We start from the raw sequence: 144179 nt of genomic DNA on the forward strand, positions 1-144179 counted from the left end.
GTAAATACAGTACATACAGTATGTATCCTTTCTATGATGTTTTAAATGATATGCATTTCCAGCAATGCCACAAAAACTTTTTCAAGGCTATCTCTACATACAGTGAGGTACCAGCTCATTAAGTAGGCTATGGCTTTACATTCTAAAGCGATCTGCTGTGGCAGCCCAGAAATGTTCACTTAGTGTTGACATTGAAAGAGTGACATTGTGTACAACAAACAGTTGTGTAGAAGATGGGGAGCATGAGCCTATACAATTATTCAGAAGCCAATGAGTGTCACACATTGTAATGGTATTGTGTGTTCTCTCTCCTATTTCTCTCTCTCTCCCACATCTCTCCATTTTGAAGCTCCTATAATAAAAATATTCACTGATATCAAAGCCCAAATTGAGATGAGTGAGTCATCAACACTCCACTTAGCCATTAGTCAGATCCATTAGTCATGTGCTGCTGTTGTGACAGTGTGGAGAAAGCGAGAATTACAACTCTCATTTGGGTCAGTATCAATAAACAGGAAAGGAAGCAGATTAGAACAAAGAAACTTTTTTTAAATATAATTTCCACACATTTCTAACGGGATATTACTATTTCCTCTGTATTTTTGTTTTTGATTATATCTTTGGGTACAGTTGAGTGTAATATCAACAGTATAGTGTAAGAGCAGAATCTGAAACCGAGCGCTGTGGGTCGGGCAGTGACCTAGGGGTTGTCTGGGCTGGATAAAAGGAAGTCCTGGTTAATGAGTAACACGACGATGTGGCCTGGCGCTACAGGTGGGGTGGGTGGGGGTTGGCCAGTATTCACACTGATAAGAGGGAAAGGCAAAGTGAGTTTTGGTGGGTGGGGGCAGAGAAAGACAGCGAGAAACTGGAGCTTTGTTGTCTGCACTTGAATATCTTAGTAATATTGTTTATTTTCAACAGTCGTGTCTGGGAACTGAAGGAAGGAAATGAGCATGAAGAAGGAAAAGGAAAATCAAACAGAAGAAGTTAAAACAAGCCACCTGTTGGAGGCTGGAGGAAGATGTATCAAAACTATTTAACTCACCAATATTCAGTACACAAGGTTTATTACTTGATCAGCAGGTTACAAGAACTGACTGGAATTGATGTCAGTGTAGTTCAAGCTAAACACACAATACACATGATTACACAGTGTTAAACTACTCAAGAGTCATAATACTTGCTTTAATGATAAACAGAATCTGAGTAGACGTGCAGTAGACGTACTAGAGGTACAAGCCTTGTAGTAGCTGTAGAGGAATGACTGCGATAGCAGTGGTAGCGGTATTAGCAGTAGTTCTTGTATTAGTAACAGTAGCAGTGGTAGTAGAGGTAATGAAGAAACATAAGTATGGGCGTTGGCAGTAGTAGTAATAGTTTTTGTATACAGCGGAGGTGGTAATCAAAGTGATATAAGTAGCAAGAGCGGTAGCGGTACAGGTAATAGTAGCAGTAGTAGTTGCAATAGTAAGCCTATAAACTTAATAGCAGTTCAGTTGTGGTGGTAACAGTAGCATTATTAATACTAGCAATAGCAGAAGAAGTAGCAGCATAGTAATAGCAGGGTCAATAATACTAGTAGCATGAATAACAGCAATAGTAACAGTAGTAGTAGTACCATTAGCAGCAGTTGAAGCAGTAGCAATAGTAGCATCAACAGCAGAGGTGGAAAGTAAGAACATTTACTCCTGTGTTGAACTTAAGCACAATTCTGAGGTACTGGTACTTTAATTGAGTGGCTTTCAATTTTTGTGCGACTTTGTACTTATATACTGTATATATATTCTTTGAGAATAACGTTGTTTACAGGGAAAACTTATAAGTAATAAAGTCAGTTTGTTTATGCATACAACTGCAATAAAGCAGTTTCACAAGTTACATTACAATGTTGCTCACAGGCTAATGCATAAATAATTAATGAAAGATACTAAAATACATTTTTTGTATTGAGTTCTTTCATTTCTGATACTTATTTTGCTGCTGATGCTTCAGTACATTTACTGAAAATTTGAATGTAGAACTTTTACTTGTAATTCAGTAAAAGATCAGCTACTTCTACTGGTGAGTAGTGATAGCATTAGTACCAGTAGTGGAACCATTAGATGTAGTAGTGACAGCTGTAGCAGTAGTTGTGATGGTAGCGGTTGTATTAAAAGTAGTAGTAGTAGTAGTAGTAGTAGTAGTAGTGGTAATAACAGTAGTAAGTAGTAGCATTAGTAGCAATAATCAGTGTAGTGCAGTGGTAGTAGTCCTATCTGTATCAGAAGTAGGAATATCATAACTATGAGTAACAGCAATAGTAGCACTGTAGCAGTATTTGTAATTGCAGAATAATACTAACATTAGAAGTAGCAGCAACAGCAGTAGTAGCAGCAGTAGTACAGCTGCGGTTTATTGATCTAAAAGTGGGAAATTCCTTCCCCTGCTGAAATACCGTAAGTGATGTAACACACAGACCAATCAGAGCGCTGATCCTTGCAGCTGAAATCACTGTTCATATATCAAGGTTCACTGCTGAAATTCACCAGCACTTCAATCAATAATCAATCTTCAGTTTTACACAAAAACATTTATTGCAATATGATAATTTGTATGACCACTCAAATCGAGTGAGCTGAAATGTGAAGGTGATTCATACTGATCTCAGTGCTGTCAGGCAGAGAAGTTTAGAGAGCACTGATAAGACCCCCTGATACTGACCTAAAAGCGGTTGCCGTGACAACCAATTTCACCTTTAACCTCAGCACTTTAGCTTCACTTCCTCATTCTAGACAGGAGAGACTGATGTGAGATTTACATCAGGAATTTTTTCAAGCAGTTAAAGAGTCAAGAAATCAGTTTGTCTGTAGCTGATATTATGATATATATGAAACTATTTATTAACACTGATGCAATACAGCCAAGCACTGTTCACACCGCAATACTTCAACTGGATGCATTGGTGCACCCATAAAATAAAACAGCATCTTGGGTTTAAGTGTTTCACCCTCCTCTTGCTCTTTTTTTACATTTCAGAGACTGCTTCTCTTAGGTGTCTAAAAATTGACTCCATTTAATTTTCCTGTCTTGCATGTTAATGCTGTATGAATCACTGGATCTTTACAAGTCTTGTTTTCATCTCTGACATGGGATAACTTACTTAGGTAACTTGAATAGATTTTAGAGAAAGAAATTTCTCGTGTCATTTAAAACCAAACTGCAGGTTGTTATTTGAAACCCTCAGTGACCAAATTGTGTTTGTCCAAACCCCAGAATCTTCACCTTCTTAAAGAGCTTTGGTCCGACAGTCTGTTTTTCTTGTGTCTTAACTTAACAAAAGCACGCTTTAAACACAACAATGCAGAGGAAATCCTCAGGGTGTAAAGTTTAGGGTCGAAAGCTTTAAGGGTTAAACTAATGAGGATATAAAGATATACCTCAGGATGCACCACCTCCCTCTTCTTCTCCCCTCCTCTTCCCACACACAGACCTGGTTCGACCGGACTGGGTAATCAGTTACCTGCTCTATCTGACCTGTACACACACAAACAGCCCCCAAAGTCCACTTGAAAACTCAGGCCATGTCCACACTAATGTGGCTAAAAGCTTTTTAGGTCTCAAACCTATTGCATCCACACTAATGAATTATAAAAACTGTCCATGCTGAAATTTCAAAACAAGAGGAATACACGCACACTCCTGTTTTAAGTTTGGTTTGAGAAACCATAAAACCATATGGTTTTATGGTTTCAGCCATTTTCCCGTTTCTTTCCCGAAAATGACTGAAACCATAAAACCATATGGTTTTATGGTTTCAGCCATTTTCCCGTTTCTTGTTTACAGACCAACTGTGGAGAGTGGAGGGTGCAAGACTGGATCTTGACTTGCTGGCACAATGGATCTTGACAATCAGACACATAACACTAGTTGCAGACATTTGTGGTCAAACCGAACAAAATGCAAGTTAAAGTCTTCAACCATCACTGAATTTCACTTGTTTTGTGTCATGATTGGTTAGTCAGATCACTGCAATCCAACACAGAAAAAAAATAGGCAAAGCTGCCAAGTGTGTTTTTAATTAAACTTCACAAGGGTTGACATATTAACTTCTACAGTCTAACTGTCTAACGTCTACAATGCATTTAAGCTGTAAATGTCTGCACATAGGGTGAGATCACATTAAAATCATACATCCGAGATTTTAAAACCACTCAAGAGTCATATACTTATATAGTTTTCCTGTCCACATTACATCACAAGATCAACATTTTCAACTTAATACACTTTAGAGTGTTTTCAAAAAGATGTTCATGTCTAATTTAACCACGTTGGTGTGGACATGGCCTCAGACACACTCTCTCCCAGCGAAACAAAAACAGTGACTTTCTATATCTTTTCTCTCCTACAGAATCACCCCCCAACATTTCCTAAGTACCTGTACCATCACTGCTTTGAACTGCTCCATCCACAGATAAATCGCCCTGGGCTTCTTATACCTTATCCAACCACCCCCTAACTGCTCCACCACCTTCTGTATAGCTCACTACTACATATTGGAAGAGTCCCAACAAAGACAGCTTTAAACAGTTTCCATCAATGCCTGACTGCCTCTAATGCGTCCTAACTGCCTCGCCTGGAGCTACTCCCTGAAGGCCCAATCGAACAAGATGTGCTTTTAAGACAATAAGAGACACCTTTAAGTTGTTTCCAGTTCGTTTAAAGGGTTTTTGAGCACTGCCTGCTGCACCTCACATTTTTGGAAAAACGCTCTGTGCACCTAAAGTTGAAAAGAATTTGATACTGATGATAATGTGTACTGCCAGCACTTAAGGTATGGTCAGAGTACAAAGTCAATGGAAAGATGAGGGGGAGACAAAAAGACACAGATTCACTCACTCGTCTTCATGAATGTAAAGTGACAGCGGGGGGGGTCAAATAAAAAAGAGGTTTTAACAAGTTTTTTTAAATTGGTCTGAGTTTGAGCTGTCACACACACACACAACCACATACACAGAGCTAGTACCTGTTGTTAGCTAGTTATAGTAGAGTCTGCACTGTCACTGGCCGTTTGTGGCCCCCACAACCTGCTGACAGTTAACAGTCCGTGTTGTTCTGGAGATATTTTGCAATGAAAAGTAGTACAAAATGTCCAAAACTAGACACTGGAAGTGTTTAAAACAACACATCCTCATCATTTTAAGAGTGTAACTATCCTCCACAACAGGCTTTGACCCTCAAATCAGTATCTGGGCTATCTATCAGCCTTCACCTGTGGCTGAACAGCCTGTTCTCTTGTCCTGCTCATTTCCCCTCTGCCGTCTCACAATTGTCACCCACATACCTCCCCCGCCCGAGTCCACTGAGTCCAGCTCAGTCAGACATGGGTGGAGGGTGAACAGAATGAACTGTCGAAATCAATTGCTTGTTATTTTATTTACTCTCTAATTTATCCACTGAAGTGACGCGTCAGCGTCAGAGTCAGAGTCTTAGCCAGGAACATAGTGAACATACAAATCAACCAGATCATACACAAACAACACAAAGGAGAGGAACAATTAATGAAAGTTTGTTTAATGTTGCATTTATTTCAAGGTTGAACATGTATCGGTCTGAGATGGATGTTGGTGGATGAGGTGGAAGTTATATCTATAGAGGGAGTAATATTTGTTGACATGCCAACATATATTCATAACAACTGAGCAGCAGTATATCTAGTTTTCAGCCTGTGCAGAAGTTCATATGAAGTTATCACACGTCAGGAGTTGAGCAACTCTGATATAAAGGAATGTTTTGTTGTGGTACACTGCACTGGGAGAGCTGGGTGTGGTCCAGGTAGTGTGCATGTGTGCGTGTGTGTGTGTGTTCTTGTACCTATGTTTGTTTGTGAGGACCAATCTTAATTTTAAGACCTTGAGTGAAGACAGTTAGGACCAGGACAAATGTCCTCACTGTCCAAACTTTTACTAAGAGCAGGTTGAGGTTTAGGACTGTTTTAGGCTTTATGGTTAGAATTAGATTTAAGTTAAGGTTTGGGTTAGGCATGTACAGTAATTGTGATCAGCAAGGTTAGAGTTAGAGGCTAGGAGGACACAACCTGCCTCTCCACTGAGCCTGGTAACAAGTCAATAGCCACAATAGCCAGTCATTCAGTTATGTAGCTTCTCAGTCAGCCTGTCACTCAGTCAGTTAGTTGGGTGGTGACTGGGTTGGGTTAGTTGTAGCAGCCTGAGCAGTCGTTCCACTTCCTTCTCTACATCCTTTAACTGCACAGATGACTGGCTTTCATAGGATCCTGGAAGCTGTGTGTGTGTGTGTGTGTGTGTGTGTGTGTGTGTGTGTGTGTGTGTGTGTGTGTGTGTGTGTGTGTGTATGTGTGTGTTTGTGTGTGTACAGAAAGAGAGATATATAGTTTTCACTTATTTGTATTTTTAACTGCAAGTCTACAATTGTTATTATTATTATTATTATTACTATATTACTTATCTGTATTTTAATAGCAAATTTCTTCTGTTTATATGTTTTTATTTCACACTTGCTTTGGCAATGTTAAAATCTGTTTCCCATGCCAAAAAAGCCCCACTGAAATGAATGGGGGGGACATGTGAGAGAACAACAGATCAATAGTGAATGACCAATGAAGCACAGTGCTGAGCAGGAAGACGTGAGTCAGTAGTACATCAGGTACTGACCTGTGGGTGTGAACCTATGACTGCCTTTTAGCTCCGTTTGGAAATTGTTTAATAAACAGCATGGTTTCTAAACCTGTGAGACTGTTTCTACAGTGGATCTTTGCATTATGGGACAAAAATACTATTTATATACTGTACTACTATAATGACCCTGTATCAGAAAATGGGATGTACATGTTCCTTCAAACTGGGTTAAAGCAAAACTAGAAAAAAAAATAGTCGCAGAAGCTCCTAAAGAAACACAGGAAAATTAAGAGGGACTCATTATTAATTTTGCAGGCAAATAAGAGAAATCAGGGCGATTAATCAATTATCATTTGGCCTATAAAATGTCAGAAAATGTCCATCACAATTTCCGAAAGCAAAGGTGACATCTTCAAATGTCCTGTTTTGTCTGACCAACAGACCAAAACCCAAAGATAATCAATGAACTACTGAGAGAAAGAAAAGCAGAATTTCACCTTTTGGAAGCTGGAACCAGCTGAAGTTTGGCATTTTTCCTTCATAAATCACTTAAATGATGGATTGATTCTCAACATTCTTGTCGATTAATTTTCTGTTGATCAATTAACTGTTTAATGACTAATTGTTTCAGCACTACTAATATGAAAACTTTGCAGAAACTAATAAAACAGTTTTGGTTTAAGCTTGGTCATGATTTGTTTTTGAGTTTTACCAGAGGGTTCGCTCGGACAGATACCTCATCCAATAGAAGAACTTGTAGTCGGCTTAACTTTAATTCTGAAAATCACCAGAATTACAGTTTGGAGATATTTAAAATATGTGAAAATTAATTGAACTTTTCCATTTTTAGGTAGAGTTTTAGTATACAGTACAATAAAATAAAGAAATATTACAGAAGGAAGAGCGAATACACTGCTGAAATTCCATGGGGTTTTGTTTTTTCTGATGTTAGAATTAAAAGTGGCGACTAGAAAAAAAAAATCTATTCAGGTCTTGCAGTCTGAATGACAAAACTACTATTCAATTCAATTCAATTTTATTTATATAGCGCCAAATCATAACAGAAGTTATCTCAGGGCACTTGTCATATAGAGCTAGTCTAGATTATACTCTTTATCATATTATTAACTAACAGAGATCAACAATTTCCAGGGGGGGGGGGTAATGGTAGTGGTAATAATATTAATAATAATGCCATGTCAGTGTCATATCACCATAGGGTCACCGGCTGTTACCAGCCTGGTTTGGTGATGTCAGTGTTTTTTATGGCCCACACAGCCATAAATATCTGACTCAAACCTTAGAGTGACCCTTCACTGAATAAAGTAAAAAAAAACAGGTGTGTTGTTACTTGCATAATCTCACACATTTCCGGACAGGCGTAAACCTGTCATTTTCTCATTTGTTTTGATTTAGCTTTATTTGCTTAATCCGCTGAGTGAACTATCTGGAAGGCGCTGTACCCATGTATTGTATTGGGATTTATTTTATTGTATTTTTTGTTTAGTCTTTTTTGTAGCAGACCCAATAAAATATGATTGATACTATTTTTATGCATTCATTAAGTGGCAGAATATGTTGTGGATTAAATGACCCACTGAATCCCTCTCAAGGATCCCTTGTGCATCACACTTAGAGAATCACATCATTGCGCAGTAGTGAAGAGGGGAATGGAAATACAATTCAAGCACTTGAAGATAACTGTGAGAATGTCGTTAGAGAATCAGTTACCCAGAAAGCAAAGGGGAAAGTAATTTGGGTAAAAAGCGTCTTTAAGCAGAACTACAGTGAGGAAAAAAAACAGACAGTGTTGTTAACTATGAAGAGCAGAGGCACAGCTTAGTTCAGGTAGCTGCTCGATGACTCACTGGGTTCGGCCCTGATGCAGTATCACAGGGACACAAACACACCTACTCTGGGAAAATGGACTTCCAAGAGGAGCTTTTATAGTACCCTGTCTGCTACAAGCCCACTCTTTGGAGATTCAGGAAGTTAATAAAAAAATGAATTGAAAAAGTGGTTATGGCATCGTTAGCTGTCACAGGCTGAGGAGTATATCATTAAAGCACTGATGGTGCAAGTTGCAAGCTGACTCATTTTACATCCTTACTCACCTTACAAAGTAACTAGTCACATTACAGACTTTGACAAAATAGTGCAGCGAACAAAAGGAACAACATTCAAATTGGACAACAAATAGCTGATCACAAGAATTGAGAAATTAATTTGTTATGTTTGTAGGTAACTGAAAAAAGCATCACTAACTAGGAGAGGACAGAAGGGATCTGTCCTAGGGAAGTGAAGCACGTCAGCTTTTTATAACCTCGTCATAACTTGTTGTAAAAAAATAAAACTGCCTAGGATATTCTGGGCCAGTCTCCACGGTTACACACACATGCACAGCTACACACCACATGCACCTCAGTGTGGGAATAAACAATATCTTAACCAATAGCAAAACTCTTTTGCAGTGCAAATGTTAATATTTCTTCAAAATAACAATAAATAATAATAAGAAGAAAAATGTACTACAGTGGGGAGGGAAAAGGTGTGTGTGTATGTGTGTGTGTGTGTGTGTGTGTGTGTGTGTGTGTGTGTGTGTGTGTGTGTGTGTGTGTGTGTTTCATGTTCTTACATCTCGCTGGGGACTGCTTTTTGACGGTTAAGACTTGGTTTTAGGGTACAGGTTAAGGGTTAAGGTTAGGGTAAGGGGCCAGGGAAAGCATTATGTTGATGACTTGACAAACATGTGTGTGCGCGCGTGCGTGCGTGTGTGTGTGTGTGTGTGTGTGTGTGTGTGTGTGTGTGTGTGTGTGTGTGTGTGTGTGTGTGTGTGTGTGTGTGTGTGTGTGTGTGTGTGTGAGACAATCTTGGAATTCTTTCAGTCTGGCTCTTTCTTTCTTATCAAACAGCAGGTTTCACAACTAACAAAAGGAAATATGAGCATTCACCACACCTTTTATAAAGGCACACTCCGCTGTTTTTAATGGATATTCTTAGTCACTCTGTACTGTGAGCTGTTAGAGGAAATAAACTGCACTCTGTTTGTCTTCTTTCTTTATCCTCTCTGTTGTCTCTATTTCCAACCATCACTCATGGCTGAAGAGCTCAGAGATCCTAAAGTCTGGTTCTGATCGAGGTTTCTGCCTCTTAAAAGGAAGTTTTTCCTTGCCACTGTCGCCAAATGCTGTTGTTGGGTCTCTGAAATAATATGATAAAGGTCTAGACCTGCTCTATAGGAAAAATGCAATGAGATAACTTCTGTTATGAATTGGTGCTATATAAATAAAATTGAATTGAATTGAATTGAATTAAAGTCTGTCCTGGCACTATGTGGCCCCCCTGTTGAGATATAATCATCACACCTCTGGCTTCAGTTATAGTTTGCGTGACTGAACTGACGCCAAGTTGACACAAATTCATGATAAATGGATCCAGTAGAATTGGTATATTTGTATGTGGGTATGAACAGCATATAGCAGTCCTGATCATTTATTCTTTTGTCCCTGTTCTTTCTTTATATGTTACAGTAAATGTGGACAAATGGCAAATTCTAAAGAGGCACATATCACCAGTCTGCTGATAAAAAATAAAGCCTGAGATGCTCCATCCTAACAACATCCAGCATGGCAGGCAGCAAAACTCATCTAAATAACATGACAAGCACAACCTTCTCTAATATACTATGTTTATTCACCCAGTTGTTTCCACCAGCGGGACATTACATGAATTATTAAGTGACTGTATTTGAAGAAATCAGAACAAAACTTGTTTACTACCCTGATAAAGTATGAGCACTGCTGCTACTAACGGTATTATTTGGTGAAATATGGAAATGTTGGTTATAAAATACATGTACAAATTCCGATATTTACTATAATACTGGATATAGATATACACAGAGCTTGGTAGGTACAGTCTAACAGCCATCCTTTCCAGAGTCAAGATCAATAATAGTATCATCTGGAAAAACAAATACTGAAATTCAGGTGCTCTTTTTTAGGAATTATATTTCTCACCTGTTCACTTGTAGGTGTCCGAACACCTTCAGGCCTTTGTCTGTCTTGCTTGTCATCTCAGCTGGTTTAAACTGAATGAGGCTTAACAGAAGCTAAGAAGAGAGAAAGACAATTATGTACATTAGACACTGTATATACAATATGTTGAGATGAACTAGCAAACAAACAGACTATACAGACTATAAAGACTATCAAAACTAGCCTATGATTGGGACAATGCAGGACTTATGAGGAGGTGGGTAGTTAGAAGCACAGGAAGCACAATGCATGATGTAGCAAAGGTGGAAGAAACACTACTTAAACCTGGAGTAAAACAAGTTTGAATAAAAATACGTCCTTTCTCCCTGACACACGGACAGTGTGTTATTGTGACTAATGGGAAAATACTCTCAAGTTCAGTTTCATAGCTTGCCTTTAAAAGATGATCATGCATACAAGCACCCTTATGTAAATATTAATCTGATTTTGTCAGTCCATGTCATTTGTATGGTCTTTATACTGTATTTATTTACATTCAAAGTACTTTAGCCCCAAAATTATGAAACTGAAATTATGAAAACAACACCCTCCTCAAAAGAACGGCATTTCCACAAAATACACATAAGGCAAAAACATCATTAAGAAATGTAGCCTGAGTTTGTGCCTTGTGTAAAGATAATACATTAGAGGCACAAACTGTGGCTGGAAAAACATATGGAGGGCATCACAAGGAGAGATTCCACTTCCAGGCATGAGTCTGTGTCCAGGAAAGTCCTGGTTACCTGCAAAAATACAGTTATGCATAAAACTGATGACTCACAAGTGCATTAACCCATTAAATCACATGTTGTATACCTCTAGCTGCAGTAAGCTATCACATCAATACAACATGTGATTTAATGGGTGAAGTTTAGATTACCACACTGCCGCTATAGGATGGATAGAAGCAGATTAGCTGTAAATGCTTCTAAACGTTAGATAGGGAAGACTACATTAGGCCCCTGCAGCCAGAGAGGTCTCAGAATGTAAAATAAAACCTATTTCTTTTTTATAAAGAAGTTACAATATGGAAAAAAAATACAACTTTTCATCAAAAGAAGCTGCCACTGCCTCCAAGTGTTAGCAGGACCATCTTGTGAATGTTAATCTTTCCTCGGAGTTTATCTTCAGTTTATCCATCTATACCAGTATTTCATAATGCTGCTACTTCAGGGGTTTGACTGAAAAGTTCAGCTTTGTGGTTTTGCTCTTCTTACCTGTCCTTCTTGGAGGAACTGCAGGTGAACTACATCCTGGAAGTCAGGTCAGAGGTCAGGTTAGACGTTGCGCACTGGACGCCCCCTGGCACAAACCGCTAACATGCATAATGGCAATTTTGTATTAAACATCTGCTCTGTACTGAAGCCAATTCAACTTTTAACACGTTAGTAACACATTACGTGGCCATATGGGACTAATATACAGTGTGTGTGTGTGTGTGTGAGGAGCCAGACAGCGCCTGCTTTGTGTGGCTGCCATGGATGTACAGCGCCCTCTTGTGGTTAAAATGGAGAGCTGCACTACTGTAACTTGCCTGTGCTACGTCATGTGGACAGCTCCCTTCCAATTGGCTGTCCGCCCTGGATCACATGACCTCTCCTCTCTCTGTCCTGGTTACTTTAACAGCGCCGTGAATGAGCTGTTTTTTTATGTTTTTTGTGTATTTAACAATGAAACAACAATCTTAAATGTTGTTGTGTGTAAAGAACAGACGTCGCGCTGTTATATGTGGGATTATAATTAACCTGGACGCGTGATAACAGGTGGGTGGACAGTTTTACGCAGCTGAAAGTGAGCTGTTTTTGTTTGTTTTGCACTGTCAGCGACTCTCCGTCTCCTCAGTAACGTTAAACCAAAAGCTGGCTCCAGTGTAAGTTTACGGTTTATTAATGGGAATTATGGTAAAGTTAAACACAAGATAACGTTATAGTCAGTTTGCATATTGTCCTTAATTTCAGTGCGGATCAGTTACTTCTTAACCTAATGTGTTTTTTAAGAACTTTAAATCTTTACTTCACTCCAGCGTAGCCCACATTAACTACATTCATGTTTTTAGCCTTCTGCTAGCTAGCTATCCCTGTGTTATCTACTCTGAAGTTTAAAAAAAAAAATCTGTATCTCTTTTTTTTTATCCGTTTGTGCAATTTAAGAATTGAGTAATCGTCTCTGACTCATCCTCCCTTCTACAACTTGAGCCAAAACTCTTGAGTCACTTGTTCCTCTCTAAGTTGTTTTCTCTAATGTGATTTGTTCCTCTGCACACATAAACAAGCCGTCTTTGTCCCCAGCTGCCAGTGTAGCAAGTCAGACCTAAAAGATCACTTCAAGCTTTTTTGTTTACTTTGAATGCTATATATACAGTACAGTATATAATAATAATACACTTTATTTATACAGCCTTTTTCAAAGCAAAGTTACAAAGGCCTTTACATGGATTAAACCAGGATTCAAACATTTCAGTGCTGCAAATAAGGCAATTTAAAAATAGTATAAAAACAAAATGGAATAAAATACCAAACAATAACATAATATAAAAACAACAAAATCAATAATAATAATAAAATAGATAAGACATTTTGGAAATAAAACAATTGTGCTAGCATTAATAAAAAGCTTTTTTTTTTTAATAAATACAGTTTTGAGAAGTGATTTTAAAAGATGTCTGATTCTGCAAAAGATAATAGAGATCATCTGCTTTGTAAAGCACCCCAAGAAGGGTAAAAGCGGTACTGGAAAATCTGAAAATGTCTCAGACTCAGTTTTGGTATAACCCAACCAGCATTGTTTGGTTTTCAATATCATACAGTAGCTTAAATCTTAACTGTTTTGTATGAGTGTTCATGTAAACGCAAATGTATTTCTTATGTCTCTCCTCTCGTTACCTGTGGGATCTGTCCATCAGCTCTAAAATAAAAGCTAACATAAGAGCATCAAACTAAAGCAGTGTACATATTTAGCTCAGTGAGGACAGGAATGGCTCTAACAGGAAATGTTTTGCCTTCTTTGAGATCAGTTTCAAGGAAAGCCAGTCGCTTTAAAATAAAATATGTTGTACACGTTGAAGCGCTTGTTTCCTCCATGTCCAAACTCTCCTGTGTGCTTTACTGAGTCACACTGCTGCTGTCAGCATTTAGGCTTCCAAACTTCCTCTCTCTTTTAAGCAATCAAACCTCATAAATCACAAGTAAGTAAAGCTTTATTTGTATAGCACTTTTTAAAACACACAGTTACAAAGTGCTTCACACATACACACACAGGGAAAATATAAATGAATAGATAAATTACAATACATAAACACAGCACAAAACCAAACTGAAACAAACCCAAAACATAAGACAGGGATGGAGATCTACGAAATGCCTATAGAGATGGGTTTTTAGACCTCACGACCCCAAGAGTTTTTTGATGTAGGATATTTTGGTGGTTGTGAGCTCGGCTCCCAGCAGCCCTGGCCGACTTACATGCAGCTTATCAGCGGCTGGAGCTGTGTGTGTCTTTGTGCTAGAGATGAGCTATGCAGGTTATTCTGTGCTGTTAAAAACATCTAGAACCTTCTCTTTGTCAAGTCTGTAAAGGTTAGGCAGAGGTGTGTGTGCAGAGGAGAGACAATGGTGTTTGAGAATGCTATGTTGTTTCATAGCTATGCAGCTACTTTAAGTTAAATGAAACACATTTATCTTTTACTCAAACAGAAACTGTGTAGATCCCCCTTTTCCCATATGATTCAATTGTCAAACTCATTTTGTGCTCTTTTTTTGCAGACCTTGATTTATGTCGTGATGTTATTTATACTTAGATGTATTGTGATTGTTGGAGCACGTGATGCAAGACAAATGTTCGTGTCAACGGACAATAAAGTGTATCTTATCATAATGTTATATTTTTTTTAAACTGGATTAAATCGCCAACTCTACCCTGTTTGGTAAATATCAGTGTGTTGACTACAGGTTCTGTCATACCACAAGATTTCCATGTAATTCCGAGTTTACCTCTTGCTGCCATTTTAAGCTCCCAACATGTAAAAGTTTCCTTGTGCAACTTCAGTATTGGGTCATTCGTCAAGTCATAACCACAGAAACATGAGACATGATGTAACATTGCGTGTTTTGTTCCCATTTGGTCTCAGAGCCGCAGAACATCATCTGACCAGAGCTGACAGTACTGATATATATCAACTCAGATGTCATTTTGTCTTTGAAAATGAAGACTGACATGGCTTACAACCAGGTAAGGTGCTTTCATGTGCTTTAGTTAAATGAATCATAGTTGATAAACAGAAAATTAATCGATGTAAATTTTGAATAATTTCTACTTTTGATTGGGTTTGATTATTTGTCCAGATTATTTATTATTATTTAGACATTTACTGGGCAAAGCTTCTCTAATGTGAGGATTCATTTGCTCACATTTTAAAAATCTAATTGATCACTTTTGATGTTCGTTTGAGACTGGCTTTTGACATTTTGAGCTAAAAGATTGATTGAAAATTACAAATTAATTGATGCATCCCTAATGGTTTGAACTGTATTTTAAGACTCTGTGCTGTGAGAAAATCCTTTCTGTTTTTCATGAATGTTGTTAATGGTGTAAAATTCAGCGGCCTTGTTACTCAGATCAGAACAGTGGAGTTTCCCCGTGTTGTCTGTCGTAAGGTGATAGCTCATCCCATTTCACCCCGTCAGCTCTGAATCACATCTGCATATCATACATTCATCTTAAACTTGCTCTTATTTTGGAAAAAAAAAATCCCATTGGCATTAACAGGGTTTCCACTGGTTACTGAATTCCTGTAATGACAGTAAGACACACTGCAAACAGAGGAAGTAAAGACATTTGAAAAATACTGACTTTCAGTCAAAGAACATTAACAAATTGTACAATTAGTTTCACACATTTATGGCAGTAGATGGTTTTAGAGTAATGCACCAGGACTTTCTCCTCCTCCATTAAAGGTTCAGTTCAACCAAATCACAAAGAGCACAGTTGAAGAGTGAAAGTCTCTCCTGCTTGGGACATCCACTTTAATAATAGTTTATATCGTAGTAGTTTAGATTTGGATTAAGTGCTACATAAAAAGCACCAATACTCCCAACCACAAACAAATGTGAGTCCTTCAGTGCTCCTGCGCATACATGGGTCGCAAACATATTGTTCCTTTTGATGAGTGACAGTTGTTAAAGTGAGCAATAAGAAAATCATCTCATGTTGCACATTTGGTGAAGGTTGGATTTAAAATCCTCAAAATGTTGTTGTTGTTGTTGTTGCTATTGTGTTAATGTATTCTTCTGATGCCTGTAGCTGGTGGACGTGGAGAGGAGGAGACAAGAATCCAACAGGAAAGCACAGCTGGTATGTTACAGACACACACACAGACTCAAATCAAGCCATATGTTTTTACTTAGAACTTTTACAAAACACTAAACGACTTCACCATAGAAACACATCGAACTCGGTCGTCAAATCTTACAAAGAAATACACACATTCAGAGATAAATATGATTTACTCAACATTGATCAACAGCCACAGCTTTTAAGTCTTGCTTCCCCTTCTAGTATTCCAGATGTGTGATAGCTCTGGCCACTGTGTCTACTATGTTGCTGGCCGCCACGGCCCTCTACATCCTCCTGACACCGAGGGTTTCCTCCTCCCATCCTGCCCCGAGCAGCAGCGTCCGTCGGCCCCAGGCCGAGTCCTGCTCAGACCCCTGCAAGTAAGCAAACCCCTACACACACATGGACGACTGTTGTAATAGCTGTTGTATAATGTAAGCACTATTCAATATTTGATAAAACAGAGAGCAAACTCAAAAGACGTGTGTAGGCTGATCAGTCAATTCAGAGTTCATAGCTTACCTAGGATGGGTACGCTCAAAAGCTCCATAACAAGCAAGCAAGTGGACCTTGAGTGGAGATTGTTTTATCAATTGTTAAAATAGTTGTTTTTTTTTGTTTTTTGTTTTTGTAAAAATTGTGGGCAAGGTATGTACTGAGTGAGACATTTTATACACCTCGTATCATATAATATATCTGCGATAAGATAATATCTACAGATGTATCGATCTGACCAATTTATTGTTCAAGCTCTACTCCATAGGCAGAAGCAGGAGTACAGACATTAATCATTATCATCAAGCCATTTCCTGTTTCCTTCGTGTCAGGATCGTTCTGGTGGAGAGCATCCCTGAAGGGCTGGAGTTTAATTCCAGCACCACTCACCCCTCCATCTTCCATACCTGGCTCAACCTAATGGGCGAGGCTCACAGCAGTATCGACATCGCCTCCTTCTATTGGACGCTCACTAACAAAGACACTGGCACTCATGAGCCGACAGCCAATCAGGTCAGCTGAAACTGTGAATGGCCAAATGGCGCAGGATGAGTTTTACTTATCAAAAGTTTATTTAAACGAACATGTGGAAAAAGTTGACAAGCTTCTTTATTACTATTTTAACTATTTAAAACAAGAAAATGGTTTTCTTTTTGATTATAGTCTGAATAACATTTACAATATTAAAATAATTTTCTTGCTTCGTACACAGGGTGAGACCATCCTGAAGACACTAGCTGAGCTTTCAGGGAAGGTGTCTGTTCGTATCGCAGTCAACACACCACAGGAGAGTCAACCGCAAGACGACCTCAGACTGCTCAGAGACTCAGGTGACACTCTGACTGTCTTTTACTAAATACCAGCAAGTGTGATATTGAATTCAACCATATGGCTCAGCCCTAATATTTAGTTTGTGTTTACTCCTATAATTTTTAATAATGTTTTCATATTCATTTTACATTTCCTCTGGTGTGTAGAAAATAGTCTCAAACTAGTGGATAAAATTCATCATAACTTTTGTTATTTAGGCGATAATGAATACTGACGTGTGTGTGTGTGTGTGTGTGTGTGTGTGTGTGTGTGTCAGGAGCTGATATCAGGACAGTTAACATGAGAGAGCTCACCTCAGGTGTCCTCCACACAAAGTTCTGGGTTGTGGACAAGAAACACATTTACATTGGCAGTGCCAACATGGACTGGAGATCCCTCACACAGGTTTACACACACACACACACACACACACACTTTCACTCTCTCTCTCTCTCTCGCTCTCTCTCACAGGTTATCAGTCAGAATCAAGTGTGGCCAAAGTAACCTGGTTTTTGTTACTCTGGATAGTATCAGTGTTTTACACAGTAATCATGGGAGGAAGTGAAATTAAGTATTGTTTAGTTTTTTTAACCCAGAATTCAGTCTAATAAAGGATCCCAGGCAATATCTGCTAAACTGAATGAAAGGTTGCCTGGTGCCTGATCAGAGCAGAACTAATTTTCTTCTGCTATTAAGAGGAAGTTCTTTGTTCAGTCACATGCCATGCTGAAAGAATGGTTTAAAATTTGCTTTAATACTGTCATCAATATCTCAAACCACATCTCAGTTTTAGCTTTCCTAATCAGATATTTAGCTACACTTAGTATTAATTTTGCTGCGTTGTCACTGCCATGAACATCCTGTTTTCTGTTTTCAGTTTCTGTGTGTCTGCAAACAATAGACATTTATTTCTGAAATTACTGAAAATTTTAAAATCTCAAGAATTACCAATTAAATGTAATGCAAATGAAGTTTAGAAAATATAAATATATGTCTGATATAAAGTAATTGCATCTACACAAATTCTGTCGATTCAGTAGTCTGTCATCTCTTACATTCTGACACTTGTTTGTGTGAAGAAAAATGATTTACACAGTGACACTTTGGTGTAGTCAATAAAATCATTAAATGATACTAAACATCAAAATCTTCTAATGAAGTCAAAGAATTATTGCCTGGTCAAAGGATGGAATTAGAAATTGAAACTAAGTTGTGGAGTAATAGTGAGAGAGCAACATTTATAAAATATTTTTTATGTATGTAGTTTTAGACTATTCATTGCCACAATTTTAAAACCCAGAAGCTGTAAAAGAGAATTGAGAATAAGTTTATATTCTGCTGTTGGTCTCTAGGTGAAGGAGCTGGGCGCAGTGGTCTACAACTGCAGCTGCTTGGCTGCAGACCTGGGTAAGATCTTTGAAGCCTATTGGTTCCTAGGGGACAGTCAGTCAATCCCATCACCTTGGCCCACCAGCTTCTCCACCCTCTACAACAAGGACACGCCACTCCAGCTGCCACTCAACAACACACCGTCCAACGTCTACCTGTCGGTGAGATACATACATGGATGGAAGGATGAGGGATTTTAGTTTTTTTATTTCAGTATGTCAACAGTAAGAACCCTATCTGTTAAAAAAGTTTGTTTTGATGCTGGTTCATTAGACTGAAACCCAGTTTTTAATACCACGCTATAAAGAACATCAGTGATTGGTTATGTCAACTCTTGTAGACTCACTTATTTCAACTGGCAGCATATCTACACTTAGCAAAATGTGTTTCCTTTATCTCTTAGAGTAACTGCTGAGATGTCAGTATTCAAGACCATTTCTTTTACAATAGATGTGTATGAAAAAAAAAATCTTTCTGAGCCTAAGGTTGTCATGTGACCTGCAGTCCCAAGACCAGAGGCCACAAAACCAAAAATACCCCACAGTGTAGATATGCCGCCAGTTGAAATAAGTAAGTCTACAAGAGTTGACATAACCAACATTCATCACCTTCTTACTGACCACTACTCTTCCTTAGTTTATCATCTGTCAAGGCTCCCGTATAGTTTAAAATGTTGCTAATAATTAACAAATAATTTACAAGATCTTTTTTTCGTTTCTCTCGTCTCTCCTCTGTCTCTCAGAGTTCCCCTCCGTCCTTCTGTGCAGCCGGCAGGACTCCAGACCTTCAGTCCATCCTCAGTGTGATGGAGGACGCCCAGAGCTTCATCTACATTGCTGTCATGAACTACCTGCCCACCATGGAGTTTTCACATCCTAAAAGGTACAGTTGTTCAGAGACTTGTGAAATCTAACTACAGGGAGGATAGTTGAGAAGAGTCAGAATTAGCTTTTATAATTAGTGAATCACTTAGGAACTGCTGAGGGTAATGTAGGTCAGATTTTTTTTTTCTCTATGGATGGTAATTGGTGGTTGGTCGGTCAGTCCACCACTATGGTCCAGACTGAAATATCTCAACAACTATTGTACCATTGGATGGATTGCCATACAATTTGGCACAGGTATTTATTCTCCATTTCATTCCCTTTTGGTTAGCATCATTTAAACCCAAAGGTAACCTAAAGTACTTGTGTAAAGTCAAGTTAGAAAAGCATTATGCCACTGACACCCAGCTGTTAACTTGTTGTGCCATGGAGCCTTTATGCTGTAGTAAATGTGGTACATGTGTAAATGCAGGTAAACACCCGTGCAGAAATCTCTAATCAGAAGTCATTATCTGAAATTCTTTAATTACATTATAATCTACTTAAACTGTATTTAACAAGTGAAATTCACAAAGCAAACCTGCATTCCCCGAGTTAGGGTGTTTCAAGAAAACATCAAGTAGTTGCACCAGCGATATTATGAGCATTTTATTTGAAAATAAATCATGTGAAACAGAACTGGGACACGGCTTATTTGCATGGTTAATGTGATGTCTCATGTATTCATACTGTACATGTGGCGCCCTATGCAGGTACTGGGCAGACATCGACACCCAGCTGAGGCGAGTGGGGTATGAGAAGCGGATCAAAGTGCGCCTGCTGATCAGCTGTTGGGCCAGCACCCAACCGGTCATGTTTCCCTTCCTGAAGTCTCTGGCCTCCGTTTACGACCCCAAGAGCAAACTGGATATCCAGGTGGTAAGTAGCTCTTCTGTGTTTCTTTAGTAAAAAGAATTAAATTAAAAGGCCTGGCCATGTTCATGTGTCCTCTACCACTGAGGAAGGAGGTTGTACATATTATGATACATATTCTATAGTAAAAGCAATAACCTGATGACCTCTTGTTTGCTTTATCCAGAGGCTGTTTGTGGTGCCTGCCAGCCCCAAGCAGAAGGAGATTCCCTTCGCCAGAGTCAACCACAACAAGTACATGGTGACTGACAAGATAGCCTACATAGGTAAGGCTGCACACACACTGCATGGTTCATGTGAAACACACTTTTATACCAACATGTGTTGTAAGTAACTAGCTTTTGAGTAGGTGTTTTAATGTATCAAGTTGTGATACATACATTGTTTATTCACTCATGCACCTGACTGTGAATATACACAAGTATTAGTGTTCACAGGCACTCATCAGTCATAAGGATTGAAAAGAGAACCTCTCTGCTTCCCTTAAAACGTGTCATTTTGATAACAGATGATTCATTTTATCACGAAAACACTGAGATCAAAATACTTCATATTATTGTAAACTGAATACTTTGGCCCACTTGGGGCTGTGGGAACTTGACAGGCACTTGTCATCTGTGTAAATTATAGCCTAAAGGATTAATCAGTTATGAAAATAATAATAATCTCATCTGATTGTTCAGAGTCAGAAATACTTTATTGATCCCCAAGGGGAAACCCTTAATATGTATCACCTGTCTAATCAGCCTTGTCTTTAAGAAAAAGGGATAAATAGGCTAAAATATAATCTGTTTTTTTTCTGTCTTCAGGTACATCTAACTGGTCAGGTGACTACTTTGTGAGCACAGCTGGCTCAGCATTGGTTGTCAACCAGACTGCGTCACAGTCCCTGGAGCCAACCGTCCAATCACAGCTGAAGGCTGTGTTTGAGAGGGACTGGAACTCTGACTACAGCACCCCTCTCACCCAGCATTCAAACGTCAAAGACTTGTGTTAGTTTCAACAGACAATATTACAAATATCATATCAGTCTACATCAGTGTACCTCAGGTGGTCTGTTCAATACATATTGCAGTGCTATATTTGCACAATTATTTTAGTATTCAAGTTGTTGTGCATTTTGCACTAGTCAGCTGAAACAATTGTTCACACTGTGAACACGAAAACTCAGACGACCTCTCAGCAGAGCAGAGTTTCCCTGTTGGCTAAGGTCCAAAGGAAAATCCTGGCTTATCACAGCTTTAGTGGCAACTCCTATTTGACCAGAGAGTGAGTGAAGAGGATGCAGAGGACAGGGTTAGATGGAGGCACATGATTCGCTGTGGCAACCCCTGAAAGGGAACAGCTGAAAAGGAAAAGGAAGGAGGAGAAATGTGCCATCAAACCAGTAGACTGCCCTGTACCAGTCTTACCCTGTCATGGCTTGTTCAAGGGTGTCTGATTTTTATTTTATTTTTTTTAAGGCAAGAATTACTTTGCATCTCTTTGCTGTTTCTATCAAAGCTGACCTGGGTTTCAAACTACATAAGCCAGATAAAATGTTAGTTACTCTGCACTAACATCAGACCAGTGCAAAACACGTCAGCAGTCAGAATGCACTGCGACATGTCACCAGTATTGACAAACCATGAACAGGCAGTTGTGTCTTTTTTAAAAACCTCCAGCAGACATGCACAATAAACTTGAATTCATATAATCATGTGGTTTCTGTCATGTAGAGCCAGTATCAGTAGGGGGCACTGTTTCAGCTTTCCAGTCAGGTCAGTTTCATGCTGAAGCACAATGATGTTTTAACCGGCTCCCATAGTCACCCATGTTAAGTGATCTAATCATTGATCACTAGAAAGTGATCAATGATCAGTCACAATGCCTTTCCTTTATACAACTTCAGCCTCAATGGGACTTTTTTATCCCAGCTCATCTCAGGAAGTAAAGTTTGAGTGTTTTCTTAAATGATCATTTTAGTTTTTTAATGCTCAAACTGGTGTGCTGTGCCTGTATTGTAAATAAGATAAGGCTTTTTAAATTCCACTCTCAGTCTTCAGGACTGTTTTTAAAGTAAATGGATGTAATACTAAAGTCAGCAGTGCATTCGATAGATTAAGAGTTTGCAGCAGCAGTAAATAAGGATGAACTAATTTAATTTCCACTGTGTGGAGTGATTGAAACTACAAATTAGTGAAGAGATGGTTGTTGTGGCAACTGTCCAAAGAAGCGTGTTTACTAGTAGCAACATGCTTATAAAAAAGCTGTGGGGCAGTTATTGTGTGTCATTATCTCCTTCCTCTTTATAAAGAAATTACTCTCAATAAATGTCTTTGAATCAAGCATGTTCCAGTCTGTTTAAAGTTCTTCATGGGCCCTCTGACACACATACATTTAATTATAATTAAGGGCCTGTTCAGGGCTATGGAAAATAAGAATTATTTATATGACACAATGGACTTTATACCACTCTTTTTGAAGTAAATGAGCTGATATCTGCAGGAATGAAGCTGTGATTTTAGAAATACTGAAGTCATGACTCCAAATTCCCCCATTGCAACCACAACACTCTAAGAATGGTTTGGATAAGCCTCCACATATTCAACACATTCACACTTTCAAAATATATTTTATGTCCCTACATGATGCTACTTTTAAACAGTGTCCACAATGCCAGAAATTCTGGTGGAGAAATACTAAAACACCTTCTGCTTCTCAAGCCCTCTCTGTTAAACTTGTAAACAGGATGAAGGCTGTGATGCTGGACTGTTTTTACCCATTAAAACTACTTAAGCCATAGAAGGGAGCTCAAAGTGAAAGAGGGGATTGAGGTTGGTAATTGTACCTGGAGAATTTCTTTGTGGTCGAGCTGGGGGGGGGGGGTGATTACTGTACTGTACCAAGACCAATTGGGTCGGATCGAAGTGGGACATGGCAGCTCGGTCTTTGGCTCTCTTTAATCCTGGGTAAGTGCGAAGTGAGGGGTCATGGATGGATTACTGAACGGGCCCCTGGGCCAGAGCCTCTGTTTGAAGTGGCAATTCTTGTTGGAAAGTCACAGTGCTCAAATGTCCTGATGACGATGATGTTTTTTTTCTCCTGATGCTGATCAGAGTCTTTTCGTGTTGAGTATCTGCCAACCAAATCCAATCCAGTATTTTTGTTGAAATTCTTTCATATTACAGCTGCACAGCACGCTGAGGCTACAGTGTTTAATTAAACTACAGGCAAGCAATTTAAATCAGTTTGATAACTGAACAGCTCTGCTTTAACAAAGTTGAACCCGCATCTCAGGCTTTCTTTGATGTTTCCACTAATATTTTGTATAGTGTGCTGTAGTATTTAGTATAATATATGTGCAGAGGAGTGTAACTGGATCTGTGCGGCAGAAAGCTTTGGACAGGAGTCAGACAGCCCATCTGTTCTAAAGTTCAGCTGCAGTTTTCACTAATAGATTTCTGATTCACTTGTAAAATGTGTCTTGCTCCTATGTAGGATGGGTGGGGGGCCTTTCACATGTCTGCGCCCAGGGGCCCATTGTTTCATAATCCGTCCATGATTGGAGGGTATTCTGGGGATCTGGATGGCCCTGAGACATGCCTCAGCTTGGGGAAACTGACCTTTCATGCTGCACCTTCACCTGCTCGTCCAGGGCTTGAAGTTTATCTAATGTTGAGTCAAGAATCTGAGGTCAACAGATACAGTGCATCCGGAAAGTATTCAGTGCTTCACTTCTTCCACATTTTGTTATGTTACAGCCTTATTCCGAAATGGATTAAATTCATTATTTTCCCCAAAATTCTACAAACAATACCCCATAATGCCAACGTGAAAGAGGTTTGTTTGAAATCTTTGCACATTTATTGCAAATTTTAAAAAATTAAATAAAAAAAATTAAATCACCTGTAGATGAGTATTCACAACCTTTGCTCAATACTTTGTTGAAGCACCTTTGGCACCAATTACAGCCTCAAGTCTTTTTGAGTATGATGCGACAAGCTTGGTACACCTATTTTTGGGCGGTTTCTCCCAGTCTTCTTTGCAGGACCTCTCAAGCTCCATCAGGTTGGGTGGGGAGAGTCGGTGCACAGCCATGTTCAGATCTCTCCAGAGATGTTCAGTCGGGTCCAAGTCTGGGCTCTGGCTGGGCCCCTCAGGGACATTCACAGAGTTGTCCCGCAGCCACTCCTTTGTTATCTTGGCTGTGTGCTTAGGGTCGTTGTCCTGTTGGAAGATGAACCTTCGCCCCAGTCTGAGGTCGAGAGCGCTCGGAGCAGGTTTTCATCAAGGATGTCTCTGTACATATCTGCATTCAGTTTTTTACTTATGTACATGTGATTTTTTTATTTTTAATTTGTAACACATTTGCAAAGATTTCAAACAAACTTCTTTCACGTTGTCATTATGGAGTATTGTTTGTACAATTTTGAGGAAAATAATGAATTTAATCCATTTTGGAATAAGGCTGTAACATAACAAAATGTGGGGAAAGTGAAGCGCTGTGAATACTTTCCGGATGCACTGTAGATATAAAAACTACTCTGAAATGTAAGTACAGTCTACAGTGTGTTCAGAAGACTACAACAGTGTAAATGTTCCCACCTGGATAAACAACATGAAATACAGTTTCAAACCTTTCATTCAGTGCTGAACATCTTCTATTAATGATATACTTTATACGCAAAAGACTCCAAAGTGCGGAGCCACCACCAGGACTTCTTTACTACTAACCCTACTGAACATGCTGCTATTCTTCTTCTGCTTCTTCTTCTTCTTCTTCTTATTATCATCGTTATTATTGTTATCATGACAGTAACCGGGGCAGCTGCACTGTCCTCTGGCCGCCTGTTGTGATATTGTTTCTGCTGTGGAGTTGTCAGACACATTACAATAGACCTGCTGTGCTTTTCTGTCTCCATACATTCCTATAAGCCTCCATCTGCGCTCAGCAGTGGGGAGGAGGAGCGTTAACGGCGCCGGCACCGGTCAGCAGGGCGAACATGGCGGCACACAGCCCTGCATATCACTGCTGGTTTCTTTTTGTCAGCTGCTATACAGAAGATTGTTTTGATAAAATAATGTTTGATGCCACCTGAAATCATGGACGAGCAACTTTTGTTTTTATTTCTTCCTGAGCGGAGATGCTGCCTGTTCGGTGCGCAAAGCTGTGACTTTCTGTGGGTGAGGCTGCAAAGTTTCCAGGCAGAGCTCCAAACCAGGGCGGCTGTTTTAGAGGAGTGAAGGTATGAGGATACAGGATCGATTTCAACTCAAAAACTGATTCAGATTTTTATTTTTCAGAAGAACATTGGTTTTTATCGATTTTGCGTCTCCAACTCCCCACCCAGCTTGTTTATTGTGGATTAACGCACCAACAAGTCCTACTGTACCATATAGGGCGTGTAGCTTACAGTTGCCCTAAATAAACAGTTGGACTAAATCCAACTCTTGTGGGCTATTATTGGACATACAGCATCAGAATGAGTTTCTGAGTGAGGCATACCGGTGGCTGCGGCGCACATGTTCAAAATCAAAGTTTTACAGTTTAGTTGTTGGCCAGTATTAAACGTATAGTACTCCATTAACCCACCGCGTGTCGGATACAGCCGTCCTGCACCCTGCTGTTTTAGGACGTAGTAAGTATTATGTCACAATACTGTGTTACCGACGTTATTGTTGACTTGTTGGTCATCTCTCAAACTGTCTCTACCGTTTCAGCGCCTCCGCCCAGATCACAGCCCCGCTGATGTCCTCTGCGTCCCGCTGCTCTGCTCACTCTCACCGGGCTGTGTAAGGTACAACATGTTCACTCACTGAAACTTTCTGTATACAGTATCACTGAATGTAGCTCCTCAACTCCTCTCTGTACTCAGTCCGTTCACACATTCATGTCTTGAAATCTTTGAAGGTTTTAAAAAGAAATTAGGCGAGTTTGTTTCTGATTTACCAACTCTGTCTTATTATATTGTCAACTATAATCTTGCTATCCTAAATAAAATAATCCATAATGCTGTCAGGGTTAATGACTTAAACCTCTTCATTTTCAAATGACTGATATCTGATTTTTTTCGAATTAAACTGTTTTCCACACTTTCAAGACATTTTTTGAAATATTGAAATTTCACTGTTGAGTGCGACTGAGTAAACCGACACAAGTAGCTCTTTGTCATATTTATCTTACAAAAAAAATACAAAAGTTACAACATCCAAATTTAGTAACAAGACCTTACAAGGAGCACTTGAAGGCAGCATTAAAACAGAGCCCAGACCTAGAAATAAAACAGACACAAACTTGTGGAAATGACATATAAAATACAACCAATTGAAAGAGAGAAGCCTTCACCAACCACCACCTCCTGTTTGCAGTAAAACAACAGGGCTATACCGTTTTATAATGGTAACTGATTCTTTTTTGCACACATTTCAGATCTTAAAATTACAGTTTTGCTATTTTTGTTTTCCACCTTCTTTGTATCATTTCCAGCTGGAGGTTATTTGGCGTGTGTCATGTTGCAGTTGCAGATTTCTAACACTTGTGTGCAGCATTGGTGCAGGTTTAAACCTTTATACAGGATATGGTTTAAACTGGCAGGCTCCTCTGACTTCATACAGTGTTCAAGCTCTCCTCTTGTCTCACTTCACAGTGTCTCTCAGCTGCTCTTCAAGGATTCAAGTGGAAATTAAAGTCCAGTAGAATCAGGCTGAAAATTTGAGCTTGGTTAAATCAAAAGTTTAGAAATTTCACCAGAGAAGAAAAAAAAACAACAGAAAACTCTGTGAGGTGTCGCTCAAATCTCAAATAAACACTACTCGTTACAATGGAATTAAATCATTTTTATCTCTGTACAGTCACTTGCACTTTACTAAATCCTGTCTTTCTTTAACTGAATCACAGTCTAGACCAGAGTGTTTGAGCAAAAACTTTAACTCATGTCAAGCTGTGGTCCAGCGGATCCGGCTATTTATGGGTGTGTCTGAATGAGAGAATCACAACACACCCACTCTCTGCTGACTGCAGACCAGTGCAGTGCTGATAAATACACACCTACTGACCCGGAGCGAGCTGTTTGTTCTAACCCAAATATATAGAATCCATGATAAGACTCACGATGTGTTTCATCCCATTCATGTCACACTTGGTCTCTCTCTCTTTCTTTCTTTCTCTGACTCTCATAACTTCCCGGTTTTCAGCATTTTTCAGCATGAGGAATGGCCAAAACTAACAAGAATAGTGGGCTGCCAGGTGCTGTTCCTCACAAATATAGCTAAACCTGGACACACACACGTCCTCTGAAGTATCTCCAGCATGTCCCTTCCCAGTATGTAAACTATTCAGTGTCGTCAGGGGTCATGGAACGCAGCAGAGCCCAACCCAGAAGGTTATTTCTGTCTCCCTGTTAAACATCCATAACCATCCAGCCCCCACAGTGTGTGTGTGTGTGTGTGTGTGTGTGTGTGTGTGTGTGTGTGTGTGTGTGTGTGTGTGTGTGTGTGTGTGTGTGTGTGTGTGTGTGTGTGGTGGGAGAGGCAGGCTGAGTTTAAGTTTTATACCCAAGCCTAACTGGACCTGGCAGCATTTGATGGATCTTGCTCCAAAACACTATGAGTGTTCAGGTGCAACGGTTGTGCAGGCATGAAATTTGCAGGGCGAACATTAAAATTGTTTTGCTAGAAATTAAAAATGGCAGGAAATCTGTCAAAGCTGAAATGGGTGTGGCCTACAACAAGAGATCTGTTTTGAATTAAGGAGTCCGGGAAAATAAGAATTTTGCTCATATGCGTCACAGTTCTGGAGATATCTGTATGAGCAACAAAATAAAGTGGTTTATAAATGTCTACATGGTGACGCTATACGCCACATTTAAAGCTAATGACTTTTTTTGGTCCATTGTTGAACTTTCCACAAAATGTACCATTTTGTAGTTTTTTTTAGATATCCTGCTATCAAACAGTAATAAAAAAATGTAATAATAAATAATAAAGTAAGAAAATACCCGGGAAAAACAATAATAAAGAATGGCAATAAGAAGAATAAGGAAAAGACGCATTCAAGCTACAAATGTAAAACCTGTAGATAGAATAATACATCATTGAGATTTTGCATCTCACTGTTCAACAAAACCAAAAGAGTACTTCATCTCTGTTGGTGGGACAGTAAATATTTAGTTTATTCACATCTGCGCTTATCACTGCAGCCTCAAGCTGCACCACCCAGCTAATGCTGTAATGGAAAGAGTCTCTGCTGCCAGGGGACTTCAGGGCGACTTCAGTGTGTGTGTGTGTATGTGTGTGTGTGTGAGTGTGTTTGTGTGTTGCCCTTAAGACCACCCAGTAAAATTGGAGACGCCATAAATAATTTACTATGCAGTGTTGTGACAGATTATATTTTATGTGTTTGTGTTACTCTTCATGCAGATGTTTCAGCTCCACAATGCTGCAGGAAGGACCAAAGTACACAGTGTGTGTGTGTGTGTGTGTGTGTGTGTGTGTGTGTCAGTGTGTCGTCTGACAGAAGAAAACATTTAAACACAGAATACTGACTGACAACAATCTGCTGAGCTTCCTCGTGAATCAAGTGAATCTGTGAAGACATGAAGTTGATTTGCACAGCGATAAAAAGTTTGAGAGAAAACATGATGAAATAGTTTCAAAAACACAGTAAGTAGAGATGCAATCAGTGAACAAGCAACAAAACAAGCAGCTTATTGAAATATCACACTTCAACACAGAGCAAACATAAAGAAAGAAAAAATAATAGATAATCAATCCACATGACTAAAGAGACACGGTCCAAAATAACAGAGCATTATATTTAAAAAAAAGCACAGAAGGCTTCAAATAGTATTTTTGCTGCGTTTGTCTATATGTCTTCTGCCAGTATTGTTTGTTTTGTTGTCTTCCTGAGTTTTTTCCTTATAATAGAAAAAATCGAATGAAATATGACTTCCAAAAAGAGAATGGCTTTCAATATTTCATTAAAACTCATTACTTAGATCCAGTACAAATTCAGGCACAAACACAGACAAAATATGAGACCAAATATGACAAAAATATGGCAGTGGCACCTGTGTAGATACAGTCTGCGGTCACTGTCCTAACGGCTTAAACTCAATTCAGAAGTTGATGTGATTATGAGCAGGATGTGTCGGGATGTCGCTGTGTGTCAGTGTGAAGAGGGGGAGAAAGCACAGAGATATTCGCACTTTAATTACCACAGTGTCTTCTCAGTAGACAGATGTGGTGACGAGGGTGCGAACAGTAAACGGTGGAGCCCGTCCCCTAACATGGCTGGTTCTGATCGTACCTGCCTGGTGTTGGGGGGAAATTGGGGCTCCACTACAAAGTCAGAACTGGTTGGATGTTACATCATGATGGATGGACGATGGATGATACGTGACTTTTCTACCTCTCCCTAATAAGGCAAACTTTATAGATTTATAGGTTTTATAAGTTGTAACTACAGTAATAAGAACACCATTTGGTTTTCCAGGTTGTGAAAAATCACTTTAGCTGGTGTCTTTAATTGATGGGTCATTATAAAATAAGAAATCCATGACTCTTTATTCATAGATTACTAGCATAAAAGGTGAAATAGTAAGTGAGCAAGACCTTAATTAAGGGCCACGAGTTTCTCACTTTATGTCATCAGGCCTGCAGTTATAAATAGTTGTAAATCTTCCACTATAATAAACCATCAGTTGACAATAATAAAGCAATTGTTCTTAACAAGTCAAAGAAATGTACCTTACTAATTATTAATTATTATTATTAGTAATTATACTAGTAATTTAGATAAAGTTGTCCAATGAAGAGAGGGGTGGTGATGGGCCAAAAATACATAAAATATTAATCTGCAGGTGTAAATAGCTGATTTTATTCTGTCGGAAGTTCTTCCTGCATGAAAAGAGACAAAGCAACTTAATGTAGAGGAGCATGTACCAGCCAATGGTGTTTTTCAGGTTCATGGCTTATTACTAGTCTGTAAAGCATTAAATACTTCTTTAAAATTAATAAAGCCTTTAGGTATTTACTTAACTTACAAACCCTTTATAAAGCCTTCCCGCTTTGAAATGTGATACTGTAATGTTTGAGTGTTGAAGTCATTCTTAGTTGCTCTGGAGTTGCAACTATAAAAGGTATAAAACTGTATTGGTTCGGGTGATTAAAACAAAACTTGTGTGTGATTTGTCAATGTTGTTATCTGATCTGGTTCAAACAGTGACAGCAGTGAATAAACTGCAGTCTGGGAGAGAAATAAGAGAGAGCAGGCAGGGGGTTTTGATTAAAATGCTCAAAGGTTGTCTCCATGCATTGCATGTGACTTTAGGAAAATTAGAAAGTCTAATTTGTCTGTACTTGTGAATGTGAAAGCTGTCTGTCTGAATGTGTAAGGTGGACAGACTGGCGGTTTGTCTGGGTGTGACCCTGAAACAACTCTCTAACCTTTAGTGAGCCACTGTGATACTGCATGTTTTAGTATTGATATAAATTGAAGGACTTTCCCTCCCTCTCTCCCCCAGGCAGCGTCGGACAAACACCGCAGCAGCCAAGAGAAGAACTGTAGCATTACGACTGCACATCAGACTGGATTTACTGTATATTACAGTGGAAGATTTGTTTATACTGTATAAAGATACAGCAGGCTTCATCAGGTTTATATTGTGGGTTTCCATCATTATCATTAAAATTTTATATATATAAACCGGATGATACCTTAGCACTTTTTTGCAAATGCAAGATAAATATTAAACAAAAATGAATTGAATGTACTCTCTGGGTCTTATTGTCATTGATATGGGTAATTTACCTTTACTGTACTGTACGTTAGCATAACACCATACTCACAACTGTTATTGTAGAAATAGTAGACATGCTGGAAAACAGCGGTACAAAAGAATCCAATGGGGCCAACCAAATATAAGCCTTAAATGTCTTGTAAATGTCATGACCTCACTGATGAAGGAAATAAAACTTTCTGTTTCTGAGCTCTCAGTCCTTCCTCTCATCCCCTCATGCCGCTGAATGTAATCAACCAATTTAGATCATTTCTCATTTCTTTCCTGTGGGATTAGATTAATTCGATTGGCCGTTAATGGCTCTGAAGGGCCGACGCCAACCTGTTTCACCAGGTCTCCAGTGTGACTCATTCAAGGTTTTTAACTCATACAGTACAAGATAGTTTTCTGAAGCAGAGAGCAGATGATTGCCAAAAGTTGTTTTCCAAGATGGTCTCTCTAAGAACGCCTCTTCATAAAATCTGTCACAAATCCCACACGGTGATGCTGGCAACACCGCAGTGTGAAAATAATCTACTTGCTTAAGTAAAAGACAAATATTAGCAGTAAAGTAAAGAAAGAAGCATAAAAGAAGGTAGCAAGACTAAAAGTCTAAAGCCATGCTAGCGGATCTGTGAGGCTGTACTTAGTCACAGAGGTGATTTGAGCTAGCTAAATGCTAGCATCAGCATGCTAATATCCTCATAATGACAACGCTAACATGCTGATGTTTAGCAGGTATATGTTTATATATATATGTTTACCATGTTCACCATCTTAGTTTAGCGTGTTAACATGCTAACATTTGCTAATTAGCACTAAACACAAAGTACAGCTGTGGCTGATGGGAATGTCATTTTGTAGATATTTAATCATAAACCAAGGTACTGGACAAATTTTGACCTGATGATGGTACTAGAAAAAAGTCAGGGGATTACCAAAGTCAATTCAACCTTTGGGGCCCATGAATGTTTATCCAAATTTCATGGCAATCCATCCGATGGTTGTTGAGATATTTCAGTTTGGACCAAAGTGGTGGGCCGACAGACAGACTGACATTGCCTTCCCTAGAAAAGGAAGGACAGAAGGAAAGGAAGAAAGAATGAAACAAGGGAAGAAAATGAATAAAAAAGACAATAAAGATGTTTCATGATCTTTTAAATCTTATGTTAAATATAAAATCTAAATCTATTAATTAAATGTCAGAAATAATCCAGTCAAGTACATCAAAACTGCACTTGAACTCTATTTGACTAAATGGTTACTTTGCGTCTCTGTACAGTTCAGTAGACTGGTTAAAGGTATTATTGTAGGCACGTTTGAATTTTTGACGCATGGAAGGCGGATGTTCTTACAACACAGGGAAACTCCTTACTGTGTCTTTGCCCTGAAACCACCATGAGATTTGTCCATGATTTTGTTTGCGTTCCTGCTCCACCTGGTGGCCTTTCTGACAGCAGCGGTTGTGTCTTCAGAAAAATTAACGATTCATGGCTCAAAACAAATTATTCGTCTGTCTGAACGGTGGGAAAGGAGAGGAGTGCTGTCGACAACATTTTTAAGCTGGAAGGTCTGAGCTGTGAGTGGGAATCGGGAGAAGAAAACCTGTGTGATGGATCTGAGTCACTTTCTGTTAAACCCACAGGATTCTCAGGGCTTTAGGAGTGTGTGTGTGTGTGTGAGTGAGTGTGTGTGTGTGTGCGCGCGCGCTGGCTCCATCCTCGATGACTCAGCTCTCAACTACTCTGCACTTTGTAGGGATTAACTGAGGCATGTGGTAGACAAACACAGTTTCTAATGAGTACAAAAACTACATTTATCACCCTGAGACCTGATGAAGCATCACACGTTCTCACAAGAAATCACAAATGAACTCTTACACAAGGGCACAAAATAAATTCAGATTTTGGTCCTTTTGAAGGGAAGGTATTTGAATTATTCACTATTTGAAAAAATTAACACCGTCATAGACGTGTCCTTGAAATTTTGGAGATATCAAATGATTATGTTTTTGGACAGGACAGCAGTACTTGATATGGCAATGTGGCTGTCAGTCTGTCGGTCCAACACTTTGGTCCAGTGTGAAATATCTCAACAACTACTGGATTGTAATTTGGATGAAATTTGGTACATTTGGTCCTCAGAAATGAATCCTAACACATTTGGTAATCACTTGGTGAAAACAGGTTGAGAAAAACGAGCGCATCAGTCATTTCAGCAGATGCTTTAAAATTAAATCTGTTTAGATTTAAGTGACAAAGCCCTCTAGCAGCCTACAGGAAGTAGTGTGACGTTATTATAGAGCCACCAAGTCTGCAGAGGACTGCAGGTCGGGGTGGATGGTTTATTTTTGAAACAGTGATTTGTAACAGTTTGGAAGACACTCATGAAAGATGGTGTCCTGTCAATAGTGGCATCAGATCAGACTTCTCATAGTTCTGGAGGGCATTGGCAAACGACATGTTTAGTCATTTAGTTTGGAGGACTTGTTGCAAAATTTCTACTTTTCTACAATTTAGTTCATGACAGGATACCACTGACACTAATAGCCAAATTCCCATCAACTTCAACTCTATTCTCAAATTAATTTAGCATGCTAATATAGCATGCAGATTATGTTCAGGGTCTAAGACCGGCTCAGTCCTCCTAAGAATTACATCTATATTGGACAATTCCACACATCGCCATTTATGTCGGGGTGGTGGATGGGCATGTAGCATGTCTGACTTTCAAGCAGGAAACCAGAGTTTGCGTCCTGTCACAGACCTGAAACGCTGTTACTGAACATATTCTGGGGTTTTGCAGAATCGTCCATTATTGACATTCTTTTCTGGCAACAGAGTTGATGCGTGTAATTGCAACATCCCTGCTTCAGTTCTTGCTAACCACCTTTAGTTACATGTCATCCACTTTATCTTCCCATGTTTGCCCAAAAATAATCTACAATATCCATCCATGACAACTACAGTCAAGGTTTGGCTACAAAAATTACTTGGTTAAGGTTAGGAAAGGATCGTGGTCATAATTTAAAAAAATATTCATTCACAAACTTTAGTTTCTGGCATAAGAGTTGGACGCACTTCACGCCCATCACAACCTCCAAACTTTTTGCCTGCAACATAGGCATTGGATGTAAATCGTGTGCTGCAGAATTGTTCAAAATGAATGTAATTCCAGTGGATACTGGGCTGCACATGCAGCACAAGGGTCAGTAGCTTGATAAATACACGTCACCTGCAAAATATACAAACTGCTTGGTCTTCGAATGAAACGCAACTGTGCAACACATATTTAATGTAGAAATTAAATTGATCATTGATCATTAAATCGTTCTTGAGCTCTTGAGCTCATCATGCAACATCAACATAATATACCCTCTAACAGGATGAGCCAGGCTGTGTGACAGAGCTGCACCTGGAGAGATGAAGAGGGCTCAGGCTGAGTACTGGACTTCCTCTGATTAGACAGAGGCAGAGGAAAGGACTGTGACATAAGCAGGAGACAGGACCGGGAATAGAGACAGAGGTAATGACTTGGCCTAACATAGTTGGACTAACAGGCTCCAAAGATGAGCAGCCATCACACACAACCCATGACTTCCTGTTTCTAGCAAGAATTACATCACCATCAGTCTCACAGGTCAATGATCACATCTGCTGTAGCTAGAGATGGTCGCCATGGAAGCACACAAAGGTTCTTTCATTTTTCACCACCAAAAACAGCAAACATGACTATTTGAACATTTCATTTGTTAACTTTACGTAGGTGGGTGGCCTACATGCCACTCACTGTGGCACCAATGATTTCCCAAGTTCCATCCAAGGAAATGTATTAAATAAATCTGAAATAATGATAATAATAAATACATCTTGGGAAATCAACTACTGATGCAATATGTTGAAATTACAAACACAGTAAGCAAATACTACATTTTACCAACATATTCTCACAGCTGTTCACATAACATCCTATTAAAGCAATGCAGCAAACTTATTTTTAGTAACATATCTCATTACATTTACTATATATTTGCAGCAACACCTGCTTGTTTAACAAAAAGCTGCTTGTTTAAGTTTTAGTTGTTCAATTTTTCACTTATTTTTGCTTTATGTTTATGTTTGGGTATGGTTATTGTATTGATTTGTTGATGGTTTTGTTTTGTTGAATGTCAAAAATCTGCTTGGTTGAGTCCAAAGCATCAACATTTGAGTTGAATATATCTTCCAATCAGAAGATCTTTCATTTTGTAAAAAAAGAAATTGTGACTTTGCAGTGATCTCAGGTTCCTATGAATGGCCTCCACTAACAAGCATCTAGCATCTAAACCCCTCTCACAACTTGCATCTGATTGGCCGGTGGGGCCACCCATCTCACCCATTATCATGCCTGCTTCCAAGCATCACAGACTGTTTTTTTCCCAAAGCTAACATTTTTGCTAATATATTTTACATGTCATTTATAAAGAACAGTCCTTAATAAAAACAAAATCCAGCAGGGTGCCTTAAAAATAATTGAAATAATTCAAAAAGAGCATTAAATTGTTTTGAAAAACTTTTCCAGTATTTGAAGAGTACATTGTGTCAATGTGTGAAAACTATAAAAAATACAATTTTAAAAAATTAAATAAGTTTTGTAATATTGATTTTTGAGTGTCAGTTGGCAAGTGTTACACAGACTCTGCTGGTTGCAGGATAACACTGGTAATATTCTAGATTTTTCTTATTGTCAACAAATGCCATGAAAACATCAAAAGCAACAATGAACTGATCCTACTAACAAGTACTATCTGTGTATCCAAAGCCTAATATATCTTTTTCTTCTATGCAATAGAGCTCCATTATTGTGTACTCCAATTAACTTTATTGTGACTCAGTCCCACATACACCAAAGCTGCAGTGACCAGCTGTTTTAAGAAATGACTGAGCTCTTTTTTTTTTATGAAACTATATATTTGTGAGACGTTTTTTAAAGATAATCATCTTCAGTATATGCCAGGGAGCTTGGGACTGAGAGCCACAGACAGGGTAGCGAAGCTGGAAAGTATTGAGAGACTGGTGAATTGTTGGTTTTGGTCTTTTTGTGAGATTTGTTGAAAATAAGAAAAATATAGAATATCACAATTAAATGAATTTTTCTCAGTGATCAGCAGAGGTTGTGTTGCCCCATTCGAGGTGTGTTGGCTGTGGTTGTGTCTGACTGGTATCCAGTGTCCAGCCCCTCTAAGCCCAGTAACAAGGCCCTGCTGGGCCACAGCTAAACCTCCAGCACCACAAACAATGGAGCAGGGCTTTACAGAGAGCTGGAGCAAACTGCTGACTGTCCACTAGTGCTAATACACTCCTATTCTGTCCTGTCTCGCTGCTGTCGCCTCTCTCTCACACACACATACATACCCAATGTCTATCTCTCACTCGGAAGAAAAAGAAAGTTCAGTGGTCCATATGTTGATATGTGCACACACTGATGAGACAGTCCCTCTCTTCTTCTGTCTTTCTCTCTTTCTGCGCCCCCTCCCTGCCCCCTCCCTCCCCCATGCTCTCCATCCCTTTTTCTCCCTGCATCCATCCATCCATCCATCCATCCATCCATCCATCCATCCACCCATGCATCCATCCCTCCCTCTCCCAATCCTGGGACCCCTCCACCCTCTCTCTCTCTTGCTTTCTTTCTATTTGTGATCCTCACTGACAGTGCAGCTCGGTCTCCCGTGGGCCCAAACAGTCAAACTGACCCCCGGATCACCTCAGACACCCACCTGCCTCCCCCAGCTCTGCCGCCCGGCTCTCCCAGCCTCACGGCCCGTGTGTGGGCTGCTCCATTGGTGTGTTTCCTCCATCGGCTTCCTGCAGTGGACCATGTGTGAGTGTCTGCGTGGAATATTCAGAGTCACCTGGACGCCTTCCTCCAATGCAGGTCAGGATGAACTGTCTTACTCCCCTGTATGGAGCAACACAACCTCCCTAAAAGTAGCACAACATGTTTGTAAAACAACAGCAGCAAATTTTTAGTGGTTACAAAAATTGTAGGATTGTTGTCATATAGTTATTAATTGGATTATGTGAGAAAAACATTTCCATTTTCTCTTACTTGTCACATAGAATGATTATGATATTATGATTATTATGATACTGCAGTGGTTGAGCTTTGGGAGCTACTGTGATGATGTAAGATTAGCATTAGATTTAAGCAAAACTTAAGTTGGTTACGGTTAGGCAGTTGAAACTGTTTGCTAATTTATGGGTTAGTTCAGAATTAAATAAGATGGCCTAACCCTTTCTGTAAAAAGTAAAACAGGCTGACATGAGTTGAGAATCAGACCCAAGGTTGTCAGAATTGAAGGCAGATGTCCACACCTATCATCCACCATGATCACAACACCTTTTATTTTGACTATTTCAGCCTCAAACTACTGCTTTTTTGGTTTTTTGTTTCCACATGTGGTGCCTTCATGTAATACATTTGTGGTGGGAAAATGAAGTTCTGATATTTTTACTTATTTTAGAATATGCTCACTATGTGCAATTTTGATGGACCACATTTGCTTGGATGTAGTGCAGCATTTACATACAAGGTCTTTAGCTGATGCTCATACCTGGAGTGACCTGCAAAGAAGACTCAAGGAAATGAAGAAAGACACATCAGATGTGGCTCAATGCTCAATGATACGATTGTTGTGTGGTTTCCAAAATACTGTGACGCCACTCACAATATTTTGGGTGGATTTCAAGTTTCAATGATCCAGGAACTGAAGCTCAATCTGAAGTCAGTCTCTTACAGTCAACGTACGAGACTCTACATATAATGCACATTGTATGAAAATTGAACAGTTTCAGTCTCATCCTATAGTCATTTGTTGGGATACTAAACTGAATGCACTGCAATGTTTATTGATTGGTAAGAAGTGGACCAGATGTTAATTTGGTCATTTCTGTTGTCCTAGCATATGTTCAGTATTTGCTGATACTGTGGCCAATGGTTGGTCACACCTGAATCTGCCCTACAGCTTATTGTGACTCCTTGTGATGATAAATAATATGATGTGTGATTGCATCAAAATTTGTTGGGGTTTCAAATAGCTAACTGAAAGGTTTGGTGGCTTGTTGGCCATGAGCAGCTATGCTAGGTGGCCAGAGTAACTTGCAAACATGTGTCCTGCTTCATAACGGGGACACAAGTATGAGTTGTTGTGTTGATTTTCTCTCTCAGAGATCTACATGCCCAAAGCAGCATTTCATTTGGCCAGCGGTGTACATTTACTCTTCACCATCACAAGTGAAGTCGACAACACTGATCATCAGACTTTGATGAAAATGGAGAATGATGCATCTCATCAATGCATTTCCAGAATCAGACTTTCTGGAAGTAAAGTGACACTTTGTGTTGGATGGGATGTTTCCTGTTGTCTTATTTCAGTTTAGTTTTTCCATAAATTTACCATGTCTTGTTTTTTAGCAACAAGACCTTGTTTCCCTGTCAACCTCAGTTTGAGTGATGAATATTGTCAAATCTCCAGGGTAAATGATATGTTAATCATTTAAAAAACTAGGTATCAAAATGACAGAGATACAATTTAAATACTTTTTTTTAAAGTTTATAATACTGATGTCCCTGGCTAAAGCCGCACCAGAACACCAGGTCGCATTAAGATTTTACACAATAACCAATGCATACACAGTCACAAGAAATACAAACACAGTTGGACTGAGTCAATATAGAATTTACCACAAGTGACTTTTTAACACAGGGGACAGAAAAACTGTGAACTCACAGAACAACAACCCTGTGCTATCGTTATTGTATTAACATGTTAGCAAACAACTGGCTACTTATCCGTCCAGTGGACACAGAGCAACATGAGCTTCCCATTGGAGTCGTGTTTCTCTTCGTATAATTTTTTTTTAGCTCCAGTGTCTACACTGTGGTACATGAGGTTGTTTTGTGAAAATGGCTGCCTACAGTTATATAGAGTTAATGAATCTATGTGCAGCGAGAAAACCAAAATACTGAACTAAAAAAGGCTAAAAGCTGCTGAGTTTGTTGTTAATTAGGTAACTATTCACATTACACAGTCATTTAATGTTAATATCAAAATATTACTTAATGTATTTATCCAGAAATAGTTTTACTTGACAACAGACAATTTTTTTTCGTGGTTGACAAGAGAGGAGATGAAGACTCTCAGCAGCACACAATAGCGATGACTGCTGTTTAATGGGAAATGTTCGTACTTTGTTCTTAATTAATTCCCTTAATTTACTTCCAGACACCATGCCTGACACTTGAACCTTGAAACAAGACAAATCTACTTGATCTGCTTGAGCTGATGGGCTTGAGTTTAAGGCAATCTCCTTCCTCTGTGTGTATGTGCGTTTGTTTGTGTGTGTGTGTGTGTGTGTGTTAAGCTGCCAGTAGTCTTCTTCATACGTGCTTGTTGGATGGTCGGACTTTTAGAAAGTTTTCTTAGTAGTCATTTTCCTCAGTTACCTTCAGTGTAATGGTGCTGTCAAGTTGGGTCATGTTTGAACATTGTTGTTGAGCCTTTTCTTGCTCCTAGTATAATACTGAACTGCAGAAAGCACAAAATCACTGATCCTTTTCTGAGAAGGGGACAAGGGGACTTTGATTAATATTGTCTTTCAACTTCTAACAGTAGTTTAATGACTTAAACACTTGAATGGCAAGCATGTACTTACCGAATGTAAAACATTTTACTTCACAAGCTCCATTTGAAGGCAGCATAATATACACTGTTTTGACTCACTAGAACAGTGGTTAAACTGTTGAGTAGAACTACATTTGATGTGTCTTGATATATAATTTATAATATAAACAGACACTAGCCAATCAGAAATTAGTATACCCTATGGTCACTGTGGGCATAAATTGAAGTTAAAAACCTCTGGAGAAGTGGTAGCTATCCTCCCCCTCTCAGACTCTGCCTCTCAGACCATGGATCAGGCATGTTTTTCACCATATCACACACACACACACACACACACACACACACACATACACACACACCCAGCCTGCTCCAGTTTCCTGGCCCATTTAAGCACTGACGAGGGCATAGCTGTGGTCTGGTGGGACCTCATGCCCCATGCCAACTGAGCTGCCCATCCTCCCCCACTCCTCCTTCCCCGTCAACACCCCTGTCTCTCCTGGACCATCCACACCCCCACCCCTCACAAAAAACACATCATTTGCAGATCCCGGTGTATCTGCCTAGCTACCGTACGATATCATGCACTGTAAGCATGTCACTGCTGTCAGGTGAAAACCTTGTACTTCCAAAATGTACCTTTGAAAAGAAGAATTTTATCTTCTTAATGATGATGTAATCCTTCAGTTCAGGTGAAAACATGAAAATCACCAAAAGAAATTAGTTGCCACAACAGTGATATGCATACAGATACCTTCCCCTCTCTCTCTTTCTCTCTCTCTTTCTCTCTCTCTCTCTCTCTCTCTCTCTCTCTTTCAACCTCCATCCCTCCCCTGTCCGGTCCAGCCCTTGTTTCAGGGTCTCTGGCCTCCCCCATATCTAAATCCTGGCTTTGTGTGGGAGCTGGAGTGCAACAATGACCATGTTAGCTGACACAGTGCTGGCTGCCTGATCTGTGCTGACAGCATCTCCCCCCCGACCACCCGACCTCTGCATGGCTCGCTGGCAACAGACACATCCATCAGTCATCTGTGGGGCTGCGGGCCGGGCACAGGGCTGGACCTTGCTTTACTGGGTCCATGGGTGGGTTATGGGTTGGGTGGCAGGGGCAGTGGTCCACAGTTGAATGTGGTTTATAAATCCCCAGGGTCTGGATAGAGGCTTAAAGGATCCGCACACCTGCATAGGTAGGTTCAGGTTGTAGTTTGGTGGAGCTATGATGATAGGAATTATGTGAGGTCACCAAACTTCATGAACTAATAAGAATGACAAAGTTGTAAGTCGTCCGGTTCTAACAGGTAAAACTAAACAGGTGTGAAGGGGATGTCAATCAAGTGCAGTTTGTACACACACACAGTCCAGAGGAGAGGCCAAGTAATGTGCAGGGGCTGCAATGTTCGAACATGCATGGACTTGATGAGCTTACTTGAAAAGTTAACAGTCAAAACAATTACGATTAGTGGTTACCATTTATATTAGGACTAGACCTGCAATTAACAATTAGTTTCATACTCAAATCATCTATCAATGTTTTTTTCAATTCATTTGTCATTTTCTCTATAACATGTCTAAAAAGAAGACAAATGCCCATTCCAAGTTCCCAGAGTCAAGGTGACATCATATTACTTATTTTGTTTGAACAACAGTTTTTAATAAACAAAGTGTTTCAATTTACACTAAATGTATCAGAGAAAAGTTGCAAATCTTCACATTTGAGAAGTGCAAACCAGCTAACATTTACACTTTTACTTTACTTATTTTAGTTTAGTTTATTTGACTGCATAGACCTCTTCTTAGGACTGTATGCATATAATTGTTGTCAGGGCGGGACTGACACCTTTATCAATTTGATTAGTTCACACACTTTGTGAACTCAGGTAGTAAGTGACTTAGCTCCACCCAACTCTAACCTGAAGATGTGGCCAGTCTAGATTTTGCCAGGTGAAATGTCCTCGCATGCTGAGACAAAAAGCAGGCGGGACAGATTGTAAGCACAAACTGTGGGATGCATGCTAGCATGGCTAGCAGGGTAACAACAGCAGTTCACAAGTTGTAAATTTTAAAGCTTTTTATCAAACAGTTTATTAACATTATTGTCCATTAATGTGCTTGCACTCACTGCAGCCAAGCAGCATCCCTCCTTCTCTACTGCTTGTATTATTTAGTCATGCAGTTATATAAACAAGAATATAAACCAGTACATTACATGCAACCAGTATTCCCTGAATGAGAGGTCACTCCCGGCCACTCTTTCAAACTGGCTGGACATTGAAGAGCCTCGTGATCACAGGGTTAGACATGAATGGGGAGCGAAATCCATTGCACCTTGAGCAGAGATGAGATCCAGCATCTGTGTGCAGAGCCTTTAACATTTTTATTGAATTAGTTTTATTGTATCATGCTGAATATTAATGATTTTGTACCAAGGACTGGCTGCCAGCACCACTAACATCTTCTTTGGAGAGTTGAACTTTAGTTGTAATAGTCTAGGGGTAGACTCTGCAGGCAACTGTGATACAGTTGTGTTTGGGATTTACTTTACAGTGTCAGTTAAACTCCTTTTATCCAGCTGAATTACTTCCACTACAGTGAACGCCTCTCCACTTCATTTCACCTCAGTGAGCATGAAGTTATGTCAGTCTTGCTGTGTTCGCATTAGTGCCACCTTGAATATTTTCTCTGTGTGGTAGGTGCTGAATATAAGCCTGGATACAGTATATGTGAGTTTAATACCTGAGGATCAAGCCCTCAAGTTGTCCAGCAGCCACCATACTGAAGTGTCCTTAAACAAGACACTGAACCCCACCCAGCTCACTGGGCGATCTCTGACCTCATTGTAGAGGAAGAGAATTTAGGGATCAACAAAGTCTCATATAACTACCCTCTGGGCTTCACCTGCAAAATGTCACTGAAAGAGACACATAACAACTACAAATAGACACAAAATAACCACAAAGAGATACAAAATGACTACAGAGAGACACAAAACTACAAAGAGACACAAAACAACTACAAACAGATGCAAATTGACAACAAAGACGTCTAAACCTTCTCATCTTTACCTCAGCTTTGCAGCCAGCTGGTTTACTACAAATCATCTGTAAATACAGGGAAGGAAACAAACATAGACATACAGAAATGTACTGACAGATGCACACTATCATGCTGAAATGCAGACAGGAATGCACAGAGACAAGCAGACAAATACGCACACACACACACACACACATCATTCAGCTCACGACAGCAGCTGCTCCCCTGAAAGGAAGCGTCACACTTTCTTTAAAACAAGACCCAAGGCCTGCTGTTCCTATTTTTAGCCATTTGGGATAAAAATAACTTTCCAACAACATCACTTGTTGAAAAGTTCATCCAGGCATTTAAAGACCGTCAGGATTTTATTAGACCGTCAGGATTTTATTAGAGCCTGTTTTCTGGTTTATTTTGGCTTCCGGGTTTGAAGTTGGTTCGCTCAGCTGGGACGTAGAGATCTAAAGCACCAACAGACGACATACTGGAAAGAAAACCTAATGTATCTAATGTAACACAACATGCACCAGCTAGTTTTTTATCCAATGATCCTTCATCGCCATGAACAGAGTACATCACATTTTTGGAAACTGTCCCATTGGTCAACTTGCATATTAAGTGATCAGAACTTAATGGTGGCTTAATCACTCTGGCACTTCATGCAAACTCAGTAGTATACAGCTGGATAGTAGATGAGGAGACGCATTATCGCTGGGTGTGAATCATTCACAGCCTATGTTCTTCTACAAAAAAAATCTTTATTAATATTATTCCACATTTTTCAACATAGAAACTTCATTCAAAGATCAAAATATTCAGCTCAATTGGGAATGGTGAGCTATTATTCAGATTTTTGATAACTTTCATACTTTCCAAAATGTTCAAAATTTCCCAGGAAATTTTCCCCATTCAAATGAATGGTTGGAATGTTCAAAATGTCCACATTTTCACACTTTTCAAGCTTTTTCAATTATCTATTCATTCATACTTTCAGCTAGAAACGCCATTCAAACATCAAAATGTTCCACATCTTCTGTACATTCTGGGTACTATTCAACTTTTCAATCCCAATCCATCCCAATAAAACTTTTAAAAATATTCAACTTTGTTTGAAGTAAAGTTACAATGGCAGTCAATGACAACAGCCTTCAAACTCACTCATCTTCAAGCTCTTCCTACTAATTCAAACATTCACGTAGAAACTCCATTCAAACTTTAAAGCGCTCACAATCCTTGGGACTTTCTCACATTTATTCAACTTTTTCATATTTTTTGTACATTTTACACAATCACAGTTTAAAACATGACATTTTCAGTCCTTTTCTGAGTTTACCATGAGTGTGTATTGGGCGGGAATGTTCAGAGCTAGAGTGAGGGACACAACCGTCAGAGTGCAGAGGATCTGTAAAAAAAAAAATGTATAGCTCTTCTCATCAACTTGCTGTCATTCCAACAATTTTCACTCTTAATGCATAATTTATACATCAAAACGTAAGAAATTTTTTGCCGGTCACGAACATGTAACTATGGAGTCAAACAATCTCACTCAGTTGCCACAGTCAGCTTCAAAGTGACAGCAGTGCCAGTCAACTGCCACACAGATTTGCATATTAATGGAGATCAGAATTTTCAGGAGGGAGGCAGAAAAAGGGACATTTCTAACTTGCTCTCATTCCCACATTTTTGACACTACACACACAAATCTCACACAACCTCTACAGCAGGTTTCCCTCTCTCTTACGGTGTTTTAACTTTGGCGATAGGAGTTACGGTCTTTGAGCTAGAAGCAGGAATATGAGAGGTGCGCCTCAGCTAAAATGTCTATGAAATGAACTCATTCAGCCAGAAGTCACACTCAGCAATTAGCATCACCATGGCAACCTTGGATCTCACAGCTGATTGACATGAGCTAATTAGTGCAGTTTGACACACACACACACACACCGACCTCTTTCTGTCTCTCTCGTCTTTATCTGTCTGTCTGTTTTTATGTCTCTCTCTCTCCAATAAACTCTAATTTCTGCTACTCTTGCTTCTATTTAGCTACAGAAACCATTCAAATGTCAAAACGTTCAGCTATTTAATGGCATTTATGCTATGATTCAGCTTTTCTACCTTACCTTTTCATTCATACTCTTTGAACACAACTCCATTCAAACCTTATGGTACTCCACATCTTTCTTACATTATTGATATTATTCAGATTTTAAAGACAGCAATTCAGTTTAGCGTCAGCTTTTTCAACAAACCTTGAATTATTCCACATTTTTGTTATTGTTATTATTCAACATGTATCATTCAACAGCCAGCATTCACACCTGCAATTTCTTCAGAAATTGCTTCTCTAGTTAACTAAATAGTGCTGCCAGGTCTATTTGTACAGCTTTCATTACTATATCACTTTGAATTCCTCCTGGAAACAGGGAAAGGGAAAGGAGTCTCTATAGTTGCTGATCTCCTGCAAATGAAGAAAAAGGCCTCTTATCATTTAAACTCAATGTACCAATTAATTTAAGAGATGCAACAAGTTCTCGTTTTATCAGCTTTGAGATAAGTCACCTACTGACACAGCTCTATTTCTGTGTCATTGTCAAACTGAACATTTGCTGGTTTTTGTGGAGACATGCTGCAGGCATCTGAGAGACAGAGAGAGAAACTGTCAGTAGTCTCACTACTCAGACAGACACTCTACTATGTCACAAACTTTGTTATATTCTTCTCCTCCCTCCTTTATCAGAGCCCCACCTGTTTCTGCCCTAATATGGGGGCATCTCTCTGCCCTCCGGCCAATCAGGCGGCTGGATGCGTCCCTCCTAGAGATGCTATGGGTCAGGTCCAGGCCTGGGTTTTCAGTGAGGGGAGCAACAGGCTGGCTGGTGACAAGGGGCAAAGGCCTTAGACAGAGAGAGGGGGAAAAGATTAAAAATACCAACAACAAGTGAAGGAGAGCAGCTGAGGACAGACAGGAAGTGAATGTTAGAGGTAGTCATAGGAAGATTAGAAAAGAGAGAGAGGCTAAGATTTAAGCTGTGTTGCTGCAGGTGGAGGTCTATCACCTTTGAACAACTGGAGGAGGCACGCTGAGGCTGAGAATTAAGGTAGGCTGGATGGATGTGGTTTGATAAAGTCTCTGTGCTGTCTGCTGATGCCCGAGGGCTCTCTGATGGTGCTCTGTGCTGAGAGGAAAGCAGGTGTTAGACGTCACGGTTGAAGGGGCCTGATAGCTCACTTTCTGGAGTAGCAGCAGTATTAATGCGGCCATGCCTTTGTTGCTCTGTCTGTACTCTGTGTCTGTATAATTTAGTTTTAAATCAGCCTGAGAACTTGTTTTATTTTCTGAAATATTGCTTTAAACATTTGGCAGCTCAGGAGCTGCTGAGAGTTATGCAGAACAGTTTATGTAGTAGCCTGCAGTCTCCACATTGCTGACTTTGGATAGCGTAACAATAGCGCACTGTTTAAATGCAAAGACAGTTTTAGTAAGACAGCTGCCGCTTGTGTTTATTCCAACATGCCAGTTGCTGGTTACAAACACTCGAGTATTCACTGAGGTTTATGGTAACTATTTGCAATGTGGCATGTCACTATGACTCCAAGTTTATAAGAGTGTTTTGTAATGAGACCTGGGTCAAATAACACTTGAAAATTATTCTTAACATTTATTTAAACCTGTAGGAGTGCCAGATGGGTGGGGTCTACAACACTAGACAACGCCACGAGTACTGCAACATTTAGAGAAAAGCACCTAAACTCTAGATAAGTTAAAAATAAGTAAAAGTCAAAAATAAGTTTAAATGGCTTAATGCTGCAGAGCTGACAGAGCTGCTGGTGGCAGTACGCTGTCAAAGAGCCCCTGTCTAAATGTTACACACCAGCGACAGCTGCAGTGTGATGGTCATAGGATCTGTTTGCCCCCCAATTCCAGCTTCATCGCAGAGCTCGCCCACCAGCCTGGTATGTATGTTGGCCCAATGTGGGTTCAGAGGAGGCTGTAGCCAAAACACACCCGCTCTGTGATGGAGGGTCACCAACACCAACGCACCGGGTTACATAATGCATGCACTGGGTAATTTTTGAGCAACAGATATTGGTGTTTACTTTATATTAAACTTTCTGATTTGATAACAATACCAAACTAATCTAAAAGGCAGATTCAACTTTCCAACAACGTTTGCACAGGGGCATTGCTGGTTAGGTGTTTTTCTTGCCTTTGTTATCAAAATATATTCCCATTTAGCTCCTTGAAATGGATATCTCCACTCATTTGGGTGGACTGGTTTGGACTGATTTACTGTTTTCTGTTGCTGATGAGAAAACATGGACAGGCTTCTTATACTTTTGTGAAAGTACTGAGCTTGCGTGGTCCATAAACATTTCAGATGGCAACAAAATGGGATAAATACTGCGAAACTTCCCCATTAAATAACAAAAACCAAGTATGATACACTAATCATGTCTTGTAATGAATTATAAAATAAAGGCTTCTCAGCCTATTGTACTGTGACTCTGACCTTTTATGCAAGTTAATTGTAGGCACAGAAGCTTGGCTGCCAATTATTTTCTTTTTGGAAACTTGGAGACTAACTTGTTCTATCTTTGTACGCTTTCCGCATATTAGACCGTGCTTTAGTATGTTTGTCCATATGGTAGTTAAAGTTGTTGATGTCTCTGCATAATAGTGATGGCAGCTGCCAAACCCCTCTACTCCGGCTGGACTTAAATAGAGGCCAATAACTGAACTCTCCACTAATTCTGTCGGTACAGACTGCCACAGGGATTGCAGGGCTGAGTTTGATGCTACAAATAGTGTTAGTGTCAAACTCTTATGGCATTTTGTTATTGTGGACGCTCTAAGAAATCAGTTATTTTGAGGTGACATGTTGCTCTGGAAGATGTGTAGAAAATAAAAAAGCAGATGGTATAATTTTATGTGTATCTATGAGCTGAGAGTAAATTACTTCAAAAATGAAATGATGGAAAATATAGCAGTTTCCTGGCGACGGGTGGTGGTGGTGGTTGCGGTTGTGGGTGGGGTTCATTTTAGACCAGGAAGTAGGGTCAAGAGTTGATTGGGCAGTTCAGGAGGGAGACCTCATGAGGAAACACTGCTTGACGTACATACGAGGAAGAACTTCCCTCAGTGTACACAGAGAGCCGAGAGGATTTTTCAGGAAGGAAGACTCATGTAAACAAGTGACTCAAGAGCACATGTCATTTAATATTTGAGATAGCCATGTGTGTCTCTCACGGTGTGTATCTGTCAAAAATCTCTATTTCCTGTTTACATGGAGGCATTTCCTGTCCAGAGGCTTACGCCAGCGGGTGTGTCTTGTTTTGTCCATCTGATGTCTCAAATAGCAAGGAGACACGCTGGGATCTATCTCACTAATTTTGAAGGGGTTCGAATATTATTCTGTTTGGTGGATGCTTTTATCTAAAGTGCCTCACAGCAGCAACGCTTCCTAAATGTTCAGCTCGGATTGCCACAGTGGGAGATAAAGCCCTGGCAGTGTCAGTGCCCTGTTGTAGCCACTGAGCTCCACAGGCTTTCTCTTCCTTCTCCTGCTGAAGTGCGGCTGCACACTTTGTCCATCCAATTATTATAGTGTGCTTGCATTCACCTCCTGAAGTTCCACAATGTGTGACTGTATAAGAGGTGGTTTAGTGGCAGTTGTAGCATCTAACCCTTTTTTACACTGTTGCTCTATTTAGGGTAGAAAGACACAGGTAATCAATGTTTTAATAGAAACTATTCAGTTACTAACAAGTACAACGTTAGTAATTCACTGAAACTTGTCAGGCCACCCAATTTTTACTCATCTGTAAACTCATCAGTTTTGTTTGGATTCAAACACAACAAAAACTTATAAACTCTCTATTTCCTAAGGATCTTCTGGCTGTAGCAGCAGCAATGACCAGAAGTGATGAACAGACTTTTTATATCCTCTTACCTTCATCACTGATGAAGGATCTGTGATTGCTCTGCTAACAGCAGCTAGATCAGAAACACAATATCATGTTGTTGTTGGCTCTTGTGAATGAACGACGACTATTCCTGTTACCACGGCAAGGCAGTAAATATCAATCCAAACTATTCTCCTGTGTGTTTCCTCAGTGGTGGAACTCAGTCAGCAGAGTCCCTCGCTGTCTTCACAAATCGCTTGAAGATATGTCTTCAGGGAGTTCTTACTTACCTAATATGCTCTTTCTCTCTCTCTCTCTTTCTCTCTCTCTCTCTCTCTCTCTCTCTCTCTCTCTCAAAATAAAAGAAAAAGAAAATTGTCATCTGCTATGCACTTATGTGTTACTTCACCTGCAGCCTGTGGCACTTGTGTCAGGTGGAACGTGGAACTGAGAGTGAGGCATGAATGCTTCTTCCTGATCTACTGTGGCTTGGATTGCACCTCATTTGTACGTTGCTTTGGACAAAAGCCGAATGAATAAATGTAAATGTCATGTCCTAATCACAGTGATCTCAGTCTGCTGTGCAGTAGTATTTTATTTCCTGAAAGTTACACAATGCTACTAGTTTTGACCATCATAAAGCCTAATATACTGTATGATAAAACGAATGAATGTCAGTTACGTTAGATGCTAATGACAGACTGCAGTTCATAGCCACAACAAAGCAGTGTTGTTTGTGATGCCCGCAGCATAGAACATTTTCATTTAAAGGGGTACTCCAGTGATTTAGTGCTGCTCTTCCATGCAGTTGTTGGATGCACAAGAGACAGATTAAAAACAGAACGGGCAAAACTGACGCTGAAAGATATTATATGTTCTCACAGTTATACTCCTCATGACACGTAAACTGACCTTCATCTGTAAAATTAAACCAGTTGAGTGTATTTCCAGAAACAATGTCCTTGTTAGTTTGGATGATACACAGACCTCACTGTAAACAGTTCAATGTGAATAATACTGCAGTTACTAATAAAACATTTTATGTTGGTGGACGCAGAAACCCCAGAACTCCTGCAAATAACACCACAGCTATCTGAATGGCTGGTTACTGATAGTGGTTAAGTGGGAAAATGATTATCTTTTTTGCAATTTGTGTGAAGTGACGTTTAACTGTAATCTATCGTTGACACTGTCCATTGGTTTTCATGCTTACTGTACACTGCCAACATATTTATTTATGTTGGAGTCAACCCTCCTGTCTCAAATGCTGAGTCTTCTGCACCGTTTGGGCAGAGGGCCCCATGGAGACGTCGTGACGATGAGATGATGGTGATTGGACGGTGCTTCATTTGTCTCTGAAAAATGAAAGAAAATCAATGAACGAGAGGAAGTCTCCCGCTTGTATTCTATTCATGCAAACTCGCAAACACACTGAAAACATCTTCCACTTGTCTTTTCTTTATCTCACAAGACTGCAGAGTTCATGTTATTCACTCTGTTCAGTTCCTGTTTGTCTCTTTGACGTTTTTACAACTACAAATTACAGCAATCTGACAACCACTTCCTTTCACTTTTCAGGCTCTTTTTCATCACATTTTGCTTTTATTCTTCTGTTGGTGAATTTTTCCTATTTCTTCTCCTTTTCTGTCCCATGAGTTCCTCTCATTCACAAATTCTTCTGTCCAATCATCTTTGCGCCTCTATTTTCTATCTTAAACCAATCGATTGTTGGATGCTGCTCTATAAAGACCATTGCTGTCATTCTGTTTTTCAGACAATCCAATCCAGTTGATTTCAGTCTCCATACAGTATGTGTTTGTGACGCCATGCATGTGAATGCCCATACATATGTTGTCATATGCGTTCCAATGCAAAGATTGTGCTCTGGCTACCTCCATACAATGCACTAAATAAATATACAGAAAAATGAATAGGTATAACATTCTGGGAAAGTGTAGGAAAAAATAAATAACAGCAATATACTGCTGTTGGAATAAAAACAGTTTCCCTCCCTGGTCTTGTGATCGTCCTAAAATTAGATTCAATAAGGCTTGTGTTATGTACTCAGGCTGCCGCCAATTGTGAAAAAGTGTTGCAGTATTTCCTGCAGTGTGTGTACTCTTATGTAAGTACGTGAGTAGAAAACCTATTTTTGTCGATATCTGGCCTCTGCTGATAATACAGTCCACAAATAAATCACAAACTCACATCCTCAGCTGTCTCTCATGTGCTGCATCATTGCTGCAGTGTGTTGTGTTAAAGAAATGTTATCAGCTTTTTAAAGGGCAGATGGGTGGTTGTTTTCTTTGGGTGGACACCTGATCCTAGAGTCCTACCATTACTGCGTCAACTATAACATCATTAACTTGTCCATCTCTAATAGGCTTAGAGCAGCCACTGAAGAGGATTAGAGCAGCAGGGTCAGTTTCACAAGGCTGCTGCTGTAAGTCAGAGCAGGACAGTGTAGGACAACAGAAACTATTCAGCTCACATCACACCATCACATTCTCTGACAGATGTCTGGACCGGTCTGAGGGGTCACAGCTATCATGCTTTTAAAGAGACTGTCCTCACCAGAAAAAAGACTCTTAGATTGAATTATTGTTTTGATTTCCCAACATGTGGCTTCTTGGAGTTGTTCGATTGATGACGAAGTAGCGTGGATGGGCATGTAGTGCGTCAGACTTTCATGCGGTAAACTGGAGTTTGCATTCCATCACAAACTTGCAATTAACGCTTGCCTTTTTATTAACTGTTACAACAATCCTTACTTTACCCTTAACCAAGTGTTAAAGTTGCCTAATCTTAACTATACTGTAGCTGCCATGTGCAGATATTGGAGAAAGTGGTGGTTTGGCATTGGCATTGGAAAGAATAAAACTTTGTCACTTAACGTAATACGGGGTTTGGGAGAATTGTCCCATATTGACATTCTGGTCTGATAGGGAGAGACCGGGGTCTGTCTGCTGTTTGGTGCCGAGCAGGTAGTGTACAGTGGGGTTTTTACAGCTTTTTTTTCTGAAAACAGCTGCCTGCACTGCCGACAGTATGAGAGTGCTGAGATTGAACCAAAGCAGTAAAGCAGTAAACTCACTATGAAGCTCCATAAAGCTGAGGGGAGCTGCAGATTCGGCAGGTTCATCACTACGAGCAACTCCTTTCACATTATCACATTGTTTTCACATGTTGTTGTTATAAAATATATTGATTAAAGAATCAGAATCAGAATCAGCTTTATTGCCAAGTAGGTTTAAACATTCGAGGAAGTTGCTTTGGTATGTTGGTGCCTGACAATAAACATAGTAGAAATATAAAGAAGTATAAAGAAACATAAAGCAAGTACTGCAGGTCAAGAATCTTAACTATAAAATTGACAATAAGGTATTAAAGAATATTAAAACAAAATATTATAAGAAAATAATAATATGTACAATATGACAATATGTTATTTAAATTGTGCAACATATTTACATGTGAATGTGCAAAAATGTACAGTATTACTGTACTATAATGTTTGTGTCTGGGGTGGGAGGGGTCAGCCACAGTCTTTCCTGCTCGCCTCAGGGTCCGTAGACGTACAGGTCCTGGAGGGAAGGTAGATTGCAGCCAATCACCTTCTCGGCAGAGCAAATGAAACGCTGCAGTCTGCCCTTGTCCTTGGCAGTGGCAGCAGCGTACCAGATGGTGATGGAGGAGGTGAGGATGGACTCAATGATGGCGGTGTAGAAGTGTACCATCATTGTCTTTGGCAGGTTGAACTTCTTCAGCTGCCACAGGAAGTACATCCCCTGCTGGGCTCCTTTGGTGAGGGAGCTGATGTTCAGGTCCCACTTAAGGTCCTGGGTGATGATGGTGCCCAAGAAGGGGAAAGACTCCACAGTGTCGACAGGGTGATGGGGGTGGGTGGAGCTGGGCTCTTTCTGAAATCCACAACCATCTCCACTGTCTTTAGAGCATTGAGTTCCAGGCTGTTCTGGCTGCACCAAGCCACTTTAACCACAGAGGTGACAGTTCAGAAAATGCTCATCCTGTATTTCAGTCAGGACACTCACATCGAGGTTTTAACCATTTATTGAAACATTTTAGTTTGGTGGTGTGGCTCTGCTCATGTGTGGTCTGGAACAAATGTGAGCTAGATTGCTGGACTGGTCCTTCTCACTAACCAACATTAAGAGACAAATGTTGCAGCCATGCAGCTTCTTGGTGTGAATATGTAAATGTACTTAATTCTTTGTTCAAGAATGTGTTCTTGAACAAAGAAGGACCAGTCCAGCAGTCTAGCTCACATTTGTTCCAGAGCATCACACGTAAAACTGACATAGAAAGCAAAAAGGCATTACTCATTTTGTTGTGACTAAGCCTTTTGCACAAACTCTGTGCTGAAGTTGAAAGTTGCTGTCAGACCGTGTTTAAGCTCCTTTCCACTCACTGACCTCACTAACAAACCCGCCTGCATTATCACTCGAGACAACTTAATCCAGCTCCTGTTAGAGAAACTGCAGAGCGGCTGACAGCACCAACAAGCTCTTCTGGTTTTTTCTCTGATCTTCAAATTCAGAGCCCATCATTTAGCGCAGTCAGACAGCAGGAACTGAGACACTTTAGCTGCATAGTAATTGCCCTGGATCATATTAGCAGGGTGCTCTGCCTCTTACCCAGAACATTATTAGGAATTTAAACTTTTGTACCAATTGGACAGATGATTATAAATTTTAATTTATGGATAGAATCTCTAGAAAATAATGTGACATTTAATTTGTTCAAAAATAGTCTAGGAGCGTGCAGCCTTTCAGACAGGAAGCAAATGTACGTTCACTTGTTTGTGCTTTTTTAAATTAGCCTCCTGGATATTTTTTCATGGCTTTTGTCATGTTGACTCAGTCGTTACATTTATGCACGGTACAAAGCACTTTGATCAGATTTGGGGCCTGTGTGTTCATCAGTGCTGATGTGTGAGCGTATCTTTGATGTTGATCTGTGTCACTGCAACAACACGAACAGCTTGACAACCAAAGTAAGCACTTGTTTATTTGTTATTCTTTCATTTATTTTTCCTTTGAAATAAAAATCTGCTTTTCACAAGCCCCTTGGACTTTTTTCATGGCACAGCTTTGTTGGTAAGTTCTCTGAAGGCTGATGGTTTCAACAGTTTGGACAAAGACTCTTTGGTTTAGACGAGCCGGGCACATGGAAGAGGGGCGTGGTCAACAGTAGAAGTTATTTAACTGGTACTGGGATATATGTATCTGCTCTTTCAAAAAAAGTTATTTCTTTACTTCTGCAAAGAAATTTCAGTTTCCCAGGCAGTTTCATTCCCTCTCCGTATGTCCCATTCAGTATTACTGTTAAAAAGGCCATTATATTCATCAGAATAATATGCCTTCTGATATCTTCTATAGTTTATTCATCGTTCGGGTGTTGTGCGTCTATTGAAAGTAAGTGCATTATATGTGATCTTTGTAGGATCGCTTGTGTGTTATGGTATTCTTTTTGCTTGTATACAGTGCGTCACTATGGCTAATGATAAGAGATTATTGTCTTAAGCACGATGCTACGCTTTATATATGTTACTTTTATTCATACTCGCTTACACCGATGTCGTGTCTGTATATTTCGTTTGTATTGCGTGTGCAGTTTACTAGTCTAAGTGCTCGTTTTGAGGATTCTAAGTAGTAAACAACTTGATGCGCACGTCGCAGAACATGTCCAGACCAAGCACCCGCTATATAGAACAGATTAAGCTGTTTTATTGCTTAACTTAACGTGCATGACATACCTAATTTGTTTTCTTACAACTATTAATCCCTTTAAATTTGTATTTTGCTAAATATACATTGTGTATCTTTGTTTAACAGTCAATGTTAATATTATGTATATTTATTTTTACTCTGTATTTTTGTTTTATAGACAGACTACACACACACACATACTGAAAACACCCAACTAAGTAAACTTTTCAACTTTCTACTCATAACTGAGTTGTTGTGGTGACAAATAAACGGGTTACTCCCATATTTCAACCATCTTTGCCTGTCTCTTACCGGACACCCTGTGGCGGGTTTCAAACCTAACCAGCAATATACTTAATGGGAGTGTGCTACCAACAGCTGACTCATCTTTACAATTACATTGCAGTGGAGTGCAGCAGTAGAGTTCATAAATGTTGGATTTTGGGTCCTCCCCTGCTCTGCTCTCTGATTGGGGCAGTCATCAGGCGTGTGGAGGCCTGCAGATGTGTGAGTCTGATCTATAATAAGACTGGGCTGCAAGGCATTTGAAATCTTCACCTCCTCCTCCTCCTCTGCCATCCCTCCATTCCTCTGCTCCATCCAGGGAGTGCCACCTCCTTCACCTGCCACTGTCACACAGAGCTGCAGTTTAAAGCTGCTGTCAGGTGCAAACATCCACAAGTCTAACTGTAACTGATCATATTTTTACTTCCTCTAGAGGTGTGACTACAGTTTATAAGCTCAGGAAACTTTTCATTCAGGGAAAAAAATCATGGTTTTTAACTGACACCTACCACTTTGATAACTAACAAGATTACTTTTTCTAAATACAAAATTCACAAATGACAATAGCGTCGTCCTGCACATTACTGTCACTGTTGTCTCTGCTGTAGATTAATGAAACACAGCAGTGACGACTGCTCATTTGTAGCTACTCTGACTGCTACTTTCAGGCCATTAGTACAGCCGTGTAGTGGTTGCACCTGTTGTTGCTGCTGATACAAGTCAGTCACTCAACTCAAAAATCAGAAAGCCTTGAGCTCACCACGGCAAGCTGAACATCTCTGACGAGTATGTGACTAAAACTAGTCAAACAAAATTTGTCAGTTAGAATATCTAAACTATGTAAGATTTAATGTTTAAAATGAGTCGAATTTCCTGCACTTTTTTAAAAATGCACCAGAATCTGATTTTTTTTTTTCATTATATAGCACAAGCACCATTAATACATACCACTTCTGATTTGTAGATGTTTGATTTTTCATCTAGTTCTGGATCTGCTTAGTGTCCAAAAGTAAATTGTTATTGTGTAGTTATTTGTCTAACAATAACATCAAACCTTCACAGAATAAGAAAATGATTATAGCCCGCTACATTATGTGTTATTATATCTCATTAGCACTGTAGGAGCAGCAGGGTCAGTCATCTACCGGGGGCTCAGGGATCGTTTTGCTATCTCTGTTCTCATCTGTAAAGGGTCTATCTCTCCAAAACTTGTTCTATTCCATTAATGCCTGTCGCTGCTCCTCTGTGACTGATACACTGACGGCTGGGCAGCAGTGAATGTGTGTTATGTGTTCCTGTGACCTCCTAGAAACCAGATACCTCCAACCCACCCAAACAGGCACGACATCCACGCTGACACTCTACACGTCCAAACACACACGCACAAATTCAAACACACAGGCTTTCTCCCTTGCACAGACACAAATACACACACACACACACACACACACATAGCTAAGCTAAGGCAGTTACAAAAACATGATCACATGAAGGCAGGACTGTGAGGAATGAGATTGCTGGGGGCCGCAGGGACAGAAAGCCAAGTGATTCCTGAACTAGCAGAGATATGCTGCTGATGGACTGATGGTAAACCGACCAGGAGAGGAGCTTCTACACATTCAGCAAAGTCAGTTAAATCAATGACTTCAATCAGTGAATGAAGACTAGGCACTGCCCAGGTGCTGCTGTTTGTATAGTAGCCAACAAAGTTAGTCTGTGGATATACTGTAGATCTCAAAGCTGCTCTTTGAACTCACAGTTTCAGACAACACACCTCTGTGCTCAGAAGAGCAATAGAGGAGTTTTTCCATCTTTAATACACCAAAAACTATTTAAGCATTCTACCAGCTAATGTGAATTACTTGTGTTTTATAGTTGGTGCTACAAACGCTCAGCTGGTTCCTGATGGCATCATTACTGCTTTTATAGCTCGCATCAGCTCTCCCTGGTGAAGAATATGAAATGTGTTTGAAAACAGCCTGGCAACCTTAAATGTCTGAGTGGACATCAAAGCATCAGGAAGCCAGCCATGGAATCTGGTCGGCAGTCTAGTCTTGGTCTTTACTGTCAGCTTTACTGTATTTGGTTGCACCAATTACATCCCAGCCTGCCCTAAATCACTGTGAAATGATTATTTTTGTTAATATGGCTTTTATACAGTGGTTACTAATGCATTTGCATTGTCTGAAAAGTAAAGAAAGAAAAGTAAAGTTATGAACCTGCTATTTCAGTGCCACAGCAAACAATAACAAACATCTCACCATGCGATTGTGACTACTGTAAGTTACAGTATGTGTTACAGTAAGAAACTTAACTTCCACGTCTTTGCAGCAGCATTCTGGGGATTTGCCTTTGTTGGCTCTCTTTAAGGGAAACAGTTCACTATTTGGCTCCTGGCATCACTTTAATCAGCTGACTCAGATTTAGTTCAAGACATGGTTGATTGGTTGATGCTGCTGCTGGTTTGTGACCTCAAGACCCAAATAGTTTCTCTATATATACCAAGCTTGCTCTTTCTGCTTCTTCTTCCTCCTCTTTTCACTATTTCAGAGCACTTTCTGTTTTCTGGGAGTGACATACAAAGTGTCTGAGAGGAGAGTTTGGAGAGTTCAGATGGTTTGGGCTCGTGTAGCCGGTGCAGAGTTATGACCAAGACTACGGAAAGAATCTCAAGACCACCATTCCAGAAGACCGACGGCCATGTCACCATAGCAGACATGTAAACTCCATGTGCACAAGCCTGATATGAACACCTGATGCTACACTTTCTTAAGAACACTCCCGGAGCTAATTTACTGTTATATGATATAGTCCTGTTTTAATGGCATGTCAGTGGTGACTGACATCCTGCATAAAGGCAGTACTTTATGTATTAAATGAACAAAATGTATTGAAATTGTTCCTGATTTATTTCAACTTTTACTTTTGCAAGACAGAATTTCAGAAACATATGTGTCAGTGCTGAAACAGATGCTCATCCTCCCTCCATTTCTAATATTCTGCAGTATGTGTGCACACATGCTGACATACTCATTTTTTTCTTCTTTAAAGCAGTTTGAATTGAATCTCTGTTCGTGTGCTTTTATTTACAGTCAGTTCAATTAATTCAGCCAGTTCAGGAAATGGCTTTCCATTCCTGTTTTTTTATGTTGCTAGTCAAGACTCTCATATGCGATGTGATAAAAAAAAAAAACCTAAGAATGAATGCACAAAAACCAGAATAACCCGAGTTGTTTTTTTCTGTTTCAGACTCTGACAGAGACCAAGAGGACAGCCATGTTTTCAGCCAGACCAGAGATCCAGCCGTAAGTAAACACAGACCTCCTTCTGCTCATGCAAATACATAAACCAACCATACTACTGTCTTTATTCTTTAGTGAGAGCCATAACACCAAAGTGAGCAGGTGAAATGTTAAAGATGAAAGATGATGATCAACATGACAAACTACAACAGTCTACATCAGTATTCACTGAGTAGGAGACGGTACATTTTTTATTTGTCTTCTCAGTCCCTTTTAAAAGCACCATCTGTCCTCCACACAGTAATAACACGCTGCACTTCAGCTCTGAATACGCAGCCGACACTTTAACTCAGTGGAGCGATTCTTTTATGTGACTGAAATGAGTGTCGACAGATGTTGCACAAGAATTTACTTTACTGAGGATGTTACGTTGCTCTAATCTAATATATTTAAAATGGAGTGCATTATTACACTTTATGAAGAGAGTTGTACATTATAGTTGATTGTGGACTTAACCTCATTTAACGGGTATTAAATCATTCTAGCTTCATGTTTTAGAGTTCGTTCATCAGCTGCTGAACGTGTGTGTGTGCAAATGTGTGTTTGCATGTATTGTGAACAAGCAAGGTACATTATTGCAGTAAGTGTGTTTTTATTGATTTTCACACAGTAACTGATCCGACCACCGTCTGTAAGAAAGGATTAAAAAGAGGAATAGATTGGCAAAAATGTATCTTAATGCGTAACTATCTTTTCGAAAAACATAAAATGATAGGAATTTAACTCACAATCTGAACCGGAAATTTGTTGTTGCTAAGTATCAGAGGTCACAGCAGCCTGACAACAGGTGAAGTGCTAAGACAGGATGTTTTTACAAGATTAACTATGTGAGAGTTTGTGAAACAAGTAGAGGAAGGAGCTATGCAAGGCTGGGACATGTTTCCTCCAGAAAGGAGGTAAGAGGTAAAAGAACCATAATCCAGTTCAGTTTGGCTCAGTCCAGCTAAAAAATTCCAGTGGAGAAACTGTTGCAGTCAGGGGAATAAAACACACAGATTACAAATAAAAACACATGATAATACCAAAAGTAACAAGAGATCTATATTCAGATTAAATGAAACAGGTTATCAGGAGAGAACTGCTTATTTTGGCCCCCAGCTTTCTTTCCATCTCTCTCCTGAAAAACTTACTCCAGTGAGAGAACTGTATTCCAGATCATGAAGTAACACAGAAAGTAAAAATAAATTCAGTCACAGAAAAAGAAACAAGACCATCTGTCATCTGCAGACAATCATGATGAGTTTAGCTTCCTCAGAGATAAAAAGCCATGTTGTCATTTTTACTGCCTCTGTGCTCTGACTGAAGTTCAGTTGTCAGTGACTGTTTTATCTGTGTGATATTATTAGGTGGGGTGTCCTGACCACATCCTCAAGTTGAGTGGATTGGTAGTAGCAACGCATGGTCAGCATATAGAGTACCTCAGAGTACAACAAGCCCACAGCTCGTATTTCTTTTATAATTCTTGCTGACACCTCAGCCTCACATACACACTGTAACATATATTCAAACCTGGGAGCCCAGCGTATCCCAGTACAACCAGTTTTATTCGGTTGAGTAGCTTCAATGGAGCCGAGAATGTCAGTGGTTGGAATAAATTGAAAAATTTATATCGAGCTCCCCATGTTCTTTAGATTTTTTCCATACCAGTCTCCCAGAAGCTGCAGCACAAAGCTGCTACGGAGGCACAAATAATCTTGTAAGTTGAGCTAAAGGGTAAAGCCACACTGAAAACTGCTGCTGCATGAACATTTTAAAGTGACTTAACACTATCTGTTACTGTGTGGGCAGGTAAAAGACAAGAGGCGGTCACCCCCCTCTAACAGATCCCCCTCCGCCCCACAACGCAACCCTCACCACAGCGGCTCCACAGACGAACAGGAGAGCCCAGAGAGAGTGGTGAGACACACACAAACCTACCTGCATTAAAACACTACTAGTGACACACACACGAGGGAACTCTTTTATACATTCATGCATCTCAGGGATGTTAGAGTGTGTCGATACAGCCGCACAGAGCTGCTAGCGTGGCTGGAAACTGAAGAATCGTCACATGGTGCGGAAGGATTTTCAAGTTTTGTACTTAACTGGAAGAATTACATGGTTGTGTATAAGATGAATGTGCAGTACAATGTGGGTAAACCTGAAAGAACAATGTGGAGATAAAAGTAATTAAAAACTGAGTCTAGATGAGAAGATCGGTACCACTCTCACATCTGTCCATTAAATATGAGCCTGTTAGCTTAGCTTAGCTTCTTGGCCAGAAGCAGTAACTTAATGGAGTCTCTGCTGTTGTCTGACAACCTCACGGTGATGACAAGACTCCAGGAAGTCACTGCTCCCAGCAAAGAAATAGTTCACCACATAACGTCCCGTAACACCGCAATTCTTGTACATATTAAACAAACGAGATGTAACATGTTAATTAGTGAGCTTTAGTGGTGCTGGTGGGTGGATTTTGTTACCTGTGGACAGAGCCAGGCTAGCGTTTCCCCCTGCTTCCACTCTTCATGCTAAGCTAAGCTAACTTTCTGTAGCTTCATATTTAACGTATACATATGAGAGTGGTATCAATCTCTCATCTAACTCTCGGCAAGAAAGCAAATATGTTTCCCAAAATGCCAAACTATTCCTTTAATAATAATTTAATAGTAAAAATGATCAACTTGATTCAAGGGTGAAGAGCTTGACAGCATCACCAGCAATTGTGATTTACTTTATTTGGACCGAGGAGAGTCCTTGTGACATTGACCTCAGGACCCTCAAAGCTCCAGTCGCATAAACAAAATGTTGACATTTTTATGAACTACATTGTTCCTCAGATATATTTGGAAAGGGGAACACAGCACTGTGACTGACTTCATGACCCCAGCAGCCACCAGGCCCATACAAAATAGATCACAATAGTCCAGGCCTGATCTGCTGAGGTCATTGTCCACCACATAAACAACCTTTCATTTCTCCCAGCTCAGCACAGATGCCAGTCATGGCCTTTTCACGCCACAGCAGGTGACCGCCAGCTGCTGGACGCAAAGTCGACAACAAAAAAACATCTGAATGTGACAGATCTGAAACCAGCCGCAGGTGTCGTGGCTGTTAACACTCTGACCCACATTCATGGACATAAAAAAGTAGCATGTTAGCACTTTAAGAGTTTATGTGACACAAAGCGGTGCTGCTGCTCGTCGCGAGACAGTGACACCTGCTGGTTTCTAACAGAAATGTCAGTGTAGCTAACAGACATGTTGAAACAACGTAAGCTGGAGGTTTTATCCACACAGGAAAAAGACCACAGATCCACAGTGAAATATATCTGTAACAATATTGTTTTGTATTATTGTAATATTGTAAATAATATTTGTGTAATTATCAAATTAACAGTTAACAAGTTATTACATTAACACAGGTAGCATGCAACCATGGAAAATGTGTTAAGTTAATGAATATTACACTTTTAAAGGAAAATTTACATTACATTAATGTGTAATTGATGGTAAGTCACATTTAATTAAACGGCTGTAATTGTATCAGTTCCTTTAAAGGTCCAGTGTGTGACATTTAGGAGCAGCTATTGGCAGAAATCGAATTTAATATATAAGTATGTAAGTGCTCAAAGTGCATTAGAAAAAAGAAGGGAAGTAAAATAATAAACAGTTAAAGATAAACATTCAAAATTAAATAAAATTTAAAAAGAGTAATAATAAAGATTACATATATACATATATAGCAGCATATCTATATATATAGCATACAGTATTAACAGCAAATTATCATAACCATAATCACTTATAAACATTATCAACTTAATAATAATAATATAATAATAATAATAATGTACAATAGTGTACATAATGAAGAAATGGAAGTGAAGTAATAATAACAGATTTTTGGTAAAAGCAATAAACCCAAATAATTATTGGTCATACCATTTAAACAGCACTTTTTCAACCGTAGCTTCGTTGATTTAGTGTTGTTCTTTTGGCATCATGACATCCACCTACATCACAGATCATCTCGCCCTGTGTTCTCTTCACCTGTTGTCTGCAGGTGCAGAAGGAGAAGCTCCATGCAGAGCTGAAGCAGGTGTTGAGTCAGAAGAGAAGTCATCTGAGAGAGTCGACCTACCACCTGGCCCAACCAGAGATGGACTCAGAGCCCACAGACGAACAGACAGTAAGTAGTAGTCTGATAAACACTGTTAATGTGACTTTTCAGGCTGAACTATTTATTACTTTTATTTGTATCAGTGGTTGATCAGCGCGACTGGAGAGTTTTTACTGCCATAAATCAAACACAAAGTAACTCAAATGGTTGATAAAGTTCACGATTCCCTTTTTCCTTTATGAGTCGTCAACAAGTTATTTTTCCTTTGGTAAGTCACCGGAAAAGTGGATGTAATCCAAGAATAGAGAGACCTTTCCTCCATGACAGCTTAATGGATAAAATGGATTCAGAAGTAAAGTGTGAAGTGACAAATAACTGTACAGTAAATTCTGTGCTCACTCAAGCAAGTGCAACCAGATATTAAACAGTGAAGCCGTCATGCATTGAATTTTAATCTACCCAGCGAAGAGAAAAGTGAAATACAAGACAGAAGAACTCAGTGTCTTATGTGATGCCTGTCTTTAAAGCTGTATAACGCAACTTTGCACGTTGGACCCCAAATGGTGTCGATAGGTAAAGATTTATGTTGTGGATTTCAGCATCCACAGAATCGCTGTTGTGTTGTTCGCCCATGTTTTAAATTGATCACTTGTAATTTAGACAAATAGAGTGAATCTACAGTGTTCCAGTTGATCAGGCAGTCTCACTTTGTGATTCAGAGTAATATGACCAGTGACTTTATACATAATAAACACTTGCCATTAAAGCTTCTGTAATTTAAAACAATGCAGGGTTGGAGAAATTCTGACCGGGCTGTCTAGTCACACTAGTCCTTGGTTGATAACACCATTAAATTACATACATCATATATTTTGTTCAAGGTGTGTTGCTCAGTTGGTGACATGTCACTTTGCTACAACATGTGAAAATCATTGGTTTCATCTTCAAGTATGAATCTAAAGTATTTGTAACTCAGTTTGAGATCCCTCTAACCAAGATTAATAATGAGACACCAAAACAAAATGGAGATTTAATATTTATCTTTGTTCTTGATGATATTAAAAGTTGTGTGTGTGTGTGTGTGTGTGTGTGTGTGTGTGTGTGTGTGTGTGTGTGTGTGTCTGTGTCTGTGTGTGTGTTTTAAGAGTGGGGAGGAAGCCTCTCAGTCGGTGGAAATCGTGGTGGAGACGGAGGCGGAGGCTGGAGCCAGCGGCTACAGTGTGACTGGTGGAGGACAGCGAGGGATCTTTGTTAAAGATGTCCTCAAAGACTCACCAGCTGCTAAACATCTCAGTCTACAGGAAGGTACCTGCGGTCACATCTGATTCATTTAGGGAGCACTTTTAGGAAACATACTCATGTGCCCTGAGATAACTTCTGTTGTGATTTGGAGCTATATAAATAAAATTGAATTTAATTGAATACTCAGTGCTTTAAAATGTGTGTCCTGCTGCTTTGTTCATCAATACAGTATTGTAAACCCTAGAAATAAAATATATAAGAATTATATTCATAAAGGGTGTAGGTGCCCTGCATCGACAAACCATAAAAATGATAATAAAAATGTTTTTACACATTTACAACTGCAAAGCTGTTGAACAGAAAAATAGGAGCTTCTATCATATCTCAGATACAGGCAGAGTTGCAGCAAGTCATGCAGTTTTTACCAATACTGATCACAGATCACAACTCAGACTACAGTGAGCCCTGGTTGTGAACGCTGGTCTGAGGTCAGTACATCAGATCATCTACTGACTATGACCTGACAGACAGCAGCAAGTCTGTCTGTTTCAACTATCTACACTGTGAATACCCTTATTGATACCTCTAAGGAAAGTGTGGAGGGCTGTAAACACTCACAATTTTACATGGAATTGTGTCAACAGCTCCACCAGCATCAAAGCAGACATGATAGCATGAACTCCAGATCATATACAACTCTTTCGTAACACAATTTTTGCCAAAACTGATGTTGCTGTTGTTATTGGCAATAATCATACTAGTAATAACTTGTACATATTGAAATTAATAACAATAGTACTGGTATTTACAGTGTGTTAAATGTGTGCTAAAAATATGTAGTAGTGTTGCAGTTCCTCACCACCAGAGGGTGGTCAAAGTTAAAGCTCATGTTGAGATGAAACAAAACCTCACTGGCTTCCCTTGCTTTTTGTTTTCTCCTGTAATAATGAGAATAAATATTTGAATTTTTCCCACTGAAGAATAAGCAGTTGTTGTATCTAGCTGTTACCACTAGAGAACCATTACGATCGCTTCATTATCATTTCTGTGTCATGATAATTTTTGCTTTGGTTATTCTCACTGAAGAGTGTGGGGTTGTAGTTTCAAATTGTGATGACTAGAGAAAATTTGTAAGTATTTCTGTTAAATTTGTTTCAGATTGCTTTGGTTCGGTCACTTAGACTTATTTTGTTATTCTTATTTTATGTTATTGTGTCTGACTTGACGTTTTGCTGTGATGTAGTTCCCCATGTGACCACTGAAGGGCAGTAAAAGAGGGCACTGAACATTCAAAATTGTTTAAATGAGACAACCTCCCTGGCTTAACTTTTTTTTTTCATTTTCATTTTTTCATTTGGCTACTCTACCCACCATTGGATGCAGGACACTACTGCACTACCATCCCCCAGGAAAAGAAAAGGATACCAAATATACATCAGCTCGATTTTAGAATTTTTATTTTTGACCCCAACTCAATAGAAGTGTAAACTGAGATGGAGAGACGTGGAAGTTTCATAAATTACTTTGACAGGTTTTAACACTGGACACATTCATTCACAATGTTCTCTGTGTGAAGGTGACCAGCTGCTGAGTGCCAAGGTCTACTTCGACAACGTGAAGTATGAAGACGCTCTGAAGATCCTTCAGTGCGCAGAGCCATATAAGGTCAGCTTCCTGCTGAAGAGGACCATCCCTGGAGCCGAGGTCAGCGTGCGGCCTCGGGTTTCCACTGTGGAGGTCAAAGGTCCCAAAGCCAAGATGGCCAAAATGGTAATCAAGTAGCATTTTCAGTTTGTTAAAATCAGATTTTGGTAAATACCTTATTAAAAGCCCAAAGACTTTTATAGGGTTTTGTTGCAACTTTCAACTTAAATACTGGGTCCATTGTTTAAAAATAATATAAACATTTAGTCCAATCTAAGAGCCTCAAATTAGATTTAAAACTCATTCGTAGTTTCCATACTTTTTCAGTTGTTAAATCGTTCAACCTACATACAGCCAGCACCTCAACAGATAGTATCACACTCAAATTGCAGGTGACTGACCCTCTTGTCATTCATGTGTGTTTGTGTGTATTTCAGAGTGTGAAGGGCTCCAAGCCATTCAAGACCAAGAAGAAGAGAGGTGGTCGTTTTGGTCTGAAGAGGCTGAAAGAGAAGCGCAGAGAGGAGCTGGTGATAGAGGGAACGCCACCCAGGCTGGAGATGAGTGACGTGGACGTGGAGTTTTCTCTCCCCAAATTCAAACAGAGGAGGAGCACGAAGGTCGAAGCAGGAGGAGCCGGAGGAGCAGCAGCTGTGGGGAAGGCAAAGAGGAGGATCAGGTTGGCCTTGTTTGTCTTCTTTCTGTCTTTGCTTTTCGTGTTTGTTGTATGTTGAGGAACATTATGATGGTAGTTCTAAAGAATAGTGTAATACCTATTACTGACTGTATTGCAAAGACATTTAAGGATTATCTGAAGTATGTTTTCTTTCTTTACAAACCATTTTGGAATATTTGCTGTACCTTTAAGCTATATTACTTTTCTTCTTCTCTTCTTCCTTTCTTTACATGGCTCTCCCAGGTTTCCCCACATGAAAACAAAGGGCTGCACTGGAGCAGAGACAGGAGGAAAAATGGAAACAGGACAACTCGAGGGACAGGTGAATATCTCTCCATCTGAGATACCTGGAGCTAAAGTGAAAACCAAAGGAAAAGGACACAAGTTTGGAATCACCTTTCCTAAGAGCAAACACACAAAGTCAGGCTCAGCTTTGGAAACTGGATCTGTGGAGCTGAAGCCCCCGGGTGTGACTATCCAGCCACCCTCAGTGGAGTTCAGTTTGTCTGCTGATAAAGACATGGATGTCGAGAGGGAAGGGGTTAAGATTAACACGCCTGATGTGGAGTTTGCACTCCCTTCAGGAAAATCTGAGGCATCTTTGCCTGTTGTGAAGGGAAAGGCAGAAATCAAAGCTCCTAAAATCGGCGTCAAAGGAGGAGTTGATGCAGAGGCAGCTATGGGAAAAGTTGATGTAGACGTAGGCAAAGGAGATGCAAAGCTAAAAATGCCAAAGTTGAAACTGCCCAAAGTTAGACTTTCACATCATTCGGATGAGATAGATGGTGACATCAAGGTAAAAGCCAAAGGGATGAAAGTGCCTCACACTGACATAATACCTCCAAAGGTAGAAATCAAAGGAGGTGGTGAGATTGGTCTCCCCAAAGCAAATATCACCAAACCAAAGATGGAAGGTGATCTCTCAGGAAAAGCTGCATCTATTCAAATGCCTTCTGTTGATATTTCTTTACCAAAAGTGAAGGGAAAGTCTGATATCGACGTCTCACTCCCAGACTACAGAGGAGGTGGGAAGACAGCAATCAAAATGCCTGCCATTGACATCTCTGTGCCTGATGTTGATTTGGAATTGGACACCAGACGTAGAATTCCTGATGAGGTCGAGGGCACTTTTAAAGGGCCCAAAATCTCCATGCCAAATGCTGATATCTCGTTACCAAAGATTGGATCATCCAATGTGGAGATTGAAAGTCCAGAAGGTGGAGGGAAATTCAGTCTACCGTCTATTGACATCTCTCTCCCAAATGTGAAAACAGAGAGTGAAGATGTGGATATGGACTATTATGTTGGTGGAGATGGGAAGTTTAAAATGCCTGATTTTGACATATCTTTCCCAAAAATGAAGTCACCAGAAGGACAAGTAAATATAAAAGGACAAGAGGTGGAAGGGGGCTTCAGGTTACCCAAAGTAGACCTGACCCTTCCCAAAGGCAAAGCAGGAACAACTGATATTGAAGGAGGAGGAAAATTTCAGCTACCATCATTTGACATCTCCCTACCTAAAGTGCAGACCGGTGAGGTGGAGGTCGACATCGAAGGCCCTGAAGTGAAAGGTGGTAAATTTGAAATGCCCACATCTGACATTTCTCTGCCCAAAGGCAAAATGGAAGGCGACATTGAAGTAGAAGGGCATGCTGGGAAGGGAGGAAAATTCAAGATGCCTACCTTTGATGTTTCTCTACCGAAGCTGAAACCAGAGGGTCACGTGAATATAGAAGAACCCAAGCTTGAGGGTGGAGGAAAGATCCAGATGCCCTCTATTGATATATCGCTGCCAAAAGGAAAGATGGAGGGTGACATTGAAATAGATGGTTCATCTGCAAAAGGAGGGAAGTTCAAAATGCCCTCACTCGATGTCAGACTCCCTAAGATGGGGACATCTGGGGGTGAGGCTGACTTACAAGGACCTGAGATTAAAGGAGGGAAAATTGAGGTGCCATCAGTAGACATTTCTCTACCAAAAGGTAAATCCAAGGGTGAGGTAGACATCGAAGGAAAAGGAGGCAAATTTAAAATGCCTTCATATAATATATCCCTTCCAAAAATGAAGTCACCTCCTGAGGGAGAGGTTGTTTTGGGAGGAGCTGAAATCAAAGCTGGAAAGATCAAAGTACCTACTGTTGATATCTCTGTTCCTCAAGGAAACGTAGAGGGCGATTTGAACATTGATGGCAGTGAAGTAAAAGGAGGCAAATTAAACATGCCCTCTGTAGACATTTCTCTCCCAAAAATGAAGGTACCTGAAGGAGACATGAAGCTAGAATGCCCTGAACTTCCAAATGTTTCCTTTTCACTTCCCAAAGCAAATGTGGAAGGCAACATGGAGCTCGAGGGCAGTGGTGGTAGCGGAGCCAAGGTCAAGATGCCAACTTTTGACATGTCACTCCCAAAGATGAAAACCAAAGAGGCAGAGGTTGATGTTGAAGGACCTGAGGTCAAAGGAGGAACAAAGTTCAACATGCCATCACTCAACATCTCTCTTCCTGCAATGAAATCACCAGAGGGGGAGGTAAAGATCAAAGGTCCTGAAGCTAAAGGAGGAAAGTTCCAGATGCCTTCTTTTGACGTGTCACTACCAAAGATCAAATCACACGGAGGTGACATTGACATTAATGTTCCTGAGTTTAAGGTTAATACACCAAAGGCAGATTTAGACCTAAAGGGAAGTGAGATTAAAGGAGGGAAAATAAGTATGCCTACAGCTGAAATCACTCTTCCAAAAGGAAAAGCAGAGGGTAAGATAGATATTGAAGGACCCACAGGAAAAGAAGGCAAGTTTAAGATGCCTACATTTGATGTATCGCTACCAAAGATGAAGATGCCTGAAGGAAATATTGGCCTTGAGGGACCCTCAGTTGATATCTCTCTTCCAAAGGGGAAAGTAGAGGGTGACATACAAACTAAAGGTAAAGGAGGACATTTTCATATGCCCTCAATTGATGTTTCTCTCCCTAAAATAAAATCAAAGCGAGGTGACATCAACATCGACGGACCGCAAATCAAAGGTGGGGAAATTAAAATGCCAACTATTGACATCTCACCCCCTCAAGGAACATTAGAAGGTAATATCAGTGTCGAAGGTGAAGGAAGAGGAGGCAAATTCAGCCTGCCGTCTGTAGACATCGCCCTCCCTGCAGTAAAATTCCCTGAAGGAGATGTGAATTTTCAAGGGCCGAAAGTTAAAAGTGGGAAGTTTGAAATGCCGAAAATCGACCTCTCACTTCCTAAAGGAAAAGCACAGGGAGACATTGATATTGACATTCACTCTGGAAAAGATGGGAATATTGAAATACCATCCTATGGTATTGGACTTCCTAAAGGAAAGGTCAAAGGTCAAGGGCCTGATCTTCAAGGAGGAAAGTTCAATATGCCATCACTTGATGTTTCAGCACCTACAACAAAATCTCCAGAGGTAGATGTCAGCCTTGAGGGTCCAGATATTAAAGGAGGACAATTCAGCATGACAGCTGTTGACATTTCACTTCCAAAAGCAAAAGGTGAAGTTGGCATAAATGTTGAAGGTCCTGAGGGGAAAGGAGGAAGTATAAAAATGCCTAAATTTGATCTCTCATTACCATTACCGAAAGTAAATTTTCCAGAGGGTGATGTCAAATTAAAAGGGCCTGAGATCAAGGGCAGGAAGATTGAGATGCCAGACATTGATATTTCACTCCCCAAAGGCAAAGCAAGAGGAGAAACTGAAACTGAAGGACATGCTGGTAAAGGAGGAAAGTTCCATATGCCCTCTGTTGATATCTCTCTTCCTAAAATGAAAGCTAAGGGACCAGAGGTCAACATAAAAGGTCCTGAACTTAAGGAAGGAAAAATCAACATGCCAGACATTGACCTTTCACTCCCCAAAGGAAAGGCTGATGCTGACCTCAGTATTGAGGGTCCCGACGTTAAAGGAGGCAAATTCAAAATGCCCAAATTTGACATTTCACTTCCAAAGATGAGCCTGCCAGAGGGCAATGTGGAAATGCCAACAGCTGATATTTCACTCCCAAAAGGAAAGGTAAAGGGAGATGTTGACATTGAGGGACATGTGAGTAAAGGAGGCAAGTTTCACATGCCCTCAGTTGATATCTCTCTTCCTAAAATAAAAGCAAAGGGAGTTGATGTTAATGTTGACATTGAAGGACCTGAACTTAAAGGTGACATGTCACTCCCTAAAATTAAGTCTCCAGAGGTAGATATCAGCCTTGAGGGTCCAGATGTTAAAGGAGGAAAGTTTAATTTACCAACTGTTGACATTTCACTCCCCAAAGGAAAAGTTGAGGGTGACCTAAATGTTGAAGGCCCTAACATAAAAGGAGGCAAATTTAAAATGCCAAAATTTGATGTCTCATTGCCAAAAGTGAATCTCCCAGAGGGTGATGTCAAAATAAAGGGCCCAGACATCAAGGGAGGGAAGATTGAAATGCCAGACATTGATATTTCACTCCCCAAAGGAAAAGCAGGAGGAGAAATTGAAATTGAAGGACATGCTGGCAAAGGAGGCAAGTTCCATATGCCCTCACTTGATATCTCTCTTCCTAAAATGAAAGCTAAAGGACCAGAAATAAATATCGATGGCCCTGAAGTTAAAGGTGGAAAGCTAAACATGCCATCACTTGATGTTTCTCTGCCCAAAATAAAATCTCCCAGTGTAGATATCAGCCTTGAGGGTCCTGATGTTAAAGGAGGAAAGGTCAACATCCCGACTGTTGACATTTCACTTCCCAAAGGAAAAGTTGAGGGTGATATAAATGTTGAAGGCCCAGAGATGAAAGGAGGGAAATTCAAACTGCCAAAATTTGATGTTACTTTACCAAAAGTGAATCTCCCAAAAGTTGATGCCAATGTGAAAGGACCAGATATGAAAGGAAAAATTGAAATGCCAACTGTTAATATTTCACTTCCAAAAGGAAAGGCAGACATGGATATTGACATTGATGGGCACAGTGGTAAAGGAAGCAGGTTTCACATGCCCTCACTTGATATCTCTCTTCCTAACATCAAAGCAAAGGGAGCTGATGTCGATATTGAAGGACCTGAAGTCAGAGGTGACATGTCACTCCCTAAAATTAAGTCTCCCGAGGTAGATGTCAGCCTCAAGGGTCCTGAAGTTAAAGGAGGAATGTTTAACTTGCCAGCTGCTGACATTTCACTCCCCAAAGGAAAGGCTGACGCTGACCTCAGTATTGAGGGTCCCGACGTTAAAGGAGGCAAATTCAAAATGCCCAAATTTGACATTTCACTTCCAAAGATGAGCCTGCCAGAGGGCAATGTGGAAATGCCAACAGCTGATATTTCACTCCCAAAAGGAAAGGTAAAGGGAGATGTTGACATTGAGGGACATGTGAGTAAAGGAGGCAAGTTTCACATGCCCTCAGTTGATATTTCTCCTCCTAAAATAAAAGCAAAGGGAGTTGATGTTAATGTTGACATTGAAGGACCTGAACTTAAAGGTGACATGTCACTCCCTAAAATTAAGTCTCCAGAGGTAGATATCAGCCTTGAGGGTCCAGATGTTAAAGGAGGAAAGTTTAATTTACCAACTGTTGACATTTCACTCCCCAAAGGAAAAGTTGAGGGTGACCTAAATGTTGAAGGCCCTAACATAAAAGGAGGCAAATTTAAAATGCCAAAATTTGATGTCTCATTGCCAAAAGTGAATCTCCCAGAGGGCGATGTCAAAATAAAGGGCCCAGACATCAAGGGAGGGAAGATTGAAATGCCAGACATTGATATTTCACTCCCCAAAGGAAAAGCAGGAGGAGAAATTGAAATTGAAGGACATGCTGGCAAAGGAGGCAAGTTACATATGCCCTCGCTTGATATCTCTCTTCCTAAAATGAAAGCTAAGGGACCAGAAATAAATATTGATGGCCCTGAAGTTAAAGGTGGAAAGCTAAACATGCCATCACTTGATGTTTCTCTGCCCAAAATAAAATCTCCCGATGTAGATATCAGCCTTGAGGGTCCTGATGTTAAAGGAGGAAAGGTCAACATCCCAACTGTTGACATTTCACTTCCCAAAGGAAAAGTTGAGGGTGATATAAATGTTGAAGGCCCAGAGATGAAAGGAGGGAAATTCAAATTGCCGAAATTTGATGTTACTTTACCAAAAGTGAGTCTCCCAAAGGTTGATGCCAATGTAGAAGGACCAGATATGAAAGGAAAAATTGAAATGCCAACTGTTAATATTTCACTTCCAAAAGGAAAGGCAGACATGGATATTGACATTGATGGGCACAGTGGTAAAGGAAGCAGGTTTCACATGCCCTCACTTGACATCTCTCTTCCTAACATCAAAGCAAAGGGAGTTGATGTCGATATTGAAGGACCTGAAGTAAGAGGTGACATGTCACTCCCTAAAATTAAGTCTCCCGAGGTAGATGTCAGCCTCAAGGGTCCTGAAGTTAAAGGGGGAATGTTTAATTTGCCAGCTGTTGACATTTCACTCCCCAAAGGAAAGGCTGATGCTGACCTCAGTATTGAGGGTCCCGACGTTAAAGGAGGCAAATTCAAAATGCCCAAATTTGACATTTCACTTCCAAAGATCAGCCTGCCAGAGGGCAATGTGGAAATGCCAACAGCTGATATTTCACTCCCAAAAGGAAAGGTAAAGGGAGATGTTGACATTGAGGGACATATGGGTAAAGGAGGCAAGTTTCACATGCCCTCGGTTGATATCTCTCTTCCTAAAATAAAAGCAAAGGGAGTTGATGTTGACATTGAAGGACCTGAACTTAAAGGTGACATTTCACTTCCAGAAGGAAAAGTTGAGGGTGACCTAAATGTTAAAGGCCCTAACATAAAAGGAGGCAAATTTAAAATGCCAAAATTTAATGTCTCAATGCCAAAAGTGAATCTCCCAGAGAGTAATGTCCAAATAAAAGGTCCAGACATCAAGGGAGGGAAGATTGAAATGCCAGACATTGATATTTCACTCCCCAAAGGAAAAGCAGGAGGAGAAATTGAAATTGAAGGACATGCTGGCAAAGGAGGCAAGTTACATATGCCCTCGCTTGATATCTCTCTTCCTAAAATGAAAGCTAAGGGACCAGAGATAAATATCGATGGCCCTGAAGTTAAAGGTGGAAAGCTAAACATGCCATCACTTGATGTTTCTCTGCCCAAAATAAAATCTCCCAGTGTAGATATCAGCCTTGAGGGTCCTGATGTTAAAGGAGGAAAGGTCAACATCCCAACTGTTGACATTTCACTTCCCAAAGGAAAAGTTGAGGGTGATATAAATGTTGAAGGCCCAGAGATGAAAGGAGGGAAATTCAAACTGCCAAAATTTGATGTTACTTTACCAAAAGTGAGTCTCCCAAAGGTTGATGCCAATGTAGAAGGACCAGATATGAAAGGAAAAATTGAAATGCCAACTGTTAATATTTCACTTCCAAAAGGAAAGGCAGACATGGATATTGACATTGATGGGCACAGTGGTAAAGGAAGCAGGTTTCACATGCCCTCACTTGACATCTCTCTTCCTAACATCAAAGCAAAGGGAGTTGATGTCGATATTGAAGGACCTGAAGTAAGAGGTGACATGTCACTCCCTAAAATTAAGTCTCCCGAGGTAGATGTCAGTCTCAAGGGTCCTGAAGTTAAAGGGGGAATGTTTAATTTGCCAGCTGCTGACATTTCACTCCCCAAAGGAAAGGCTGATGCTGACCTCAGTATTGAGGGTCCCGACGTAAAAGGAGGCAAATTCAAAATGCCCACATTTGACGTTTCACTTCCAAAGATGAGCCTGCCAGAGGGCAATGTGGAAATGCCAACAGTTGATATTTCACTCCCAAAAGGAAAGGCAGACATGGATATTGACATTGATGGGCAGGGTAGTAAAGGAGGCAAGTTTCACATGCCCTCACTTGATATCTCTCTTCCTAAAATCAAAGGACCTGAAGTCAAAGGTGACATGTCACTCCCTAAAATTAAGTCTCCCGAGGTAGATGTCAGCCTCAAGGGTCCTGAAGTTAAAGGGGGAATGTTTAACTTGCCAGCTGTTGACATTACACTCCCCAAAGGAAAAGTTGAGGGTGACCTAAATGTTGAGGGCCCTGAGGTGAAGGGAGGTAAATTTAAAATGCCAAAATTTGATGTGTCTTTACCAAAAGTTAGTCTCCCAGAGGGTAATGTCAAAATAAAAGGCCCAGACATCAAGGGAGGGAAGATAGAGATGCCAGACATTGATATTTCACTCCCCAAAGGAAAAGCAGGAGGAGAAATGGAAATAGAAGGACATGCTGGAAAAGGAGGCAAATTCCATATGCCCTCGCTTGATGTCTCTCTTCCTAAGATTAAAGCAAAGGGACCACAGGTCAAAATAGAAAGTCCTGAACTTAAAGGCAGAAAAATCAACATCCCAAATGTTGATATTTCACTATCTGAAGGAAAGGCTGAAGCTGACCTCAATATTGAGGGTCCTGGGGTAAAAGGAGGAAAATTTAAAATGCCTAAAGTTGACGTTTCACTTCCAAAGATGAACCTGCCAGAAGGCAATGTCAAAGTGGAAGGACCAGAGATGAAGGGAGGAAATATCGTAATGCCAGCTGTTGACATTTCAGTTCCTGTGGGAAAAGTGGAGGGAGGTATCAATATTGAAGGACCATCTGGAAAGGAACCAAAAGTGCCAAAAGTTGACCTATCTGTTAAAAAAGGTGGAGGGCTCCACTTGCCAACTCTTGACATAAATCTCCCAAAATTTGATCTTGACCTCAGCCTCCCCTCTGGTCTGAAAGACAAAAGCCTCAAAGTGAACACCAGTGGTCCTGATGCATCAGGAAATTTGGAGATATCTGGTCTCAAAGGAGATATTAATCCAGCCAAATTGAAAGTTAAGGGTGCAGACATAGAAACAGGTAGTCTAGAAGGTCCTGGTGCATCCCTCAAACTTCCCACTGTAAAACTACCGACAGTTGACATCTCAGCTCCGAAGGTGGATCTAGACTTTGGCCTAACCAAACCTAAAGGTGACGATGTGGAAGTGGAGCTTCTGAAAGCAGAGGGAGGCAGGCCTTCTTCAGGGGGCAGCTTCGATCTACCTGATGTCTCCCTCAAAGCCCCCAGTTTCTCTCTTCCCAGGTTTGGTGGAAAGTCCAAGAGTGGTGATTTGCAGATATCAGGAAAAGGCCCCAAAGGAGACATTTCCCTCAGCCCACCACATGTGGAAGGAGAGATTAGGGCACCATCAGTAGAGTTTGATGGGGATGGAAAAGTCAAGGTGAAAAAACCTAAATTCAAAATGCCCTCATTTGGTATATCCAAAAAGGATGCAGATGTATCTGTGTCTTGCCCTGATGTGGATGTTAAAGTGAAAAAGGGGGAGATTGACATTTCTAAACCGGAAATCAATGTTGAGAGCCCAGACGATAAATCAAAATACAAAGTGAAATTCCCCAAGTTTAAAATATCATCATCAAAAGGTCAACTCCCAAAAGGAGAAGTTAATGCTAAACTGGAAGCAGATGTGGAAGGGAAAGGTGGCTTCCATGCACCTGACGTCACTATCAAACTACCAAAGTTCTCCATGCCAGGATTTGGCTCTAAAGAAAAAGATTTAGCTAAACCAAGTGGTTACCTTGACGCTAAGGCCAAAGTCAAGATGCCCTCTGTCGAGCTATCACTACCAGCAGCTAAAACACCAGAGACTGAGGTTCTTCTCCCCAAAGCAGAAGTTGATGTCTCAGAGGCTGATATCAGAGGTTATGAGGGAAACCTCAAAATTCCCAAAATGCCAACTATTGATGTTTCCATCCCCAACATAGACCTGGATGTGTCCCTGCCGAAAGTAAAGCATGATGCAAAGGTTGATGGAGAAGGAGGCAAATTCAAGATGCCAAACATCAAGATGCCTGACATTGACATGTCCCTTCCTAAAGGAAAAACAGGCATTGAAGAAGGTCACATTGGAGTTGATGCAGAGGGAGGGAAATTCAAAATGCCTCACATCAGTATGCCTGACGTGGATATATCCCTGTCAAAAGGAAAGTCCCCAAAGATTGAAGGACCAGAAGTGAAACTAAAAAGAGGTGAAGGAAAATTCAAAATGCCTCACATAACAATGCCATCAATAGATGTGTCTCTTCCCAAAGGGAAATCTGGGGATGTTGATGCACCAGACATTGAAATAGATGGTGCTGGAGGTGGCAAATTTAAGATGCCATATGTCAAAATGCCCAATGTTGACATAACCTTGCCAGTAGCAAAAAGTGACAAAACTGATACTCCAGATATTGATGTAGAAGGAGAGGGGGGCAAATTCAGAATGCCTGGTATCAAAATGCCAAACATTGACATATCTCTCCCCAAAGGAAAGACTGGTAAATTGGAGGGATCAGATGTTGAAATCGCGGAAGGAGGAAAGTTGAAGATGCCACATGTCAAAATGCCACATGTTGACATTAACCTGCCAAAAATGAAAACTGCAGAGGTTGATACACCAGATGTGGAAGCAAAGGTTGAGGGAGGAGGAGCGAAATTCACAATGCCCCATTTTAATATGCCTTCAGTTGATATTTCACTGCCACAAGCACATACTGAAGGCCCAGAAGTTGAAATGGAGGGAGGTACAGAGTTCAAATTGCCTCACATAAAAATGCCTAACATCGACATCTCTCTGCCCAGAGGAAAGATTGAAGGTCCAGAGGTGGAGCTCAAAGGGGAAGGTGGAAAATACAAGATGCCAAATCTCAGCACGCCCTCTGTTGATATTTCACTGCCCAAAGGAAAGATTGAAGGTCCAGAAGTTGAAATAGAAGGAGGTACCGGAGGAAAGTTCAAATTGCCTCACATGAAAATGCCCAACATCGACATCGCTCTTCCTAAAGCAAAAGTTGAAGGCACTGAAATAGAGACACCTGAAATAGAAATGGAGGGACAGGAAAGAGGAAAGTTCAAAATGCCTCACATGAAAATGCCCAACATCGACATCTCTCTGCCTAAAGGAAAGATTGAAGGTCCAGAGGTGGAGCTCAAAGAGGAAGGTGGAAAATACAAGATGCCACATCTCAGCATGCCCTCTGTTGATATTTCACTGCCCAAAGGAAAGATTGAAGGTCCAGAAGTTGAAATAGAGGGAGATGAAGGAGGGAAATTCAAAACACCTCACATGAAAATGCCTTCAGTTAATATTTCACTGCCAAAAGGAAAGACTGAAGGACCAGATGTTGAAATAGAGAGAGGTTCAGGAGGAGAATTCAAAATGCCTCACATGAAAATGCCAAATGTTGACATCTCTCTGCCCAAAGGAAAGATTGAAGGTCCAGAGGTGGAGCTCAAAGGGGAAGGTGGAAGATTCAAGATGCCACATCTCAGCATGCCCTCCATTGATATTTCACTGCCTAAAGGAAAGATTGAAGGTCCAGACGTTGAAATAGAGGGAGGTACCGGAGGAAAGTTCAAAATGCCTCACATGAAAATGCCAGATGTTGATATATCTCTGCCCAAAGGCAAGATTGAAGGTCCAGATGTTGAAATAAAGGGAGAAAGTGGAGGAAAACTCAAAATGCCTCATATGAAAATACCAGATGTTGACATCTCTCTGCCCAAAGGAAAATTTGGCAAAATTGAAGGAGCAGAGCTGGAGATTGAGGGAGGCAAATCTAAAATGCCACATATGACAATGCCCTCAGTAGACATTTCACTGCCAAAAGGAAAGACTGAAGATCCTAAAGTTGAAATTAAGGGTGAGGGAGGAAAGTTGCCAAAAGTTGACATATCTCTTCCTAAAGGAAAACCTTCAATCGAAGGTCCAGAGGTAGAGATTAAGGGAGATGGGAGACAGTTCAAGATGCCTAATGTGGACATATCTATCCCTAAAGGAAAAGCAAATATTGACACGCCAGATGTGAAAGTGGAGGCAGAGGGAGGAACCATCAAGCAGCCACATATCAAGATGCCAAAAGTTGATATTTCACTTCCTAAAGGTAAAAGTAAAGATATTGAAGCACCTGCTATAGACATGGAAGTCACAGTAGGAAAGTTCAAAGGTCCAGATGTTAAACTACCAACCGTTGAGGCAGGAGGGAAAATTAAAGTTCCACAAGTCACATCACCAGATCTGGACATCAATGTGACACATAGTAAACCTAAACAAGACACACAGGCTCATGGGGAAGCTGATTTGCATGTTGAGGGAGAGCACAAAGGTCTAAAACTCAAGATGCCAACAATAGATATCAAGGGTCCAAAAGGAGACCTGGAGCTTGATATAGGCCTTCATAGAGGAGATGACAAGAAGGACAGGAAAAAAGTTGAACTACCTGACTTGGATCTCAACACAGCAGGAACCAGCAAAGTAAAGGGGCCTAAAGTCAAAGGAACAAAATTCAAGATTGGAATGCCAAAAAAGAAAACTGGTAGAAATGTAACAGCAGAAGCGAAAACATGCAAAAACTGTGGCGAAGAGGAGTTAGGTGGTCAAGTCAAACACAAATGCAAGGTTAAAGAAAGATCTGAGTATGAAGTTGAAGTTGAAACCCATAACGGACATAAAGAGGACAAAGATCATATTAACATCCCAGTGCCAGAGGCTACATTACCAAGTGTACAAGGCTCAGCCAACTTAGGAACAGGGGGAGAGGGTGGCCTTTCATCATCCAGAGCAGAAATCAAAGTCCCCAGGATTCCAGACATAGAGTTTGATATTGGCACATCACAGGATGAAGATGAAGACAAAACAGAAAAAGGCAAGAAAATCAAAATCCCTAAGTTTGGTGTCCCATTACCCTCCATCTCCTCTCCCGAGGGAAGAATAAATATGTATGGGCCAGAAATTCAGTATGAGTGCCCTAAAATGCCCAAAGTAAAGAAAGCTGTTTTTGTCTTGGTAAATCCTCCTGAAACAGATGAGCCTGCTACATGCACAGGCCTCCTACAACAACAAGGTGAATTAGATGCAAGTCCTCACAAGGGCTCCAAGGACGATAAAGGGACATTGAGTGGTAAAATCAAACTTCCAAAGGTGGAGTTCACCTCTCCATATGGCAAGATGGCTGCAGGGGAGGAGGACAGAGAAATGAGTGTGAAACCGGGAAAGGATTCATCACCAGTAGAAGTGGGGGGAGGCACTAAAGAGCTTAAAGTAAAATCAGGCAAGATGGCCTTTGCAGGTTTTAGTGAGGAGCCGTTGGAGGGTGTGGAGTCATCTCATGCCAGAAGAGATATGCTGGACAGGGACAGCGCAGAGTCCCCTGCTGGTTTTAAAATGGAGTTCAGCTCAACAAAGGTCCAGGCTTGGAGTGAGGTGGAGAGCAAAAGCAGGGAGTATGAGGAAAGAGAGTCTTCCCCCTGGTTCAAGGTCCCTAAGTTCACCCTGAAGCCACACTCCACAGGTAAGGATAAAGAAAACTTCAAACTGAGATAACAAGATTTTTGAAAAATTAGACATTGACTCATACAAAAGGCTGATAGTATCCAAGTCAAACATGTTTTAAGTACTTGTTAAAGAGGAGTAAATGACTTGATTCCTCTTTATTTTGTTATATATTTATAGTGAATTTATATTGAGTTATATATGTTGGTTATATTGAACTCTCATTGTTTCCAAAATTGATTTACAGTATAGGCTATACTTTTTTATATGATTCATTCAGTTTTTATTTAAAGGGGAACTCCACTGATTTTACACTTAAAAGTCAGTTTGTGTTTTTAACAAAGCACTATGTTACAAACTAGTAGAGTTGAGTTTGAGAGATGTGGACCCACCCTGCCTGGTAAACACCTGCTGTCCAGATGCATTATGGGAAGTGTAGGACCCATATTAAAAGTCAGTATATCTTAGCCTCTGCTGCAGTGAATTTGACCATTCTTTTTATCTGTCTAACCATTATCTGTCTTTTGAAAGTTCCCTGGACTTTATGGAAGTGTAATATTAAACCACTGGAGTACTCCTTTAAAATATGTGTATAATTGCACAAATCTTCCAAAATTAACAATAATGTATTATTGTTAATATGAACTATTATTATTGCACTACATTTTATATACTTCACCCTTGTTATTACCTTTGATGTGTTTTGTTTTGGTTGTTTTTATTATATAAATGATTAATATATCATCTCTTGTTTTATCTCTGCTACATAAGACTAAGTTTCTTTTCCCTCTTCATTTCTCACATTTCTTCACCTAGCCTCCTCTCCTCTTCTTGTTTCCTTTCCTCAACTTGCCTCTGCTTGTTTCCTCTCCTCCTCCCCCAGGCTTTCTCCAGATAACCCCAGAGTGTTCTCCTCAGGCCCAGCGGAAGGGTGAGGTGGGAGGTGAGGCTGACGTCTCAGGGTCTTTCTGCCTCCATACCTCAGGGGTCGACTTCACCACCCAGGAAATGTCCGAAGAACACCAGGTCTCCTCTGCCCAGGAGGGAACTGTCACCATGGTGACCAAGACCACCAGAATCACCCGGCAAATGGTTGCCACTGAAATGCAAACAGGTGAATCTTCGACAACCACGACAACAACTCACCAAATGTCGGACTTCAACTACTGAGGATGCTGTAATGATATCTTAAATGTCTTCTAATTTTTTTGTTTTTCTTTGGTGAGGTTGCAGTGTTCTTGTAAGCAAAGCCTGCAACGTGGCAAACCTCGATTTAGTAAAAGTCTTTATTTTATATTTTAATAGATGAGGTATGAATGTGATGAAAAGTAATGATATTTCATCAATCAGCATTATTGTCATTATTATAGCAACAGAGTAATATATGCTTCTTTTTTTCATTTTAAATGTTAGTATTTTTTGTTACTGTCCTTCCAGTTTTGTTAGTTTAGTCCTAATTATTTATCAGATTTTGTTTGGTTTTAAAGGCTTCACTCTGAATGTAAACATGTCAGATTGCTTAATTATTTATTGTTGTTTGTGTGTTCAAAATGGGCTCACATCAGCATCAAGGATTTAACCATGATTTTATGATTAGTTCAAAATAATTCATTTTGAACCACTACACTAAAGGCCAGAGTAATATTTATGTAAATAACTATACAATAGCTTTTTTGAAGCAGTATCCCTTCAATACGAAATGTAATTATTTTCATATTCACCAGAGTCAGGAGTAGAAATTATATTTTGTGACCTGATAATCTATTTTGTTTGTCTTGAATGAAAAGTGTGAGCTTTTTGAGATAATAGGCTATTCTCATTTTCTGCCATAGTTTTATATTTGAAGCATTTAACTGGTGCTGTTACCCAGAGATAGTCACAGTGAGTGAGCAGGACACTCTGGACTCTTTTTCTGCTGTGGGGATCAAACCTGAACATTTAGGCCACCCTGCTGCTAATGTATTTTATATTTATGTTTTTACTGTACACTGCCAGAAAAAGACACTGCTGTATATTTTATGATTGAGGCTTTAGCTTCAAGATACATCTCCTGACTGATGCTGATTTTTTAAACTCAGCTGTGATCTGTATTGAGTTTCAAAACATCAGGTGGGAAGAAATTTGGGGATTAAGGGGTGCTGTTGGGCGCCTTAACAAAATAAGGTAAAACTGTAAACCTTTTTCTCATCACACTTAAAAACTAGCCCTTTAAAAATGATGTTAGTCTAAGGCTGCTACAATGACAGACTGGCTGAGGAGTGGCGAGCCTTGATCTTGTACAAAAGCCATCACGTAACAAAATATGTCCTCTAAAGACAAAAGAGAGGGGATCAAGAACAAGGCACCAAGGCACGTTTTTTTTTTTTATCAAAATGTCTTAAATAATCTGATATTCTTCTGTTTATTATATGAATATTTTTGAAGATATTACAGAATCCCTTTGGATGTTAAAATGATTAATGCCAGATTGAAACAAGCATTTTCGTTTTGTTTCGTTCGTGTCTTTACCCCTTATTTTAGTGTGTCCTCAATTTAAATTGTAAATTGCTTTGAAATAGAGGGAGAGAAGCCTTGTGCTGTCTTTAAGATATTTATTTTATTGTCTCTACACTGAGACATTTAAGTTTCATTCCCAAATGCAGTACTACCATTTGAGAAAAAAACAACTACTGTAATGTTTCTGGCATTAAATGAAAACTTACTTTTGGAAACTACTGATTTTATACACTACTCATACTGTAGCCATTTACCTACAAGATGACAGTTTCACAGGATACAACCATCTGATTTTTCAAAATAATGAGCTATTTTTCAAGTGGATGTAAAGCATTTAAGGATGAACACTTTTTATTTGACTTAGTTAACTTGTTTGGTAGATGGAATGAAATCGTGTGATAAAATGCATGAGGAAATCCTGACAAATCCACTCCCACATTTTTTTCATTAACAACTTTTAACACTATGCCTGTTTTACAGGTGAGAAATAGATCTTTAAAAAGCTGGGATGAGAGTAGTGACATGTCAAGGTAACACGCACTGAGTAGTATCTATGTGTATAGAGATTTTTACCTTTCTGGTTTAATCCTGGTTTAAGTCCTCGAATTTCTTTAATAAGGGTTTCAATGCCAAGTGTTTTTGTCAAAGCTGCATTGGAGAGGATGTTGGTTAAGATGTTACATCAATAAAATTATATTCACACAAAAAATGAAGCAAATGATTCCTGATGTCTTGAGTTTAACAACTTATTGGGATCACATTGGGCAAGAAGCAAAGTACACAATTCAAATTCCTTTGGTAGAAAACACACAGGGGTATGGAAGCTCATTTACAGCAGGAAAAGAAAAAAATGTGTGATTTAAATAAAAATACTTGTGGTTAGTCAAAATTATGAGATTGTATGTCAGAATTTTGACTTACTACGTCAAAAATAATGATAGTAACTCATAATTCGGACTTGGCAAGTACAAAACTCATTTAGTATCTCATAAATTTGACTTGTATCTCATTATTTACTTACTATCTCGTAATTTTGACTATCTCATAATATTTAACTTTAACTATGTCATAATTTTGACTTAGTAACTCAAACTTTTGACTTAGTAACTCAAAATTTTAACTTACAACTACTTCATAAATATGACTTGTCTCTTAATTTTGACTTGGTAAATAAACATTATAAGAGAGCAAGTACAAATGTTGACTTACTATTTCATAATTGTTACTTAGTAGCTCATCACTTCATCTTGCTATCTAATCATTTTTAACCCATGTTATAATTTTGACTTTGTAACAACAAATTATGACTTAGAAATGAGCTTCCATACGTGGCCCTACTGCCCTATGCGATGGGGCCCATGTTAAAAGCCTGTTTCATGAGTTTATCCAATCGTCTTCTTTGAGCAGAGTGTGATAAACAGCATTCTCACGTCCACCATGAAATCAAACATTTATTTTATCATTAAATAAAACTTCAGTGGGCACAGAGAGACACATTTCCATAGAGACATTTAGCTGAATTAAAGAAAACACATTTCTGGCAAATGGCTGACTTTTGAATCCAATGTCAAACTGCTATACACTTTTTTTCCTGCAAGAATAAAAACACACATTTAAAAGTGTTTCCTCATCAAATCAGGGTCATATTAGTTTAATTACTTTACACATGTCACTTGGTGGCAGTGTTAAAAAAAAATAGGCGATAAGGCTTAAAGTAAGTGTGTGTCGCATTTCGAAATTTGTGATGTTGGTGCCCCCCAGTGGTGGTATCAAAAAAGGCACAGAGATAGACAGCAACACGCCCTCCAAGAGTTATGGTTATTCTCACGTTCAGTGCAGCTTTAACATCTCAGTCACTGGAATAAAATGTTGGGTCTGGTCAGTATTCTACATTGGTTAGTTAAAACAGCAGATACAGGAGCACATGGATGTGCATAAGGTCTGATCATTCCCACTTCATCACATAGAAAATACTGCAGGAAGGGGGCACCCCGGTAGCACACCTGATAGAGCGTGTACCATGTTTCAAAGCTGAGTCCTTACCGCATTGGCCGATTCCAGCCTGGGCCCTTTGCTGCATGTCCTCCCCTTTCTCTCTCTCTCTCTCTCCCCTGCCTTTCCTGTCTCTCTCCAGCTATCACTATCACAATAAAGCAGAAATGCCCAAATAAAATTATCTTTATAAAAATACTACAGGACTATTCACTGTTATTTCACATTATCCCCTTAACTGCAGAAGCAAAAGCACAGGCACAGCACAGCAAAAATATTTTGAGGAACATATTATTCTCACCTTTAAATTAAGCCTAAATCAGTCACCAAGAAAAATAAGAGAGAAAACAGTTTTCTGCTGTGGATTAGAGACACAAAAGCACATGGATGAATCTTATTGAAAATTAGGGAATTTGGGGAAAAATGGAGGAGAAAGTGACAAATTATGCACACCGGTGCATGACGTCTTCCCCCTGTGTGTGTGTGTGTGTGTGTGTGTGTGTGTGTGTTTCTCGATCTACTTATCTACTGTGATGATGCTGTGCAACGTAGGCTACAAGGGTGAGTGTGTGTGAGAGGACCTTAAAGCTTTATGAGGAGCGAACAATGCCACAGAGAGGAGTGAAGTGAGCAGCAACAGACTGCAGCGTCACCAGCTACACTTTTACTATTTTCAGTTGATTTAACAGAACAGACAACGAACATTTTATCTCACTAGTGATGGAGCAGACTTTCCTTACAGAGAACATAAGATGAGACATTTTTAGGCAGTAGTATCTTATTTCATCATTTCAGTATCTTATAATCTCATATCCCTTAAAGGGACAGTTCACCCCAAAATCAAAAATACACATTTTTCCTCTTACCTGTAGTGCGATTGCACAGTTTCATGTAGGAACTATCAGTAGAAAGAAAATAGTTCCTACATGAAACGGCTCACAGCAAATCTGTGGAAATATGTATTTTTAGGGTGAACTGTCCCTTTAAGTCTAAAATATTAGTGGAACATATTATTACACGTGTCAACAATGGGTGTGTCAAAACACTCACGGCCAGTGTTTTGTGTGTAAGCCCACACATTGGCAACATCTTTGTGGCTGACGTGCATCACCTCATCAGCATACGTCACTGTCCTGTTTCCTAGCATTGATGCGTGTCAACTGTCCAGAAAAGCAACTATTTTATCACATTTACTCCCAACACCAGCACATCTTAGCTCCTGCACCTTGACTCTACTTCTGTTTGTATGACAGTGTTTGTATGGTTTATGCTAAGGGTGTCAATTGACACGCATCAAATGACAAGATGCTCCATGATGTGGCCAGTGTTGCGCTTTAGTGTCCCATGTTGCCAGTGCCGTGGGAAGTAGGGGGGCTGCTGCAGCACCCCTACTTCCACCCGCAATATCTTTCATTTTAATTATTGCAAGCTTTCCAGGTGGTGTCCTATAAAGTTTTGTATAGTGTCTATAATATTTTGTCTGTACTGATCTGTTGTAACAGGAAGTTTTGGACTGGCTTCAGACAGCCTTTCCAGCATGAGCAAAATATGAATGTTCAAATGCTGTTTTTTAATCAACAGCAGCACCTAAAAAGTGTGGTAATGTCATAAGTGACATGAGTGTTATCTTGATAACTAAAGTACATTTCCTGACTGCACCATTTTCATATTGGCATACTGTTTGGCTGACATAAAGTCATCTGGTGCTTTTGGTATTTAAATTATGTTGTTCCTTCAGTCTCCTCTTTGGAAATTTAAACACAAGCCAACCAATTCCAGGATCAAGCGGTTGGCTGACCATCTTAGCCTACAATAGTGTCATCCATCTTAAATTTGCTGTTTTGTCCTCAGATAGGTGTAGTGTAGTTGCTGCTGACTGGCTTTTAATATCTTTAACATTATTGTAATGGTGCACAGAACTATGTCACAGTCACTACAGCATTTTCTGCTTCTATCTTGTACGCAGAGATTCTCATTGTCTGATTAAACCAAATTAATAACAATAACATAATAACAACAAATCACATTAAAATTACATCTCCTCCCAGACTCACTTGAGGGTAATGTCTTTTACATCTCAATAATCTTCGCTCAATGTGACACCATATTTCTTATTAACAAGTCACATAAACTACTAATGGTGCTCCCTCACAGAGGGCTCATTGTCATGGCTACTGCCTCACACTACTACTACAACTGCAGGTACAGCTGCAGGTACAGGCCCATGCTAGTTGGCTAACTTGCTAAATAAACCTGGTTGATGCGGTCGCTAACAAAATACATGCAGTAAACAACACAGTGCAACTAAAGTAAGGCATAAACATTGTCCTAGCACAGAAGACCTAACTAATATCAGTATAAAAATAATACTTTAGGTTGACAACCTCTGCACAGCATTTCCTGCTTACATCTCATTGACGAGATTCTCATTGTTCCCTGTGACTAGCTCCTCTTGTTTGCTGTCCATGTAGCAACACTGATACCTGCTGGCAATTTACTGGTACTACTGACTAACACTCACTGTGAGAAAACATATAGAAAACTCTCTAAACTTACATTACATTCATGAAACCACTTTGTGTAATAAGCAGCACTTAAGTTATTTTACTATATTATCATGTGATTAACTGCCATGTGACCTTGGAGAGCATGTTATAAGTGTAGGCTATCTGATTCCCAGTCAGATGGGTCAAAAATCTTTTTAATTGTGCAGCAGACTAATGTTTTTTCCCCAGATGGAAATTTTAAACATTGCCAGGTAATTCTTTTTCAATTCAATTCACTTGTATTTATATAGCGCCAATTCATAACAGAAGTTATCTCATTGCACTTTTCCTATAGAGCAGGTCTAGACCGCACTCTTTATAATATTATTAACAGAGACCCAACACATTTTCACCACTATGACTCCAATGTAAATACATGCCAGGCACAAACTGGGGCTATGCCTAACATAGAGTAACTGCTGCAGTATGTTTCTGTGTTCTCTTGCTTTCTGTAATGATGCCCTTTGCTTTCAATAATTATTTCTTATTTTTTATTTAAAAAAAATCTTTCTCCCCAAGAGTGGCATCAACAGCCCTGCAAACACTTCCGCTCTCCTCACCTCCCCCTGCCTCTGTGTGGCACGAATCACCCCTCCTATCGGTGAGTGGGCTGCAAGTCAAATTAGCTCTCCGTCATCCTGCTCGCTGAACGCACCCGAGGCTACTGCGGTAAGATGCGGCGACGCACGATGCCGAGCCGCGGTGGATGAGATGATGCGCAATGCCGAACAGTCTGGAGGGAGACCGAAAAAGAAATTCACTGTGGTGATCGGCTGGTGATGGGACAGAACTGAATGCAGGTTTGATTTGTAGCGCTGTGGCTCCAGTGGTACAGGCCGACTGGAAGGCTGTGGTGACGCTGATCCCACTAAAGGATGCTCCGGAGCCCGAGTAGGGTTGAATAGGCTTCGCCTGTAAACAACAAGGAAGCAGAGAGACATTAAGTGAAGGACACTTAATTCAAAGGCTGGACACTGAGGCATCGAATGAGGTGAGAAACAATAAAACCTTTCCTCGGGCATCCCTTTCAGGACATGTTGGCTGGGGATACTGGTTTTGCTGGTACATTGTGTGGTTTGACGTGGTTCATCTTCATCAGAGTGGTACACAGCTTGCTAATATGAGTAGGGTAAGTGTGATATGCGTGGCCCAAATCTATTTTTGCCGCTTACGTGGCGATTTATTGACTTACTTTGGGTAAATCCTTTAAGCTGTGTAGGCATGAGGAGTGCATTTATGAGTTTATGGCCACCTGTGTTTCATTTTTAGTCAATCTGATGATTCTGTATGGCTGATGCAACAACTAATCTAATTGGCACCAGGATGGACATGATGTGAATGCACATTTTTATATAAAAATAAGGCCTGTTTGTGTAGGAGTAGTATGAAAAGAAGCCACTTGGATTCAAATGTATGACCTTTGACAGACACACACCCCCACAAACAGGATAGCTGTAATCCAGTGAGCCAAACCAAAGAGAAGCAAAATCACTTATCTGTGTGGAATTATCGGAAATTAATGCTAATTTCTCATTTATGTTTTCATTTACATTTTCTGCATTTCATAGATCTGCCTTGCCTCTGCTCTGTTTGCTTTCTTAATAATCAGACAAATAAAAAAAAATTTAATTGTGTCTCCTCCTGTCCTCCTGATTCTTACTATGATAAAGCTGCTGTTTCTTTATTAGCACACATCACATTTTTTCAACTATGAGTCTTAATTTCCATGTTTTGTCCCACTCCTCTGCAGGTTGTTTTGTGACAGCTGAGTCAGTCCTTAGTGACGAGAGACCAGCCGACAGGGAGGACTGTGAAGCTCTGAAGACGCCATCACTGAGCATCAGTCTGGAAGAAAACAAACTTCTTATTATCCTCTCTATCATCAGCTCTGACAGCTGGACTTCTGACCTGGGCGTTTCTTTTCTTCTTCAGGAGACTCTCAAAGTTAAGGAGCGATAAAGGGAAACAGAAGCACAACTCCAGCTTGCTGTCAGGAAAACCGATTCTGTTTTTTGTCCAAAAACTCAGAGTGAACTGTGAAGACATGAGATTAGTAAGAGAGTCAGCTCTCTCTTGCAGGGTAGTAAATAAGTAAATAATTTCTCCTCTGTCAGGATGGATCAGTAAGAAATTCTTGAGATTATTTCAGCTATTTCATAATGCTTTGTGTATTTTTTCCAAACTGTGATCTTTTTACCTTTGAGCTGTCATGTTCTGAATCAAGAATAGATTCTTGATAGTGCCAGTGTTCCCTCTCACCTGACTGTATTTTAATAAAGGATAAGCGAGGACAAACCAATAAAACATAGATGAGGCCAACAACAAGCACCATGCTCCAGCAGAATAACAACAACAACTACCCCTGCCTGAACGTGTCAGGTTCCACCCGGGAGATGCTTCAGAAGTGCTCCAGAGCCTCTCTGCCTTTCCCCAGCCGACTGGAGCTGGGCCTGGGTGACCTGCCACTGATCAGGGGCCTCCGCGCCTGGGCCCTGTGCTCCAAGAACCGCCGGAAGGCTGGTGGTCTGCTTGGAGGAGGGCAAGGCTCCACAGCTCTTCCTTCAGGCCGTGGGGGTTCGACTTCCTGCCCCAGGCCTGCAGATGTGTACCTGAGCGGGGAGTGGGGTCGCATGGGGTACGGGCTTCCCTTGGGGCTGGATGCTGGGCAAGCTGGGATCAGAGCTTTGGTCACGGTTGCCACTCTGAAGACCTCAGAGGGCAGCGGAAAGACACAGACTCAATGCCTTTTCCTCCAGACTGAGAAAGGGAGCTGTTTGTACTCGACAGCTAAGCCCGGTTCTGGTGTGACTACCAGTGCAGCCTCCAGTGTGGTTGGGGGATGGCTGAGAGGAAAGACAGGAGGAGGAGGAAGCAGAGACACCCCAGCCGGGAGGAGGGACCATGGGCCAACTCCACCGGCACAGACCGGAGCGAACCGGGTTAGAGTGCGATCAGGCCGGAGGTGGAGGAAATCCTGTAATGCAGCGGGCCGGGAGAAAACAGGCGTGAGCAGAGAGAGGCAGCAGAGTAGCAGGGAGGATCCTGCTGGAGAAATCGCTCTGGAAGAAAGGCAGGAAGAGCAAGACAAAGGAGGCCTGGACAGTAAACAGTTTCCCAGCCCACAGCAGGATACCAGGAGAGCCAGACAGGAGAAAGAGGGAGCATTACGAAGTCCCAGATGCTGCCACAATGTTTCCCCCAAAACCTGTACTCAGTGTGGAAGGAGAGCACAGAGGAGAGACAGCCAGGATGAACACGAGGGAGGTGAAAGTCCAAGAAGAGGCATCCCAAACAGGCTGAACAGTGAGGTGAAGGGAATGAGGAAGGAGAGGCAAAAGAATGAGGAGGAGGAGAAGGGAGGCCTCTGCGGGTTAGAGTCGTCTAACTCTGTTTTGGCTGTACCAAACTCTGACCTAGAACCCAACCACTTTCACCCAGAATCCCACAGCAGCTGTGATGTTGAAGAGACTAGAGAAGCCGAGAGCAACGAAGAGCTGAAGACACAAACCTCTCACAACAAGGACGACTGTTCAGAGAAAGAGGAGGACACAAACTCTGAGGTTATGAAAATACATACTGGAAACAATGATTTCGGTCATGTCCATTCTGGGCAGGTGGCTGATGACTTTACATCAAGACATTACAGAGATTTTGATGACAGAAAACCAAGTGAAACCCCCTGTGAAGAAATAGCAGCTAATGTAAATGGATTTTCTGATCATGTGGAGGTACATCAAGAATCAGAGAAAGAGATGGAGAGTGTGGATTTTAAAAAGGAGGAAGGGAGCATTAATCAGACTCCTGCTGAATTCTCGGTTGTATTCAACTGCTATGAGGATGTCTTTGTCTCTACTTGCCCTGCCTCCATCAGCACTGCAGTCTCCCCTGAGCCCTCCTCTCCTGTAGAGGGCAGCACCTGCACTGCTGACCATGAGACTTGTGGTGTTCGGAGAGAGCAAGAGAACAGCAAAGAAGATCACCTTGAGGGGTATCAACAAGGGGTAGTAGACCCTAGGATCATGGGCAAAGAAGAACTGGATGTTAGCAGATGTGAGCAACAAGAACTGAACTGTGTGGCTGAGGAGAAAAACACTGTGAACGAGAAGTTAAACAAAAACAGAAAACCTCAGTTTTTCTTTAAAAATGTGGAAAACAGCAGCCAGCCAGAGGAGAGAGAAGCTTCATCTTCACCTCTCAGACACGAAGATCCTTCCATCTTTGAGAAAGACAGGAGGATCGTAACAGAAAACAGTTGCAACTCTAGTAAAATTGAGCTTAACGGAGGAGAGCGGAGAGATGAGCTAGTGCGGGAAAATAGAGAAGAGAAGTCACAGGAAGAGAATATAGAGGAGAGAAAAAATCCTGAGGAAGGGGGTGAAGCTGGGGTGAAGATTTGGAGGAGGGAGTGCACCTGCAATGAGCTGGACGATGGCGATGGTAAAGATGAGGACGACAAAGAACGACACACTGAGGATAACATAAATGACAGTACCATACAGGAGGATGATAATAAAGAAGTAACGAGAAACTGTGCACTAAAAGACAACAGGAGGTTACAGGAGTCTGCAGACGGATGCAGGGGAAGGAAGAAAGAGGTTGGAGACACCTGTGCACAAACAAGCATCATCCATGTTGAAGCAAATTCAGAGACCAGCACTAACGTCACTAATGTTGCCTGCGCTGATCCCTCCACCTCTCTCATGCTCTCCTTGGCTAATCTTGCCCCCTCCTTGCCCCCCCTGGGATCCATGGCAACCGGCCTGCCCTGTCTGGAGGTGGAGAAGGAGGAGGAGGTGGAGGAGAAGGAAGGAGTCGGAGTGACAGCAGGAGACGGAGAAGGAGGCCAGGAAGGGAAGAGGAGGCACGGGAGAGAGCTGGAGGACAAGGGCGAGAAGGAGAGGGGCTCCACCGTGGCCACTGAGGAGGGGAGGAAAGAAGAGGAGGAGGAAGATGAGTTTGGAGTATTCATGCAGGCGGAGGGAGAGCCGGCCTGGAGCGAGGGATCCACCATGTCTGCCTCAGTGCCTTGTGGGAGCAGAGAGAGTGTTGGTGAGTCTTATGGCTGTTAGTTTGTCGTTCTCTGTCTCTTTCTATGTCTGCTGGCTGGCCTTCCCCTCCCTCTCTTTCCTTCTCTTTTAGTATCTCTCTGGCCCCTTTAGGAGCTTTAGTAAGTTTCTGTTTTCCTTAGACATGGGACAGAGGATCTTTTGGTTTAAGCTGACTGACATTAAAAGGCTTCAGAAGTAGAGCAGAGTCTTTTAAAGATGTCAGAATACAGATACAGATTTAGAGATTTAAAAATATCAGCATTTCTGTGTTGTTGCTGGAGAGTTGCAGAGTATTAGTGCATTGTTAACCTTTTGTACAGTTTCTGGAATGCATATACACACTCTGTTTTAAAGGGCCATACCAGTGGTTTTCAATGTTTTAGCCCATTTGCTACAAATCACAGTGACTCTATGTCACAGTTAATCATCTCATCATCATAATCTGCAAACTATGCTGTGTGTCAGAAATTTGAATGTATTTTCCCAGTTGTTTCAGTATGAATTAGTAGCTACAGTATCATAATAAGATAATCAAGTGGATAGTTTTTAATTCAGTCTGCACTTAAGCTGCTTTACATGCAATTATGATGTAACACTGACAAACAATACTGCAGACTTGATGGGGTGGATTACATATCCCAAGCAAGTTTCGAGTAGGAGGAGCTATTTCGGATGCCCCTGGTCCTGGGAGTAAAAATCCCATTAATTTTTCCTGTTGACAATGTTATGTGATTCACAGTTGGACACCCCTGCAGCATGAAACTCTCCCAGTTGAATCATGAGTACAAAAGATGAACAAGTGTGCTAGAAAATATTTGTTTCTTTGATAAAAAGTTGAAGGTACAAGCCTGTGGACTTAAAAAGAGAAGTTAACTACGACTCCCAAGGTGCATTTCAGCGACCTTAGAATTCTGTTATGTGCGCCACTAATGGTGGGTGAAGGCTAAAGATTACAGTGTTGAGAAAAATGAAACACACTCTGCAGTTTTCATAAATTCACTTTTGGATTCTGGGTCAATATAGATTAATTCAGCAACTATGGTGCTGTGTTTTGTTCATAAATTCAAAGACAAAGTGTTTTGAATTCACTCTGATTCGCACCTCTGAGTGGCTTCTTCGCCATAGTAACGGCAGCCGAGGCTCATGGGTATAGTAGTATTTAGACCGATCCGCCATGGCAAAATGACGAACGAAACATGATTTCTCAGAAACGAAGTTGAGATAATTAAATCTGTTAGCCATAACTTTAACCTTTATGATCATTAAATTAACGAGGAGAGTCACATGTTTCTATTTGAATTAACAGTGAGGATATAGTTTGAAAAAAATTTGAAAATGGTAATACAGAATGAGGGGAAACACTTCCTGAAACCAGCGGCTCAAATGGCTGCCTGACTGGTAAGAAAAATAAATCAGAAAATCTAAAACTGCATAGTAGATGGTCAGGAAAATGTATACATGATTTGTTGTGAAGGAGCTAAAACTCACAAACACACTGGTATGGCCCTTTAAAGCAAAAAATACTAAATATAAAATATAGTAAGAAATAATGATGTCAGACTCATTTGGTGCTCTGAGCAAGAATGTCAACAGAATGACTAAAATAATAATCTGACAATATAAAACCAGCTCTTATGTAGTCAACATATTCATGACGCAGACACATGCATCTTTGAGTCTTTGCGCCTTCTAACAGCCAGTGTTAATTAGTCCTTATGTTCCCTCATCATCCTCCCTTTAGCTAATCACTTAAACCCAGCCAAACGAGGCTAAGCCGGGGTTTACACATTTATTTCCTCTCAGTGCACACATATGCACATCTCAAATAAAATGTTATTCATCTCCACTGTATCAAGGTGGAGGCAGAAATATATGTTTTTATAATTTAGGTGAACCAACAACTGCACTCTATACAGTTTTGCTGATCATTTTGAAATGCATCAAGGCAGGAATTGCTTTAACTATATGAATATCACTTTTAAAACGTCCTTACGTCACCGTAAAAATCAAGTCTGCATTAATGTTTGTCAAAGTCGCATTATTGTGGCATGTAGTTTAAGTGCAGATTGATGCACTAATTTAGCCACTAATGTAACTTAATGCAGACTTGATATTCACTGTGATGGATTACACGTTTCAGCATGTTTGAAGAGCCTGCTAAATAATTTTCATACCATACTGAAATAAAGAGAGGCCAGTGGCTGCCTGGAAACTGGGAAAAATACATTTTAAAATCTACACTAAACACAACAGTGTAACGCAAAATCTTTAGCTGTGAAGTAAAAAATATGTGATTTGCAGTAAACTGCCTGCAACATGTAAAACTACAGGTATGGTCCATAAAAAGTTTTGTCTCTAAGTAAGGTGCTGAGTAGGTTACTGACTGTGGATTTGGATTCTGGACAAGAACATAAATTTATTACATGAAACATAAAATTAATAGAACAATAACACTTTTAATCTTGTGATAAACATGGAGAGTTGTTTCTTGCCCTGGTAAGCACCACTTGGCCCTGCAGTGGAAATGAGACTCCAGTCTGTCCTGACCTGAATTCCTAACCAATCTCTCATTCTCGATACATGGTATTAATCATTCAGAGTTGGGTTAAGGGAGGGAGGAGGAGGCAAACGGAGCCTGGGACTCTAAGCTCCTTTTAGCCTCAGGTTATGGGGCAATGGGTGAAAGAGAAAGTCACACAAACACACACACACAAAGATGATCATGCAACGTCTGAGCAATAGAAGGTAATGTATGAAGGCGTGAAGGCAGCAGGCATCTAAATGAGACAAATATTCACTGAAATGTTACCTTGCAGCGAGATGTCGCAGTATGATTAAGTCAAACACACAAACACAAAGACTCCTGATACAGCAGGCAACATTCACAGCAACAGACGACACAATGAGACACAAATATTCATCACTTGTTTCCTTGCAACAACATGATTACGTAACAATTAAGGCAACTCGTCATACACTGCTGCTGAAAAAGAAAGCCCAGGTTTTAGGGACGATACAATCCCACTTTTTCCCTTCTGATACCAAATTCTCAGGGTTTTGGGTTTTTGTAACTACACAGCACTTATGAAGTATTGCTGGAGACGTTCATACTACAACATTCTTCTTGCAAATTTTAATAATATTCTTCTAAAAGGTTTATCAAAGTTTGCTATTACAGTTTTATAGTGACTGGACTCAAACTTTGTAACTGGGATGTTGCTGGGATAGTAGTAGAAGTCTGAGTGGCAGATATCCTGGGGGTGAGTGTCATTTGTCATTTGAGTAAACTGACCCTTTATGTGGTAATCCTAATAATTAATGGTATGGACACAGTTAATTACATGTGACAATAAACCCCATTGTTAGCCATCTCTTTTTTTCTAGCTATTACACAAATCCAGCTAACCCCTTCAATGCAATGTAGGTTTAGTCGGTCGTCCATCCAGGTCATCTGAATGAGGCCAAAGCTGGCTGGAAACATGACAGCTTCACTGCACACACCACAACACTACAGGGACATCTACAGCAGATACTGTACACTGTGCTATTAACCGTGTGTGTGTGTGTGTGTGTGTGTGTGTGTGTGTGTCTGAAAACAGCACTTGGAAACCACGCCATCACCCGGGAGTCGACCCACTGGACACCAGGCTGGACGGACAGCTCGCTCCACCAATCAGACGACACCTGGACAGCTTTTCCTCAGGATTCGTCAGATGAACGTCGAGACAGCGTGGGACAGTGGTGGCCGACCAGCGCTGCGCAGGAGAGCAGAGACAGACTCTTGACCAATCAGAATCTGGTATGGTTGTACTTCTGTGCTCAGCCTCTTTGAGATGGCTTTCATGAAACCATTAGGAATATTCACCCTCAGATCTTCTGTTTAAATTTTATCCATTTCTCTGAGAATTCACTGACACACTCTGTAATTGGTTCATTTGAATCATCAGCATTGTGTCATAGCAGCCAAGCTGCTATTGGAAATTACTGGCTGCGAATGCCTGGTTACGACTGCTGTATCATTGAGTGTGATGTTGAGTGCGTTCCAAGAGTTATTTGTGTAGTTATCGAGTCCCCTGTGGATCACATGGTAAAAAATATTCAAGTGACATCACTTGAGTCAATTTATCAGACTTCACACAGCTCCCACATACAACATATGTAGTAGTACTCCCCAAAACATCTATAGACAGGCTTTGATTTGTAAAATCGGCACACTTTAATAAACCACGCAAAAAATGATATAGTTAAAGATAAACTGTGTACTCAGTCTACTCTGCACACGACTTTCCACATCACTTATTTTTGTCTTCTATGTGACCCATTTAGGAAGGATATGTGTATTTGGGATAAAGTCTTAAAATTAAGTGGTAGACAGACTTTACCTCAACCTGCCACACCTACTTCTACAACTAGAGATTTCTGCCTTCAACCAAAGACAGGTGTATGAGTATACAGTAACTAGCTTTGTTGATAGTTCATGAAGATACCAGTTAGTTGTTCTGGCTGCTTTGCTTAGTGGTCTACGATGCTGACTGTTGCAGCTGTGGTGAAGTTGTGGCTAAAACTCTGTAGGTCAAAGAACTCACAACCCACAAAACTGCTCCAGACATGGGTACATCACCAATACCTGTTTTTTTAAGTAACTTTTATGTCTAAATCCTTTTGCTTGCCCAGATCTGGGCCAGCCTTTGGTTCAAACATGATTTTCAAATACTGATATCAACCATTTTTTTGGTTGCAAAAGTTTGAGCCTGGACTGTATGTTTTAGTATGAGTATGAGTCAGACTGATATTGACAGTCAGACAGAAAATCGAAGATCCGAAAGTGCCAGTGGTAAGTGCACATCCCCAGAGCAGCTAATGTTGGAGGCAGATTGCTCCTGAACCTTTAGTCAAAGTGAAAAGCGCTGAAAAATATTGCTTTAAGATTGCTTTAATAAAATATGTGCCACAGACACAGCATTGGTGCCATTCTACTGTATTATGGTCTTGTCCACACAGAAAAAAGAGCTTAAAAGTGAAATTATGACCCACAAACAATAACTGTTCCAACAGTTTCCATTCCCACCAGGTCAGCTTAAACCTTAAACCCTTGCAGTCATGGTGCTGTGTGAATATTTGAGTTAAAGCATCTACTAAGAGGTATTTGAGGTTGAGTTACTGTGGCTGCTTTAAAGTCTTTATGCCACTAATTTGGGCTCCCAACTTAAAGTGGCAATCCTTAAGATTTCAGTCCTGGTTGATTTGGTGACACCTAGTTACTGGTGTTAACAGCAAATGCGGTTTAATACTACAGGTCACATAATTCTGGAGGCAGCAAAATAAACTATTGTCGTTTTTAATGAAGAAGTCAGGCAATAATTGGCCTTTTTCCATCATTCTGTGAGCAACCAAGATCTGATTTTATGCTGCACACTGCATGAGTCTGAGAACAGCAGGCATAGTGAAAGGAGTTGGTTACCTCGCTGAGAAGTTGGAGGTGTGCAGCCTGTCGCCTGCAGCTCTTCATCTAACAGCTCACTGTGGCTGCTCATTCTTGTTCCATTACTCCCTGCAATATTTCAAACTGATCCGCTGTCAGAAAATGCCGTTGTCTTTGTTAAATGGTTCTAATGTGAAGTTGCGGCAGTAGGAAATGTTCAGTTTGCATTAGCAGTAAATTAATACAGCATTTTTTCTAGTAATGTCAGATCCTTAACAAATTCTAAGCATTTGTTTCTTGGCTCATGGTCTAACGTTCCACAAAATTGAATTAATTATTTTACTTTATATTTAAAACAAATAAACAAAACCCCAAACTATAACCTCCTTGGCAGAATTAATTATGAGCCATATTGTACTTTTTTTTTTCTCACTTTCCGGCACTGTTACCATGGAAACACAGCTCGTCCTGACATAGCCCCGGGGGTTGGGTGACTACGTTTTTAGACTTTTTTTAAAATGGAAAAAAGAAGCCGGCACTGCAAGAAGAGTCTCCCGGTGGACATTAACCCCACTGATGCAGATGAAAAATGAGCTCTGCCCAAAGCTGCAGTGAAGGAGAGTGTTGGGAGAACACTGTCAAATGAGTTGCTTCATGTGCTTATAGTGCCATGAAGAGGCCTATATGTATTAACTTCATAGATGAACTGAAGAGGGCTACAAAAAATCTTTCTGGGTTATGGATGCATCATGTCTTGTGGGTGGCATGTTTACTTGTTTTATTTTTCCAGTCATCACATGAGACTTCTGTTTAAATGCTCAGGAAGAAAAAAAACACCATCTTGAAATCTTCTCTTCTGTCTGTCCTGTAGGCGGCTGTCTTTGCTGAAGCCTTCCCCTCGCTGCCTGGTTCATCCTCAAGTGTCCCCTGTGACCTCGATACTGTTCCCACACTGACCCAGCTCCTCAGGGGCAGAGCCAGCCAGGACCAGGGGTAGGTAAACCCTCGACTGAGCCCACCATATGTCCGTTAACATAAACCAATCATTGTGATTTACTGTATATCAATTGATCTGCTGCAGTGTTTACGGTCTGTGTTGACACATTCCTTCGATTTGTAAGAGGATATATCACAGCTCACAGAAAAATCCTACATGACGTGCTTGTAATCAGTTCTAGGAAAATGACATGGAGGATTTTTTCCTGTCGGAAGCTCACATTTACTGCAAATCGGACATGACATGAACATAGCAACAGTACAGCAAGTTAACCTGCAAGTGTGCAACAGCTGAGCAGTTTAACAAAGATTACACTAGAGGAAAATATTTTTTTATAGTTTTCTAATGTGGGATATTTTATCTTTATTAAGGGAAAAAAATAACTATGAATCTGGTCAAGAATACAACTTCTGTTTATGTTCAAGATAACATAAAAGTAGGACGACACAGTATCCGTCACTCCATTGAACAGAGGACTGTTGTTTACAAGTGGGTATTTTCTCCCCTTGGAATAAATTGAAAATGAAATGAAAATGTATTTTGGTCTGTCAATAATTACACAAACAATTTGGAATAAAAGAAAAGAATAAAACAAACAGACGACAAAAAAATAACAAATACTACAATAGAAAACAATGCAACTTGGCAGAATGATTTTTTTTTTTACAAACAGTAAGGTGTAGCTTCAGCCTAAGCTACAGCTTATTGCGCCTACACCTTTTTACAAAACACAATCCATTTGATGTCAAAAAGTAACATTAGATAAACATTTACACTATCCTTACCATACTAATGCCAACATGCCATTCTCATCATTTTATATTTGTCCATTAAATTATTTTTAAACATTTTAACTCCATAAATTCACTACTTTGACAGAAATACAATGATTTTTTTATATTAATCCTGACCCTTTGTTTCTTAAACATGCATACACACAATCATATTGCCTAACTCTTATTTTAGTAACTTTTGGATACTTTCAGGTAATACTTTGTTTTTGAACTTACATTGTTTATGCCGTTTTAAAATCAACTAAGTCTCTGAATTTAGGAGCCTTTAATTTAATAAACCACAAAATTGATTTCTGTGTAGTGTAATGGGATGGAATAATCAATTTTGAATGGAGCTTTATTCATACAAGAGCAGTTGTTTAATGGTATGATCAATATGCAACATGTGCCAGTGATTACTACCTAAGTAGAGATCACCAGTGTATCTGACACTTGAGTCTTGTTTTGTGAGTTTTCAATGTCTTAGAGATGCCAGTCCACATAGTCACACCAATTAAATAGTAATAAATTAAGTATCGAACATTTCTGCATCAGCAGTTTTTCTACGGATTTGTTGTTGTGTTTCATCTAAGCCAGAGTTGTGCAGTGGAATCAGGAGTTTATGGAAAGAAGTACATTTTAAACAAAGACCTCATTTAATGTTTTATTGTAAAATTCATGCTGGAATCAAGGTGGTTTGTGAAGTTATGTGGGGATCAAATACTATGTTTTTGTAATTGTGACAAATTGTGGCCACCAAGTGGTTAATATGGTGAACTGCAATTTGGAGGTAGACTGCACCTCTGAAAACAGAACGTTGATTGTGTTTGCGATTGATTATCTCATGGCAGAGTGTGTAAGCCGTCACGTCTTTGATGCACATTGAGATTTAGCCAATATGGGTTGTTGAAATACTGACATGTGTGTGTTGGAGCAGCCAGTTGCCATTATTCAGTATCATCAGTTTTATAAACAAAATAATTAATAAACAGTTCACAGACAGAATTTACCATCAAGTGACACATTCATTCTCCAAGAAAATTCCTAATAACAAGGACGATGCACTGTGGGTGGTTATCTCAAGTTTCATTAAAGAGTGTGTATATGTTTGAATAAAGTCCTGCACAGTGTCCTCACTTACTGACCATTTAAGTTTCAGTTATCCTGCTTTAAAACATTTCTTTGTAAATGACGTCAGTCTGTCTTTGACCTTTTTACACACCGGTCACTACGTGAAGTTGAAGTTGCTGTAGATATAATAAAGAAAATATTATGGTATGTTTTACACACAGTCTATATTTAATATTTAATTTAAAAGAAAGGAATGATTTAAAACAAACCAACATCTGTCACTCTGACCTTCCATTAAATAATTGCTTCCTCTGTGTGTTGTTCGTCTTTGACCCTGCAGGCTGTTGGACAGCTTCCATGATTTGAACAAAATGATTTGCCAGAGATACAAGAGAGCTAATGGCGTGTCTCGTAACCTGCTGCTAAAGACTTTACACCTGGAGCTGCCACACACTGTGAGTAAAGACTGGTATCATTCACACTGACAAACATAGGAATGGCTTGTCTTGATCACTTGATTCACATTATGCTGACGTGTTTCAGTGTTCAGCATTCTGTTAGAAAACACTTTATATAAATGCTCTTACACTACACACACTCATGCTTTCTTCACATAATTTAATGCAGAGGAATTAGTACAGAGCGCTTAGTGTTCAGTTTCAATTTGTGAAGCTTCAGTGTTAAATTGAATTTGTCGACGCAGCCTTAACAACATGTAAAATGAACTGATAGTGCTGTTTGACGGATGGCCTTGAAAACTGCAGCTTCATTTAAATGGAAGTGACCGCTGCTACATGCAAAACACTCCTCACACTTCACAGTCGTAGATAAATGAACAGACCAGGCTGGCTGGTCTCACAGTTGAACCAAACCATGTGAGAAAACTACAAAGCACCTGCAAAATATGCAAATGTTTGGTTTACTTAGAATGTTTTGTGCAGGGTAGCAGAGCAGGGAATACTACACAAAGGTTCCTTTACTGCTTTATCTGTTAATTTTATCAAATTGTCACACTAAGAAATAAACAGTAGGATTGCAAATATATGTTAATGCTAATGCTACTAATTAGTAAATTATTAGATAATTAACGTTCTGCTGTCTAGCAAATCAAGTTACACATATTAAAACATAGAACGCTCACTTATATTTACAAAATAAAAGGATACTAAGGTATTAATTGATGCACATAACCTCCTACAGCCAGAAAGACGATTTTTATCTCAAACATATCCATCAAACTCTCTGGAGTGAACTAGCAGACAGTAAATGAACCGAAGGAGCTGATTGGCTCCTGACATACTCGTATACTTGCTGTCCAATGAACTAAAGGATACTTGAGGGGGCTGCCATGCCTGAAATCTATGTCAACTGCAAGCCTTTATAATAGTAAATAAAAAGTAATTGCAATGTAATTAATTGCATTAGCAGATTAAAGTGCTTTAACTACCAATCATTTTCATTATTGATCAATCTGTCTATTATTTTTTGATTAATTTTGGAATATTTGATCATATTTGTGAGAAATTAATGAAGAATGTATGGAGCCCCCTAAAGGTCACAGAGAGAATTTTTTTGAGGACTACTTTTGCATTCCCTCGCAATATCACAATACTTTTCTTCTTCCATTCCTTCAGAGCCGTATGTCTATTTCTGCTCAGCTGCCCCCCCCCCAAATGAAATTTATTTAGTTATGTAATTAATGAAAGTAAAATTAAACAAATTCTTAGATAAAGAGGTTTCTTCAGAAGAAAGCAGTACGGTAATCAGCAGGATGCTGTCGGTTCCATTCGTCACAGAAAGAGCAGACAGCATTGAGCCACTTGCAGAGATACATCAGGAATGCAGACCAACACATGGTGGAAAGCTTTTTGCGTTTTTGCACAGGGTCCTCTGTTCTTTGCACAAAACAAATTAAAGTAACCTTCAATGCTGAAACAGGTTTTGATAGAAGGCCTGTTGCTATAAGTGTGGTTCAATAATTGATGTTCCTTACACACAGCTCCTACCCAGAAGTTTGATAATGTTCTGTCTAATAACTTCTTTGCAGTGGACATCATATAAGGTGAGGTGGCCATAAACAATGCTAAATGCATTAACTTGAGAATCTCCACACTACCTTCCATTACAAATAGACATGACTCAGAAGGAATGGAAGAAGAAAAGTTTTGTGAGAGAATGCAAAATGTATTGCGATGGAATGCAAAAGTAGTCCTCAAAAAAAATCTTGCCATGATCTTTAGGGGACTCCGTAAGAAGTTTTGTTCAACAGTCCAAAGCACAAAAATCTACCATTTACAATCATATAAAAAAAAATCCTCACATGGAACCAGAGGATATTTAGATTTTTTTTCTTGACAAATGACTTACAAGAATAATTGATTATCATATTTGTTATCGATACATTTTCTTCAGACCGACAAATCGATTAATCACCTCATCACTTCAGCACATATGGAGTAAACCACTGGATTGTGTTGCTTATTTCAGCAGGTGTTCAGTAGTTAATATCACGTCTACATCATTGTGTCTTTGCAGGAAAGCAGACCTGCTCCCCGGACAGCCAATCGCCGTCTCTCCCCTGGCCTCCCCACGGCCAATCAGCACGCTCAGAACGCTGCCGCTAAGCGACGGCTGTCATATGACCACAACAGAAACATCATGGAGTAATTTTTAAGGGTTCAGCTCTGGTTGGACTGTGATTCATCAATGTTTACTTGAAGAAGTGCAGGTTTTAACCCGAGCAGGGCAGAACAGACCAACAACAGGTTTCTCAAAACTCACAACATGTGTACTATCTGCTAGTCAAATGCTGACTGACCTTTTGACTCTTTGCACAGTCCCTGGTTATTTAAGCCTGAGCCAGTGAGAAGACGTAACCTGGATGAAAAAGGAGCGACTCACTTCAGTTGTGTTTCAGAAGTTGTCTCCTCCAGCTCCTGCTGATGTATACTGGTGGAGTGTTTCCATTACACATGTTGTTCACCACCACCACCCTCCCATTTTAATTTTCCTTTTCGACCCTGATAACAGCAGGTTGTCAAAGATTGTTTGGAGGGTGATGATCACCACGTCAACACTGTTATTTTATTATCTGAGAAGATTTAAAGTGTACCTAAATAGAAATATTTCTGTGCCAGAGCTGCTGTTTTGGCAGAAATTATCTCATTGTTTGAATTAAATCTCAATGGGTCGCGCCAAACAAAAACATTTACTTGCAAGGAATGAACTCAGAAATATATATTTTTTTTTAAATATCACAATTTCTGCTTTAATTCATGACCATTGCATTCATGATTTTGGAATGTCAGCATGCTTGCCAACTGGCTTATCTGTATTGATATAGGCAAGTATGGCCATTTTGAACATGCAAAGTCAGCTAGGCTCCTGTAACTAGCAAACCTTGGTCATTTTTGAGGATACATTTTTCCCCCACTTCTCCTTCAATTATCTTTTGCCTTTTGCAAAATATGAGATGAGTTTCTTATCCAGAATATTGTCTCTTTGGCTCCACCAAAGAGTTGTCTAACTCAACCAATGAGATTTTTTCTTCTTCTAAAGCAGCTCTGCCAGAAAGATTTGTAGAACTGATGTTGTGTTCATGTCATGTGGAAATGGAAGAGAGCAATAAGAGCAAAGGCTTTCTGTTTACAATCATTCAAATTATCAGACAGTTCAAGATGGCAATTGCCAATGTTAGTAATAATGAAATTTGCACACTGAAATAACTATTATTTAGCACTGAGCTGCAGTTTATGATACCATTTGGGTGTAAAAAAGAAATAATTATTTATATTTTATAATATTATTAACATTATAAAGAGTACGGTCTAGACCTGCTCTGTAGGAAGAGTGCAATGAGATAACTTCTGTTACGAATTGGCGCTATATAAATAAAATTGAATTGAATTGAATCATTTGCCACATTAGCATTGAATTAGTCACTGTGAAGGAGGCATTCATGTTTGCTTTTCAAGCAATTCTGTATTATTCAGTGCCAAATCTGATGAACTGGAGCTTTCAGAAAAACTACATTTTAAGTTAGAAAAAAAACAGTTAATGACTACATTTTAAGTTACATATTATTTAATGAGATAAAAATAGTTAATGACATAATGCTCTGCTTTGCTATCACTCCATTAACATGGTGGCTTGACCTTGCAATCACTGGAAATCTATATTTAAACATGCTGTAACTTCTCCCCCCTTCAGTTTTCCTCCCTACAACAGAAACCTGCAGTGTAAAAGGCTGTATGGACGCCAACATATCCTCTACAGATCTCAGTGTCAGCTGGATTTCAAAGCTGATTTCCCTCCCTTTCTTATTTCTGAAGTAACAGAAAACCATGTGGCCACACTGAAGAGCAAAGTATTAAGCATTATTTTTACTTAGAATGCTGAAGATGGGTCCAGATGTGATGAGTGTTAAAGTTTTCGTTTACATTTTGCAAAGTGATGCATGTGCTTTCATTGTGTATTTGCTACAGAAAAGCCAATGACAGGAATGAGTCTTAAAATGATTTTGGTTCCTCAGATCAACAAGTTTGTCTTCCAGTTAGTGCCAACAGGAACACCAATGAAAGTGCCAATGTTCACAAGGTTACAGAAGCTAAGCAGACACATTCAGGAGGAAATGTCGCCTCTAGACACACTGAAGTGGACTCAAACAAAAACTTTGGCATGTGCTGTTTCTCTCTTCTTTCTTTGTCTTTCTGTCTGGCTTCCTGTCTGCCTCTCTCTCTTTCAGTACTCTCACAGTTGAGTCCACTTCACAGGCAAAACTTGAATCTAGCTGCCAATCAAAACAATAGTTTTCTGAGAATATTGTTCACATTATGACCATGTCAATGATGCACTGTACATTTTTAATTTAGACATACTATTAAGTATTATCACCTCAAAAGGTTTATTTCGCTCTACGTTGTTTCACTTGTCAATCATTTGTGATGATATTCAGAAACACTCATGTGTTTGTGTGTCTGCCATTTGTGCAAACTACAAATTCCTGAAAAAGAAAAAGATTAATATTTTCTGATCTGTTGAAATGGGGAAGGAGTTGTCACCTTGTTAACTGATGTAATAAAGTGATACTGTGTGATGGCTGAGAGCTTCCTCATGACATTCAGAAGTATGTGACGCGTTCATTTTAAAATGAGATATCCACCGACTGACAAGCAAGACGAGCTACAACCACCACAAGATAAGCTGTTTGAGACCTTTGTCTGAAACAGAGGAACATTTTGGAATCTAAGTACCTGTCTTTTGTAAATCTTGTGGAACGAACAACTACTTCCCAAATGGATCTAGCTTTTTTTAAATGAAATAATATAGATGGAAGGACCTGGCTAACTCATCATTTAGCTGAGGTGGTGTGGATTCACTTCACGGCCAGAGGAGGAATGATTTCAGCTATCAATAACTCTTTCAATGTACGTATGGGCAAGAGAGTATTGTATTAAGATAGACTTTCAGTTTTTGTATACTACAATCTTAACCATATCATTATCCAAAGTTGTTTTTCTATTCTAAAATTAAAAGTCAGCCAACTTTTTCATGTGCCAAATGTGAAAACGGTGTTTCATGTTCATATTACTGCCACATAACAGAGTGAAAATCATTGGCCAAGGCAGCACATGTCTCTAAATGTGTTGATTTGAATCTTGATTAATTTCAATTTGTTGTATAAAATGGCTTTTAAAGTTTTTAATCTGCATCTGGTTTCAGATCTGCATCAAAATACACATAATACAATCAGTCAAATTTTTGGAGAATATGTAAATCCTATCCACAAGTATTTGGACTTAAGTATAGGGATGAGGATGGTTTGTGCAATTTCATTAGAGTCAGACTCACGACCATAGAGTTATGGGCATTTAAAATTCATCATACTGCTGTAGCATCACCTATATGTGAAATGCCATCAACTTTTACTCAGACTCAATGCTGCTACTGCAAAATGCATCTAGGAGGCACCTACTGTAGAAGATTTGGGCAAACAGTCATAGCAAAATAGTATGGAACAAAATTATCCAAATATATGCTATGTACCAAATTGGATGAATTTTGGAAGAATGGTTCAAAAAAATGATTTTGTAGAAAGCTCAAAATAGCTGCTGAGCTGGTAGAAACCTCCTGGTCACAAGCCTAAACGTTTAGCCTGTAGGCAAACCACACATCATCCCTGACTATCAATACACAGAGGCAAACAAACAGATAAAATAGCACATTATGGCATCTTTAACTGGGGCTTGTTTATCAAAACAACATGTTGTGTAATGTGTTATGATGTGTGTGTTTACATGTATTAATTCATACATGTTTGTGCAGACAGTGAGAAGGTATATACTGAACTTGGCTAAGGTTTAGCTCAACTGATACTGATACCAATATGTTTATGATATCTTTACATAAAAGATAAAGCTGACTATACAGTACCCAAGCTTAGGATTGCTTTAAATAAATAAAAGATTATATTCAATTGCAGGTTAGGAGGTTTGTCTGCAGTACTGCTCAGGAAATTCCACTACATCAAAGGCTGAAGACATCGACTGGTTCACATTTTAATAAAAAGCGAACATCTCTCCCCAGTGAGATCAGTGAAGCAGCTCTGTGGTCCAGAGAGAGTTAAGCACTTTATTTGCTGAGTCAGAGAAGCTGCCTGTCTGCTGCACCGTGATAACAGAGCTTTGTACTGCGTGGTAGAAAACAGGCCTATGGGCAGACCACTCTGACCTGAACGTTTACACCGCATGAGTCAGCTGGCCTTTAAATAAACACCACAAACAAGACAGCGGTTATTTCCAAACAAACAGAGCGTGGTAAGGGTGTTTTATTGTGCCTAGCAACCTCTGTCTGTGAAAACAAGTGCGTGGTTACATCCTGACGGCTCAGGGATTCAGATGTGAGCTTCCTATGAACTGGAATTTAAGTTAAGTTTGATTAAGCTTGACTTAAAGGAATAGTTCGACATTTTGGGAAATAAGCTTATTAGTGTTCTCCCAGAGTGTTAGATGAGTTAGGGTTAGGTCTAGAGGGTTAGGTTTAGGGATTGAAGTTTCTGCTGGTTGCCTGGCAACATCACGTTACAACAAGATTTCATTAAGTCACTGCTCCCAGCCAAGAAATAGTCCAGCACATAACCCCCCCATAACCACAAAATGTCGTTTTTACACTTCTGTTTTTGTACAGTTTAAACAAACGAGATATAAAGTTTTAATTAGTGAGCTTAGAGGCTGAGAGGTAGGTGGATTTTGTTACCATTGGACAGAGCAAGGCTAGATGATTACCTCTGTTTCCAGTCTTTGTGCTAAGCTAAGCTAACCAGCTGCTGGCTGTCATGAGAGTGGTGTCAGTTTTCTTATCTAACTCTTGGCAAGAAAGCAAATAATCATATTTCCCAAAATGTCTAAACATTTGCTTTAAGTGATCCTCATGTGAAAATACGTTCATATCCCATCTAAAATATTCAGGAGCAGTATGCAGCCACAGCATAGCACCAAGGAACCAACTCAAGATGAATGGCAGGAGTATATTATATTATACATTATACTGTGCTTGATTTTCATATTTGGAGGAAACCCATTCACACAACACATAACATGCAACTTCCAAACTTAAAGAAGCAGGACGGCGGTCCAAACTCGGGACCTTCCTCTAACAACTTAAACCGTTGCTGCTCAGTGGATAAAATGATGCTGCAGTTTAACAGCTGATGTGAAAGCATGGCCCATACAAACATATTTATACTGTAGCTGCCTATGCTCTGTACTTAACATCCATACATTTAGCTATTTCCATACCAAATTTTGCAACAGGTCTGTGTTTGTTTCTTGTCACTGGCATAAAAGCTTGTGGAATGCATCATGGGATCTCTCCACTGATCCAGACCAGGGCTCTTTAAGGCCAGTTTGAGGCTCGTGATAGAAGAAACTGGTAGACACTGGGACTTAACTCACAAAGACACTACTGAACAATTACTTAAATAAGTATAATTATTTTGCATGTTTTACCTGTAGTCATGTTCAGGATCTACACTTGTGACTGCAGCCCAAACCTTCCACTTTCTGCTGGCCCAAATACCACACAGAATGATGCTTGTGACTGAGTGTGGCCACTAGAACTCAGCCGCAACAGGGCGAGATGAAGACCACATCCAGGGGTGTAAATAAGCACCCACCAGGTTGGATTTGCTCAACCTACCAGCCACGGTGGCGGGTTAATTAAAGAGAGATTTGTGACACGGGAAAACAATTTATCGCAGGGTTTCACATTTAAGTTGTGTTGATTGATTAATGGTGTCAACTCATGCATTGAGTAACATGCAAGAACGATACAGGAAGACATCTTTATTATGTGCAGAAACAGGTTAGGTTGGGAAGAAGGCTGGGCAGGAACCGAAAGGAAGAGGCAGTCATTACTTGTCTTAGGACAGGACATACTGGACTTAATAAGACACTTCATAAACTAGGTAAACACCCAACTGGTAGATGCACACACTCTGGTCATCCTGAATCTGTCCAGCATGTGCTGCTGGAGTGCAGGGCCTATGAGGAGGAAAAGAAGTAACTGACACCAGCATTAAAGAAAGCTAAGTTTCACAGTAAGGAACATACTTGGAGATGCGGCACAGGGAATATACAGTCACCCGATTAAATACCTGAAGCAGGGTTAATAGAGAGAATTTAAGTTCTTATTTTAATTGTTTTATTTTATTTTTATTTATTTTTTGGTCTTTTATTTGTCTGCCAATCTACTGTCGGGTAGGTGGCGGTAATGTACCTGCAAACTGGTTGCCAACTGCCAATCAAAATAAAAGAAGAAGAAGAAGAAGAAGAAGAAGAAAGAAAATAATAATAACAATAATAAGAAGAAGAAGAAGAAGAAGAAGAAGAAGAAGAAGAAGAAGAAGAAGAAGAAGAAAGAAGAAGAAGAAGAAGAAGAATTAATAAATTCCACTTGCCGGTAGCCAAAGTTGCCGGTAGCCTTTGAGCAGCACTCTGTAGCTGGTTAACGTTAACTAACAGAGATGGAAAGGCAGCAAATCATCCTTTCATTCATGATTCACTCTTCTGGGTGTTTATTTGTAATGCATTTGCAAAGAATCAACTTGGCCAGCTTGTGCTGCATCCACAATGCCTGCAGGAAATGAAAGCCTGCTTACCGGTTTTCATAGCCAAGCCCAGGGCTATTCAATTACAAATCCAACAGGGCCAGATTTTAAAGCCAGGAAATGTAGATGGGCCAGAGATTTTCAGCAGCCTATTTAAAACCGTTTGTAATAGTTTTTGGTAATGACAAATTTTAAACAAATGCACATGAATGAAATAAAAAATAAACAAATACTTGCCACTCCAGGCTGGGTTAAACTGAAGCTTTTCATTGTCAAATTTACATATTTTCAGTAGGGCACTTCCCTACTTGTGACTGTCAATAGCCAGATGTATTGGTATCAGTACTTAAACAAATAGCATTACACCTAGTGTGTGTGTGTGTGTGTGTGTGTGTGTGTGTGTGTGTGTGTGTGTGTAAGCGAGCGAGAGAGAATATCAGTATTTTCCTTAAGAGTTTAAATATTTACCTTATGAAATAAAATAAATAAATAAAATGAAATAAAATAGCCTATTGTTTGAATATTGTAGCTCTTGTTTTATTATTTCTAAAATGCAGTTACACACTGCCGGTGTTCTGACGATTTATGCTGCCTTGTCGAAAAATTTACCTCATGTTTCCAATTGTGAATATCCAAAGATATAACTCTCAGACTATTATGACTCCTTTATTTATGTTTTTTTTATTACAAACAGGGGTAAGTGTACTGTAAAAATATGGGGAGCATATACTCTATTATAATATCTTTATTTAATATTTCAGGGGTTGCGTATTTCAATATCCCCTATCAAATAATATTCCCACTACATAATCATTTTATATTACATCATTACTCACTCCATGTATACTGCACTCTGATAGGTTGAACCAAACAAAGATGGCAGCCGGAAGTGACACATCTCCTTCCTTGTTTTGGACGAGGCTGAGAAAATAAGAGCTTAATTGAAATATAAAATAATGGAAAATAAGATTAATATAGAGATACATTAACCTGGTAATAAACTTTTAATTTTGATGAAGCCTCTTACAAGACAGGTAAGGAAATATGTTACTTCCTGGTTATCTTAACAAAAAAAGCAAGAACCTCATAATTTGGGGAGATTAGAAAAAAATCTTACCTACTTCATTTCAGTAGGTTAGAAAGTTCTTTGGTGAATCTGAAAATGTCTTTAAAACAGCGGTAAGTGTTGTCAATTTACAAGTATATATTAAAGTTTTGCTTGGATCTATAATTGAGAAAATACAGCTACAGTAATTACCAACGCAACAATCCAAAAAGAAGAAGAAGAAAATATGTGTTCTTTAGTGACAGAAGCTCGGAGGCTTTTCCAGGATCCAGGATTCACTTTCCAGGACTCTGAGCTGAACACACCCTCTTGTTTATCCTGTGGGAGGAGGATGCGTTGACAAGGAGGGGTTCAAGTTCAATTAGGACAGCCCCCCCCCAAAAAAAATGTTTGCACACAGAGAGGAGAGGAGAGGAAAAGAAAGCGGTCGTAGAAACAGACAGGGAAGCCCCGGTGAGCAGCTCCACTGATGTTAATCCAGGAGTAAAACAAGACATGCATTCTGTAGGCAGGTCGTGGCTGCTGCTTACAGGCTTCATACTCTTTTATATCATCTACCTGTTGTTCGGAGCTCTGGTTTTCTCCAGCATCGAGCGGCCGGTGGAGGACAAGCTGCGACAAGAAATGGAAGCCCTGAAGCAGGAGTTTCTGAACCAGAGCTGCGTGAACTCCGCGTCCCTCGAACTCTTTATGGTCAAAGTGCTTACGGCCAACAAGTACGGCGTCTCTGTCCTCAGAAACTCCTCCGTTACTTCAAACTGGGACTTGGCATCCTCCATGTTCTTCGCCAACACTCTGGTCACCACAGTCGGTGAGTTCAAACAAAACTACAAAAGAAGTTTTTAGCGAGAAAAGTCACCTGTTGGCGTTTTTGCGCAGGACGCAAAACTCGCCTCAACTAACTCAACAAAAACACCACGAGATTTTTTTTTAACTTTATTTTGGACACAAAACACAACAAAAGTCAAACACTGGTAATACTTTTATGGCGTTATTTTGCCACGTGTCAAGGATGTTGCAGCTGCGCAACTTTCACTTTAAGTCAGTTGAGATCAAAACACAGATTCCTCAGAAGACCCACAGCCAGGGGGGGAAAAAATGGGTTTCCTCAATACTTAGAAATGAACAGATCATTTCCTTTACATTTTCTTGAAAAATCTCTATACACAGTCAAATATGGAAGACTCTTTAGCATATGTTTAAGGGGTTCATGGGACTTTTATTGTGGCATTATAAGGCAAAGGTTGTTAATGAGGGCAGATTATTAGTAAGTTATATGTTCACTTACAATTACCAGAATACCTCAGCGTCTGATTCAGTATTTATCTTTAATGTGATTTGGTCTGAACAGCCACTGTGCAGTATGTAGACACCTGACCCACATTACAGGAAGTAAAGGGTAGGCCTGTCCCGATAACTACTTTTGTTGGACGATAATATTGTTCCAGAAAAAATTGCGATAAACGATATTATTGTCACTTTAAGACCATTTTATGCCACTGATATAATGATAATATAATACCATAATAATGCAAGTACACCCTTTCAAAAAGCAATGAACTTTTAATCTGCCTGAGCCCCGCCCACGGTGAAACTCAGACACAGAGAGCAGATGAGAGAGGACAGAAGCAGCGGGACCAGAAACGACAGCAAAACATGTCTCAGACTCAGCATAGTTTTTTCTGTTCAGTTGCTGTGGAAAAAAAACGCTCAGGCGTAGCACCAAAGTCTTTATAATGTAGGGAAAACTCTGCTGTCTATTCTGGCATCATGTTGGCTAAAACGTTGGTGACATTCTTATCCAAATAAACACGCAAGACAAAGACAACGGGCAATGACCTCGATCATTTTTGCTGGCCTCGATAAGTCGATAAAGTAATTATAGTGACAGGCCTAGTAAAGGGTGCAGCTGGGTGGCCAGGTCATCTACAGGGGGCTCAGCAGTAATGTTGGGGTGTCCCTGAACTATTCACTCACCTGCACATCCCCGTACTTATACGCACACTTCACCCATCACCATCGTCGCAATCAGTGGATGAAGGCGCTGTTTGTCATTCGGTTTGTTAGTTGAGCTTTAGCCCTGAGAAAAAATTAGATGCTGCACAAGATCACATCGAAGCATCAGTCAGTTTTAGAGAGTTGAATCAGGTACGGTATTCAAGAGTGGTGAGGTAATCTGTCAGTACAATTAAAGTCTAAGTTCATTCGTCTTGTGCAGACCGCTATGAAGGTTATAGTGAGGGAAGAACAGGATCCTCTTCAGTTTATAAATGAGACTTCTGTGCTTAGAGAGGCACAGAAAAGAGTGAATGATCCATCTCACATCCTTCAATCTGAATATGAGCTCTTAGCTTCTGGCTGATGGTTTAGAGTTCCAAAATGTAGACTGAACAGTTATTAAAAATTAATTAGTTTTAGCATGTAAAACTTGGAAGACCCACAGAGGAATGAGTGTCTCTGATTATAAGGGGGCACTCCACCAATTTTGCTCATGAAATTCAGTTTACTCATCATGATGAGCCTATAAAAATAGTTGTAAAATGTAAAATTGTAAAATTCTTTTATTAAATCTGTTTTTCTCAAGACCCACAACATTATGAAAGTGCAATACGAAATCTTGACAACTTGGATAGCCTTACACATGTTAATAATGTTAACCTGAGACAATTGCTGCCGTGTCTGCAGTCGTTGGACTAGAGGGTCAGTGGCATGGCCATAAAGAAAGAGTTGTGTGTTTCTGTCTATTGTCCTAATTGGCAGTGTAGCTGCTGATATTTTGTAATCCCGAGAAAGCATACATGCTGTCTTAAAACAACATCCTGCTTCACATTTAAATACACACAATCGTTTGTGGCAACCTCCCAGTGCAACAACAGTGTAGCTGCAGAGCAGTTGGTGGTGATTTGGATATTGCACTTGGCCATATTGCAATTTCAATTATATTTCCATTAATTGTGCAGCCCTTCTTAAAAGTCACAATAGAACCAATGTGGATTTATTTCCTGTTGAAACAGGATGTTGAGGCAAAACATAGTGATGCAGGAAGGACCAGCGCAGCATTTTTGAAACGTTCACTGTAACTGCTTGTCAGGAAGGAAAAGAAACAGTATCTTTATATTTATCATTTCATAACGTTAAATAAAGTTACAGTAATTTCAGTCGCAGAATCGATCTCAGTTTCAAGGAAAAACAATACAGCACTGCTTTGTCTGGAAAAACAAGCCAGACACAAAGTCACTAAATGTCTGACTAACGGCAAAAACACACATGTTGTGTGAGGCTCAGCTCTTATTATTATAAATTGTAGTGTCAAAGCTACCTGGTCTCAGTACCAAAATACTGCAGCATCATTTTACACGTCACACAGAGAAGCTCCTGGATACTTTTATTGCAAGCTTCCGTGTTATCTAAGCAAACTACTATGAAAACATACGTTCACAGGCACGGTGCTGCCAACCAGACACTCACATGGGCACTGAGGAAATGCGAATTCATGCATGAAGCAGAACAGAAGTGACCTTTGTGTTCAGGGGAAGTTTGTTTGCTCTCTGTGATACATGAATTTCCTTCACAATACTGCATGTGTTTTCTTACATGACACTTCCTTAAATGTTTGAATGTATTTAGTTGATGTATCAGGTCCAGAGCATTTGGACCTGTCAGTGGTGTTTTTAACTTAAAGGATCTCAGTCCAGGCCAACAAGAGAAAGAGCTCAAGCAGTCAGATGATCATGAAGGTTGTTAACAAACCACCAGTTTATTATCTGAAACTTTTACCTGGAGGTAAAACCAGAAGTGAACACACAGAAAGGTACAGTACATTAAAGTGGTACTATGAAGTTGTTCTGCAAAATCAGAGTTTGCAAAGTTTACAATGGGCAGATTGAGAAGTAAGTTTTAACTGTTTGGTAAAACTATGAGTTTGTATACAACCTCGGGTTTCTGTCCTGTTGGACTAGTGACGTCACTGCATCCTCAGATCTCAGCAATGATGTTTGGTGACTAAAATGCTGCCATGACCAGCAGAAATGGTAGTCTAAAGTACAAAACCAAGACCCAGGTTGTAAACAGAGTCTTGTGTCCACGGCTGGGCCGATGGACAATGCTGTAACACAGGGGCGCACCCTGTCAAACACACACCACCACACACAGACAGGGTCTGAAATTAGTGGTCAAAAACCTTCATGGGTCATTTTCAGCATTTTCATTCATTAGGTCATTTTAAAGAAATACGAGGAATATTTTCTCCAGAGGTGAAAAGATCAGCAGACAATCCCATTACAACACCTGTCCAGAAAAAATGTCAAACTACTGAACACTGCAAAATACATTTTACTTTGTGTGTCTAATCTGTATCTAAACAGATTAGATTTCTCTAAATTAGCCTCCAGACAGAAACTGTCATTCCACTCATGTCTCATTAAGGCTCTAAGTAGAGCTTAAATACTATACAGTTGCAATGCAGCTGACAAGAAAATGAGAAGCAAATGTTAATTTTGTCTTAAATGTGTACAGTATAGGCTATTAATTAGTGAGAATTAAAAGTGAAAGTAACACAAAACAGACTTTCCTTGGAAATTACTGAAATAATAAACTGGAAAATCAGTTCAAAACCAAAAATCAAACCAAAGGTAAAGAACTGAACTTACAGCACAGACCATCAATGTGGCATTCCCCTGAATTGCTTGTGTTAAATAGACTTCACAGTAACGTCATTGTACATCAGGTTTAACTGTAGTTGAGCTGAACTTGTGTTTGTTTTGAAAGAGGACTCGCACTGAATTGTGCAGTGTGTTAAACCACTGAAAGTACCAGTTTAAAATGTAGTAAATACCCTGCTGTTGGGGGGCATCACCATCCCAGTCTTTCTGCAATCCAAGTGACTTCATGTATTTGATGTTGGGACAGATATGAAGGCTCAGGCTGATATATACCAGTATGTTCTGAAAGTATGATCTTATTGCCTCAACCCAGCACAAAAGAAAGACTGTGCTATCTCACAGCAGCAGCTGCTCAGTCATTGTCAACAGAAACATTTTGCACAATTCTTCATCCCTCCCATGTTTTTGTAGTCAGACACTTTAAACATGTGATTTCAGCGTTACATCCAATTAACCGTGTGTGTGTTTGTGTTTGGCTCCTCTATGTTGGTAATCATAGATAACAACCCGCAGGCTGACTTTGACAAAGAAAGCTGTGTACTGATCGCATGAAGTCCTTCTCTACTCTGGCTCGAATGACCGTCAGGCAGCACCGTTGAAACACATCATCCATCCAGATCTTGCCAGTGATTACCAGAGCTTCATTATATTGAGGATGTAATTATGTTAGGTCTTTAATGCTCTTACTTTGTTACTGAAATTTCCACCTTGAGTGAGGTTATTTATCCTAGTAAACAGTATTGAGTTCCAGTATCTTTTCATTCTGTTAAACAGTTGAAAAATACATTTTACGTAGTTGCAATGCAAATGATACATGTTGTATAAGCATAATTGGACATAACTGGTGAACAACTGATTTTCTGATACTGTTAGAAACTTTTGAAGAGACAAAATCAGGTGCAGCTGTGTTTTATTTCTCTACAAACTGCAGCTCTTTTGTGTGCAGTATGCATTATGATTTTGTACAATTGAAGCTGTGAGGCTTTTGTGTTCTTATGAAGTATAACAGACTGGGTGAAAGCAGCCAATTTCTGCGGCCTTAAACTCACAAACACAGTTAACAGGGCTGACTTTAACCCCACTGCAATTAGACGATTTGCACATCAAATTATATATGATCTTCGTGTACAAACACTCCTTTTGTACAGATGGAGGATTTTCTTTAACTGCACTCTGTGGAACCATGACTCCTCGTCTGGCCTCATCAACTGACTCTAGTCAGTACTGGATCAGTGTGGCAGTTTTATGTGTTGGAGTTGATTGTGCTTTTTTGTAATGTTTCTTTACTGCGTCTGTATTGTTTTCATTATATTTTTATACTGGGTTGTTACCGTAAATCAGTTTTCCTTTATGTGACAGAGGACACAGAGTTAAGATCTGGCCCAGTCAGAGGCTCATTTCAGTTACAATAGTTTCAGTGCCGCTTGGTAGAGAATGTCTCCCTGTTGGCAGGTTGGCAGATATTCAGTGAGTAGTTTGTGCTAAGAGCCTGGGTTTTTTTATTCCTCCCAGCATTAGTTCCCTGATACTGACCACGGCTGCTGTTTTTCAGTTCTTTTGGCTGCATCCCAACTTCAAGAGCAAGTCATGTGCTACTGTTACCACTTGTCTTACAGGTACCGTAGCTTTACCTGGGACACTACTATTAGTGATTCTGTAGTAATCTGTACCTATGATCACGCTGAGTGGGTTTTATAATTTAAACTATAAGTTGCATAAACCTTTTTGAGGAAATGTTTCACCTTAAGTCCCCTTACTGTGCAGTCATCATGATCCAGATTAGGAAAACTGAGTTTATGAAAATATAGATACACTCACCTAAGTTGTCTGCAGCTGTCACTATTGCACACAGTATAAAGCTTAAATGACAAAAACATATTCTCACTTATCTCTCGTGGTATTTGTACCTTTTTGATGCCCGGAGTTTTGCCTCTCAGGCAGCACTTCTATCTGAACCATCTGATTCATGGAGCATATTAAAGATGTAAAAGGCGTTTCACAATTTCTGTGTTAATATACAGTTACTTTACTGTCCACCAGAGTGGAAATTTGTATTTATCGACATAAAAGCATGAAAGCAAAGCATATAGAACAAATGTGGTATAAAGAAACCACTGAGACGAAGTATGAAATACACTATAGACTACACTATAGTAAAGAAATACATATAATATATTTAAAACATAACTTTAAATATTGTTTAGCAAGAGCTGAGTTTTTAAGTTTAAAATGCTGATTGCACCTGAAATAAACGACCCCCGTCTCCAACATACCTGTCCTCTTTCTTAATCTCCAGGTTATGGTCACACCACTCCTCTGTCTGACAATGGAAAAGTTTTCTCCATCCTCTACGCCCTGATAGGAGTCCCCTTCACCATGCTGGTGCTCACCGCCTGCGTCCAGAGGCTCATGTACCCGCTGGTCCTCGCTCCCGTCAGCCTCCTGCAGCGTTCAGGCATGGAGCCTCGGCCGGCCACCGTCGTCCACTTCCTGTTGCTGCTGATTGTGGTGGTGTTGTGCTTCTTTGTGGCGCCGGCGGCCGTGTTCAGCACAGTGGAGATGTCCTGGTCGTTCTTGGATGGCATCTACTTCAGTTTCATCTCTCTGTGCACCATCGGATTGGGGGATTTCGTTCCAGGGATGCAGCCTGGGCAGAAGTACAGGCCGCTGTACCAGGTCGGCGTCATGGGTGAGTACAGTTGTTTAGTACATCCCTCTTAGATCAGTAATGCATTTGTCCAGTCACCCAACTGCAGCCAAACTATACCTATTATAAGTACAGTAACATCAGACTAAAGCCCAGAACATCCACATTGTCAAGTCATATTTGGCCTTTTAAAGTTTAGCAGAACAGTAAATCTTTCACACTGAATTCCATTGAAACTGGCAGGGTAAGAGATGAAATGGCTAATATCTGAAGCCAGTTTTTTTCTGATCATACAAGTGTGATGTGTCCTTTTTAAGGCAAACACTTTCTGCTTCAGTTTCATTACTTTTTTTCCTCTTTGTCTTGTCACATTTGCTTCTAATGTCTAATTCATTCAAAGTTAAGTCTGAATGTTTTTCTATAGTCACCTCGCCAGGCTCACACACTTCCTCCTTTTAAGGCTTGGGCATCTGCTGTGTATGTTTGATAAGAAGGTGTTGTCTCATCATGGTCTGCAACACAGTGACCTGTCTACTGTTTACTGAGCGGGGGAGGTTACCACTGGAAGCTTTTTATGAGTGGGTTCCCATTTTGTTTGTCTTACACACGCTCACACAGGTGATGCCATACACAGTCCTTCCAATGGTTTTACATTATTCCACTGATGGTCAGGTGGCGGTAATGTGCCAAGATACACAGCAATGGGCCAGCAAAGACAGGGAAGAAGACTGCAAGCTTGTAAACATTGATGTAAATAAAGCAAGATTTAAAATACTTAAAACTTTTACAAAGCAGATTTTTTTAATGAGGAAGGAAATGTATTCAACATATTTGTTAGACCTCAAGGATACACACAATGCGTTTGGTGAAGAACAGCAAATGTAAACAGAACTTTTGTTTGTTTACAAGAAAACTCCACAGGGCAGCTTTAAGTGGGATAGTTTAAATCTTAGCAGCTATGCAAACACCCAGAAGCTAACCTGATTTTTACCAGACCAAACCTGTAACCTATCTGCAACCATAAAATAACCTACAGATAAGCAATAAAACGGTACCTTTTTTGGTGCAATAAGAAACATTGCCTTTTCTGCATGAAAATAAAAAACGGCTAAATATCGCAGTTGGTTTGCAAGTTGGCAGCCTCTGCTTCATCTTGTAGGAATCATTATTCATTCAGATAGTTTATCAATATAAATCAGATATTATTAATAATAATAATTAATAAAAATATTATGAACACTTTTCCACACCTGCAGTGTCGCTACATTCTGAAACATCCAAACATAATTTAAAAGCCAGTTTCAACACACACAGGGTCATCATAATATTTCCAAATCTCTACAAACCCACTGCACTTGTGGATATGTTAAAATGAAAGCTAACAGGAGTCACATGACGCACATTGAGTCTGGTGTAGTTTTGTCCTATGAGGGTCACACAGAGCTGTTACATGTCTGCAGAGCTGTAGATGAGCGCAGTACCATACCAGTCTCACCGGCTGATTCTCATCTTTGTGCTGCAGAAACTTTTCCTCATCTCCTTTCAAGAGAAAAGAAGACAGGGTCGTTTTTTTGTCGTTACGCAAGGAAATGGGAGATGCAATGTCCTTTTTTAAAACAAAGACTTAATATCATGACAGGAATGTACGACAGTATGATTTTTTTTGTCTTCTTGCTCTGAGGGGAGAAGCTGACCTTTGCAGCCGTGCATGCAGTCTTCATTCTCACCTCTTATGTGAGAAGTAGCACCTCTCACTGCTCTTTTCTCGGTAGCAAGTCAGGGCTTGACAGATCTGTACCTCATAAATTGAACTGTTCTCTGAATGTATCCATCGGCTGTAAGTACACTCTTCTGTGTCGCTCATTGTAAGTTAATCTGACTTTGCACAGAATGTCATGAAACAGAAATGAAATTATCTCAGAATCATTAGTGACTTTTGATAGAAGTTTGTTTTTTAATAAGCTTTTAAAACCTGGAGAGAGTCAGTGCAACAGTACATAGTCAATACATCCTTACTGTAATGTCAAGTTGTGTGTGGATCAGATGATGTCTTAAATTAGAGAGCAAATACCCTTAGAAGCTTTTTTGTTTATTTGTTTTGTTCTACGGATGGCAATGTCGTTCTGCTAGTTGGTCAGTGCACCACTTTGGTCCAGACTGAAATACTCTCAAAATATCTAAAATCAATTACTGTAGGGGTGCAACTAACGATTATTTTCATTATCAATTAATCTGCGGATTTTTTAGATGAATCATTTGTTCTATAAAATGTAAAAAAAAAAAAAAAAAAAAAAAAAAAGTAAATAGATAGTAAGTAAAAGTAACCAAGCTGACATCTTCAGATGTTTTCTTTTGTCCAAAATCCAAAGATATTCAGTTTAGAACGAGATATGACAAAGAAAAGCAGCACATCCTGCCATTTCAGAACTTGGAACCAGAACATATTTGGCATTTTTTCACAGTTTTTACTTAAATGACTGAAACAATTAATCGATTATCAAAATAGTTGCAGATTTAAAAGTAAAAATAATTTGTCAATTGGCTCATCGACTAATCGTTTTAGCTCTAAACTACTGGATAGATTGACATGAAATTTTGTACATTTATGTTCCCCAGACAATGACTCCTACTGACTTTGTTGATCGCCTGATTTTCCTCTAGCGCCGCCATCAGGTTCACATTTTTGGTTTTGAGTCTAATGTCTCAAAAACTGTTGGACATGAAATTTGGTTCACACATTCATATCCTCCTCAGGATAAATTATAATCACACTGGTGATTCCCTGACTTTTCATGTAGCACCACCATCAGTCAAATTTTCAAAAAAACAGCACTTTGGTTTATGACTAAATACTCCAATGACATTCATCCATTCCATTCCCATCAGCCTCAGCTGTACTTTGTGTTTCATGCTAATTAGCAAATATTATGCTAACAAAAAAAAGGCGACTGTGATAAACATTACCTGGTTAACATCAGCATAAGTACAGCCTCAGAGCTGCTATCGTGGCTGTAGACTCTTAGTTTTATGAGTGAAACAGGTCTGTGCTATTTAGATTAAATTTTATTGTCATTGCACTTGTACAAGTACTGAGACAACAAAATGCAGTTTAGCATCTAACCAGAGGTGCAAAAAGTAGTAAAGTAAAACCTCCATGGATCAAAAACTCATAATAGAAAGAGTCATAATTGTTTGCAGTTTGAGGTGTCCTGTCAACAGTTTTACAGATGTCTCTTTTGTAATGGTGGCCTATGGGGAAAATGCTTTTTGGGCCGCAGGGGATTTTTTGTTGCAATACCGCGAGTGGTCACTGGATAAAATTGGAAGCAAGGCTGAGTGGCGGTGCCGTATCCAGGTCTTATTATACATCCATGGGTGACAGCTGAAGGGAAGAAGCTGTTCCTGAGCCTGCTGGTCCTGGAACAGAGAGTCCTGTAGTGCCTCCCAGAGGGGAGGAGGGCAAACAGTCTGTGGCTGGGGTGAGAGAGGTGCTGGACCTCCTCCCTGTAGGCAGACTAATTGTTGTCGCTGATGAGGCCAACCACCAATGTGTCATCTGCAAACTTTATAATGGTATTAGAACCATGTACAGGTGTGCAGTCGTAGATGAAGAGGGAGTAGAGAAGAGGACTCAGCACGCAGCCCTGTGGGACACCGGTGTTCAAGGGGAGGGTTGAGGAGGTGTGGTTGTCTAGTCTAACAAACCTAAGAGTGTGTTTTCCATATTAGAAGCTGATTTTGTCATAATTTTGACAGCAACATCTTATGAGTCAGCTTTCATCTCTTTTACCCAGTGATTCATGATGTTAATACACTTAATTTCATCCCCACTGCAAAGCTCCATCTAGAAATGCAAAGTGCTGTCGGCGTGCTAGTGGTAAACTATTGATAGCCAGTGTCAGCTTTAAAATGTTTAAAATGCAGTATATTTGGGCAACTATGGAACTGGCATTTTTATGATGTCTGATTTTAAGAGCATGTAATTTCTAAAACTGGGAAATAAGCAACAGAATAAATGTGTTATTATTGTGGTATTTTAAAGAACATTGCACCTGCAGTTGTACTAAGACTTTCAGAAATGCAAACAAATATCAGCAGTGTGTCGTCTTGACAGGTTGGACAGGAAAATATAATTTCTTAGTGTGGAAACCTTTTGGGTGCATTCCCAGTGATATGATTCAGAAGTTAATTGTAAATGTGCTTCTTCATAAAACCTTGTACAGGACGCCAGTGGTTCTTTGTTCATGTTTAGACTGAGACATCAATGTCACATGATGGAGGCTATTTTCATAGTTGTGCTCCTGTTTTTCAGTTTCTGTGTGGGTGTTTTCTCTGTAATTGAGTCAGGGTTGGAATGACCCTTTTGTCTGAAAGTCGAGAGAGTGAATATCTGACAAACACTCAACTTGAGATTGAGATGAATGTGGTCTGCTGTATTCAGGGCTAAATAAAATGAGTAAATGCTGCATTTCACATCCTTTTTTTTTCTGTTCAGTTTTGCTCATTCCTCTGCAATGATTTGACTAAAACAAACAAGACAATTCCACCCTAATACTTTTTTCTTTTTCTTTACTGTACAAGCAGCTGTTGGTGATTAACTTTGGGTGTCTGTGGCCATTTAGGACGCTGGAAGTTGCTGTGTTTTCCTCCGTGTCCGGTCCTCTGCTAATCCCTTGACTTCAGTTTGGAAGGAGGCCCAGCAGTTCACACGGAGCAGCCGTGTGGTTTTCTCGTCCCACAGGCTGTATTATATAATAATGATGTAGGTCAGGTCAAGTCAGATTAACCCAAACAGTCCCTGCAGGTTCTGAGGAGAATTAGTGACTGATTATAGGATGTGGCCTGTTGGTTTCACAGGCTGATGATGTGACTGTCTTGAAACTGGTGTTGTTTCCACAGCTGAAGTGCTGTGTGCTAAAACTGATCATATGTAAATGTGTTCTTGTGAATACACGTTCCCTGCTGTAGTGGTGAATGAAAATGAGAGCCTAAATTCTAGTAAGTGTTTTGTTTTTTATCCATCACAGTCAACAGTAGGAATAAAAAATCAGTTGTATTGTCAGACAAATATGGGAAAGGTGTTGTTTCCTGACATAACAGATAATAATTTACCCTATAATGTTATTAATGGCAGCTTGAAATGGTAGATGACATTTTTTCTAGAAATGTAAATAAAAAAAAACAAAAAACAGTATGTCCATATTGGAGGGATTTTCCTCTCTTGACTGTATTCAAGTCAATCTTTTGGTAAATCAGATGGTAAATGGACTCTACTTGTATAGTGCCTTTCTAGTCTTCCGACCACTCAAAGCGCAAAGCACTACACGTCATTCACTAATGGCAGGTGCCAATTGCTCATCAGTACAAAGAAACTAATCATTTACACACACTCGCAAATTTGGCGTTCAGTATCTTGCCCAAGGACACTTCGACATGTGGGCTGGGGGAAGCCGGGATTGACCCGCCGATCTTCCGATTAGAAGGCGACCCGCTGTACCTCTAAGACACAGTCGCCCCAGATGGTTCTATCATCAAACAGAACTGTACAGGAAGTTAAGGCCTGAAGGTGTCTCCTAATTTTTACATTTTTGATTAATTTACCAGCCATCATTTTGTTAGAGGAGGATATTATTTTTCTTATCATTGTCCAACAATAATCTCTACATTATCGTCATATAAAATGTATTCTGACTCTGAAGTTGTGCAATGCAAAGGCCCCAAACATGTTGAAACTCCCTCAACATATTGATTATGCAAAGTTCAAAACTGCTATTTCAGGGCTTATCCACGACAGCACAGCATTTCTAGTGTTGCTGAAGAGCAAATATTTTAGGACGGTAGTTTGGAGTTTGGACAGCCAAAGTCCTTTAACTCATCAAGCTCTGTTTTCACCATGATGAGAATAGAAGATCAGTATAACATTAAAAGTTGGCAGGTTCAAACTGTTTTATTCAAGTACAGTAATTCATTAAAGGTGATCTAAGGAGGGATTATCTTTATGCATTGTTCTTTAAATCTAGGTAGGTTGCATTCATTTGTTGCAAGTCCTAAACCTGCAGATAGAAAAACATATAGGAGCAAAGCTAATAATATATAACCAGCAGGTGCTGACCTGTGTGCCTTTAGGATCTCCTCTTACTGTACACTTCCCACAGTCACTGTAAAGTTATGGAGCTGAGGCCTCTGTAATCCTGCACTGTTTTTCAAGAGTTGGCCTACTTGTATAGTGAGAGACTATTGTCCAGGACCTGCACTCTGTGGTTATGTGGGGCAGTTTAGTACATACATGTGACAGAAGAAAACCACATGGCTTTTCTTTAAGGCAAACACAAGAATCAGAGCAGAAATAACAAATGTTGAGCACATTTGGTTTTCACCTTTGCCACCAATTTGAGGGCACTTTTGTCCTCCTTTTTGGTGAAATGGATTTACTAAAATAGTTTTCTCTGTCCACAGTCCAGTGTATGTTTTAGACTTTTAGTCATGAATGGAGCATACTGTTAAAAGCAACTGGCAATGATTTTTTTTTTTTTTTAATATTTATGTCAGAGTTTGACCTGATAACATAGAAGTTTCCTACTTTTCTCTATGATCATCATAATTAAACAACCATTTATAAAGAATGTTATTTCACATTTGATTTTCATTCTTTATTTTAAAATTCTGTTTAAGTCAAATTAAAAGTAACCACATGCCACCTATGCTGACTTGAAACGATGAGTGTGCGGCACGTTAACGAAATACCACATGTACCAATATGTACCAACAGTATTGTAACCAACTGAGACACATATATGACATGGCTTTTTGTGGCTGAATCCAAAAGTTAGGTCTTTGCCAACACTTAAAAGGTGTTAAAAAAGATTACATTAAATTTTGTCATAGATTCTCTGCAACCTGCTGCTGTTTGATTATCAGCTGATAGAGATTCTGTGTCATACCTGCACTCCAAATGTCTTTCCCCACCGGCACAGCCAAAAGGAGTTCTACCTGTGACACGAGAAAACAAAATTGTTTAGAGAAGAATAGGGGCTAATAATAGCAAAGCTGTCTCTCTCTTTTTCATCTGTCAAAGTTACAAAATATATCTAAAGCATTTCCAGTTGTTAAAGTCTTGAAACATTCTTCTTTTCTAATTCTGCAAGCTGGTTTTGTGAATTCACAGGTCACCTGGACATGCCTCCTGAACTTTTTAATTAAATATTTTGATTGAATTTTCCAACATTACCAACTCCAGCCATCACATACGTACATACGTACATACATGCTTGCTTACTTACTTACTTACTCACTCACTCACTCACTCACTCACTCACTCACTCACTTACATACTGGGCATTTGGCCAATTTCGAAAATAGAGCAGAAAAGGTTGCCAGATCTAATAAACCTTTCTGGTTGAGGTAAGAATAGTATGCTTTAGCTGTTTGAGTTTGAGGTGTGTCATGACATCCACCAGCCACATTTATGGGATTGTGGTGCAGTCTTATTCCATTTGAGGCAAATCACTCCAAATCTGATTCATCCAATATTTCAGAAATATTGAAAAGTCAACTTCATGTAATGACTTTCTTTTGCAAACGTAGATTATCACATTGTTCTGTAGAATAAATGACCACCTTTGACACCTATCTCTCTGCCCCTCCCTTCAGTCTACCTGTTCGTGGGTCTGATGATGATGTACCTCCTGCTGCGCACCTTCCACAAAATGGCCGACCTGCACGGCCTGACCACCTTCCTGCAGCTGCCTCGCTGTGAGGAGTCTGACCTGGACGAAGACAGGGAGCCCATCGTGGAGAACGAACGTGAAGATCAGACGCCTCCTAACCGGACAGAAAAAGCGCCCAGCAAGCCCCTGGAGCCGGGATCACAGCCCTCGTACAACACCATCAACAAAGGCTGAGCTGTGGGGAGGCAGAGAAAAGAAAAACAAGCTCTACCTCTGGTGACCCCTTGGTCTTGAACCAGTGATGAAACACCCAGACTGGTGGGCTGAATCTGAATTCTTGTCTTTATTTTTTAATTTTGTCTTCGCTAGTCTCCTTGTTAAAAACATCCATAGGAGAGAGCTTAATAATAATGAGGAATTTAGATGAGATTTAAGATTCAGCCTTTGTGACTTGTTTGTGAGTGGTTACAACACAGCTTTCCGCACATACGAAAGGACTATCCTAACTTGACTACGGGAACCCCCTGGGCTGAAAGGCACAGATGTTCCTTTTCCTCCTCTACACTGGTGCAACTGTGGTATGTTCACCGTAAAGGCTTGGCTGGTGTGTTTACAGCCTCAGGATAGCACATGAAGGGCTCAGACTTTTTATACATGATTAGTTGTCGTCAGATCACTTTTGTCTTGCATATATTTTTGTCACACTGCTTTTTGTGCCACAGGTTTGGGCTGTTAGTTCAGGACTAACAAATCTTGTATATAATTGTGCTGAAACTAAGTCTTGGTTATATACTTGCCATTTCAACTTTACAAAAAGCTTTTACACCTTTAACTCCATTTGTTTTTATTTGGGTGCGTTGTTCAGCTCCTTCACTTTATATTTCACATATGCACATCATGGCCAAAACACCTCCAGACTATTGACCAGACCGTCCAGTCATATTTATAGCCAGGATTGGCCTTTTACTTACTTTTGCACCACTTTAGTGCCCCACTTAAGTAGATCTTCACAAGCATGAATGATCCCAACTGCAGTGAATCTGTTAAACCTTTAGATCACTTCCTCAAATAAAGGTCAAATGTGGGCCTACGCTGAGCATTTCAAACTCTGGGTACGTTAACTGGAACATATTTCTTATTTAATCAGATTTCCTGTGTGAAAGTAGTACGTTTCCTGTGTCTGGGTCCGCCTTGAAGAGTACAGACCAGCATTGTGTCTGTCCTCCTTTATGGTGCTTCCCCCTGGTGTCTACATGTTTGTAGCACATGTTTCTACACCACCAGAACAGAAATTAATAGGGTCAAAGGGTTGGAATAGAGGGACGGACGAAAAGAATTTAAAAGGAAGGAGATGACTGAGGGCATGATTCATTTCAATGAAAAACCAAATGTCACTTGTCAAACACAACCTGTTCTGTGTGATTTACACTGTCTGGATTTTATCGACCACTCTGATGTTCACAAGTTATCTTTCTTTTACTATCGAAGTTGTAGTCTAACAAAATTGTATCCTGATACTGTAAAATAAATCGTCTCTGTCCATGTTGGTGTATATGTTGTAGTTTAGTGATCAGTTTAACATGTATTCACAATGGACAACCATAAATTAAAAAAAATTTGCCTGTATTATGTTGCCACGTTTGTTCTCAGAAGCATTTCATCCTCGTCTTCAGTGAGATAGTTTGTACCGTAATTCATCCAAAAAATTTAATTTGCATGTCAAGCATTGTGAAATGTACAAGACACATGTGAGCTTTACAGATATTTAGAATTTGAAGCTGTCAATACGTAACACCCAGCAGGTGAGGCTGTGATCAGAGAGCAGAATCAAACACTGGGTCAGTTTCCAATTCTCTTAAGAAATGGAAGTGTGTTATGAGGTGGATATCCACCTCAAATCAAGTGTCAGAGCATTAAAATGTCTGACACACAAAAGCTGGGACAAAGTGATTGCTTTCTTATTTATGGTGTGAAGCAACTGTAGGTGAAGCTGCCTGCAAGGATCCACGTGATGTTTTGTCACAAAGGTACAGTGTTTTGAGTCCTTGTCTATTAGGGATTTGGCTGGAATGAGAACTAGATTGAGTCTACTTTGTTCAGATTTATGTAACCGATAATTTACTGACCCCCTGGATGGTCTTTGTGTGCTAAACTACACATTTCTATTTATTTGTAGGTTTGTAAAGCAGGTGTGATCATGACAACATCCAAATTACCTAAATTGTCTTTTACAAGGTAGCAGGTGGAAAAACTAACTCGAAACGGAAACATCTCTGGTTGGATAGATGTTTCCATTTTGAGTCAGCCATTCACTAAATGTAAAGCTCTTTCACTTTCATGATTCTCTAAATACACCACTGCAGCTTTTCTTCAGGGTCATAAATGGAAAAACAGCAGTTTGTGTATTTTCCCCCCATTTAACAAAACAAAATTCATACCTGCAGTAAACTGCACTTTATGTATTATAATAGCTTTCTGTAACACTCTACATTCAGTCCTGTGTTATGCTTAAACAATGAAAATACAGCATTTCATTTTAACATTTTATTAAAAACATCAGTATAAGTAAACAGACATTTGCCTTCTTTTAAAAGAAGTCTAAATTCATAGTTTATAGGCATTCTGCCTCAATTTCAAAACAACCATTAAAATATTTGTAGGGAAAATAAAAAGTAAATAATATAACTGCAATGACGGTATATTAACATACCATTAGTGAATTGTGAAATATTGTATGACATTAAATTACTCATCTTGTTAACAAAATATGCCATTTATAAATAGTTTGAGACTGCAGCCCAGCTATTCAGAAAGGACCATTGCATAGAGAGCAACTTTGATCCATAGACAGGATGAATGTACAAAAACCTGACAAACAAGTATCATGTGCTTCCTCAAACAATTTATCGCAGTGTTGGTTTAAACACTGGATCAACATCTATAGCTGGTTAAGTTACAGTTAAAACACATTTCCTAATGTTTTTCTTTTAAACAATATGCATTAACAGAACATTTAATAGGACTCAACTTTATGGGTTGGAAAGGAATAATTTGGCCAAATCTCACCTGCAATGTTACCACTGCTTACTAAATACAGAGTAAAACACTTAGAAATGCATATTATTAACAAAAGTGCAATAACTCAGATGTAAACCAGACGAAACATGTGAACCCCACTAAAACAAGCAGAAACTGACCTACTGTTGAGCGAACAACTGTTCAACTGCTCACAGGGTGGAAGTCAGTAACATCCGGACTCCATCAGCCAATGTGACTCAAAGCACGATGCTGAACACCCACCACGACGGATCAATATCACATCTGTACAACAGAAGCTGCGAAGTGGTTGTGACTTTAGTTAATGTGACACCTAAAGTGGCTCTGTACTGTCACATTAAAACCCATGAGGGTGTGTTGTATACAATCACAATACTATAAAGGCTCTTTGAATAAAAGCATTCCTGAGCTACAGCTGCACTCTGAGAGGAAACATTTCAGAGAAAACTAATTTTAGTTTCACTCTTTTCAGCCTTCAGATGGGACATGGTTTAACAGCTGGCTGAGGCATTAAGCGTTGTGCTTTTTCCCACTGAGTAATATTCAGTAACCATCTTTACATTTCATCAATGTATCCTGTATTAGCAGTAATTGTACTGCACCTCCAACTACTGACTACTGAAATATAACAGGGATACAAGGCAAATAATCACCCAGTTAAAGATAACCTTCAATAATTATACACACTTGAAATTTCTTTTTTTACCATAACTGAACAAAATACTGGTTCTTATGGATTTCTTCTGGCCAAACTACCTGATATCATAAATATGCAGATTTTTGAAAGATTTTTGATGACTAGAAGGCACATTTTCCTGCGTGCTCCTACTGTTTGAAATCCTGACCAGATCTCTTAGCCCCTGATTTCTTGCCCCTGTTATAACTCATTGATAAATATGAGGTTAAAGGATTTCTTCACAGAAGATTTGACCTATAAGTTAGTGTTTCAACTATTCTCCTTCCAACACCAGCCAAATCACATTCTCTAAGAACTCACATTAACATTTTACACTTGTTTTTAAAGGGATTTATCCCTTGCAGCCCAACGTTTAGTTGACTGCATGAATAAACACCAGTACATGACTGGCTGCAGCTTTTTTCTTACTCCAGATAAACTGGGATGTTCAATGTGAACACAGGATTATTTGAAGCTTTGATGAATTGCACTAATTTCAGGGCAACAATGCTGAAGAAATTCTCTCTCCACCAGCAGTGATTACCTGACAACTTAATAAATCCTGTTCTCTAATCAACACCTCCCCTTCCAGTTCCAAATTGTCATGCTGGAAAATGTAGTAAAATGCTTTTCAGCAGTTCATTATGCACTGACTCACTGCTTAGCCAGTCAGAAAAAAAACAGCCTAATGTGGCTTACTACCCACGTAGTTTTCACTGTGACTTGACCACCATTTTTGCCAGAAAACACAAAGCCTTCATATTACACAAAAAGCTGCCAGATGCATCACAGCTACTCCCCATGTTAGCCCACCTATGTAGCATTTTCTGTCTTAGGCATCAACCATTTCTACATTTCTAGAGCATTCTTACTACTTTCTAAATCCCATAATACACTATTTCTTGAGCAATATATAAAAACAATAATGTGAATATTTGATGTGTCTGATAATCCAGTCCTTTGCCATGAGAATTCAGTTTTTGTCCACTACCTAATGGTGTTCAGGTTCCTTCTTGTTGAAATGGATTTCTTACAGTATGATGACAATGAGGCTATCAGGACTCCACCAGGATCTCCATCAGATGCTCCAGCTCAAGTCCTTCTCTCACATGATTCTGACTAGAGAAGGGTGGCGAAGAAAGAGAAGGTGAAGAGGATGAGGAAGACAACGGGCTGAATGAGGAGAACGAAGGCAGGCACTTCAGATTCTGGTTGAGTGAGAGGGAGAAGGGGTGCGAGGAGGATGAGGAGAAAGACGGCAGGTACCGTAAAAGGTCATCTCCAGTCGGGTATCCACTGCCACTGCCTCTGAGCCCAAGCACTCCCATGTCCCTCTCCAGCAGGGACGTGTCTATATCCTGGAACAGATCCTCCACAGTGAGCTCACTGAGGTAGCTGGACCTCATCACTTCCATGTTGCTCTCCCGTGCCCTGCACTCTTCCTGCTGTTCCCAGCTTCCCCCATAACCTCTGACTCCCTGTTTCACCCATGCTACACCACCACCCTCAGAGGGCCCAGACAGGTTCTCCAAGGACCTGAGAGGTGTCCGTGGAGCTGCCTGTGAGCTCCCGTCAATGGTAGAGTCCAGTGCTGTGAGAATGGAGGAGATGGCAGCTGAGAGGGAGAAATCAGGATCCGTGATCATCGATCCCCAGTCCTCATCTTCGTCTTTTACAGACAGAGGGACATTTGATACACTCGAGTGGCAGCCTGCTGGAGACCTACTTGCAGCACAATTTGACAAATAATTTAAAGAAACCAAAGGGCAGCTGGCAAGAGCTGAGTGGTTGTTAGCAAACATGGTTGGTTGTGACACCTCCATGTCTACAGAGGGCTCCCTACACGCCTCCAGGCTGACCTGCCGCAGTGTGTTGGCTATCAGAACGGACCGCCGCAGGCTGGGTTCAGGTAACTCCTGGCCACGCTGATACTTGTTCAAGGAAATTGAGAACACAAACTGGCGCTGGCTCTCCCAGAAGGGGCTGCTCCTGTCTGAAACCTCCACGTCCTCTGGTGGGAGTTTACGCTTCTGCCCCTTCATGATCATCTTTAAACTGCGGAGGAAGGCATAAAACGTTATATTGACTTGTATTGCGGGTAAAAGTCATCTACTGTTAACATTTTGTAGACAATCAGTTTCTCAGTTTTGTCTTTAGTAAAAGGAATGAGGGATTTTTGAAATTCAAAAACTCTCATACTACAGAAGAATGGAGTAATATCAAAATGCTGATGTGATAAACAACTCATTTCAAAATTAAATAAGAAATCATGACCCGGTTACTCAAGATAATCCACAGACAGCAGTTTCATGTAGGAACTATCGGTAGCAAGAAAACAGCTCCTACATGAAACTGCTCACAACAAATCTGTGAATTATCTTGAGTCATGATTTCTGGAAAGAGACATTGCTGTTGAGTCTTTCAAATTGATTTTTTTGGTGCTTTGAGCACCACAAACTGAGTATAGTCCCATTATATAAAGAAAAATGCAGACATCTCTACGGCTGATATCTCCAAAACTCGGCAACTCACATCAAAACTATCTAGATGGATAAATAGCACTACAGGTAAGAGGAAAAATATGTTTTTTTAATTTTGTGGTGAACTGTCCTTTTAATTAAGGCTTCTCAATGATTAGGAGGATTTGTTTGCTTCTCTGTTTTTAATTACTACGTTGTTTTTGGACTGTTTAGACATCACTTTGGGCTCTGACAGCCTGTGGTAAAAACTATAGCTTCTAATCAGTAACGTTAATACAAATAATGTAAGACAGTAGATAGTAAGAGAAGCAGAAAAACATTTTTAAAAGTAAACGCTTGTGGTAAAACATCTATAAATGTCTTAAATAAATAAAGTACAATTAAGGAAAAGGCTGATCAGACAGTTCTTTTGGACATTAGTTAAACCTTCAGTGTTTTATAATGGATTTACAGCTTTGTGTTTTCAAAGAATTGGGGGGAAATGGATTTAGTTAATAGAGATAGTTTAATTTGGATTACTGTTGAAAACACTAATATGATACCTTCCAATTACAATAACCGTGTTACCTAAAAGTGATAATGTTACGCTTTTATCAAAGTTTTCTATGAACACTTGCTAAGTCATCCAGCTAGCAAAATGTGGGTTGGGGGTTGTAACGTTGGTTTCAGCGTGTAGGAGGGAAAGAGAAAAGGCCATTTAGTATATAAAACGTAAAATAACTCAAACTGACTTTAATTATCTTGATTAACGAGACAAAAACGAGTAACGTAGTTAAACCGCTGATCTAGGTTAGCTAGTGAACTTTAAACACAGTTTTAAAGTAAGACATATTTAAGCAGACAGACCTGTTGAATCACTTCCCGTCTCTCCTCGGTAAGTTTAGTCGATACCGTTGCAGTTGGTTAAAATGTCGTTATCCTGCCTCCTCTTCGACCCCAAAAACTATTCATTCAGAATTTAAATCGGCAAGTAAAAACTATTTAAAATAATTATTTCGCTTTCAAACTCTAAAGGTTAGTTTCGCTAACCGACAGACTCGCTCTTCTCCCGCCCGTGATTTTGAGTTTCACGCCAAAACGTTTACAGTTGGGGGCTGAAGGATGCGTCGAAAGGCATTATGGGTAGTGAAGTTTTTGTACGTTGCATACAATCAGAATAATTTTACGTTGCAAAACCGCATCAAACACACTTTAAACTGGTGAATATAATAATAATATCACAATTCATATAATGTGTAAACTTGTTAATTCATTCCTGCACTGATTAATTGCCGCCCAGACTGGATTGCTTGTTATTATGTAATTTTCATAGCTCTAATTCCTAAATGATTACATCATAGACAGAAGAGGGATTCCCATCCGCATATTGCCTTTGAATACAAAGTATACTCGTGTGTGTAAAACACTAACAACTACTTAATGAGGTTTCCAGTCAGCATGTCTTATCTCATGTTTCAGTTAAAGTTAGGCCTACTGTAAGAGAAAAAAAAAAAAACTTCTGAGAGGATATTAGGCTACTGAACCGACCAATAAATCAAAACAGAGAGATTTAACAATGTACACATTGCACCGACTATTTCAATACGATAACTTCAGAGCAAAACAAGTTAAAAAGTCTGGGTCCTATACATGTACACGTCCACAGGAAAAGTAATTTTAACTATAATAAAAGCAGTTTTTTAGTCTTATTTCAAGCAGAGAAAGAATCATTTACCTGAGGGCAACAGTCGTCAAGGAGGGAAACGGTCAGTAGATACGACTTCTACTGTCGTAAACCAGCAACATGTCAAAGTTTACTGTTTCGATTTAAATTCCAGCGAGTCAACTTTGAAAAACAGCTTAGACTCCTCCTCGGTCTGTGTATTGGACGGAAGAGAAAAACATAAAGGTACCACAACATACAACAACCTCCTGTAGATGCTTTCAAAATAAAACTCCAAATGAGCGAACATCTGTCACCACTTTTTAAAAAATATACTATAATATAATATAATCGATTATCTTGATGCAGTTTTTGTTGGTTTGCTCACTCAAACACTGGAAGAAGTACTCAGATATTTTACTTAAGTAAAAGTAATAATACCACAGTGTAGAAATACTCTGTTACAAGTAAAAGTCCTGCATTCAAAATTTTACTTAAGTAAAAGAACAAAAGTATTAGCATCATAATATACTTAAAGTGCAAAAAGTAAAAGTAATCATTATGCAGAATGAAATGACATTGTGGGGGTGGAGCTGGACTCTCTGGCGGTGGTGTCAGAGAGGAGGATGCTGGCCAAACTACACGCCATCTTGGACAGTGTCTCCCACCCACTCCATGACGTGCTGGTCAAGCAAAGGAGCACCTTCAGCAGAAGACTCATCCCCCCAAAAAGCACCACAGAGCGCCACAGGAAGTCATTCCTGCCTGTGGCCATCAAACTCTTTAACTCCTCCCTCTAAGTGTCAGTCTGTATGACCCTAAGTCACTAAACTGGACATTGATCATTACATCTCTGCAATACTTGACATAATTGTGCAATATTCTGTGTTAATACACCTGTGAAATATACTCTTTTCAGTTTAAAATTCCCTATGTATTGATATTACTCATACCTCTATTACTGCTGTGCAATATCCTCCATCTCATTATAATCTTAATAAGCTACACCTAACTTGACAGGTCACGCACTATTACTTTATACCGTATCATTATCATCAACCGGTAAACCCACTTTGTACTTCACACTTATTTTATTTTATACTTATATCCACTTGGTACTTAATTTATTTTCTGACCTGTATTATGGTGTATTATGACGGTGTAGTCCCTCATTCGTCCAGGAGTGTTCTATCGTAGAAAAGTCAAGTCAAGTCAAGTCAAGTCTAGTCTGCTTTATTGTCAATTCTTCCACACGTACATTACATACATACAGAGAATCGAAATTGCGTTACTCTCAGACCCCCGGTGCATACAGATAACACTAACAGTAGAGCCTAAAATCTAGATCAAATATAAAATATAAGCTAAAACTATACAATAGGGAATACAAAAAGAGACATAATAAAAAATAAGATAAAATAAAATAAAAAAAAGGTTTCAGTCGTAGTCATCTGGACACTGTTTTCAGAATCAAGACGTTTCGGCTCCCATCCGGAAGTCATTCTCAATTGTGAAAAATGGGCCGGGAACTCAGAAATTTAAGCTACTCTGAGTTACTTAAGCCCTGCCCTCAGGAAGGAGTCTTCCTGAGTTTCTGCTGTTAAACCTGCCTAGTTTCACCTGAAACTGACCTTCTTTTGTTTCCATGATGGCCCAGTAATCAGTAATCAGGCCTATTGTTTTCTGGCTGCACCTCCCTCATCACTGTTCAGTACCTGATTAGCATGTGATTGGCTTGACCACGGTGTTAATACACTCTGACAGACTTTGGGCAGATTGAATCTCAGACCACCATTTCTGTTCAAAGAGGGGTTTTCTTTTTTCACAAAAATGGCTTCTTTGACACCCCTTTCAAACCAGCTCTTCTCTCTACTTAGAATCTTCACCTCGCTGTCTTCAAATGTGTGGTTTGTAGCTTTTAGATTCAAATGCACGGCGCTCTGCAATCCTGAGTTAGCGTGTTGTCTGTGCTGATAAAGTCTTTTGTGAAGTGGCTTCAAGTCAGTTAGTGATGTACTGAGCAATAATATACTGTATATGTTAAAAATGGTAGCAACTTCTAATAGGATAGAGGTAGTCTTGGTCTCTAGCCTTTAAAAAAAAATGCCAGTTTTATTTTGAAGGGAAAATGTACATGTTTCCGGGATTATGCTGCCTACCCTTGGTCCACTTGACACTTTTTTTCAGAGGAAGTTGCACAACAGCTACACATGCCACTCATCTGACTAACTGGTTGTCCTTTTCATAGGACAGACTCACATGAGGTGAACTGTAAGAGACAGAGAGACACTATGGTTCTGCAAGTATTTTCATATCAAATATCCCCAAAGAGAACAAAATACCAAATGACAACAAAGACGCATAGTTAATAACACTGTCCAACCCAGTTAGATAATTGTTACAGTATGTACTGTAACAGAACAAACTGTCATCCATATATAGATTCACATCCAGAGACAGAAATAACTCCTAGTCCTTCATTTGCTTTGAAAATCCACTGTACCGGGGTGAGAAACATAGTCTGCAGAACAAAACGTAACTAGACCATGAATATGTATCATACTGTAAATGGTTTCTAAACCTGAATCCAATAGTGTTTCTTCATAGCCACATTGTGATCTTGCCTGTTTCTTTTTATTATTTAATTGTTGTTGTTTCATTTATTCATCCCACAGATGGAAATTAACAAAAAAGTACTCCCATCAATATAATTAATAGAGCATGTCCTAATCTTTCATTCTAAAATTAGTTAACTTTGATCACAGGAGAACGTTCTGATAAAGAAAAGCTTCATCATCATTATCATACTTTATTATCATTGTTGTTTTGTCACTCTAGCAACAAGTACCCTGCAGCTCTGCTCATTCACATGACCCTTTACTCTTTCATCACAACCTTTTGTACAATAAAGTATTTTATTGTCAACAGCTATAAAAACAGGCCTACTGTAAATCGAAGCAGTGACAGGGGGCATCACATGACAAAATGTTCACTGATAGGAAACAAAACATTCAACATGTAAAGATTGTTAATGTGAGACAGAAAGACGGAACTGATGTAAAACAGTGTAAACAGTTACGGCTAAAGCAGCAGTACAGGTTTGGCACTTGTTTAAAAAAGGAACCTGGTGGCAGCTGATGATTAAATTGAAATTAGTATAAAAACAACACCAAGCAGAAGCTGCTCAGTTATGATCATAAAGATGAACACAGGAAAAATAAATTGTGGTTTATCACAACACACTAGTAGTTTGAATCTACACAGACATTATTTCTTCATTTATCTCTAAGTCTCAGCATAAACAAATATTTTCTTATTTTAGTGGTAATAAAGAATTGCGATTAGTGATGAGAAGACATTTAAACCCCCTTCACTGTCAGCGGTGTGTTGATCAGAATTATTAATCTGCCCACACACCGACAGTCTTGCCGTCCCACTCTGAGGTGGACAGACACTTGACAAAGAAATGTCCTAAGTCGTGTTTAGAGATGGCTCTTCCTTTTAACATGTTCTCCGTCACCGTGTAACGCTCTGTCAGAGGAAGGTCATCTGGAGGGAGCGAGAGAGAAACAACAAATAACGTAAAATTCAGGAAAACACATTAAAGCTCTCTCTCTCTGCAGTTAATAGAGTCAAAGATGTGATAGACAGACAAATCTCACAGTGAAACAAATGAAGCAGGTAATAGTAGAAGAATGTTCAAAATATAAAAATGTTCAAAAATACCATCAAAACAGAAATGTTCAAATCAATGGCCAAATTCCATTTTGGGCAAAAGGAAGTGAATGTACAGTGTCTCAATTGATGTGGCTGAGATTTTCTTCTCTGTTTCAGACCTATTTTGGTGATAAAGACTGATCAGACTTATTACTTATTGTTATTTTTGCTTTTTGTTTGTTAACTGTGCTTTGGAGCTAATTTACGCACGTAAGAGTCTAAAATGTTGTTTATTATTATTAAAACCTCACAAGGTTTTAATAACAAAACTCTGTATAGATCATAAAAAAGTGCAACTTGTATGATCCATTATTCCCAAATATGTTTGATCAGATGGGGTAACTGCAGCACTTTTATGCCAGCAATAATTTTCAAAAGTTTTCTTCCACTTTTGTTTGGAATAGAGCTCTTAGTTATTACTTCCTACTGACCAGCAATGTGGGGCGGCATGACAGCCACGTAGTCCAGCCCCGATGTTTTCAGCACCGTGTACATCCTGTCATGGTCCTCTGTCACAGGAACCAGACGGGGTGGGACTTTGGAGCGATCCCACAGCAGGAAGGCTAGTAGGGATAAGGATGAGGATGAGGAAAAGGAGCGGAGAGGAAGAAAATGGAATAGGCATGCAGTAATTAATAGGATGAGTGGAGAGGAGGAGGAGAAGGATGCAATTAAGGCAGTGGACAAACGCATGTGAAGAAGAAATGAGTGGAGATAAAAGAAAGGCATAGAAAAGTAGAACAGCTTACCTCCAGTTGTTTCCTTTGCACAGATGTTTGTCATTTAAGTTTTAATTGGCTTTCATTATCACTCTCACGAATAAATAATTAAATAAGTGACAGACAAATGTATATATCTGAGATTCACGTACATTTCTCTTAATGTCTTAACGTATCATCTGAAGCCAACAGGCGTAAACAAGACTGAAAAAATATATTTCAAGGTACTTTTTTTCCTCAAATCAGCTGCATAACACAAACGTTGACCACTTCATCCACTCTGTTATAATTTTGATAACAGTGAGTTGTACCTGACATGCAGCCGACCACTTTGCGGATCCCACGGGCCTTCATGGATTCAACAATGTTCTTGGTGCCTTCAGACATCATGGTGGTCGGGCCTGATGAGCACAGATCAGATTACAGACTCAAAACTGTACCGGAGTTTGGTTTTGAGACACTGGCACTTTACTCAAGTACAGTATTTCCACTGGGTGACACTATACATTTCCTCCACTGTTTTCCAGAGAGCTTTTCTATTACTGAGTAAAGTACATACATAAAAACATGAGGTTAAAACCTTAAAATGTGTTAATGTTTAGCAAATGGAGTATTTAAGTGTTCTGTTACTGAAGGAAATTTTTGAATAAAGGACTTTTACTGTCAATGAAGCATTTTTCTACTATAGTGTTGCTGCTTTTGATTAATAAAGTCCTGATATTTTTACCTTTTTTGTGAACCCCATCTTGTATCCATGTTGTCTGTAAGTTGATTTATCTACAATTAATCATTTATTGAAACATGGAATTGTTGGCATGGAGAGATCCATGCACAGTTTCTTTAGTATAATGTCATTTTGTAAATCCTGTCCAACATTTTATATACAGTGCGTTTCAGATTGTGTCACACTGATACAATGATGTCATGTAGGGTTAAATGTTGTAAATGTCTTATGGCGACCTCTAGTGACTATTTTACATTATTACACCATTAAAAAAAATACAATCCTTGTGTAAGGTGAACACATTGAGTGAACATGGTCAGTTATGTAAGGAAATGTGAACTTTAACAACCAATGCAAAGAAAAATCCTACAGTGACCAGTCGGTGTAAAACAGCCCAAAGCAGCAAAAGTAAGAGAAATGCTGCAACTTTAGAACAGCAAGTTCAAAACCACATTGAAAAATCTGAAGCGTGTATGAAAATCAAAGAATCCAAGAATGCAAAAAGCACAGCAGAAGGGAATGTTCAAATTGATCCACAAAAAAAAAAATTAAACTACAAAATAAATTGTAAATTTAATGAATGCAATGCCATTAGTATATGCCTACTTGTGGGATAAAACTTATTTTAAGGCGGACAGAAAAATATAAAAAATGGGAGTTTTTCTTAAATAAGATTTGCATTTAGTTTTTTTCTCTTCTAATTTTTGTTTGGTTGTGTGTCTTTCTTCAAACCGTGGAACCTTACTGAGGCAGTTCCTGGTGCCCAGGATGATGATAACAGCGTCCTGGCCTTCCATGGTCTTCATCACATCCTCTTTATTAAGTACGTCTCCCACCACCACTCTGGACACCTTGTGGTCGGCAGGCAGCTTGGAAGGGTCCCGCACCAGCACCGTCACATTGTATCCTAAGGGAAGAAACATGGAAATGAAACAGATCAACGGGGATGCAGCAGAAACAGGTACTCACACCATCATCACCATGATATTCCTAAACATCAAATAATTGTCCTCTGTGATGACAATGCAGCCTACTGACATTTCAGGTAACATTCATCTGTTAACACTGTGGTTATACTTCCTAAATTCATAGGATTTCTCCTTTACTCCTTTGCAGGATCTCATAACATTTTCCATCAAGGTCATGAAAACGTGGATGGAGAAGTGGGCGAATGAGAATCACTTTTATCTAGTGACTACAATAAAGGAGCAGGGATTAGACCGTTAAACCTGGTTGGCAACCTTCATACTGAAACGGCCACTTTCACCTGATTGGTTATTGTACAGTAACTGTTGCAACTTCTTCAGACTGGAGTTAGAATAAAAGAGTATTTTCCAGAAGCTCCAGTGATAACTTCCCCAACTACATGAAAGTGATCCCACCCTTCCTGCACAGGCGAGATAGTGAACAGCTTCTGTACTATCAGCTCTCTGAGTCACAGCAGTGACTCAGCAGAATGGTGACCAGCAGTGTCTAACATGACTCAAGTTTATTGCCCCATGGTGTGGAGAGAGAAAGGAAATGCTGCTAAATCAAATTAATCATGTGACATAATGTGTTTGTGAACGTTATGTGTGTGAGTGTTTCAGTTCCTGTCTACAGTTTATGTTTTTGAAAATTAGCATCAAAATATACTTAAAGTACAAAAAGTAAAAGTACACATTATGCAGAATGGCCCTTTCCAGAATAATGTATATTATATTATATTATAGAATTATAATTATTGATGCATTAATATGTGCATTACTTTAATGCTGCAGCTGGTAAATGTGGGGCTTTTCTTTTTTTTTTTTTTTACAGTATATCCTGCCGGGAGGCTTGCAACTTTCACCAAGGGATCAATAAAGTCTTATCTTTATTCATCATAATTTATTTGTTGATTATATTTTATATTATTAATCTGAATCTGCAAAGTAACTAAAGTTATCAAATAAATGCAGTGGAGTAAAAAGTACAATATTCCCTCTGGAAATACTCAAGTAAAGTACAAGTACCTCAAAATTGTACTTAAATACAGTACTTGAGTAAATGTAGGCCTACTTAGTTACTTTCTACCACTGAAAGCTATTATTAACCAGTAATACAGACTCTGCTGAACAACTTATTGATCGATTCCCACGAGCTAATGTGTATCCCCCTTTAACCCTGTAGGGTTATAGATAACTGATCAGGTCTTATCAGGACTAACAGATACAGTACAACGGTAGACTGAAGGGTGAAAACTTTGACCAGAACAAAAACTACTTATTTTCTCTGTGCAGAAAACTTCAATTGAATACAATAACAATGTAATGTTACTGTAGGAACCTGTCGGGGCCCATCATAACGCACCTGCCGGAGGCACCGAAACCGAATTATTCTATTGCCATTCCTCACCTGCAGCCACCGCTTGCGGGAGGGTCGCCAGCCCGGTCATTCCCGTGGCTCCAAATATCGCGACGTTTTTGATGGAGTCCGACATTATTTGCAATAAACGAGGTCCACGACACAGCAAGAACTTGTCGGTCAAAGTGTGTTAGATGCAGAAGACACTTTCACTTAAAAATCACATTTGACATAGAAACGCCTCTCTTAGGTGACAGGAAGAGAGGCGCAGCTCGGACTCCTCCTCCCACACGGAGAGTTAAAGGAGCCCTGCTGCACCCACAGTCCTGTTACAGCTACAGTGAAGTGAGATTCAGCATCTCTTTCCATCATCTACCCCCCAGTCTAGTCCACTTTGTTGATTTCTACCAGCCTTGATATTCCTTGAAAGTCTTTGAAAGTTTGTGACTCAAATCAGGGCTTATTTTCATTATACTGCTCTGTTCTGCCTTTATGCACACACTTTATATCCTGCACTTGCTTATTGCACTTCTGGTTAGACCTAAACTGCATTTCGTTGCCTTGTACTTGTACATGTGTAATGACAATAAAGTTGAATCTAAAAATCTAATCTTATTGAAAAGTTTAAATCAAAACATGAGATTCAAGTCCTGCCCCCACTTTCTTACATGAAGTGTTTGAATGTAGGCCTATATCTAAGGTGAGTGTCCAAGCTTAGCTAAAATCACGAAGACTTTAAAGGTGGGGTATGTGTTTCTAATCCAATACACGTCTTGTTGTCAAATTCAGCGAATATCAAATTCAGCTGTCCGTTCTGTTTTTACACATCCCTGGTTTTGTAAATGGGAAATAAATAAAGCGCCTTGGACCGGGCCACATAACATTATTCCAGCTATTCCAGCCATGATTTGTGTGTCAGGTAACGTTAAATGACTTGCCCACAGACTTATTTTCTAGTTTGCCAAGATAAGCTGTTGTTGTGATGTTAGCTATAGTAGCAGGAGAGTTGTGAGTATCGCTGTCTGGAGCTGCTGTGCTGGCTCTGGGAAACCGTCTCATCCTCTCTGACTGTTAGCTTCACAGCAGCAACTGTAGGGACAGTTTGCCAACCCACAACCTAGCTAACGTTAGTTACATTGCTTGCTGTGTCTTTGTTCGCTCTATATCATGGTATTGGATTTCTCCAGAATCGCATACCCCACCTTTAATACTTACGCTTAGTTACTGCAAAGTAACCCTAAGCAAGGATTGAAACTGGGAATATTTGTCCAATATTTTGACTGATAATTGTTCAAGTTTATGAGATGATTCAGGGGTAGAACTATGGCAGAGGGCTCTTGAGCAGCGAATATGGAGAAAAGGTCAATCCAATTATTTTATGTACACAAGTTGTGCTTATAATGTGGTGAATACACAGAGGAGGCTGACCTGCTTTTATGCTTCTTTTTCTTTTAAAGATCTCCTCAGGGCTTCCAAAACAGACTCACTTTGACAGGCCTCAAGTGCACTTAGCTCTTCCACTCACTTTTTTTTCATTGAAAACATTGCCTTTGTACACTGAAACAGGGCTGTGAAGACCCTGTTGTTTCTGGAACTTTATTATTTTCCCAAGTAAAGACTATTTATCTCACTAAATCCCACTGTGTTTCTAATGCAGAATATAGGATTTATAAATATAAGTTAAGAAAAATGTTAATCGAAACCTAGATAAAATAACTGTAGAAGGAAAATGTTGAATACATTATTTTTTAACCAGTGGATAATGTTTTTCCGCTGCTCATTAGAGGTCTTGAATAGTAAATAAAAATGTGTCTGTTTAGGCCTATTCGTGACTGAACATAATATAATTTAATTACATTACTTCAGCTCAATACCAGCACAACAATTAGTGTGTCCTGGCCTCTAGCCTCCTGTGAGGATGGGCACCATTGCCTATATGCATAAAACTGAATCAGGAACTAAACTCCCAAAGAAACTTGAAGAACTCAAAAGTTAGATCCATGTAGAAGTACTGACTGACTATGTACCAATTCAACACAAAGATTTGAACTCCCCGTCACTGGATAATTATAGGGATATATCAGGGACCTTTAGAGTTTTGCAGCTTCAGTAGGATTTTTTGACTTGTGTTGATTGGGGTGGCTTTAGATCAGATGGTACAGTACAGCAGGTTTTTCTGTCAGCTTTGAAATATCCATCCAAAAATAGTAGGAAGAACAACTGGCAGACCAAATGCACCCTGCAGGGATCCAGAAGCAACTGATGTGCCAGAAATGTTGGGGTGGCATCTAAGGTAGCCAATCAAATTCCCCTGGCCACCCTGCAATGCAAGACACTGAACCACAAATTTCTTCTGATCTGAGCAGACTATACCTGGGAAAAATGTATGTCACTTTGGACTTGTGTCTGCCACAAGAGAGTCCTGCGCATTTTCAATCTGATCTTCAAGAGAATAAAGTTTAGGTTAAAGCAGGATTTTTAAAAAATGTATCAGACAAAGGCTACAGTTTTCTGTACAATTGCTTATATGTTTGGGATTCTGCCTGTGTGTGTGTGTGTGTGTGTGTGTGTGATGTTTATATATTAACCTGTAAAAGAAGCAGAGACTCTCTGGGTGATGCATTATGAATAAAGTGAAGGTGAAGTTGAATTGCATCTGTATTATTTGGGGATTTTAGCAACATAAGGGGGGGGTGTACATTCTATTTTATTCATGGTATTCATGGTGGTAGTATATTTAAATTTGACTACATTTAGGTAAAAAAATCAAATAAAGAGAGGACACTATTTAGATCTTAATGTTGGGAAAACAGTAATGCTTTCTATCAATTACCCATAATTTCCTAGGAAGTGACTTCCTCTCATGACCTCAGTATTTTTAAAACAGCCCTTAAGCTATCACAACACAACACACCTGTGACTATATGCACCAGCTGAAATTATACCATTAGCATGTTTTATGTGCTTGAAAACAGAAAAGGTTTAATTTATGGTTATCTAAATATTTGGATGGAAATTAGTAATGAGCCGAAGCCCCGCCCACTTCTTCTTCGTCTAACAGAAGCTTAGAAAAGCGGTAGAACTGGACTTCAAACATCGTCCCGGTTAACTTTAACAACTATTAATATTAATTAATTAGTTAGTTAGCCGGTAATCGTTACTTTAACGAGCATGCCTAAGGTATGTTGAACTTTAACTAGTCATAACAACAGTACTTAAGCCTCAGTTCTAGGGTAACGTTAGCTAGCAGCTTTGTTTTAAATTAGAATCTATTAGCTACGTTGAAACTAAGCTAGCAGTGATTACAAACACAGTTAATAATGAAAAACAATTCTAAGACAGTACGTTTTTTCTTTTCGTGTGGTTCCTATATCTAACAATAGGCGTTGACATTTCTGAACATGTGTTTTATTCGCCTTTAAACCGCGTCCGCTTCTGTAAAATGACAGTAAAACAGCGCCTCTTGTGGCTTCTTGCTCAAATGTCACTGACACGCGCTCGCTCGCTCGCTCGCTCGCTCGCTCTCCCTCCCTCCCTCTCTCTCTCTCTCTCTCTGCCTCCCTCTCTCTGCTCACCGCACTAATGCTGATATTTCTCTCCAGCATCACCAGCGGAGAGGAGGAAGAGGAGGAGGAGGAAGGAGAGGTTGTGTCAGGTGGAAACGGGGACCTCTATGGATATCATCATCACCCTCCACCGGCTCGCATCCTCAGCACCGACAGCATCTCCCCGCCGGCGGTCACCGCTGCAGGCACACAGCGCCCTTTTTATGCGCCAAGGCGTTGTATTTCCACGTTAGAGACTGGGCTGCTTCTGTAATTACCCTGACAAACCGTTTCCTCCTGTAATAAGGACTAATCGAGGGAAGACCCTGCTGGAATAAAAGCGGAGCGTCAGTCTCCTCCATTGATAAACCGCTCTCTCTCGATCCAGCCCAACGACGTCTTGGTATAAGAGGAGGACAAAACCAATCCAAAAAACTGTCTCAGAAGCTGAAGGTAAGGCCGATAGAAGGACGACAGGATGGTTCATTTCTGTGTGAGAGCAAGGAGTCGAGGTGCACGGTGTTTTTTCCTTTTTTTTGTTGCAGGGACGCCGGCCTGCATTTGGGTGCAGGGTACCGCAGTGATCCGGCGGGGGGACGCGCTGTTTCATATCTTTTTTCACCTACATGTGTTACATGATGCATTCCTGGAAAAGTGTTTATGATGCCTGCAGAGCTGGCTGTCTAATTTGAAAGGATAGATGGGTT

At 39.8% G+C, this 144179-nt stretch overlaps 7 protein-coding genes and 3 long non-coding RNA genes across 20 annotated transcripts in view; 7 read left to right on the forward strand and 3 right to left on the reverse strand.

Annotated features, from left to right (window-relative positions):
• The first annotated feature begins 12257 nt into the window (after positions 1–12257).
• On the forward strand, positions 12258–22760 carry pld3 (phospholipase D family, member 3). Its single transcript, XM_044202873.1, has 12 exons — positions 12258–12435; positions 14799–14899; positions 15971–16021; positions 16226–16383; positions 16831–17011; positions 17211–17328; positions 17586–17713; positions 18661–18858; positions 19440–19579; positions 20274–20439; positions 20600–20699; positions 21243–22760. The coding sequence occupies exons 2-12, from the start codon at positions 14873–14875 to the stop codon at positions 21428–21430; spliced, it is 1455 nt and encodes a 484-aa protein (XP_044058808.1). The 5' UTR covers positions 12258–12435; positions 14799–14872; the 3' UTR covers positions 21431–22760.
• A 2225-nt stretch (positions 22761–24985) lies between these two features.
• On the forward strand, positions 24986–31403 carry LOC122879320. Its single transcript, XR_006378679.1, has 3 exons — positions 24986–26054; positions 26137–26213; positions 30939–31403. It is a non-coding gene; the product is annotated as an uncharacterized LOC122879320 (long non-coding RNA).
• LOC122879321 lies at positions 26220–29249 on the forward strand. Its single transcript, XR_006378680.1, has 2 exons — positions 26220–27936; positions 28878–29249. It is a non-coding gene; the product is annotated as an uncharacterized LOC122879321 (long non-coding RNA).
• A 5475-nt stretch (positions 31404–36878) lies between the features above and the next one.
• Positions 36879–82304, forward strand: prx (periaxin). 5 transcript variants are annotated; one of them, XM_044202445.1, is made up of 10 exons: positions 36879–37106; positions 58050–58105; positions 59891–59998; positions 62147–62272; positions 63349–63508; positions 65022–65215; positions 65527–65768; positions 66009–72124; positions 73694–79114; positions 79979–82304. In XM_044202445.1, exons 1-10 carry the CDS (start codon positions 37049–37051, stop codon positions 80263–80265), a joined length of 12768 nt encoding a protein of 4255 aa, XP_044058380.1. In that variant the 5' UTR covers positions 36879–37048; the 3' UTR covers positions 80266–82304. The 5 variants fall into 5 exon arrangements, with proteins under 5 accessions (XP_044058380.1, XP_044058377.1, XP_044058376.1 ...); XM_044202444.1 differs by lacking the exon at positions 36879–37106 and adding exons at positions 45733–45980; positions 57351–57519 and having other exon boundaries at positions 66009–79114; XM_044202442.1 differs by having other exon boundaries at positions 66009–79114; positions 79867–82304.
• Positions 82305–83029: 725 nt separating this feature from the next.
• LOC122879516 lies at positions 83030–83674 on the reverse strand. Its single transcript, XR_006378725.1, has 2 exons — positions 83635–83674; positions 83030–83447 (listed from the first exon to the last, which is right to left on the reverse strand). It is a non-coding gene; the product is annotated as an uncharacterized LOC122879516 (long non-coding RNA).
• A 2968-nt stretch (positions 83675–86642) lies between these two features.
• On the forward strand, positions 86643–104535 carry si:ch211-14c7.2. Its single transcript, XM_044203684.1, has 6 exons — positions 86643–87120; positions 87880–91178; positions 94777–94976; positions 97471–97592; positions 99781–99895; positions 101976–104535. Exons 2-6 carry the CDS (start codon positions 88439–88441, stop codon positions 102105–102107), a joined length of 3309 nt encoding a protein of 1102 aa, XP_044059619.1. The 5' UTR covers positions 86643–87120; positions 87880–88438; the 3' UTR covers positions 102108–104535.
• Positions 104536–109881: 5346 nt separating this feature from the next.
• On the forward strand, positions 109882–126213 carry kcnk6 (potassium channel, subfamily K, member 6). Its single transcript, XM_044203688.1, has 3 exons — positions 109882–110423; positions 116570–116962; positions 124571–126213. Exons 1-3 carry the CDS (start codon positions 110108–110110, stop codon positions 124819–124821), a joined length of 960 nt encoding a protein of 319 aa, XP_044059623.1. The 5' UTR covers positions 109882–110107; the 3' UTR covers positions 124822–126213.
• Positions 126214–127116: 903 nt separating this feature from the next.
• sertad3 (SERTA domain containing 3) lies at positions 127117–132809 on the reverse strand. Of its 2 annotated transcripts, none has more exons than XM_044203686.1 (2): positions 132515–132809; positions 127117–130375 (listed from the first exon to the last, which is right to left on the reverse strand). In XM_044203686.1, the coding sequence occupies exon 2, from the start codon at positions 130366–130368 to the stop codon at positions 129376–129378; it is 993 nt and encodes a 330-aa protein (XP_044059621.1). In that variant the 5' UTR covers positions 130369–130375; positions 132515–132809; the 3' UTR covers positions 127117–129375. The 2 variants fall into 2 exon arrangements, with proteins under 2 accessions (XP_044059621.1, XP_044059622.1); XM_044203687.1 differs by lacking the exon at positions 132515–132809 and adding an exon at positions 131647–131924.
• Positions 132810–135235: 2426 nt separating this feature from the next.
• blvrb (biliverdin reductase B) lies at positions 135236–140436 on the reverse strand. Of its 3 annotated transcripts, none has more exons than XM_044203689.1 (5): positions 139979–140436; positions 138348–138509; positions 137190–137279; positions 136591–136722; positions 135236–135991 (listed from the first exon to the last, which is right to left on the reverse strand). In XM_044203689.1, the coding sequence occupies exons 1-5, from the start codon at positions 140061–140063 to the stop codon at positions 135843–135845; spliced, it is 618 nt and encodes a 205-aa protein (XP_044059624.1). In that variant the 5' UTR covers positions 140064–140436; the 3' UTR covers positions 135236–135842. The 3 variants fall into 3 exon arrangements, with proteins under 3 accessions (XP_044059624.1, XP_044059626.1, XP_044059625.1); XM_044203691.1 differs by lacking the exon at positions 139979–140436 and adding an exon at positions 139934–139950; XM_044203690.1 differs by lacking the exon at positions 139979–140436 and adding an exon at positions 138870–138984.
• A 2551-nt stretch (positions 140437–142987) lies between these two features.
• The window catches only part of LOC122879509 (spectrin beta chain, non-erythrocytic 4-like), a 91026-nt gene continuing 89834 nt past the window's right edge, over positions 142988–144179 (forward strand). For 2 of the 4 annotated variants that reach the window (XM_044203681.1, XM_044203680.1), the window contains exons 1-2: positions 142997–143107; positions 143530–143925. The gene's annotated coding sequence lies outside the window, so the exon portion shown is untranslated. Of the gene's footprint in view, positions 143108–143529; positions 143926–144179 lie in introns of all 4 variants that reach the window. The other 2 variants (XR_006378721.1, XM_044203682.1) reach the window with 2 other exon arrangements.

The sequence above is a fragment of the Siniperca chuatsi genome, linkage group LG7 (genome assembly GCF_020085105.1).
Source record: "Siniperca chuatsi isolate FFG_IHB_CAS linkage group LG7, ASM2008510v1, whole genome shotgun sequence".
NCBI classification, from domain to species: Eukaryota; Metazoa; Chordata; class Actinopteri; order Centrarchiformes; family Sinipercidae; genus Siniperca; species Siniperca chuatsi.

What these genes read in the sequence shown, in the direction of transcription:
- pld3 (XM_044202873.1), top strand. Translation starts at nt 14,873, where the DNA reads ATGAAGACTGACATGGCTTACAACCAG. An exon ending in CTGACATGGCTTACAACCAG is followed by an intron (nt 14,900 to 15,970) that starts GTAAGGTGCTTT and finishes TGATGCCTGTAG; the next exon opens with CTGGTGGACGTGGAGAGGAG. An exon ending in CAGACTGCTCAGAGACTCAG is followed by an intron (nt 17,329 to 17,585) that starts GTGACACTCTGA and finishes TGTGTGTGTCAG; the next exon opens with GAGCTGATATCAGGACAGTT.
- prx (XM_044202441.1), top strand. Translation starts at nt 37,049, where the DNA reads ATGTGTGAGTGTCTGCGTGGAATATTCAGAGTCACCTGGACGCCTTCC. An exon ending in AGGAGAGCCCAGAGAGAGTG is followed by an intron (nt 59,999 to 62,146) that starts GTGAGACACACA and finishes TGTTGTCTGCAG; the next exon opens with GTGCAGAAGGAGAAGCTCCA. An exon ending in ACATCTCAGTCTACAGGAAG is followed by an intron (nt 63,509 to 65,021) that starts GTACCTGCGGTC and finishes CTCTGTGTGAAG; the next exon opens with GTGACCAGCTGCTGAGTGCC.
- si:ch211-14c7.2 (XM_044203684.1), top strand. Translation starts at nt 88,439, where the DNA reads ATGAGGCCAACAACAAGCACCATGCTCCAGCAGAATAACAACAACAAC. An exon ending in TCTTGACCAATCAGAATCTG is followed by an intron (nt 94,977 to 97,470) that starts GTATGGTTGTAC and finishes TCTGTCCTGTAG; the next exon opens with GCGGCTGTCTTTGCTGAAGC. An exon ending in ACCTGGAGCTGCCACACACT is followed by an intron (nt 99,896 to 101,975) that starts GTGAGTAAAGAC and finishes GTGTCTTTGCAG; the next exon opens with GAAAGCAGACCTGCTCCCCG.
- kcnk6 (XM_044203688.1), top strand. Translation starts at nt 110,108, where the DNA reads ATGCATTCTGTAGGCAGGTCGTGGCTGCTGCTTACAGGCTTCATACTC. An exon ending in CACTCTGGTCACCACAGTCG is followed by an intron (nt 110,424 to 116,569) that starts GTGAGTTCAAAC and finishes CTTAATCTCCAG; the next exon opens with GTTATGGTCACACCACTCCT. An exon ending in GTACCAGGTCGGCGTCATGG is followed by an intron (nt 116,963 to 124,570) that starts GTGAGTACAGTT and finishes CCCTCCCTTCAG; the next exon opens with TCTACCTGTTCGTGGGTCTG.
- sertad3 (XM_044203686.1), bottom strand. Translation starts at nt 130,368, where the DNA reads ATGATCATGAAGGGGCAGAAGCGTAAACTCCCACCAGAGGACGTGGAG.
- blvrb (XM_044203689.1), bottom strand. Translation starts at nt 140,063, where the DNA reads ATGTCGGACTCCATCAAAAACGTCGCGATATTTGGAGCCACGGGAATG. An exon ending in GGGCACCAGGAACTGCCTCA is followed by an intron (nt 137,280 to 138,347) that starts GTAAGGTTCCAC and finishes TGTGCTCATCAG; the next exon opens with GCCCGACCACCATGATGTCT. An exon ending in AGTGGTCGGCTGCATGTCAG is followed by an intron (nt 136,723 to 137,189) that starts GTACAACTCACT and finishes TATCCCTACTAG; the next exon opens with CCTTCCTGCTGTGGGATCGC.